The sequence below is a fragment of the Ovis aries genome, chromosome 6 (genome assembly GCF_016772045.2).
Source record: "Ovis aries strain OAR_USU_Benz2616 breed Rambouillet chromosome 6, ARS-UI_Ramb_v3.0, whole genome shotgun sequence".
Classification (NCBI taxonomy): domain Eukaryota; kingdom Metazoa; phylum Chordata; class Mammalia; order Artiodactyla; family Bovidae; genus Ovis; species Ovis aries.
Window position 1 is genome coordinate 19,568,612 of NC_056059.1, and position 123,102 is coordinate 19,691,713.

Genomic DNA, 123,102 nt, shown 5'->3' on the forward strand with positions numbered 1-123,102 from the left:
TGGAGAAGGGAAAGGCTACCCACTCCAGTATTCTGGCCTGGAGAGTTCCATGAACTGTATGGTCCATGGGATAGCAAAGAGTTGGACACGACTGAGCAACTTTCACTTCCCTTCACTTCCCTGGGGCTAGTATCCTCCTGAGTTTCCTCAGGGCTCACCAAAGGGAGTGGCTGCAGGCAAATGGCTGCTAGATGGTAGGTATTCTTTCCCTTCTCAGCTGTTTCTCAGGGCTCACCAGCTCAGGTTGGAGGGCTGCAATCGCTGATGACTCTGACATCCTCTGTTTACTGATAATGGCAATATTTTATTTATCATCTTTGTTCCCAATATTCCTGGTATTAAAGTGGTTCTACTATAGAAGGCTTCTGTGAAAACTCAAGTTACCTTGATAATTCTTCCAGTTAAAAAAAAAAAAAACTCAGAGAGACGATTGGTATTATTAACAGTGTTTTTATTTACAAAGAATTATTTTTATTTGGCTGTTTGGAAAACCACTAACATTTTTCACTTTTAGAAAACATTAAATAATAAACAAGATGTTATACAGTACTTTGGATAACTTCTTCGATCAGTGTAGTGCAATGTATTATTGGCACCTAAAAGTGAAATTTTCTAGTTTCCCCTTTCATCTCCAGTTGTGCAGTTACATGACCAAAAAGGAAATGAATCATTAAAAATGGATCTAAAGCTGTATTTCCTGGCCCCTAACTCAAAGGCTTACTGATTTATATTCCCCCTCCAGCCCTGCCTCCACCAATTTAAATGATGAAAGATTCTACAGTCCTATTGTTCCAAAAACAATACCATTTTGTGGGGCTTGGAGATTCCAACTGATAAGAGAAACTTCTGCTAGTAGGTGAAGGAAAGGTCCTGGCAGTGGTGTTGGGCATGGCACTCTTTTTCAGTAGCCAGGTGAAGTTGTCACACACATTGCAGGGAGATTGCACCAGATAAAACTCTCTCAGCTATGTTCTCAGCTATAGTCTCTTTAAAAATTTGAAATATCATCCATTTAGCAAGTGAAAGGGCTGTAACTTTACTAAGAAAAAAAATACACACCACAACATTAGGATGTCACTGAGATACTACAATATCTGCCCATCATACTCTTTTGGAATAAATAGATTTTACATTTTTTCCTTTTTTGTTTGTTTTTGTAATACTTCTAGGCTTGCCATAGAGAGACCTTTTCACGAGCTCAGCACTGTGGCTTTCCCCTCTTTGATTCCTCTCTATTCGGAGGCCAAGAGGGAAATACCTCAGTTAGACCTTAGCCTAGTCCATGTTCCTTAGGCCTGGAAATTTTCATTACATAGTAATACAATCAAGATATCGTTGGAAAGATTCTATAATCTGTTACTCTACCTTGAGGTAAGAACACTTTTAACCATCTTAAATTAATAGAAAAGAATGTTATCAAATTGTTTTTTAAGTCTCAAAAAAGTTCACACTTTTTTAAAAACAAAAGATTCTAATTTAACAATTGTCCCTGCCAGGAAACGCTCCCTCACACTCCAGTCTAAGCCTGTTTCCTCTTGTTCTATTCTTAGTGCATGTGGAGAACAGCTGGTCACCATCCTCTCTGTACCAACCCTTTATATACTTGAAAACCAGCAATGGTTTGCCCCTCAGTCTTCTCTTCTCCATGCTGAATAATCCCAGTTCCTTTAACTTTTCATCATAGATCTTTTTTTCCAACCCTTTAATCATCTTTGTGATTCCTGGCAAAAACAGCAGAAAATATTTTGATTACTTAATCAGAAACGAAAGCCTCAGGAATAAGTTGCCTTTTAAAAGTTCGGTATGTATATTTTTAAACCTAAAAGTAAACTTTGCAGGGAGGAAGTGTCGTTGAGGGCTCATTGATCTTAGAATTCCAATCTTGTCCTGTTGCCCTAGTGTGTGTATGAAACCCATTCCAGCACACCCAATGCCTCAAAGCATGAGATTTGCCTCCTATCCTTTCCTGACACAACAGCACATGGGTCATGCTCTAGATCGGCCTAAATTTATACTGGTTTAAAAATTAGCATGAAAATCTATTCAGTGGAGCTTCCCCCATGCTTCTGAACACCCCGCTTCCACAAACAGAACCTTTTCTTCAAAACAACCCGAACTTTCATAAAGCTTCTTACAGATTACCAGAAAGAGCCATGTTGTTACGGTAAAAGCTGTTGGTTTTCAAGTGTAACCTGAAACAGTGAGGGTTTTATATGTTAACCTCAGTTTCCTGTCTATTACTGAATGGTCTACTGTCCTTTGTAGTGATCAAACTCAATGCCATTAAATTCACCTCCTCTGACCACAACCTGACACCTCTTCCAATTTTCTCTTGCTGCCAATATAAGGTCATGGAACTGGATGTCATTCCACCGTGTGAGATCACAAGCTGCCTTTCCCTTGCAACTAGAGTCTGTAACTATTAGGAACACGTAACTACTTATTACCAATAACACATTTACACAAAACACAATACTACTAACAAGGGATTATGTGCCCACTTTACATAACTGTCTTTAGAGGAAAAATACAGTTAACAAGAATAAATGCATCTTGATATGTTATACACCCTTCTTTTACAAAGACAATGGCAGTGAGAGAGTTCAGGTCAGACAAGAACTATCAATACCAAGTGGAGAGGAGAAGCCAAATTTCACAAGCACACTGTACAACACATCTTAGGGGAAGTCAATACTACTCGTGGTACAACACTGAACAGATAACAGAATGGCCATTTGCACAGATTTCTTTTGAAACCTTGTCCCATAATTTGCTACAAGAAACACCTTGCAACCAGGATGAAGGATGGTATAGGTCACACACGCCAAAGGCCTTCTTAAGAGACACAGCATGAAAGGTTAACACCCAAAAATGACTTTGGACACGTCTACAGATGCCCCCCTGTATTTCAAGGAGGGTGTCACTGTTCGTTGGGATTGCACAACAAAAGCAGGCCAGCAAGATGTGGGTCACCAACCAGACTTTCCTGACCCACTCTTTTCTTAGGCCTGATAAGAGGGAGGAGAGGACAGGAGGTGAAGGTTGGAAAAAGAGGAGGGAGCAACACGGGGTTCATTGCTAGTTCTGGAGTTGCTCACGTTCTTCAGAGCAGTGGCCTTTTTTCAAGCTCACATCATCCAATCCAATCTCCCCAGTGTGACCATGCCTTTTTTCACCTTTGAAGATGACCTAGAGAGAGAACGCACACACGGGTCAAGCCTCCTCTGCTCCTTTCCAACGTCTGCTCATTCACCAAAATAAAGGCAACCTTTCCCCGCAAACTAAATAGTGAACTTAACAGAAGGAAAGACTAGAACAGAGTTGCCAGTGTCACCGATGCTTGCCTTTTGGTAGGAATATAAGTCATCAGTAGACTGTTCACCAGATCACCTTACCCAGAATCGGTTCCTCTTTGAAAAGTCATTCTAAACAATAGTTCCATTTAGGAATGATTATGAAGTGGAGATTTTGTCAAAGACTACCAAGGTCTACCAGAAGAAGAGTGGGATGGAATATAAAGGTGTAGAAATTAGGAGCCAAATTTCTGAAAGATCACAATCATGCAGCCTATCTTAGATGTTTTCTAAGTTTTGTTGCTTACAATGGAGTAGAACCAAACACCCTAATGCAATCACAGCCTTGTTCACTTATGTAAAGACCAAAGTCTTTCCTGCATTTTATCTTCTGTAGGGCACCCTTGCTCCTTTTAAAACAGAAACCTATGTTAGGGTGTCAAACAACTTACTGTTTTTTTATCTCCAAACAATGTAAATATTAAGAGAAATTTTCAGAAAAATAGTAAAGCAAAATCCAATTCTTTGATAAAAGCTGTCTTCATGGACTCCAGCCTTTCTTTTTAAAGCAGTTTCTAGAAACTAACCCTTTAGGTATAGATGCAGAATCTCCTAATAAGTATTGCCATAAAGACGACACGTTTCCCAAATACATTCACTATTTCAGTGGGGTGTTATAGATCTTTTATTGCCAACTATAACTTGATTACTTCAGATAAAATTTTATATATTCAATCGAAGCTTTCCCCACATCCTGTCATGAACAGAATAATACTTTCCAAACATATTCTGCTTCCCACCCAAGGCTGCTTAACTATGATCTCTGAGCCAAAGAGGGGGAGAAAAGACTTTAAAGAAACATTTAAAAAATAACCCGCTTTAGGGTAGCTCATGGTGGTCATAGTTTGAAGTATAAGAAGTTTGAGTAAAAGGAAAAGCAGGTTAAGCCTACCACACCCCCCACCTTTTGAAGTTTTTAACTTTTAACTTTTGCAACTCCTAAATTTTTTTTTCATTAAAAGTAGGGGCTGTTCACCAGGGTCAGAGGAGAGGTGGTGATCAGAGGTGGCCGTGAAGAACATGTATGAAGGAGCATGGGGTTAAAGAAAGAAGCAAGAGGCAGGGTCACCACACCCGGAAAATGCAACAGCCCCGTGCCTGAATTCAGGAAGAGAGGAGGCGGCTTCCCCTGCAGACCCCCGAGTTCTCCTCTGAAAGGAAAACCTCCCCGGTTCTGCGTCCCTGGCGGGTCTACTTACGCTCTTGATGTCGGCCCCTCGCAGGGTGATGTGCGTTTGCCTCCAGCCATGGCCACCATTTCTTCCCCACAGGGCTGCTCCGTGGGCCCCGTGTTTTCTCACAAACACCTGGAGCGTGCCGGAGTGCAGCCCCGTCACCTTGTGCCTGAATGACAGGCACAGGTCCCCTGCATGCAGGAGGTGGCCGAGAGGGAGCAGCAGGCGGGCGGCCCTTCCCAGCGGGCCTTTGGCTGCTGAGACTGTCAGATACTGTCCACCTGCAGGGGAAGAGCAGGGCCGTGTGTGCGCATGCGCTCAGGTGTCTGCTGGCACCCGGGCGGAGACTGGCGCTTCACTTCTGTCCTGGTAGGCCTCAGGCTGTGCCAGTCATTTGTAAAGGACTGCAGACTTTTGAAGGAGGAAGACAGGACTTATCTCTATGACTGTCTTAAATTCTGTGGTTTTCTATTAACAGAGAACACTTTGCTCATGAGGGGTACAGATTATGCCAAGAACAGGCAATAGTTAGTAATCCTAACATTATAAATATTTCCAGTTAAATATGATCAGACATACACAGGCAAACAAACACACACTCACCACCTCTTGATCCGCGTGCATGTACTGCCTGGCTGGTGTGGTGGTTGACTTAAGTTGCCAGGGAGAATTTTCTAGGTGGATTTTCTACTTCCCAGCAGTAGAGCTGATGGTGATTTAAAGGGACGCTAGATCTGATTATTCTCACTTCTCCCCACTTAAGAGAGTCTCTCAAGGGAGAAGGATCATTTACAAATGAGTTCACTGCGCTTCTCATACCTGACCTCAAGAAGATGCAGAGGTGTTCTGGAAACCTGCCACTCTTCCCAGAGCATCAGTATTACTTGGAGGTAAATAGTTTAAAACATGTTTATATGAAAACAAATCCATAACAATGCAATTAGTATATACAATTTCTATTATGTATACATGAATACAAAATGTTAATAAAATCTTTCCCTTTGGAAAGGCCACTTTGATGATCTTGGATCTTCAGGGCTACAGCTTTTGCTTCCCCCTATTGTTAGAGGAACTGCAATTAAGGGGGAAAGATCTGAGCAGCAGTGATGTGGGAGGGGGTGCTGCTTCTCAGGATAGGGAAAGCTGCAAGTCATATTTTAAAGCTCAGCCCGTGTACAAATGACATTCGCCTCAGGCTGTTTTATTGCAACCAACTGAAAAACACACTGATGTCTCAACAGTGACTTATCCATAGAAATAATGTGGTGGCAATGCTGAACATGTGTATCTGTTTTGGTAGAAACCCCACTTATATTTCATTGGAGATGATTTCTTAACACAGACTGCACAAGACATGACAAGGTTTGGGATGCTATTCTGCAGGTGATGTCGCCTCTACCAAGTCCCCTCCAGGCCTTTAAAGACCCAAAGAGGTGACCAGTGCGTACCTGTGATGCTCTGTGCCAGTGCTCCACGGGGAGCATTTCATTCAGCCTGCTAACAAGCCCTTGAGGTGAACACCTCTTAGCTTCTGCATCTGCAAACAAGCCTGAGGTTTTGAGAGGTGATGTCACCCAAGGTGTCATCCAGCCACTGTGTAGCTGAGTAACAGTTTGAGTTCAAAACTGCCTGAATACCTGTTCAGCACAAGAATCCCCTGTTGCCATACTTCCCTCCTCCAGGAGACTGTGAACTCTTTGTTGTAACCAACTTCTCCCCTAAACCCCGTTACATTCCTAATACATGGTAGGCGTTTAATGCCATTTGTTGAATTAATGATGTTCCAAGAATACAGCAAAAAACAACAGAGAAATAAGTCCCTGAGTCATGTACTTGACTCATCAAAAACAAACAATTTTTTTGTACTCCTTCCACCTCTCTCTTCCCCAAATGAATCCAAACAATATTTTGAGCCAAAATATTTAGATGGATTTAGAATGTCTCCCTGTTAGTCAGCTTTTTGAATCATCACAGGTATTTTGGTTAAGACAAAGATATAAGGTTATTACAGTTAATCTGTAATATTTAAGAAAACAAGGATTATCTTAAGTCCCTGTGGAATGGATACTCTCACCATACCAGACACTGCCTGCAAACAAGACAACCTAACAAAAACCAAGGAATCCTATGAAGAGTCAAATAATCCTTTTATATAGATACTTAAAATTCTATAAATGAGGTTACAATTGCTCTCCCCCATAGGGCTACTCTGTGGCCACTAGGAATTTTTTGTTTTGTTTTTTAACCACAAAGAATTTTTTCCCTTTTTAATGAATGGAGCTATTACAAATTTAGAATGGTAGTGAAGGGAAAAGTGATTGAGCATTCCAAACAAACTACCCTACTAAATATTTTCACTTCTGATTCCAAAATACTGGTTTAAATATAAAATTACATTTATTTTTATGGATTCAGTTGAAAGCATCACAGTATCTAAAGTTGGTTTTGGTCAACAATAGATGCCAGATTTACAGGTGATAAAATTTTAATTTCAAACAGATAGGAAATGATATCTATACAAGATTACTTACTACAGCATTGTCTGAACTATCCAAAGGCTGGAAACAACTGAAACTTCCCTCAGTGGATGGCTGCTTAAATATGTTTAAGGAGTAATGGAGTAACCGCCATTAACAAGAGTGAGGGTGCCCTATATGTGCTGATACAGAACAATCTTCAGCAGCAACAGCTAATACTATTTTAATGCTAACTCTCAGCCAGGGACTGCCGTAAATGCTTTACATATGTTTAGCAGACACTACTGAAGTAACTTAACTTGCTCAAGATCAAAGCTAGTAAGTGGTGGTGCCAGGTTACAGCTCAGGCTTCCTGGCTTCAAAGTCCACACTTATGTTAACTCTTAAGATAACACCGTTAAGTGGAAGAAGCAAGGTACCGAAGAGGGGGCTGTTGTGTGGAAAAATCTCTCTCTGGACAGGTAACCAAGAAACTGGCTGCATCTGGGGACCAGGGTTAGGAGGGAGCTTTTCTTTTCCTGTTTTCATGTATTTCAAAATAATGTTTCTTAATGCTACAGTAGACATACTTGTACATACATGCTAGCATATAATTTTATATTTAAATGAATTCCCTGTAACTCTCAGTAGCAAGCTGAGTCAGTTGCCCCTAACTCTTGATCCCCAGAGATGAGGGTTCCAGGAAAAGGGTCCCAAGTTTAGTCTTGACACTATAGAAGGACATGTATTCAGGGTCACAGCGACAAGTCTATAGCACAACATCACATCTGTAAGGAGCACACACTCCCTAGAGGATGGATTAATTTCACTAAGTCACAATTAAGTTCAAGACTGAATGTGATAACAAAATCTAATGAGCACGAGGAAGGCAGCTAATAAAGGCACTTATTTTGCAGCTATTTCTCAAAGTTTTAAGTTTGTTTAATTAAGGTTTGTCTTAGAGATATTAGTATCTAAGAATATTTGCAAATCTGGGTCTTGCATAAGAAATACACAACATAAAAATTAGTCATAACTGCAAAAATCCAAACATATGTTCCCTTACAAATGATATAATCTAGATAGAAAGAAGCAAACAGTTTGGTAAGTAGAATAATCACACAAAAGTGATTGATTAAATTGCTTATAGTCTTTTTCTGGCCTTAGCACGTGATATACGCACAACCTCACCTGGACTTCCTAGAAGAAAATTAGGCTCAGAAAGTAAGCTTCAATAGTATTTATCATCTGAGTGTGTTAGAATCTGTATATGGTTAGAATTTCCCAATATGTGCTAAAAAAAAAAAAACAAAACCCACCTGCAATTATGCCCTGACATATCAGCTGTATCACCTTTGGTCTTCTAACCACCTCTACTAACTGTCATCTTTGGTCTTCCCACCCATTTTCCAAGATAGAACTCTGCTCTCTAATCTCCGCGGATGACCTGGGATGTTCCATTCTGGTTCAGAGGCTCCCAGGGCTCGAATCCAACCCTTGTCCAATTCTCAAAACACCACCTCATCATGTGTCGCCCAGTCCAAGGTCTCCACTGACAGCCCCCAGATCTCTCTTTAGACAGCCCTGACTATGGGAAAGTTCTGACAGTGAGCAAAAGTCAGCCCCCCTGTAAGTTTTTACCTACTGATCCAAGTTCTTATCCCCTTGCGGTCCCAGAACAAGTGAGATAGATGTTGCTGGTCATGTTTTTGAAAAGCTGCCCTGTTCCATTATTTCTACTCCAGACTAAACATTCTGGGTTCCTCACCGGTTTTTCTATAAGCTTTGAGATATCTTTCCAGCAAGGTCATACTCTTCTGAGTCACAGACAATTACCTCTTTTCTCTGACTGGTAAGAACCAAAGTGTATTTTCCATTCTAGAAAAAAATACCTATTTATATGGAAATGACCCAACTTTCTGGCAGCAGTGACACATGGTTCACTCACATTAATTTTATCCATTAAAACTCTAAGTCTTTCACACTTACTGCTAAGTCACATCCTTGCACTCCCACAGCTGTGTGGGTGGTTCAAGAACTACACTATGTATTCATCCCCAGGATGTGCCGCCTCTTAAGGGTGGCCCACTGGTCTAATCTTTGGAGGCTGTTTGTGTCGGCACACACAGTTGCTTTCTCCCATGGCTTTAAGTTATCCACAGATTGGTCAGCATGCCTTCAACATCCAGTTCATCCAAGTTGTTGGCAGAAACCTGGAGCAACCCCAGAAAAGCATCTTTGAAGGGCCAGAGCCAATGAGCAGGAGCTATCTAATTACCCAGGCAGCCACCATTCCTTTCCGCTTGTTCTGTATTATCACAGCCAAAGGACCGTTTCAGACCTTTTTCTGCCTACCATTCTAACTGCCAATCCTCTTTCATTTTCCTCTTGGAGGGCAAGTGGATTTTGGGGGGGGGGGGGGGGGGGGGTGGGGGTTGTCACAGCAAATTTAAACATTTACATATATGATGAATAATAAAAACTATTGAAAAGTACTAAATTGGTTCTAAAAGACATTATTTAAATTCTAAAAAGTCAAATATTTCACACGGGTTGTTTACAGACAAGTGCAATGAATTCTGAGTTGAGTGTGAATTACTCTCCCCAGTGTACCTTACTTAGAACACTTATTCATTATGATCATGAGCACTGTACACCATTTTATCACATCGGGTTGCTAAAGATCCTTCCTTCTGTAGCACACTACTCCGGGTCAGTGGTCACTCAAATCTCCGGGCCTGATATGTGTAATCAGATCATGCACACAATCACAGGACAGAGAGGCCAGGCTGGATGGGGCAAACCTCAGTAATGCTGCAGGGGTTGTGGGCTGAACTGCTGAGGTGGCTGCATGGGCAGGACAGAGAGGCCTGGATGGGAAGTCTGTTCTGTAGCTCTGTAGCCTTAGGAAACTGATGTAACCTCTGGGTCTTTGTGAAATAAAAACATTACTTCCACAGGGTTAGATAAGAGGATTAAATAAAACTGAGATGATGAGTCAGGACTATTGTACATATCAAATAAATGTTGATTTCTCCCTTATTCACAGTTATCTATGACATTAATAATAACGTCATCTGTCTCACAGCTAACCTAAAGTGAGAATGAGAGAGACTGTACTGGTATGTGTGTGTGAGAGATTAAAAATAATTTTATAGTTAAATCTAAAAACCCCTTTGAATTTATTGGGTACTTATTTTTAAAGTGAAAGTGTTAGTCATTCAGTTGTGCCTGACTCTTTGTGACCGCATGGATTGTAGCCTGCCAGGCTCCTCTGTCCATGGAATTCCCCAGGCAGGAATCCTGAAGTGGGTTGCCATCCCCTCTCCAGGCAATCTTCCCAATCCAGGGACTGAATCCGGGTCTCCCACACTGCAGGCAGATTCTTTACCATCTGAACCACCAGGGAATTTTTTAAAAGCTTACCTCAAATTTCATTTTTTAAATATCTCTAACATTTCAGTCTTAGGGGATCTAATGAATATACTTTTGCCCCAAACCTTTAATAACTTGCTACTCAAAATGTACATGAGGGAGGAACCTGAAAAGTATCCCCAGGAAGTATGAGAAATGCATGAAAACCTACATTTTAACAAGGTCTCCGGCTGATCTGTGTGCGTACTGACCATTAAGAAGAGCTGGTTTTAATAGAGCATATCCTCAAGCTAACCTTTACATGTTCTGTGCTCTATCTCTATAGCTGGGATAGTATTGAAGAACTAGGCTTTTAAAGCAAGTAACTTTTTTTTTTTTTTTTCATGATTTGCATCTTTCATTCCCAAGTCTAGAATCAGGAGTGTAAAAAGGAAAAAAAAGAGAAACCAAACTTCTCACCCTTCCATTAAGTTTGACTCACCCATAAAAGATTAACTACTAAAGAGGGAGGGGGGGTGGGGGGGGGAACCAACAACAATACGTAGCTTTGTTTCCTGAAGCAAGATGACAAAACATGTTGTAATTTCTGAAACTTTAGATTCGTAGGACGTGTGTAATTTAAAAGTCTTGATTTTCCAAGGGCCTATATTTACATCTACCTTTCCAGTAACATTCTCTTGTGGAAAAAGTGTTGGTAACTTATAACTAATTCCTCCAGCATCCAAATTAGACTGAAAATTAGATTGTGAGAGAGAGTCACAACTTCACAGAGATTTCCACTGTTTCCTTCTACTATTTCTTAAAGAAAGACATAATCAAGAAAACCACCAAGGACTAGATGATGGCTGCTTTCCCATGATATTATTTTTATGCTTGGGAAGGGAGCACTACATATAACTTTATATTTCAGGGTGAGTCTACATGTTTTATATTGACACCAAGCTGTTTTGAGAGAAATTAGCTGGCCTTTTAATAAATTACTTGTCTACTTATAATTCTAATTGCTAGCTAACAAATTCAGTTCACCTAAAAAAAATGGAAGATGAATGCTGGACACTCTCTCTTTTCTATTGAGTAAACACAGAGCTGTGTTACAGTATCCTTGATTAGCGGATCTGGGGTCCTCAGATAGGATCCAGCTGAAATGTGTACTAGGGTTAGACGAATGGTTTTACCTGCTGGATCCCTCACTGGTTCCCAGTGCACATCACTGTCTTTTTCCCGGATCCATCCACAAAGCCCATGGTCAAAATTACAACTGTGTATCAGAACACCTGCAAGGAAATTACCAGAAAGATGAGTAGACCACAAACCCAAGGCCTAACAACAAAAAAAGTCTTGTGAACTAGGAGTATCTGTCCAAGTGTTCTCTCTGGTCCACATTTAAATATCCCACCAGAAGGTCTGTCCATGAGATCAAAAGGAAATCACATGAATCCTTTCTCAGCACAATTGCTGCCAAATTATGACCTTGTTGCATCATCCCTTATAAAATATGACTTCCTCCCAACGTAATGCTGCTTCAATATTTTTTGATAGAAGATAATGATGATTCACTGTTTTTGTTCAACTGATCTAACTAGAGGGGAAACCAAGTGGTAAAAAAAAAAAAAGTACCATTCTCTCAGATGTAACCAAACAATCTACAATTTAAAAGCTGCTTTACTTAAAGCTGATTCATGTTGTAAAGCAAAAACTAACACAACATTGTAAAGCAATCACCCTCCAATTAAAAATGTTATTTTAATGAAATAGAGGGAAATAGTATCATTATAACAGTACTAAGAATATAGGGATCTACCTGGATCATCCTTTGCTTCATCATCTGCACTGACTCCTCTTTCAATTTCAAATATTTCAAACAAGTCATTTGAAGGCTGCCGTGGAACTGCAAGAGATATGCATTTTGTTCAGTTTCAATGAGGCATTGACAAAGAGGCATTATCTTTAACAATGGGGGAAAGACGTAGGTATTACACTCATCTGGAAACTCCAAAATATTTCATCACAGTTCACATAAGGATTCATGAAGTTTGTTCTGGAGAGATCTTATAACATTTTTCTGGGTATAATTTTAATAAATGGGTTTCAAAAGCTTCTAAAATTCAACAAAAATACATTTAAAAGTATCTGGAAAATACATTTTAAAACAGCTACCAATTTCTAGCAAAATATCTCTATGAAATTCTAAAATTTGTCTATGAAAGATACATTATGGAGTCTAAGGCTGTTTTAATGGCAGGGGGGGCAGGGATGCCTGTAATTGCAGCGGATGGTGTAACTTTCTAACCAAAGCATGAACTCGTCTCCAGTGAACTCCGCATCTGCAATGGGCTTCAGGGCTTAAGCAGGTTCCCTGACTCCTTTTAGATCAAATCCAAACCCCTTAGCACAGTGTTCACAATCCACCCCCTAAAACACACAGTACTGCCCGAATACGCTGTCCTGTTCACCTCTCTGACCCCCTGCCCAGCCTGGGATGCTCTTCTTCCTGCTAATTAACCAGTCTAACCTCCCCTCTCTGTTACAAAAAAAAAATATTTTTTTAGTTGCTCAGGCGTGTCTGACTCTTTGCGATCCCATGGACTATAGCCTGCCTGACTCCTCTGTCCATGCGATTCTCCACACAAGGTCTCTGTTCAAAGCTCAGCAGAAATACCACTGGCAGGGTGAAAACTTTAACGTTCTGAGTGAATTCAGCTCTTCCCCCCTGTACTCTGACGGCTCCTATTTACATGCTGCTATTCCACTCTTTCCTAAAGAATGGCAGTCATTTACACACATGTGCGTCTCTCCCTCTGCTGGCTTCTGAAGTCCTGGAAGGCATCAATTGTGTCTTATTCATGCGGCATTTCCAGGGCTGAACCTAGTCACAGGCATTCAGTAAGTGTTTATTGAGCAAATGCGAAGATCTTGTCAGAAGCCCATGTACACTTTAAAAATGAATTCATATCCATTTATTTACTTTTATTTATTTATTTACTTAATGTACATCTAACTGCCATACATATGCCGAGCCCTGGGCGAGGTCCCAAGGAGACAGACTGCACAAGAGCAAGAAGGACCTGGCCCCCTTGGAGCCTGCATTCTAATGGGAGAGGCAAATTTTAAACGTAGAATTTAGAACACTACAACTCCAAATTCTCATGAAAACTATCATGGAAAAGCACCAGATGATGTCAGGGAGAGTAGCTGGGTTGGGAGTGGGGAGTATGAGAGAATGTTAGTGGTAGTAGAGGGGATTCTTGGCCCAGGACCAGGGAATCCTCCCTTTTCTTTGCCAGAACTTAAATTAATTAGCTCTACTTTTATAAGGCAGGGAGTAAAGACGTAGAACACCATGGAACAGACATCAGTCAAAAGGGTTCTTTTTCAATAATGTTCCAATAATTTTTAAAATTAAGTAACAAACCAGTAATATTTGCCCTGATTTTTTTTAGCTTACTGCTTTTGAAGTTTTTCTTTTCTTTTTTTTGCAAAAATCTAAACACTGAAGCCCCTTCCTCATCCACCCCCCCCCCCCGCCCCCACTCACAAATACCCATCTAAAATACAGCCTCGAATGGATGGGAGGAGAGAGGCTAGTTAAAGCACAAGATCTTGGGACAAACTGATCACAAGTGCCCTTGGGGAGGCCACTTTTACACCCAAATGACTGACAGCAAAGTCGTCCAGTTCCAGCTTTCCTTTCCTCATCTGGGGTTCTGAGAGGCCTCTTATGACTAGAAATATTACAGGGTTGTAGGCACATGTTTCATTTCTCATGACATAGAGAAAGTGTTTTTTTAAAAAACCAAATCCACAGACCAATTACTTTTTTGTTCCCTTCTCTTATTATAGCTTATACAAATCATCTCTGCACTGAACTAGCTCAGATCTGACACTACCATATTTTAAGGGCATTATAAAGGTTTACCAGCCCCCGTTTCTCTAAATGAAGGGTGTCAAATGGTAAGGAGAGTCTTGGTGCAGAGGGGAAGGACAGGACAAAGGCTTCCCGGCACAAGGGCCTGTTTTATCAAGGAGGTCCTCTCTGAGCAAGCACTGTTCCGTCTGAGAGGGAAAGAAGATGGAACCTCCCAAGCTAAAAGCCAAGTGCTGGAGGCAGGGAAGAGCGAGCGTTTAAGGCACTGAGTACAAAGAAGGTGCTCGGGAATATGAGAGAAAGGTATCCACAGTGTCTGGAGGATGCTCAGAAATGAAGAAAGTGGGAGGGATACAGGTTTAAAAGTAAGGGATGAGACCACACGTCTGGATAAAAGCCACTCAGAGAATTAGTCATCTAACAACTTGTGAAGTGCCAGATGGTTCATTAGTATTTTAGGCACTTGGTTTCCAAGAACCATTTAATTTAGCAGTGGATGGTCATGCCCACCTTCATTGCAGTTCACCGGGAAGTATGCCAAGGAATTTAGACCTAAAATGCTCAGCAGCTATTAGTTCTTACAATTTTGTGTGCTCCAGTCTGTGGCTCTGCTAAATTAGTCAATGAATCCTCCTTCCTTACACACCAGTATGAACTGGTAAGGGTGTCCCACTGAAGTGTCAAGAGAAGGTTCACTACCCACCCCCTGGTATATTTTACAGTTTATATAAAAATTTTAATGAAATGATTTCCACTACGTACAAGAAAAACAAGTGAACAAAGAAAAAAACACACTAGAAAAAACAGTGATGAGATATACACTCCCGTGCTTCACACTTACACGGTCAATTAATATATGACCAAGGAACCAAGAATCTACAGTGTGGAAAGAACAGTTTCCTCAATAAAAATTGTTGGGAAAACTGGATGGCCACATGCATTAAAAAAAAAAAAAAGTGAAACTGGATCATTATCACACACACAAAATGACAGAATGGGCTAAAGACTCCCAGGGAACAGGGGGCTAACCAGAAGACAGATGCATGAACATCTCTGAGAGGAGCTGCTTACACCACGCCCTGCAGGATGAGTTACTGTGAGCTGGCGCCCTAGAGACTGATCAGGTATGAACGTGAACCTCATGCCAGGGGCAGAGCTCACGAGGGTGTTGGGGGGCGGTGGTGGAGAGGGGAAGTAGGGAGGGCTCCAAAGAAAGCTAGAGGTGCAGGCAGATTCTGCAGGGCCTTTTACAGCACTGTGAAGACTGTGGACTTCATTCTGGTTGAAACTGAAGTCTCGAAGATTGTAACAGGAGTGCCAAGGTCAGGGACAGCATTCTGGCTGGAGCGTAGAGGATGAAAGGGGGGGAGTAGCTGTCAAAGGGCAGGCAGGACCACAGTTAACATCAGCCAAAGACTGTTTTCATATACTCTGTAGATGATTTCCTAAAACCTTTTCTTCCATTAGTCAATCTTTCATCCACCAAAACCTACTTCTTATAATCTTATGAACTAAAATAAAGAGAAGGAACAGGTACTGAAGCGAGCGGACAGCTGGATAAAATGTGGTTGGGTGGGGCTCAGGGGCCCAGGATGCTCCTGATGGCTGGGGGACACAGGAGCCTGGAAGCCTGGGAGAAGAACTGGCCACACAGATAAGCAAAAAAACTTCTTAAAAGGAACTCTGCCCAGGGATGTTCTATTAAGTGTATTTTCCTCAGGGATAATAGTATGAATATATAACCTGTTTTCATAAATGAGGTTTCCCCAAGAGTCAACTGAGTATTTTGACCAAAAAAACATTAAAAGTAAGCACAGTGACATATATACTCTACTGTGTATAAGTGTTAGTTGCCTAGTCGTGTCTGACTCTTTATGACCCCATGGACTGCGGCCCATCCGGCTCCTCTGTCCTCGGAATTCTCCAGGCAAGAATGCTGGAGTGGGTTGCCACTTCCTCCTCCAGGGGATCTTCCCAACCCAGGGACTGAAGCTGGGTCTCCCGCATTGCAGACAGATGCTTTACCGACTGAGCCACCAGGAAGACCCTAAAGCCTATGCATAAAATAGATAACTAATGAGAACCCCCTACACAGCACAGGGCACTCTGCTCAATTTCCCGTGGTTACCTAAGTGGGAAGGAAACCCAGGAAAGAGATTCATGTACACAGATAGCTGATTCACTTTGCTGTACAGCAGAAACGAACACGGCACTGTAAAGCAAGTAAACTCCAATTGAAAAAAAGGTAAGCCCAGTGAAGGAAATGTAAATATTATCCCGCACACCTACTACCAGACTTCTTTCAAAGAGTAACTACTATAACAGAATGTAAGCACAATTTATTAAAGGTAGGTTTACAAACTCTGTTTCTGTCCCAGGGTGGCCCCCATGACATTACCCAGGCCAGTTCTGCCATGTGTTGTAGGACTAGAAGATTAAAGATAACACTGCCCTAAATTCTTTCTATACTTAGCGGTTTAGTTCATCTGGAGAAAACGGCACATACGTAACTTCCCTAATATTCTGAAGGCTCTTTCTTGTGGCAAAAGTGGGGATGAATGACAAGGGTTTTAAGGGGCTCTCTCGCCTCTCTCTGCTCCTCTCCTCCTTCCTCCTCTCCCCCGCCCTTTTCATCCTTCTCCAGATGAACACCACACACAGTACAGCTTTAAATTGCCAGAGGGAAGCAAATAAAAAGATTAGAAAAGAGATTCTGAAATTTCCTTAACTACCTTAGAGAAAATTCTCAATCATCTACTGATCACTAACAAAACGCAAAGGGTTGCTGAGCTCCACAGAAATAAGCCCCAGTGTGCCAAAGCTTTCACTGTGGGAAAAATCCCCAAAGTTCAAAGGACACCTTTGGGCTGAGAGGAAAGAATAGATCTGGGGAAAATTAAATCTCTAGTGAGAGGTAGGAACATAGACACAGTTGACAATAATCAGCCCCATTTTTGTAACTCCCCTATTTCTCTTCTAGTGAGGTTTCAGGATGACTTGAAGCACTTGCCTAGAGCCGCACCAGGAGAAGAGAATGTCTAAGAGATGGCCTGCCTCTAAATACGACCATAAGGGTGATGACTCATCTTTTCTAGATCAGAGATCACTGGACAAGGAATGCGGAGGCAAAGAACAAGGAAGAGGGGAGCGGCAGGAGGCAGAGACAGCATCTCAGACTCCTTGCCTTGCATCCCCACTCTGTTATCTCTGAAGATCCCGGGTTTTATCACCAGAAACGTTTTGTTCCTTTGCTTCCTTATAAGCCAAAGGGAGTCAGAAAGTGAGACCTGAGTCTGAGCCCTAAAACAGAACACAGGTGGTACCATAGCCGACTCTTTGACTATTTGCCTAGATGAGCATACACCAAACCCTGGGTGACACAGAAGCCCACCACTGTGAGGGGCAGGCCTCCTTGCCCTCGGGACTAAGGAATCACTTTAAAGGAAAAGGGAACGCTTTTATTTCTGATATTTAGAAGACCCATCATAGAAGTTTCCCATCTACATAGATTCATCTCTGAAAAGGCTGTCGTCACTATTTGCTCACTAAAGAAGTAGAGACGATACCGTCTCTGTTTTAACATTACCACTGTTCAATTAGGTACCATAAATACCTAAAAAAATAAAACAGGATATTCCAATTATTTGGTCATAAGTAATGAAACATGATAAAAAGCATCAGAAAAATATAAACTCAAAACTAGAAGACAAAAGAAGGCTGTGTTTTTATGAGTTAAGTGGGACATGTTTTCATCACCATGTAAATGAATTCAACAATATCAATAGAAGTAGCACAGCTTTGGGGTATTGAGTTCTTATTATATGCCAAACACTATGGTAAAGAGTTTTACAAGCACTCTCTCACCTGATTTTCACAACAGCCCAATGAAGCAGATACTGTTATTATCCCCACTTACAGATAAGGAAACAAAGGCACAGGAAGATTTGGTAACACGCTGCAAGTCACAGAGTGGCTATGAGCATAGCATTTTTCATCACAACTCTAAATGTGCACAGCAACTCAACAAAAAAATCTGGTCTCTGACTTTGCTCATGTTCACTCAAAACTCAATTTATACCTTCCGGAGAGAGCTATTTTTAAAAAACAGCCATCACAGGATCCAATTAAAATATAAATAAAATGCCTTGAAAACTTTCAGAATTCACAGCACTCGAACCTGACCTTCAAGCAGTCCTTCAAAAGATTTGCTGAAATTTCACATTCAGGGAGATGCCAGGCATCTTCCCAGGGTCTCTCTAGGCCTTACGGTCTACTAGAAAGCAAACTAGTTTGAAGACCTTTTCACCCCTCAGCAGAAACAATCTTTTTACTCATCACCACACAGAATCAGAAAAGAGATCATATTTCCATGACTATGGAACAATGTGATCACACCAGCCACAGACTCTGCAAAATCCGTAAAAGGGAGAAAAAACTTGTGAACGGACAGGAGGCAGCCAAGCAGCAATCATTAAAGTGCAAACAACTCTGTCTTACTGATGGTGCTCGGAATTTCAACACACAGTCATGATCTAGAATATCATAGCAACAACGAGTCTGGTTTTCTGATATGGCCACTCTTAAAAGCCCCTGATACATATTACATTATATTCCATAATCTTTATTCTGCAACACCTTCCTTCTTGATATGGCCCAGATGCTATATGCTATGTTTTAGGCACAAGTGTTAAATTTTAAACAACCCATGTGTGCATAATCCATTGCTCTGCTGCTAAGTCGCTTCAGTCATGTCCAACTCTGTGCAACCCCAGAGATGGCAACCCACGAGGCTCCCCCATCCCTGGGATTCTCCAAGCAAGAACACTGGAGTGGGTTGCCATTTCCTTCTCCAATGCATGAAAGTGAAAAGTGAAAGTGAAGTTGCTCAGTCGTGTCCGACTCCTAGCGACCCCATCCATGGGATTTTCCAGGCAAGAGTACTGGAGTGGGGTGCCATTGCCTTCTCCGACTCCACTGCTCAGTCATGTCCAAATCTTTGTGACTCCATGGACTGTAGCCCACCAGGCTCCTCCATCCATGGGATTCCCCAGGCAAGTATACTGGAGTGGGTTGCCACGCCCTCCTCCAGGGGCTCTTCCAGACCCAGGGATAAAACCGGAATCCCCTGCACTGCAGGCAGAACAATCCACAGCTGGCTCTGTCTCCATTCAAGGCATGGTTCTGCTGTACTGAGTTGTCATCGTGTTTTAGGGAGCCCTACTCTTCGGTAAAGAACTTGCCTGCAATGCAGGAGACCCGGGTTTGATTCTTGGGTCAGGAAGATCCCCTGGAGAAGCAAATGGAAACCTCCTCCAGTATTCTTGCCTGGAGAATCCCATGGACAGAGGAGCTTGGTGGGCTACAGTCCACGGGGTTGTAAGAGTTGGACACGACTCAGAGACTAAACCACCAGCACCCCTCTTCAGTGCAGTTGGCAGATCAGCAGTGTTCCTTACTTGTGAGCCTGCGAAACATCCAGAATCTCCGATCCTCATCTAGACCCACTGAATCAAATTTTCATTTTTAACATAGTCTCTGTCTGATTTATACACACACTGAAGACTGAGACACGCCTCCCCAGAAAGTCCAATTTAGTTAATGTGTGGATTAAGACTCTACATCTTAAATAAGTACCCTGAGTTACTCTGGTTCAACTGGGCTTCTGATAACACTCTGAGAAAAATCTCCTTCCTGATCCCAGTGCTATTATATTCCTTGCAGAGCTTTCTAGCTAAAACTGGACAAATCTGACATGCTCAATTATAAACAAATTTTGAAAGGTTAAAAATAGAAGTTAACAAAACTTTGACTGAGTTTCTAAAAACCAGCAAGTTCTAATAAAGTTAACATGATTCACCATCAACATTCCCTGGGGTACTTTTTCAAAACACAAAACTCTCTTGCTAGGAGGGTGGGATTCTACGGAAGACAATGAAGGACAGAGAAGCCTGGCCTGCATGGGGTGGGGTGCAAAGAGTTGCACACGACTTAGCGACTGAACAACAACAACCCCCCTCTCCTAAGGAATGACTGTTGTAATAAATCACTGTGACCAGTGACAGTGGGAAGATTAAAAATCACTGCATGAGGATAACAAAAAGACAGTGAAATCACCCCAAACATCAACAACTGGATAGATCCATGGTTCCTGTTTCGGTCTTTTTTCTTCCAGACTTTTGTATTCATCCAGACATAGGAAGATGTGTATTTTATACCTAATTGGGATCAAATGGTATACCCAGTTCTGTATATTCTCTTTCACTTAACATTTTTATAAGGTAAGTACTTTTCCAAGTCAGTGAACATTTTTTAGAAAAAGAAATCAATGCACAATATTTCACTGTATTGCTAGACTGGAATTGCATTTTCCCCTAATGTCCTTTACTTTGGGTTCTGTATAGTGTTCTTTTTTTCTCTGCTCTGGGATACCTCCTACCTGCTCTGATATACCTCCTACCTGCTCTGATACCAGATTTTTGTCTTGGGTGTTCACTTGGTCTTCAACCTTTTGGCAATCCCCTGCAGCATACCTCTGGTATCCAGGCAGGCAGCCCACCAGTTAAATTTGCCTTTCTTGCTCTAAGTCTGCCAGGTAATTTTCTGTCCTCCCTACACCCTCTTACTACATCCCCACCAGGCTCTTTGAGTCCAAGATCAACCCACTGGTTTCAGAAACCACGCAAATGAGAGCTCATGGGATAAGGCTATTGGGTTTGTGGTCTCTAGAAGTCTTAGTTCAGCCCAGCCTGTTCTGAAGTGGGCTATAATGAACTCTGAGCACAACAGTCAAATAATCCCATGGTTAAATCCATTTGGGAAATGATGCACCTTATATACCTCTTCAAGAGATTCACAATGACCACTAGCATTTTGAAAAGTCCTATACTTAACAATCCTATTTAAGTTGATTAAACCTGCAGGCTTACTCAGTTGCTCAGTCATGTCCAACTCTTTGTGACCCCATGGACTGTAGCCCACCAGGCTCCTCTGTCCATGGGTTTTCCCAGGCAAGAATACTGGAGTGGGTTGTCATGCCCTTCTCCAAGGGATCTTCCCAACCTAGGGATCAAACCTGAATCTCTCGTGTCTCCTACGTTGGCAGGCAGATTCTTCACCACTGAGTCATCCAGGAAGCCCTGATTAAACATAGGACCTCTCAAATTTATTCAACCTCAGAACTTTTTTAGGTATACACTTGCCTAATATCCCAGAAAACTAATGTTCTATGAAACAGTTTGAAAAGCATCGGTCCGTCCCATTAGTGGAGGAACAAGAATTTAATGCTGTATCAGGTAACTTTGAAAGTGAAAGTGTTAGTCGCTCAGTCCTGTCCGGCTCTTTGCGACCCCATAGACTACAGCTCACCAGGCTCCTCTGTCCATGGGATTCTCCAGGCAAGAATACTGGAGTGGGTTGCCACTTCCTTCTCCAGGAGATCTTCCCGACCGAGGGATCGAACTCAGGTCTCCTGCATTGCAAGCAGACTCTTTACCACCTGAGCCACCAGGGAAGTCCATCAGGTAACTTCCGTGTTGCTTAAACCATGCTAGGGCTAGTCCTACAAATATATCTGATCATAATTCTGTTCACACAATCTGAAAAACCCAGGGTTCCTCACATTGAAATTATTTAAAAAACATGCTTAATATTCCATATCATACATAAAAGTTATTATCACATATTATTTCAATGCTCCCCATCAGAGTCATTCCTATAAAATACAACAATTTTTTACATTTCACAGTATTTAAAAGTTCACAAACATTTTTACTTGTATTATGTTTGATCCTTGAAGCACTCTATGAGAATGTTAAATACCACTGCCATTTAACAGATGAAAACATTCAGGTAGAAAACACAGTCATCTGTCCAAAGTCACTGAACTCATATATAATAGAGGTGAGAATCAAAACCATATCTTCTGATTCAAGGTATTCTATCCTCAACAGTAGCTAAAAGCTTTTCATTTTCATATGCCTCAGTCTTGTATTCTTTTCCAATGCCTTTTGACTGTTTCTCAAAATCATGCTTAAAAATTTAGAAGTATGTTAGATTTAGTTTTCCAGAGAATGTTTTATTTTAATAGCTACCTTAAGCTTCATCAGCCTGAGAGAAAGATCATAAATCTGAAATAAATTAGATTCTTTGGGGATAAACTGTAAGAATCAATAGTCTATTGAATAGCTGAGAAATAGTTGAATCCAATATAAAAATCCATTTCACTTCATTCAACAAATATTTCTGAGAGCCTATTCTGTACCAGGCATGGTATGACCCAGCTCGGGGGAAAACAACTGCTGAGAGATACCTGCCCATGAATCTGCACTATAACATACCTGGCAGAGGAACCTTAGCACTATTTCAGTTCAACACCGTTTATTCATTGGGTATTTTCTTCATTTCTGGCATAATTTCTTGCTGTTGTTGTCGTTCAGTCACTAAGTTTTGTCTGACTCTGTAGCCTCATAGACTGCAGCACATCAGGCCTCCCTGTCCTTATCTCCTGGAGTTTACCCAAGTTCATAATTTCTTAAGCCGTCCTTATTCTCCACTGGTCTGAGAACAGACTTTGGCTCTCCTCATTTCACGAATTTTCAGTTGATGTTTGTTACAGCCACTGTTGGGCAGTCTCCAAATAGCCCCTTACTTTGACTGCATTTTTCTTTACATTGAAAGATATATATATGTTTCATGGAAGAGGTTGTTAAACAGAACTTTTCTTTATAATATGAATTAAAATCTTAGAACCACTCCCTTACTTGGAATATATGCTATAGTCTCCAGACAGTAAATTAAGAGGCTTCCAAAATATCCTCATCCATGCTAATTTAACCAGCAGCTATGACTGAAGATGAACTGAGAGTGGAATTTAACTTTTGGCAGGAGTATCCCAAAGCAGCCACGCTATCTGCCGCATCCAACAGCCTTGGCATGGGATCAAGGTTAATTCTTTCTGAGGGCAAGTCTTTAAGATCACACTCTCTTAGAACGAGTACTCTCAAACATCAATGGAGCCCTGCATCTCCCCAGTTTTATCCTGCTAAATCCTAGGGGTGAACATCAATGTTATTTTTAAATTCATATGTGTGTTGGTATAGAGAGGAATAATGGGAAGAAAGAGACTTAAAAAAAAAAACACATTAAAAGGCTCAAAAAGGGGTTGAACAAAGAAAATTTTGTTCCAGTAATAAGGGGACAGCCTCTTCCCCCCTTTCAAAACTTCTTTACCTACAGCCTCTATCTCCATGGACACCTATTAAAAATCTGGAATCTTGAATCCAACCTGGTTCCTGTATAGATCTAACCACCAGTTTACAGTAAAGACAAGGGGTAGCTGGCCAGTTTTTCTCATCAGTACTTGGCTCAACCTGCCAATTTGCTGGTAGCTGATTGCATATGCTATGCTGCTTCCTACCCTTGTGCCTCTGTTGTGCCCATGAATCACGCCTCCCTTTTTTAATCCCCTTTGCCCCATTTCACTCAAGAAGCCCCCATTCCCCAAACTGTCCCTGGCCAGTTAGGTACCCCTCTTCCCTACCTCCACTTCTCTCCCACTAAGTACAGTTATCTTTGGGGCAACTGTCTTTTCCATCAGAGTATATGCTTTTCTGTTTTACCTTCATAAGCCCAGTGCCTAATACAGGGCCTGGCATTCTAAAATGTACTGCAAATGTTTACTGGTTGAATGAATGAACACTTAGATTAAAAGTTAAATGGTATGTGCTATGTTAAGCTCCCCATCTCTGAAAGTTTTCAAGTAAATCTGAATAGGTTAGGAGAATTCTCATACTGAATTGAAGCTATGATCTACTTATTCTTTCCTTTTCCACTCACACTCTTAGTTGCCCAATTGACAGACTTTCATATAGCTCTTTATAATATGTAACAATGGGGATATATGACTTATACTATGTATAACTAGTTCTCATTCAACACATGGCCTGTGGCTAACACAAAAGACCACAAACAGCCAAAGCAATCCTGAGAAAGAAGAACAAGGTGGTAGGCACACACTTCCTGACTTTAAGCTATCCTAGAAAGATACAATCATCAATCAGTATGGTACTGGCATAAAAACAGACATTTAGACCAGTGGAACAAAATTAGGAGCTCAAAAATAAACCCAAGCACATAAGGTCAAATAACATTTGACAAGGGGCCCAAGAATATTTAATGGAGAAAATTCAGTCTCTTTATAAATGGTGCTGGGAAAAGTGGTCAATAACAGGTAAAAGAATGAATCTAGACCCTTATCTTATACTACTCACAAAAATTAGTTTGAAATGAACTCAAGACTTGAACAAAAGACCTGAAACCACAAAACTCCTAGAAGAAAACAGGAAGAAAGTTCCTCAACATGGGTCTTGGCAATGATTTTCTTTGATGGGACCTAAAACACAAGCAAGAAAATAATAAGCAGAATGACATCAAACTAGAAAGCTGCTGCACAGCAAAAGAAACCATCAACAGAGTGAAGAGACCGCCTATGGAATGAGGAAAAATATTTGCAAAACATTTATCTGGCAAGGGGTTAGTATCTAAAATAAACAGGAAACTCATATAACCTCATAGCAAAAAAAAAAAAAAAAAACCACCAATAATTCAATTAAAAAATGGGCAAAAGACCTGGGTTTGATCTCTGGATTAGGAAGACCCCCTGGAGGAGGGCATGGCAACCCACTCCAGTATTCCTGCCTGGAGAATCCCCATGGACAGAGGACCCTGGCGGGCTACAGTCCACGGAGTCACAAAGAGCGGGACACAACTGAGCGACTAAGCACAGCACAGTATAAGTCAACCCATCATGCTGTACGTCCCTAAACTTCTACAATGCTGAATGTCAGTTACATCTCAAACGAACTGGAGGAAAAATCCCCCCAAATGTGGCAACATTTGTGACTTACTGAACACATCTCCTCGAGGTTTCTGAGGATCCATGTGTATCCTGTTGTCAACTGTAATCTCTCTTGGAGATGTGGTGGCAACTGGTGCTACGGTTGTCAGGCTGGTGGTTGGTCGTTCCGGGGTTGTTGCTGGTGGAGGTGTTCTGAGTTCTGTGGGTGGGGGTGGAGGTGGTGTAGGCTCTGGCATTGGCTTTGGTGTAGGCCTTGCTGTTGGCTTAGAAGTGGGCCTGTCGGTAATGACAGGAGGTATGTATGGTGTCTTCAGAGGCCACCTAGTACTTCTGACATCAGGAATCCAATTACTGTGTCCTCCATCGCCCTTTGAGATGGTACCATTTCCCTTTGGTACATGAATAGGACCTGAAGGTTCAATCATTACTCTTGGAATATCTAGAAGAGTAAATATATTTTAATTAACGCATAACCATCTCTCCTTAAAAAGAAAGGTATCGACTTGTAAGAAACAAACACATCAAAATACCTCATGCCAATGAGGCTTACTTTTTACATTTAGAATATTCCCCTAATGTAAGTCACTCTGTTTAAAAAAAAAAGAGCAAATACTAGTGTGTATATATAATATATACATATATATACTCAAACACATATCACATAAACATATCTAGTGGATGTACACAAGAATTATATTGTGTTTCTATAGTGAAATGTATCGAAATACAGTTTTAAGTATTTGTAAAATAGAAAGAAACAAGAATCAATGAGACTTTAATGCAGAGATATTCTGAAATTTTAAAGTATGAGAAATGTATATTTAGAGTCAATGTTAAATGTCCCCATGGTACATGTATATTAGCAATATAAAATCATGTTTAGAATTGTCTAAAGACTAATACTTTTCTCTTCCACACTTTATATAAATTCAATTCACACAAACACATTCTCACTAAATGCTCTATTTGTTTTATATTTGGTTTTCCTTCCCCTTTATTAATTTACACAATTGCTTTTTAGAAAAATGTCCAGAGATCATGAAGATCATTTGTAGAAACTTTGTCCTTGATTGTATTCACCAAAAGGAATTAATATTTAATCTTCCTGGAATGATCTACTCCAGACTGGGAGTATAACTACATGACCCTTCAAAAATCCTTTAATCCTGATTTTATGCCCCATGATCTTCAGTAAATATTTTACTACAGAAATTTGTAATTTATCTATTGCTGCATGAAATGTATGCTAAATTGTGGCCTTTGGTTTGTGAAACTTTCATCTTGGAGGGTATTTTTTTTCCATGTTTATCTACTAACATAGCCATACTACAAACAGAACGTATAAAGTTTCAAAAAGCAAAACAGTTCTGAACAGAGAGAGAATAAATACAGAAATGCTAAACTGGAGGCATAAACCAGAGGAACAAAAATGTACAAAATATTCAGATTATCCCATCATTATAGTCTAATGATGATGACAAACATACATTTATTTCTGATTGTAACAAAATCAAATTCTCAGGAAGGGTTCTAAAATGTCTTACCAGCTAAAGAGAAGCTATTGAGAGAGTTTAGTCAAGGAACTGAAAGCTTTTAAGATTAAAGTCTATCACTGAGTCTTTAATTTTTTAGAACACCTGAGCAAGTGATTTTATTTCTGGAAATCAAAGACTAGTTTTACTAGCTATGAAAAATGATATTTCTTTGATAATTAATCTTGTTCCTTATCTTCTCTAGCAATGGCCTTTGTGTAACCCTGTACTTCCTGCTGGAATTCAGAGCTGGGAGAGAAGCATGACTCACACACACACTTCAGTCCATCGCCCTGGTATCCGTCTTTACAGGTACACTTGTAGGACCCGTGTATGTTGTAACATCGCGCAAAGCTGCTGCACTGATACTGCCCAAGGGAGCATTCATCTATATCTGCATCAGGAAGTAGGAAAAGAAGAAGTTTATTTGGGAGATAAATACAATGACTCACAAAAAATACATAGTTTCAAAAAAAAGCCTCTTTTTTGCAATGTGAAGGTTCATATAAAATCACAGATAAAGGGAAGAAATAAAGTACATTTGCATCCAGAAGTACCAGGGTTTGAATTTCACGTCTGCTTAATTTAATTGCCAGTAACCTCCTGTGCCCTTGACGGCCCAGTCACCATCATAATTAAGAGATCTTTCCGCTCCACAGGAAAAAACAACACCATGCAATGGCTGGGGCTTATTACCGTGACATTGGTATCTGCCTCCTATGTACATGAGGTCGAAGCCTTTATGACATTTGCAGATGTAACTCCCAAAAGTATTCACACACTGCCTGTATCTGGGGCAGGAGGCTCTTCCAGTAGCACATTCATCAATGTCTAGAAACAGAAGCCAACTGCATTTTAGGAAGAGCAACAGCATGTTCAGGTGGAGTAGATTTTCAAAGAAACAGTTATCTGCAAACGGTTGCCTGACGTAGTGGCTCATCATAAATGTTATCCGGCTGGTTGCCCTGGCAGGCAACATAAATTCTGTATCTCCAAATTTCAATTCATCCTTCCAAGCCAAGCTGTCCTCCCCTTGTACCACATCACAGGATGCACTACACCTGTATCCCCTGCTAGCTTGAACTAAACACGTGAGTCATCCTTGACAACCCTATTTCCCTTAAGCTCCAAATCATCGATCCCAGCTGTTTGTTTCTCTGGCAAATTCTGTGAACTCATTTACTCTGCTCTTCACCTACTGCTATGACTGTCGTCCAAGCTCTCCCAGGATAGACTATTATAGGAGCCTCCAAACTGGCCTTTCCCCTGCCGGTCTTACCCCCTCCAAAGCATTCCCACTCAACTGCCAACAAATGATTTTAGTAAGTCATAAGAGGGCTTCCCTGGTAGCTCAGATGGTAAAGAATTCGCCTGCAATGAGGGAGACCTGGGTTTGATCTCCTGGAGAAGGGAATGTCTACCCACTCCAGTATTCTTGCCTGAAGAATTCCATGGACAGAGGAGCCTGGCAGGCTACAGTCCATGGGTCACAAACAGTCAGACATGACTGAGCGACTTTCACTCTCAAGACCTAAGAAGGGATTGTTTCCAAGCTCAAAACTCTCAACTGTTTCTACTTGCTTTCTGAATCCATTCCTCGTTCCTCACCATGTCTTTGGTGACCCTGTAATAAACAGGCCTCACCTCCCTCACCAGCTGTATCTTAAGCCACCACCCCTTATACTGTGTACTTAAGGGTATGGTCTTCTTTCTTTCCAGACCTCAAAGAAGTCAGCCTCTCTTTCACTGCAGTACTCTAGAACACGTTCACCTGCTTGGCCGATTCTTCACATGGCTGGCGGTCCAGGTCTTACTCCACGGCTATCTTGACCATTATTTTCTAAAACAGATCCTCTCTGTTTTTCCCTCTCTTAGTACCTCACATTAACAGTTGGCATTGTTTGTAATTTCACTGGATATTTCTGTCTCTCCCATTAAAATATCAGTTTTGTAAGGATTAAAATCTGGTCTGCTTTGTCCATTACTCTACATCCTAGCACTTAACTGTGTCTGGAATACAGAAAGTACTCAATAAATATCTCTCGAGCCCCCAAACACCTCCACTCACTCAGTGCTTACTCCATGCAAGGTACTATAAGCTTAGCTTACTAGATGCTAAGCTCTTTGCATCCATGATCTCATTCAATCCTCCCAAGCGTTCCATGTGGCATTACTCCCATTTTAAAAATGAGAGGACTCAAGCTCAAAGAAAAGAAATCTCTTACCTAAGGTTACATATCAAGTCTATGGCAGAGCCAGGTTTGAAATCAAAGCCCACACACTCTTATCTTTAGTGCCTTCCTAATTTACAGGGGAAAAAATCAAATCCTTGAGTGCAGGACATGCAGCCTGCCCTGTCTACCTGCTCAGCTTCAACGGTCACTGCCTCTTATGTCCTAGAAATACTGAGCTTTTCTTGTTCCCTGGACACCGCGCCCCCTCTAAACTTCAGTGCCTTGGCACATGTGGTTTCCTCCGGCTGCACCTTCCTCCCGCCCCTCACAAGGTTTTCACAGAGAGAGGAGGTCCCCCTGTGAGACATGGGATATCCTCTCAAGGGCAACTAATTACCTGATGTTGTTTAACTGCCCTTTTCCTGTCCCTCCATCACATTTCATTTTCTTCCTTACCCTCAAGAGGCTGCTGACAGAGATGCTTGGTCTTTCGACTCACCCACACAGGTCCTCCCATCAGGAGCCAGCTGGAGGCCAGGAGAGGGGCACTTGCACCGAATTTGACCTTTGACAACATCACAGCCATACTGACAGTTTGCCATGGAGCATGTCAGGGCACCTGGAAAGACAGGGACTGTCTGCCTTGAGAGACCGAGAGCACGCCTGGCACCTAAAGCAGCTGTGTTTCCTACTTATCCTGAAATCAGTGACACTGAATCAACAATGAGGACAAAACGGGCTTAATTCTCCAACAATCTAAAACAAAAGTCAAAAATAGGAAGGCGATCTCTCCCCTCAGAGGTGATTAAGAAGTGAACCAGTTCTGTTAGTATCTGGGGAAGATCCTTAATGTATCTGAAGAACTAAAAGACAAATGTAAAACTTAGAAAAATCATATGGAACTTTTTCCAGTGGCCAAGCCAAATAGAAAATTGAGGTTATTTTTCCAGATTACTCATATTAAGTGCTGGTCTTAGCTAAAACATCCAAGTAAGTGTCTCAACCATCCCTTAAATGTCTCCAGGTACAGCACATTTCCCAGTGAGTCGTACAAGGATAGAGGAGTCTAGCATCCCTCCCACTGTTCATAAGCATGAACTCGCCTCACTGCAAAAAGTTCCATGCTAAATATGAAATAATAAATAAAATTATCTAACTTCTTTATTTTATAAAATGCAATCCAATTAGAGGTAGCTGATACCTATTGACAATTAACTGATCTAGCTGATAGTTCAGTAAAAATAAAATTCAAGTCATTAATTAGATATCCTATAACCACAACCTCAATTCAACATTCAGCCTGCAGAGAATTTTAGGCCATTGTCCATTTATAAAACACATCCAAATGATAGCAGGAAACACCATCCATTTCTTTCTTACAAAGACATACGTGAAATCTACTTTTAAGTTATAAGTAGTTATAAGCATTTTTTTTATTTGAACTATGCTTTTTTCAAGAAAAAAGCCATAACGCAGCCTTCAGACTATTATAAAGAAATGTAAAACTGAAGTGAGTGGTTTATGGGTGGTTTATACTCAATAACCAGGCTGGGTGGATTCCCTACCAGCCAACAGTTTACTGTCCCGCCTTTTGGAGAGCACAACAGTCCTCAAATGGTCACCGAAGTTCTTTTTCTACATGGAACAGTTCTAAAACCAGATGGAAGAAGGGGAAAATGTGCTAGGAATAACATCAGAAGACCATTTCCAAATTAATTTGACACTGGCACCCATGGTAAAAGAATGCTAGACATCTAGAGTGGGCAGCTCTTCTGGTTTCCCATTCCTCAGGCACACATACAAACACGCGCTCACATCCTGCTTGGGAGGAGGGTTAGGAGGCCACTTTCACACACTTGCAGGGCACAGCGTGCAGTCAAGCCCAGAGCACTTATAAAGCAGTTAAGATTCTTGACATACTTGAGCAGGACCCATCCGGCAGAAGCATGTATCCGTTGAGACAGTAGCACTTGTAGCTGCCGAAAGTGTTCATGCACCTGTGCTTGCAGGGCCGCGGCTTCAGGCCACACTCGTTTAGGTCTGCAAAGAACGAGGTAGAAGCAGAAAGATGACAAAACCTCGACACCACTGCGAACCACTGAAAATGTTTCTCTGTGCTGAAGAATGAAGGGAAAAAGTCAATCAAGCTACAGTAACCAGCCATAAACGTAAGAGATTGTTTGCTCAGTGTCTTCATTTTAATGCTGGTTACACTAGAGCCGTGAAGAGTCTGCTATCCAAGGTGACCAGAAGCCTTATAACAATGGAAGGCTGTGTGAATTTCTGGGACTTAAATAATCTAACATGTGTGATCTCTGTTTACAGAGGACAGTTGGGGGGATTCTCCTCACTGACACATACATGGCTTATCATCCCTAGAAAGAGCAGTGTACACACCATCTATCTGACTTCAACATCCTCAAAACATCTGGGGTTACAGTACTAGATTCACTCTGGCCCATGTGATCTTCCTACTTCAATTTCTTGTCTCTGTTTAAAGAGGATACTGTGTGAACCTATCTTAGTTATAGAAAGTATAGAAAGTATAAAATATTAGACTGCTTTGACTTTCCCAAAGAAAGGCTATTTTTTTTAAGAGAGTAGAAGCTCAATGAATTAGAGTGATCACTGTTGAGATTCCTCTTATTCATAGTCTATAAATTGATCTCAGATTGAAAAAGAAGCTTCAGTCTCCTACTATAGTAAAGCATGCAAGTCACAAAATAAACTTAAAAAAAGACCCTCCAACATTATTTTCATTCATTCTGAAGTTAGGAAGGGCATATAGAAATACAAATGGACAATAGACTATCATCCTGTATTTTAGGTTTACTGGTTTAAATATCAATATGAAGGGAGTTAATGAACTTCACGTGAGAGTTTTCCAACCCAAGTTGAACACTGCCTCAAGTGAAAATAAATCTCATGACAAATATACACTGAAACACTAATGCCCCAAATACAGATTTCATTACAAAGAAATATGGTGTGTTTATTTTGCCAGGACTGCCAGCAAAGGCACCTGGGTAGCCTAATTTAATTATCTATTAATTCATGTCATCAAATTGGAAATATAGCTAGTTACAAGTTGTTTTCAAATCTAACTAAATTTAAATCTGACCTGCTCATTTATTAAAAATCTATACATTTTTATATACTTAATGTACATTGTTTTATAAAACCATCAAATTGTTATTTCATATAAAAATTTTAAAATTGTTTTACCAACTTGCCGACTTGGTCCATTTTCTAACCTTAAAACAACTGTAAGCAGATCCCCAGCTGGGTGAAGCCTGGGGAGGTTACATAAATAAACCAGATACCTTCATCATCTCCTATGCTTTCTTTATTTTTAAACTTCATACACTCTTGCCCAGTCAAGGATATTCAAAACAGAATCATAATTAAAATTTCCTCAAAGAAACTGCTTTGCAAATTATAATATCAACAAAAATTTGATTTTCCCCCCTCTGTTAAAATGAGTAAAAATTTTAAATCAAAGAGAAAAGACAGAGAAAGAAATTCATTCCACTTCTTATATTCTTCTACCTTGTTTTTCAATATTTATTAAAAATTAGAGTCAAGCAATCCTTTCTCATGTTCTAAGAGTTAATTACAATGCCTAATGTGTCCCTGCAGATTCACACCTGGCTTTGATAAATCCCTGACTGATATTAGGAGAAGGGGACGACAGAGGATGAGATGGCTGGATGGCATCACCGACTTGATGGACCTGAGTTTGAATGAACTCCGGGAGTTGGTGATGGACAGGGAGGCCTGGTGTGCTGCAATTCATAGGGTCGCAGAGCTGGGCACGACTGAGCAACTGAACTGAACTGACTGATATTATAGCAAATAGTATTTAAATCTGAATACATTAAGAGAAAGGCTTTGTGTTTTAAATATTCCTCTGTACAAAGTAGGAATAGAATAGAACAACAAAGAATAGAGTAAGACTGAATTCTATACCTCGAGGGAAGCATACTGATGGATATAAAAGACGTCAATTAAGAACCCCGAAAAAGCATCAGAAAATTCTGGGGGTTCCTGATGGGATTGCTTAGATGTTTATAGCACCAGGCAGCTTGTATACAAGGCGTATTTCGGCCAATGGAAATGTCTGTGGACACTAGGGCCATGAACTAAAGCTGAAGCCCAGCTGAGGCCGCTCCAGCCTTGGTGGATTAAGTGCCCCTGAGGATGTCCAGGGGAGTCTTTGCAACTCACACTGGGATTGCTGGTGGTCTTCAATCAAATTTACCTTTCCCTTCCCATAAGAAAAAATACTTAGGGGTTAAGAAGCATAAAACTGAAAGGAAATGAAAAATCAGTAAGATATCATAATTCCAATAAAAAAGACCCAAATAAACCTGAGAATCACCTATGAAATGATATGGAAAATGAAATAAACATGCAGTATTCGGGGGGGCAAATATGGAGACACGTGTTGGCTATTTTACTATTATTAAATTGACACATAAGCATCCAAATAGGCTGAAAGCAATTTCAGAAAGCTGTACTCTAACAGCTGGTGACAGGCTGGGTGACACCCCCTGACAGCTGGCCGGTGTCCACGTCCTCAGTGACTGCCACCATTGCCCCATCTGCCATACGCAAGTCTCCTAAAAATTTCCCACTGACCCTTACAAAACCACTGCAGAAATGATGAAATAGAATTCCACAATTATCCATTATTTTCAGTATTTACCAAATATTAGAACTCTAAGGCAGGGCGCTTCAACAGATTAAAAGCATCTGGTGTCCTGTGATGAACTTCCTTTTCCTCAATATTCTTTAGAGTTTCTAGTGTATGATTACTATCTTGTACTTTATTTCTGCCTGCAATGCAGGAGACTCAGTTTCAATCCCTGGGTTGGGAAGATTCCCTGGAGAAGTAAATGGCTGCCCCCTCTAGTATTCTTGCCTGGGTTATTCCATGGACAGAGGAGCCCGATGGGCTAGAGTCCACTGGGTCACAAAGAGTAGGATACGACTGAGGGACTAATACCTTATTTTCTTATTGACCTTATAAAATTAAGTTGATGTTTCCTGCTTCCAAAATCTCTAGCATAATAGCCCTTGTAACATTTTTATTACTATCAAATTAAGTCAGAAATTTGAAAATGACACTTCCAGTTTATAGGAAAGGCTCCTACAATAACGAGCAGATTATAAAGGACAAGTAAATTCCCCTTGATCTAATTTTCTCAGATCACTCTTTCTTAGAAGTTGATGAAAGAATGTAGGAAAAAAAAGTTGTGTCTTTGTTTTAAATTTACTTAAATTTTGCTCTTTCTCTAGAAGTTTGTAATGTAATAATGTAATATACTTCATAAGGAAAATCTATTATAAGAAAATGAATGACTTCTATCATGTACCTATCTTATCACATCAAGGACAGAACTTTATAATTAAACCACTTACATTCAAATACTCATATTGCTATATATACAATCCTTAAGGAGTGTCTATTACAGTCAGGAGTATATTTAAGCAAGTGGGTGAATTCAGGAGCTTGGATTGGGATGGGGGGGGGGGGGGAAGCGGGTAGGAGCTGATCCAGGACAAAAATGCAAGCTGCGTAGCATTATAATTACACTTTAGGAAGAAAAAAGAATCAGAAGTTTTATTAGCATGCAGACACTGAAAATTAGCTTGAAAATCTGGAAGAGATTCATTGAGTGAAATAATGCCATGGATTTTTAAGGAATATCATCTTTCATTCATTTAATGTAATTTGGATTTTTTTTTTTCTTCCTTTGAGGCTTAAACTATGCAATGCCTCAGAAGTCTAATAAGCTTTTGCATTTTGTCTGACTCAAGCAGAGGTCACAGGCAAACAGATCTCAGTATGTCAACTGGCATAACTCTTACCCCTTAAATTTTCAATGATTCTGAAACTCATCCTCTTGCCCAAATTTCTTAATCTAAATCAAGTTCCCTATGAGCACAGGCAGTAATTAATAATTTAAATGAATTTAATTCAGTCATTCTAAGTTCCTAAATTTATGAGTGAGGAAAAAAAGTCTTTCAGAAATACTGTAAAGTTATACTGCCATTTAATTTTTCTACAAAACTCTCCAGCCTAATGAAGACGTTAATATTTGGGGTGTTTCTATTCTCACACCAGCCCTGCAGATGACGAGAACAGGAATTACTCTCCTATTATTAATTGCTGTGCTAAGATTTTGCTCACAATTGTAGAGCTACTTGGGACTTCCAAGGTGGTGCTAGTGGTAAAGAATCTGCCTGCCAAGACAGGAGATGAAAGAGACATGGGTTCAGTCGCTGGGTCAGCAAGATCCTCTGGAGTAGGAAATGGCAGCTCCCTCCAATATCCTTGCCTGGGAAATTTCACGGACAGGGGATCGTGGAGGGCTACAGTCCATGGGATTGCAAAGAGTCAGACATGACTGAGCACAATGACAGAGCCTCTTAAGGCCTGCGCGGGATCCAGAGCTCAGACTTTCTAATATCACAAGAAAGTGAAAGTGAAGTTGCTCAGTCATGTCCGACTCTTTGCGACCGCATGGACTGTAGCCTACCAGGCTCCTCAGTCCATGGAATCTTCTAGGCAAGAGTATTGGAATGGGTTGCCATTTCCTTCTCCAGGGGATCTTCCCAACCCAAGGATTGAACCCAGGTCTCCCGTATTGCAGGCAGATGCTTTACCATCTGAGCTACCAGGGAAGCTGGTTCACCAAAAGAGGGAAGCTCACATATGGTCTGATTTCCAGGTGACCTAAAACTCTACACCCCAAATGTGGTGGTGGGAAAGAGGACTTGCACACTCAGAAGCTCATCAAAACCCCAAACTCAGGTGCTGTGGAATTCCTGACTTCGCCTACATAAGAAAACAGAAGCTACTTGGTTATCTGATTCTCCGAGAAAAAGTCTGAAACTCAGAAGAGAAGAAAGGCCACGGGGACTTGAGGCAGGGAAAGGACAACAGAGGCGCCAGGCTTTTAGAAGCGCAGAGAATCGGCACCAGCTGACAATTCCTGCCGCTTGCTTCACATGCTCAGGACACGGAGGGCTGGGCGCTCCTGCGGGCGCCTTCAGGACGCGGGCAAGAAGTGACGACACAGCAGGAAGCCGTGCAGGTGGGAGGCGCAGGCCACCTGAGACGACGCGCGCTCACCCCTTGAAGGCAAACTGGTGGCTGGATGATCCGGGGGTTGCAAAAGAGGCTGTTCACTGCCTTGGTCAAGAGGAGTTGGGTAGAGGTGTTCGTCTTCACACCAGGAAGAAGGTAATAAGAGTCAACTTTGAACTGATGTCATTTTAGCCCTAAAAATCTTTGTAAGTATATATTAAACAATTACATAAAGTTGGTAGAGTTCAAAAAGAATGCTTTAGATACTTTACAAAAATAAGTTTCTAGTTCTTCTGGCTTCTCTTTTTCAATTTTAATTTCTGTGTTTCTTAAAATTTATCACTGCTATCTTGCTTCCGAAGAACACACAAACATTACCAGTTAACAATCCACATCTTCAAATCAACTTTTTTAAGCACACACAAAAAAGAAATGGTCATTTAAAAAATGATTTTAGTCATCAACAAAGAGAAAATTCAAAGGTTATACAAAATTTGACTATAATCAACCTGCTCTGTTTAGGTACATCTAGGTCTTAAATGACCAGCTTAATATCTTTTCCTATATTATTATGTTGTACAACAGTTTAAAACCTTACATAATCATGCATAAACTTATGATCTGCATAAAGATCTCATTTAAATAAGTAACATGATAGATCATTTATGTGTTCATTCAGGTGTAAGAACTAATGTCACATTTAGGTCACTTTTAATTAGAATATACATAAGAAACCCTGCCCAGACACAGATGGATTGAGATATCAGGGGTTGGGGGAAAAAAAGAATATACATTAGAAGCTTTCTGCAAAAAAAAAAAAAAAAAAAAGAAAAAAAAGAAAAAATGGTGTTGCCATTATTAGCTTACCAAAATATTATGAGTAGGTCCCAAAGTAGGCAATCACATCCTGTTTCAAGACTATCACATTATTAACAGCCAGTTAAATTTACAAATTAAATCAATATTGGTTTCTGGGGTTGAAACCATACATCATTCAAAAAATAAAGCCTTAAGAAACTACCTTAATCTTAGTGTTAAAGCACTCCAGCTATTGTGCTAAGGAAGGCAATCAATTTAGACCTAATTAGCTTACCACAGTTTACTGTCTGGTTCCCTAGTACAAGATACCGATTCTTTTCTTTGGATAAGGAATTCAACATTTGAAACAAAAACCATGCGAAGAGATTAATAACTGATATTTATGAACTGTTTCTTCTGAAATTATTATACTGTAAAGCATGCTGTAAATTCAGCAGGATATCTTTCATTCCTGAAAATATGCAATGATATGATACATTATATGCCCCAAATAATTCTCTAATGGGAAAGTTATGAAAAACACTGTTATCTATAATAGTATCCTTTTTTGGCTGAGGAGAAGGGATTTGTATGGGTACAGAGGCTCAAGGTGGGTGGGGGGCAGTAATCTTCATGAATAAAATTACCAGAGAAAGTAAGCTGGAAAAAAAAAAATTCTTGCCAGAGTTCAGATTAGAATGAATATGGTCAGCCCATGCCTATGATTTTCTATGTGATCTGGCTACGGCAAATCCAGAGAGTGACCCAGAGGGAAGCACAAGCCATGACCAGCAGATTCACACTAATCCTGTACCAAGGCTTCTAAATTAAGCCAGTTCCAAAGTGGGCCTGCCCTGCTCTTCTGCTCTTTGGCAGTTCTGAAAGCACTCAGTAAGTGCTTGTCATCTATTCAAGCTGTTCACTCAGCTGTTCAAGCAAGTCTCCAGGGGTGAGTTCTTAAAGTACACAGCTAGTAACACTAGCTGATATAATTTTTGCCTTATACCCAAACCTACTTTAAATCAAATGCTAATTTCCAGTTCTGTGGAGATTTATTTCAAGTCTAACTCTTCTTACCATTTCTTTCCTCAAGAAAAAAGAAACCAGGGAATTCCCTGGTGGTCTCCTAGTTAGGACTCTGTGTTTCCATTGCAAGAGGCATGGGTTTGATCCCTGGGCAGGGAACTAAGATCCTATATGCCCTATGGTGTGGCCAAAAAATAAACAAAAACACCCTGGGTTTAAAAAAAAAAACAAAAACACCTGCTTGATTCCTCATATCTCTGAGGCATGTTTTCCATTTTATTAAAATGTATGGTCTGGATAAAATCAGTCTAAGTTAATTTGTTATGTAGCAGACATAACACTTAGTTCTAATATTTAACAACATTTCTAGGGCTCTCTGGCCTCTACCTGGATCACTGCGGCAGCCTCTCTGATCCTGACAAACAGTCGATGGAAACAAAGAATAAAGAGCTATACCAAACAACTCCAGGGAACTCTTCCTACGGTGTTAGGACCAAGAACCATGATATTAAACAGTCACTAAGCAAATATTTCATGTGCACTTATCATGTGCAAATCATTTTGATAAAAATTTTCAAGAACCAAGAAGTCAGAGGGACCCCACAAATGGTTCCTGCTCTCAAAGAATGTAATTTCCCACAATTGCTTATATGGTAAGAAAGGAAAAGAGAGAGATGATCAAAACACGTAGGTTTACTGTAGACTCAAGTTTTATATTCAGGATTTAACTTGAAATTACATTTTCAGTGGGGCTCACTATTTTTGCAGGTGTAAAATCCCATTTTGCCACTGATAAAATCCTCTTTCCCCCAACTATATTTAGTTTGGGAAGGCAAGATTTCAACTCAGTATATTTCAATTTTTCTTGAGAGAAACAGGTATTATTGCAGGGAAAGGTATACAGTCAACTAGTTTTCTGAAAATCAGAGATACCCAGAGATGGGATCCGTGTTCCAATGATAGTTTTAGTGTCTATGAATCATATTAAAGTTGATGTAGCTCCTGCAAATAAATTTAAATGAATTTCTCCACAACCTCAACAGTGGCTTCTTTTAATAATCTTTGTATACATTCCTGGCATGAGGACAACGTTTCATGGTGCTGACATATTAATGAAACCTGCAATGCTTTATGTTTAGCACTTTAAAAAAAGAAGCATGATGGCACTCTAAGATGAACACTGACAACTCAATAATCAGAACTGAACACGCTGCTACTTGAGAACTCACACTGGAGAGGAAAAATTAAATGGGTTTTTAAAATCAAATGGATTTAAAACCATGTCATATTTCACTAACATGGATTTCATCTGGTAGTTTAGGAACAATTACCCATACTTTCAAATTTCAGTGTGCCCGATTCTTGCGACAACTATGTCTATAAATCACAAGTTTACGTGACACACTTCAAGGAACATCAGATACTGAAGAACAAGAATATTTCAACAAGATCATTTCTGTATCAGATGAAGTCAACTAAGTATCTATGGGACAGTTAGACCCTATACAAACTGTTTCATTTGACATTTAAAATGCTAGGAAATATTACTTTAAGGAATAAATGAAAAATTTTACTCTTTTTATCCTTGAATCTTTCTAGTGAAATATAACCCTATCTTTTCTTTACATCTGTTTTTATTTCTGAATGTTAGAAAGGTTTTGGTTGAAATTAATTAAACAGACAAGCCTTGCCTGTTATGCAGCGAGTCAGAGGATCACATTTCCAATGTTTTCTCCATTCAAAGCTACACTGGTAGACAGAACATGAGTTATGTAGACAACAGCTCTAAGTTGACATAGATCTTTTACCAACTAATTTTGTGAACTTGGACAAAACACTGAGTATACATGATGTCTCGTCAAGAGGAAAATAGTATTTATAGCTTAATTATAATAAATAACATTCTACCTCCTAATGCTGCTGTAGTGATATAAACAGGTAATACATGCAAAATACCTTAGCACCATGAAGACTACATAAAGATCTGCTTTTATAAGCAACTGACACCAAATTAAAAATAAACTGTTAGGTTAATCAAAATCTTGATTTCTCAGAGGAACCTTACAAACTGGTCAAAAGTTGAAGGGAACTGAATCACAAAGATCAAAGAGCTCAGAGTTGGAAGGGACCTCAAAATTTCAAGCCAAACCTCCTACCTGACTTTGAGTATTAAAGTGATTTCATCTCACAGAGATCCTAGGAGGCTAACAGTTTGCTGAAGTTTTCCAAATAGTTAGTGGAAGGCCGAGGAGGAGCAGACGTAAGGCTTCTACTGACGCTGTCATTTTCTTCTTCAAAATGCATTTTCATTATTAATAGTGAATGAAAGGATGAAATTCTTTAACTGCCCCACAATTAAGTAGACTTAACAAGCTTCATCATTATCAGATTTTTATCTTTCAGCGAAATGACATCTCATATGTTTGGGGACGATGGCCATGGAAAAGTGGTCTGCATGCGAACTTCAGCTTCTACATCAAGGAGGAGCAGAGAGGGTTTATGACTGTTTGCTTTGCACAGGGTTTCCCTACCTTGATTGCAGGTCTTCCCGGCATATCCAGGATGACACTTGCACTTGTTTGGCCCGACACATTCACCATGTTTGCACTGTGGCTGGCACACAGCTGCGGAAAGAGGGTATCACGCGTTATTTCTGGTTCAGCAGCACGTCACCCATGTAGAATCTATGTCTCGTACCAGTTCGATAATCAAAGAAAAAACTAAGAACTTACAACAGAGTGAGCAGTAGGCACTGCCTAGACTACACACATGTATTGTGTGTGTGTGTGTGTGTGTGTGTGTGTGTGTGTGTGTGTGTGTGTGTGTATTGCTTATGTGTGTATTGCTTGGGGCTGGAAATTTTGTTAAACTTGAGGACAATACTCAAATAACCAAAAAAAGAAGAAAAACTGGAAAACTATATACACATACAACTGGTTTTTGTCAATGGTTATCACTTTACAATAACCTGCACCCATAATTTCAAAATGATTTTCTCAAATATGCTTCAAAACATAGTTCTCAATCCAAAGATATTAGTTAAAAATGAACCCCTAAAGTTCCAATTAAATAACAAATATTTTATTGGAAATGATATTTCCAACTATAAAATGGTTCAAAATGAATTAGAAACTAAAACTCAGTATTTTGGAAACTTCAACTTCAGTATACTTCTGTCATTTTGCCCTTCCTTAACCTTAAGTTACATCGTAATTACTCATCAATCTATAATAGGCTTCCTATAGCTTATCACAGAAAAGAGAAAGTTTCATTTTACATTGCTGATCTTCTATCAGCTGAGTTTGTCATCGTTCAAGACCCTAAAACACTATAAACCATCAATCAAATTTTTCATAGTCTTCAATTCCTGCCAAGATGCTGATAAGAATTTATTCTGTTTATACAGTAATTCTCAGCTGTGGATATTTTGCTGTCTATGGGGCACGTAGCACAAATGAAGACATTTTCTATAGTCACACTGGGAAGAGGGAACCACTAGCATCTAGCGAGTATATAGTGATACTGCTAAACATCCTTCAATGCTCAGGTAACTCCCCATAACAAAAATTATCCAGCTCAAAATGTGATGGTGCCAGACCGAGAAATCTTGCTCTATACCAAATCTGTATATGGTGCTACACCAGATATTAAAATAGATGCAAAATCATTGTATAGTGTGGTCACTGGTCTCAAAGAGCTTACTCTCGACACAAAGACAAAGCAATCATGTTTTTAATTCAAGGCAACATTTATGAGCAAAAATGGTGGCACACGTGGGATTTGTGAAGAAATCATCACACATCCACATAGAGTTGTACAGAAAGCCTAGAAGAAGAGGTCTTGAGGTGGATCTTGAAGCCAGGTAGACAGAGAAGACAGTGGACCATCCAAGGTATGCAGATTTATACAGCAAAATGGGCCTCATTGATTTAGAGGAGGCTTATCAAGCCAAAGAGATGGGCAAACACTAGGGGAAGAATAAGAGGTAGACAATCATAGGTGAGTGATACCAGACCATAATGTTCCCTAAATTCCAGTCTGAGGAATACATATTTTGTCTACAAGAAGTGACCACTTCATCATTATCTTTAGGAGAATTACCTGATAAAAATAACCTGGGAATATTAGCATGGTGATGATACACAGGATGGACAGGAGTCTGACATGTAGATAAAATGATCTGTGTTTGTTGACAGGAAGAAATGGGCTTCACTAACCCCTGAGGGATGAGCAAATAGGTCTTAAAGACCAAGGGGAGAGGAGTCAACAGTGACCCCGAGTCTCCTGTACCTGACACCTGCTCCCTGCCATATCAGCCCACACGTTTCTCCATCCTGGAGATGCTCCCATTTTTGGACAATTCTCAAACATCATCTCCTTCAAAGCACTAACACTCCTATGGAACTGTTGCGCACTTTATCTTTGGTGTTTTCCTCATTTGACTCACCAGCCCTCCCCTTGCTGAGCACTCCACAGGTTTGGTTGCCAATCTTACTTTTAGACCTTTCCCGCCTGTGTTAACTCACCCCAAGTGAATCCTTATTGCTGCTCTATAGGTATTTGAGGTAAAATCTTGCAGAAAGAAATGATGAGCAGAGAGTCAAGTATAAGTGGTAGAGAAATGCACTGGGGAAATTCATAAAAATCCGATTTTAGATATGGCATGACATTCAACAGAAAGCAGTGAGAAGAAATGAACTATCTAGGAGGTCCTTCCAACATTATGCTTCAGTCAACTGTATACCTGGTAGATGGTTTATATGCAGTTTTAAAAAGAAGTCCCCGAAATAAGCCATCCTTTATGTAAATTCCAGGCCCAATCAAGAAATGCAAGTTAAAACATTTCTTTTAATTTTAAAGGAAAGATGTTCCATAAATCTTTCCAATTATATATTAATACAACCTGAATTGTTATCACAGATGCATCCCAAGTGCATATTGAAAAGAAAAATTAGTAAATCAACTAGACTGGAATAAGATAAATTTTTAAAAAAGAAGAAGGGGGAAAAAAAAGTAAACACCTGAAAATAATTAAATGCAAGTCAAGGTAAAAACCTCCCCAAATAACTGGATTTTGAAAATATCTCTAAAACATGAAAAAGAAATTTAGAAAGTAGCACATGAAAAAGTTTATCAAACAATTACATATGAGGCACCCAGGCTGTGCTGCCTTTTGCCCCACTGACCAGCCTGAAGTCCATCCATTTATGGTATTTTCAGGTGCTTTTCAGAAATAAAGGTTTTTATTGTCCCCCTTCCTTTTTCCTTGTTTGTTCTGAGTGGAGTGCCCTAATCTCGGGCACATCAAATGCCCTTGTTTCCAGAGGCCCAGACTGTTAATGTTTCCTACATGTTTAGGGAGCCGCATTTCAAACAAACTGCTATTTACACTTCTACCTAACAGACTATTCACAGAAGTAACCAACAACCTATTAAATAGACTAAGATGATCACAATGCTTATGTGTGTGTATATATATATATATATTTGCCTTACAAAAAGAACACCCTTATTGCACAAAAAGACTTTCTCCTATTATCCTGCTAGCATGAGGTCTGCAATGGAATTCAATACACATATACTAAATATTGAGTAGATGCAATTATTCTACTAGGCAAGTGAGGGGGAGGAGGGAATCACATAGGATATGGAAACTAACTTTGAAGTTTTACTATGTTGGCTGAAAGTTAACAAGAGCTGTGACAGATGAGATGAAGGAATGGGGGAGGGGCAGAGGGTAACTGTGACTGGAGTCCTAGAAAGGCTTCCTGCAGGAAATGTGATCTGAGCAACACCTGAGAGGTAAGAAGCAGAGGCAGTTGAGATGGGAGACAAAGCCTTTCAGAATCGGATGAGGGAAGGACAATAAAGGGCGTTCTCAGGGAGCACAGAGGCTCTGTGGAGCCATTTAGTGCTTAGAACAGCAGATGGGAGCGAAAGATGGCTTGGTGTAAGTCATAAAAGGCACTGGTGGCAGAAACTGCTAGGTTGTTCCTAATATTTGTTTTTCCCTTCTTCTTTAAAATAGAGTGGCTTTTTTTTCCTCTGAGTAGGCGATGAGTTCATTGTTTAGTCGATGTCATGTCTGACTCTTTCACGACCCCGTGGACTGTAGACCACCAGGCGCCTCTGTCCATGGAATTCTCCAGGCAAGAATACTGGAATGGGTTGCCACTTCCTTCTCCAGGGAATCTTACTGACCCAGGCAGGGATCAAACCTGAGTCTCTTGCTCTCCAGCTCTGACAAGCAGATTCTTTACCACTGAGCCACCAGGAAGTCCTAAGTAATGAGTTGAAAGTGAAGTCGCTCAGTTGTGTCCGACTCTTTGCAGCCCCATGGACTGTAGCCTACCAGTGACTCCTCTGTCCATGTGATTTTCCAGGCAACAGTACTGGAGTGGAGTGCCATTTCCTTCTCCAGGGGATCTTCCTGACCAAGGGATCGAACCCAGGTTTCCCACATTGTAATGAGTAACCTATAACAAGTAATGAGTTAGCAACAGACAATTATATACTCTATCCTCCCTGACATATTTGGGTAGTCAAGTGACTCCATTCTGGTCAGCAGAAATTATTGGGTGCAGCTTTTGGAACTTGAAAGCTACTTTAAAAGGTGACTGATTAGTACATCCTCTCTCTTCTCGCCTGGAATATAGAAGTCATGGCTGAACTACAATGGCTACTTTGTGATTATGGGCTGAATCTTGAGAATGGGAGAGAGGCTGAACTAGAAGTCATAATATTAACCCTAAATGGCCATTCTAGCCTTTTAGGACACTTTTGTCAGTGTCACTTGCAGCCAAGTACAATTACAATACAGTATAATTACGAGTAATACCTGACTATCCCGGAGCACAAGGCTGTGGAATCAGGACTTACTCTGTGTTTACCATCAAGCCAGCAGATGCTGGATACACACTAAGGACAGAACTGTTATGACTGAATCTTAGTAAAGAAACACAACTTGTCAAGTTATCTTAAACCTACACTATCATATACTTCAGAAGTATCTAAAGAACTTCACTGCTACATCTAAAAATTAGATGAGAAAACACAGATCCACCTTGAGATTAGAGAAAAATGATTCCCAACTTCTGTGTAAACAGACCCAACTTTTGACAACCCATTTCACTATAATGTGAGTTCTCAGTGGTCAGCACACACCAACCTTCGCAACTTGCTGTGAATAGTAGGTCAAGGAAAAAAAAAATAAGTGGACTATTTTTTTTTTAGCAGTCTATTTCAGAATGATCTTCTCAAAACAACAAAAATAGATGAGACCCTGACTTGTAGGAAACAATGTGTCTGCTGTCGCTAAAGGTTAAGCAGAAATCACTGTTTTGCTGAGCTTCCTATGGATCAGGGACAAGAAGTCTGAGCCACGTGTGGTCCATGGAGGACCACTGGCATCCACATATGATTTAGCAGCTCAAGAAACCAAATTCAGGTGAGGATCACAGGTAGTCAGTGAATGACAGATTCTTTTCCCTGCAAAATCAGATGTTGGAATTAAGGTCAAATGGGCATATCACACTCAAAATTTACTCTGTAACATTCCTACAACACAATCTCCAAAGTGCCCTTAAAATAACCCCTAAACCATTACTTGAACTAAAGAAACAAGTCTCAACTGGCAAAGCAAACATAGTTCTTTAATGGCACATGTTCCTGTTTGACTGCAATCTAAGATTTTCCTCTTAAAAATTCATCCTAACTGATGTAACTGGGGTTCTGAGAGTTGGCCAATGTTTTCTGACACTAAGTTAGACAATGTTATCAAATAAGATAGGGGAAATTAAACTCCCACATCAGTTCTATATAATATCTTATGTAATCTAATCACAGTTGGGAGTCAAGTGCCAACATTTGTTTGTTTTTTTTTTTTTTAAAAAAAGAACACCCTGAGTTGCCCAAGCAGATGTTGGCTCTGGAGAGTGGCAAGGGAAAAGCCAACTCAACCTCAGGTGGTGTTGTAACTTGAGAAGTACTTTCTTAACGTAAATAAGATCATCTTCTGAACCTTAAAAATCACTTGCAATCTTCCTATTCTATATCATGTTGTAACTTGAGAAGTATTTCCTTAATGTAGATAAGATTGTCTTTCAAATCCTAAGAATCACTTGTAATTTTTGCAGTCTCCATTATTTTGCTATTCAGACATGGCACCATTAAAAGCAGAACAAGGAAACTGCTCTCCAGGGTGAGTGATTTGAAAACAACAATGACATAAACTATTCAAGAGCAGGGCAGAAGGATGATTGATACAAAACTGGGACATTTCCTAGAGTCCTCAGGACACCTAACAAGCTTCACAGAACTCAGATATGGATATACTCATTTTAAGGAAAGAGGAATATAAAATGAGGAGTAACTTTTCCAAAGAGCAACTGGCCTTGGAAGAGAGAGTTGCTAAAAGAGGCATTAAGCAAGCCATTGCTGTGTTAATGGGAGCTGGAAGGAATGGAGGCGGAATGTTAAAGGGCTCCACCAAAAAGGGCCTTGAGCTTCCTTTATCATAGGTACCACAAACCCACAGAGAAGAATCCTACAGATCCCAAGATCTCCAGAGGAAAACAACTCTCCAGCCTCCTAATATCCTGTATTCTAGTGTTGAATATCCTATTTTCAAATCTAAATCCCTTCTGTCGTAAAATCTGGAGCAAAAGTGCCTCTGATTGTTATCATTATAAAAGAAAACCTATCTGTTAAACGATCTCATGAATACAGAACGCAAAACCACTTTAAATGACTGATTAAATTTACCCTCACAATATCCATATAAGGCAAGAGAGAGACAGACATTATCCATATTTTACCAGCAGACAAGCAAAAGCACAGAAAGTTAAGTGATTTGCCTGATTTCAGAAAAAAATTTCTTATAATCTTCTAATTCTTTTGGTATTCGGAGAAACTCCAGAAACCTAGCTTTTTGAGTGTATTTGGCAGAGAGGAGAGTGAGGTTATAGTGAAAACACTAACCAGGAAAGGATGAGAGGGATAGAGAATATCAAAGGTAATTAAAGGCATAAAGGTATTTGGGAAGGCATAAAACTTCTAGGAAGAAGTCACAGTTAAGAATACAACCTATAATTTGAGAAAATTGAAGTAACCCTACCAGAATATTTCAACATAAAATGATCTTTTTACTTCACTGCTTGTTAGATACAGAAGCCAGATTCTGAATCATTAATGAAGTATATAGAACTGTTATCTCTTCTGATGTATTATTACATCTATGATTTTTTTGCTCTCACACTTTAAGGAATGTTATTTTCATTAAGAACTTAAACTAATCATAAACTACAGTCAAATATTAAGTCAATCAGTTGATAATTCAGAGTATGAAGTTAAAATAAATAAGGATTTCTGTTCTATATAATGTTATTTTCCAAGAGCTGTCTGGTTAATTTGTCTTTTTAGAAACATCCAATTGAAATTTCTCAAGGGTCTATTTAATCTCTATTTAACTTTTTAATTCCTGAAGTAGACCAAAGAAAATAAGTGCCTGCATCTTTGAATTTCAAACCAACTTTTATTTACTATAATTAAGCACTATCCATTTCCACTTAAGCAATCTTCTTCTGAAAGTATTGTCATTTTTGGTTTACTTGAAATTTTAACTTTTTTCTGTTTTCATTGTAGCAGAACACCGAAACATAGATTAATGCTAAATGAGACTTTAAGAACATTTCATAAAGTATTATTACTTATTTGGAAGTGTGAAGTAGACTTGGGGGAGATTTTCTTTAAGTAGGATTGGGGTCGCAAAGAGTCAGATAAGACTGAGTGACTGAACTGAATTGAACTGAACTGGAGCTACCCCACGTCCAAGGTCAGGGGCAGCTGCGCGGATGCAGGAGGGCTGAGAGGAGCTACTCCACGTTCAAGGTCAGGAGGGGTGACCTCGTCCAAGGTAAGGAGCAGCGGCTGCACTTTGCTGGAGCAGCCGTGAAGAGATACCCCACGTCCAAGGTAAGAGAAACCAAAGTGAGACGGTAGGTGTTGCGAGAGGGCATCAGAGGGCAGACATACTGAAACCATAATCACGGAAAACTAGCCAATCTGATCACATGGACCACAGCCTTGTCTAACTCAATGAAACTAAGCCATGCCGTGTGGGGCCGCCCAAGACGGACAGGTCATGGTGGAGAGGTCTGACAGAATGTGGTCCACTGGAGAAGGGAATGGCAAACCACTTCAGTATTCTGGCCTTGAGAACCCCGTGAACAGTATGAAAAGGCAAAATGATAGGATACCGAAAAAGGAACTCTCCAGGGCGGTAAGTGCCCAATATGCTACTGGAGATCAGTGGGGAAACAACTCCAGAAAGAATGAAGGGATGGAGTCAAAGCAAAAACAATACCCAGCTGTGGATGTGACTGGTGATAGAAGCAAGATCCGATGCTGTAAAGAGCAATATTGCATAGGAACCTGGGATGTTAGGTCAATGAATCAGGGCAAATTGGAAGTGGTCAAACAGGAGATGGCAAGAGTGAATGTTGACATTCTAGGAATCAGCAAACTAAAATGGACTGGAATGGGTGAATTTAACTCATATGATCATTATATCTACTACTGTGGGCAGGAATCCCTTAGAAAAAATGGAGTAGCCATCATGGTCAACAAGAGGGTCCGAAATGCAGTACTTGGATGCAATCTCAAAAACAACAGAATGATCTCTGTTCATCTCCAAGGCAAAAATTCAATATCATGGTGATCCAAGCCTATGCCCCAACCAATAGCGCTGAAGAAGGTTAAGCTGAACGGTTCTATGAAGACCTACAAGACCTTTTAGAACTAACACCAAAAAAAGATGTCCTTTTCATTATAGGGGACTGGGATGCAAAAGTAGGAAGTCAAGAAACACATGGAGTAATAGGCAAATTTGGCCTTGGAATACGGAATGAAGCAGGGCAAAGGCTAATAGAGTTTTGCCAAGAGAATGCACTGGTCATAGCAAATACCCTCTTCCAACTACACAAGAGAATACTCTACACATGGACATCATCAGATGGTCAACACCGAAACCAGATTGATTATATTCTTTGCAGCCAAGATGGAGAAGCTCTATACAGTCAGCAAAAACAAGACCAAGAGCAGACTGTGGCTCAGATCATGAACTCCTTATTGCCAAATTCAGACTTAAAGAAAGTAGGGAAAACCACTAGACCATTCAGGTATGACCTAAATCAAATCCCTTATGATTATACAGTGGAAGTGAGAAATAGATTTAAGGGACTAGATCTGATAGACAGAGTGCCTGATAAACTATGGACAGAGGTTCATGACATTGTGCAGGAGACAGGGATCAAGACCATCCCCATGGAAAAGAAATGCAAAAAAGCAAAATGACTGTCTGGGGAGGCCTTACAAATAGCTCTGAAAAGGAGAGAAGAGAAAAGCAAAGGAGAAATGGAATGATATTCCAATTTGAATGCAGAGTTCCAAAGAATAACAAGGAGAGATAAGAAAGACTTCTTCAGTGATCAATGCAAAAAAATAGAGGAAAACAACAGAATGGGAAAGACTAGAGATATCTTCAAAAAAATTAGAGATACCAATGGAATATTTCATGCAAAGATGGGCACAATAAAGGACAGAAATGGTATGGACCTAACAGAAGCAGAAGATATTAAGAAGAGGTGACAGGAATACACAGAAGAACTGTACAAAAAGATCTTCACGACCCGGATAATCACAATGGTGTGATCACTCACCTAGAGCCAGACATCCTGGAATGTGAAGTCAAGTGGGCCTTAGGAAGCATCACTATGAACAAAGCTAGTGGAGGTGATGGCATTCCAGTTGAGCTATTTCAAATCCTGAAAGATGATGCTGTGGAAGTGCTGTACTCAATATGCCAGGAAATTTGGAAAACTCAGCAGTGGCCACAGGACTGGAAAATGTCAGTTTTCACTCCAATCCCAAAGAAAGGCAATGCCAAAGAATGCTCAAACTACCATGCAATTGCACTTATCTCACACACTAGTAAAGTAATGCTCAAAATTCTCCAAGCCAGGCTTCAGCAGTACGTGAACCACGAACTTCCAGATTTTCAAGCTGGTTTTAGAAAAGGCAGAGGAACCAGAGATCAAATTGCCAACATCCTCTGGATCATCAAAAAAGCAAGAGAGTTCCAGAAAAACATCTATTTCTGCTTTACTGACTATGCCAAAGCCTTTGACTGTGTGGATCACAATAAACTGTGGACAATTCTTCAAGAGATGGGAATACCAGACCACCTGACCTGCCTCTTGAGAAACCTATATGCAGGTCAGGAAGCAACAGTTAGAAGTGGACACGGAACAACAGACTGGTTCCAAACAGGAAAAGGAGTACGTCAAGGTTGTATATTGTCACCCTGCTTATTTAACTTCCATGCAGAGTACATCATGAGAAACGCTGGGCTGGAAGAAGCACAAGCTGGAATCAAGATTGCCAGGAGAAATATCAATAACCTCAGATATGCAGATGACACCACCATTATGGCAGAAAGTGAAGAGGAACTAAAAAGCCTCTTGATGAAAGTGAAAGAGGAGAGTGAAAAGGTTGGCTTAAAGCTCAAATTCAGAAAACAAAGATCATGGCATCTGGTCCCATCATTTCATGGCAAATAGTTGGGGAAACAGTGGAAACAGTGTCAGACTTTTTATTTTTCTGGGCTCCAAGATTGCTGCAGATGGTGACTGCAGCCATGAAATTAAAAGACACTTACTCTTTGGAAGGAAACCTAGATAGCATATTAGAAAGCAGACACATTACTTTGCCAACAAAGGTCCATCTAGTCAAGGCTATGGTTTTTCCTGTGGTCATGTATGGATGTGAGAGTTGGACTGTGAAGAAAGCTGAGTGCTAAAGAATTGATGCTTTTGAACTGTGGTGTTGGAGAAGACTCTTGAGAGTCCCTTGGACTGCAAGGAGATCCAACCAGTCCATTCTGAAGGAGATCAGTCCTCGGTGTTCACTGGAAGGACTGATGCTGAAGCTGAAACTCCAATACTGTGGCCACCTCATGCAAAGAGTTGACTCATTGGAAAAGACTCTGATGCTGGGAGGGATTGGGGGCAGGAGGAGGAGGGGATGACAGAGGATGAGATGGCTGGATGGTATCACCGACTCGATGGACATGAGTTTGGGCGAACTCCAGGAGTTGGTGATGGACAGGGAGGCCAGGCGTGCTGCTCCTCATGGGGCTGCAAAGAGTCGGACTTGACTGAGCGACTGAACTGAACTGAACAGTAGCAATGATCACACATAACACCCATATATTTGTTTCCAAATACCATTCCACAATAAAACCAGGGCTGAAGCAGAGAGGCTGGAATATTTTGCTGTGACAAAAAGCAAAGGCATACTCAAAAAATTATGGAAACAAGTGAAAATGACATAGGAGCTACTAGGAAGTGTTCCCACTAGCCAAATTTGGCATAATTTGAGCACCAAGAAGAATAAGGATAGTAATTGATAACAACTGAATAGTCAAGGCTATGGTTTTTCCAGTGGTCATGTATGGATGTGAGAGTTGGACTGTGAAGAAAGCTGAGCACTGAAGAGTTGATGCTTTTGAACTGTGGTGCTGGAGAAGACTCTTGAGAGTCCCTTGGACTGCAAGGAGATCCAACCAGTCTATTCTGAAGGAGATCCATCCTGGGTGTTCTTTGGAAAGACTGATGCTAAAGCTGAAACTCCAGTACTTTGGCCACCTCATGCAAAGAGTTGACTCATTGGAAAAGACTCTGATGCTGGGAGGGATTGGAGGCAGGAGAAGGGGACGACAGAGGATGAGATGGCTGGATAGCATCACCAACTCGATGGACGTGAGTCTGAGTGAACTCCGGGAGTCGGTGATGGACAGGGAGGCCTGGCGTGCTGCGATTCATGGGGTCGCAAAGAGTCGGACACGACTGAGCAACTGAACTGAACCGAACAATAAAAGAATCCATGGGTCCAGAGTGATTCTATAAAGAAGAGAACTGAGCTCCTCTTTACAGAATGCCAGGAAACATGCAGAAGGAAGGACAGAATCTGAAAAGATAATTTTACAACCACGACTGAAATAATTTGAGTAATAATTATCCACAGATGTTAAAACTTTCACTAGGTGAAAGTTTGTTAGGGAACAGAATATTCAAAGAATGTCAATGTATCACCCCATAGGGTACTTACTAATTACAAAGAGAAGGTGCCTTTCAGTGGAGAAATCTGGTAGACTCCTTAATCAAGTGATCAAACTTAGCACCACCAGTTACAGAATAAACTAACATTATGTGCAATGGGAATATCATAATACATGATCACCTGTGTAATATTTTTGCCAAAAAGGTTTAACCAGCATCTAATAATGAGGAAACTTCAAATTCAGATCTAGAAAAAAGTAGGTCTAGAACTGTTCTAAGGAATGTCATCTAAATGAAACATCTATGATTGGCTCTGGATCCAAAAAAATCCATGAAAATCATTTGGAGATAATTTGGGAAATCTAATCATGGACTGTTTGCTACATAATATTATTGTACATATGTTAAATTTAAGTGTGACCTGGCATGCATGTTAAAGTATGTAAATACAACGAGCCATCATATCTAAGTTACTTTCAATTGGCTCATTAATTGTGTGTGTGTATGTGTGCAGATAAGAAGGGGGGCAGGGGTGGGGAGAGAGAAAGCGAGGGGGAAAGAGTGTATGTAGCATACCTGCAAATGTGTAATATGTTAACAGTTGTACATGAAAAGTACACGGCTATTTACTGTTACTATACTTTCAACTCCTGTGTGGATTTGAAATTTTTCAAGTACAACAATGGGAAAAAAATTTATAAACACGTGTAGGATGATATGCATACCTTGACAAATATTACTTAATTACTCTGACAAGTATTTCTTAACTTGTGAGCTGTCGTGTACTTAGTGCACTCTGGAGAAGGGGATAAGGGCACACACGCTGGAGTTAGACCCCTGGGGTCCCAGGTTTACCTACGCAGAGTGTCCAGCTCTCTCTGCTCTGAAATGAAGACTATAGGTTGAACCAGAGGAAAATGTCAGCACTGCCAATTTTTACTTAAAAAGTAGTAAGCCAACCGGTGGAATATAGAGTTATAGGTTTATGGGGATGATTGAATGAAAAAATCCAAATAAAGTACTTAGAACAGTAGCCACCTCATAGTAAGAGCTCAAAAAATATATATTTATAAACAGAATTATAAGAACAAAAAGATGAATTGCTACAGTGTCTAAGAAACCGTATTAAGGACTAGGGATAATAAAATCAGTAAGTGATCAAGTCCTCACCCTCAACTAAGGAAGTCTAGTAAGGAGAGACAGAAGTAAGCAAAAATATCTTAATAACAGATATGTGTAGAGGATACAGGAGAGGAAGTGGTCAGTTACATGGCTTTAAGGGAATCGGAATCAGAAAAGGTTTTGGAAAGGAAATAGTGCTAACAGATTTCTTTCGGAAAAAAAGAAACTTACAAAACACCGATAGCATAATGTAAGAATTCATTGAGATTATGGTGAAACACAGACTTCCAGGTGGTGCAGTGGTAAAGAATCCACCCCCCAGTGCAGGAGATGTAAGAGATCAGGTTCGATCCCTGGGTCAGGAAGATCCCCTGGAGTAGGAAATGGCAACCTTCTCCAGTATTCTTGCCTGGAAAATTCCATGGACACAGGAGTCTGGTTGGGCTACAGTCTGTGGAACTACAAAGAGTCGGACATGACTGAGCGCAAGCAAGCAATGATGAAAGACATATCAGGTGAAAATTATATTTGTTTTAGCTAAGGAGATGATGCTCTAATTTTGAATAGGGGTACTGAGCAATCATCAAAAAAAGGCCAGAAAGTGTTAAAGTAACCATCACCACTTCCTTCAGTGACCAAAATCCTTATGTTTAAAGAGTCACTGACAGACCAGGAGTTGAGCCATTTATTAACCATTTTTAAAACGCAACCAGCTTTGTGACTATACACAGAAATGCAGGATGTGAGGCATTTCGTCAGTGCGGCTCACTTTTTTTTTTGTTTAAAAGAAAGCATTACTTCACTAATTGTTCCAAATGTATCTGATGGAGGACCTTACACAGAAACTTGGAAACAAACATCCATCAAAAAGGGATTGCTTAAATAAGTGGTGGCACAAGGGTCTTCTTGCCTCCAGGATTGTGGACTTCAATTCAGGTATCATCTGCTATTAGAGGGACCTCACTAAAAACAGGCTTCACCATGATTTCATCATGCCGTTCTCCCCATACACTCCCTGACTCCCCTTCATGTTTACTTGGAGCTCATCATGCCGGTTCAAACATTTTGTATGGCATTCAACACCACATTTCACAATCTGACTCCTGGCTATCCCACCAGTCTCCTCTCCTCTCAAGTCATATCCACAAACAGACCCACTAATGGTAGTTCCCAGGAAATCACATACTCCAATACTCCCACGCTTTTACACAGACTGTTGTTCTTCCCTTTGTTTGCTGGACTAACATCTAGACAGCTTCAATACTCAGCTTAAATACTATTTGCTTTAGCCCCTCATTCTGATTTTGGGGCCCTCCTCAGTGCTTTCATAAACCTCTGTGTACAACTCTGCCATAAATTATATATATGTGTGTGTGTGTGTGTGTAATTCACACACACACATACCATCCTATAGTATCACAAGTATTATTCTTACCTTGCTCCTTCACTAGACTTTGAGCTCTTCAAATACACAGTATCTGCTCTGAAATTTCACACAGTCTCCTCACAAAGACAGGCATGACAGGTGTACAAGGTGTTAAAAGAATACAGAAGAAAGAATTTCTCAGCAGGCAGGCAGGAGTAGGGAAAATGTCAGGAAAGGCTTGCAAGAGGAAATGTGAACTGAATCTTAAAAGATGAGTAGGAATTCACCATGTGGATGGGTGAACGGTCTTTATTCAGAAAAAATAGCATAAGCAAAGCCAGAGGCACGTGAAACAGCAGAGGGTCTGGCAGCGCAAGGGTAGCCCACTGTGACTGTGTCCACAAGGCAAAAAATAGTCCTTCTAAGATAAGGCAATCACCAGCTTAAAGACTCTCATGCTCAAAGAATCAATATTCCATCCATAATGGCGAACAATCAATCGATTGTAAGAAGTAGGTGTCACAATCAAACGACACTTTATGTGTTTTCAAGCGTGTACCTTGATTTAAGAACCGTCTTCAAGCATTAAGATCTTTTATACGATATGTGGTAAGGTCATAAGAAAGGCAGACAAATTAAATATAGTTATTTCCCCAGTAAGCTGTTTTTCCTAAAACTACAATCTGCTTAGTAAGATTACATCATGTTCACATTTTTTATTTCTTTTATATAGAAGTGCCTGGTCCTTATACCTTCAAAGTACTGACCGAGCTAAAGAGGTATAAGACACAGTCCCCAGATTCATGGAACTAACAGTCTAGCAGAACAAACGATATAGATCCACAAAGAATCCCAACACAGAGCAGGATGAGACAGGTGCCACGCCAGCGCTATAACTCAGTGTAGAGAAAGAAGACACTTCCTGTCACTAAAGTCAGGAAGGCAGAATGAAGGCGGCCTCTGAGCCAGGACCCACGGCAGGGTTGAGTCACAGTATGTTCTAATAAGAAAGAACATAAACTTCTAACATAAGTGCGGGCTTCCCCAGTGGATCAGCTGGTGAAGAATCTATCTGCAGTACAGAAGCCACAGGAGATTGCGGGTTCGATCCCTGGGTCAGGAAGATCTCCTGCAGTAGGAAATGGCAGCCCACTCCAGCATTCTTGCCTGGAAAGTCCTACGGACCGAAGAGCCTGGGGGGCTATAGTCCAAAGGGTCACGAAGAGCCAGATATGACTGAGCGACTAAGCACGCACACACACACACACAAGTGTGGCTATTCATTCCTAACAACAATTCACTCTGAGTTGAGTATCTGCTTAGAATTAAAAGTGATTGTGATGGGATACAGAAAAAGTTAACCAAAGGGGAAGAAAGATAGAATGTTTTAAGAGAGTGGTTCTCTTTTTCAGCCCTTGATATAAACAAATGTTGAATTACTCATTTCTTTTGGCTAAAGGCCAAAATGGTAAACTGGAAAGAAACTTTGTGAAGAACCAAAAACTGTCAGAGAACATTTCAGCCACATGCAATACAGTATTTTCCTTCTCCCACATTCCTCAGATTCGTTTAATGTTATTCTTCTATGGAGGACGTTGTGAGGATTATTAATGTTGACTGAAGACGATGGTGGGGAAGGAAGGTGTGAGTAGGACAGAGGTGAAGAGATCATTCAACCCCAGCCGGTGCCCCACTCAGACCCGCCCTTGAGCTCTAGGCCTGGAATCCACCCACGTATCACACCTCTCCACGTCCGAGTCTCACAAGAACTTCCTCGATGTCACAGCCAACACTGAGGTCATCCCCTGAACTTTCTCCCGTGTTCTCTAGCCCACCAAAGCACACACCAGAAACCTGGGCATCATCCTTGATTCCATCTTCCTCACACCATTTGTACACCATCTGCTGCCATTTCACTGAATGTGAAATAACTACTGAACTAAGTGCTTCACATTTTTTCACTTGATCTTCATTAAAAACCCTATAAGGTTGAGTTCTTATCTATATTTTACCAAAAAAGAAGCTATTTCCCAGAAAGGTCAGGTAAGTTTCTCAAAAATACAGGTCTGGTAACAGCTGGGTCTAATCAGGAAGCCTGAATTCCCCGCCCCGTCCTAATACTCACCCCTCCATCCTTTCTTTTTATTATCCGTCAATCCCTATTTTTCTCTGCTCCCACCAGTGTCGCTTAAGATAAAACTCAATTTCCCGCCAGGTTTACTGTAACAGCCTCTAGCCCTGAGCCTCAAAAGGCAATCTCTTAATTGCCAACCAGAAAAATGTTCAGCAAGTGGCCCCAGAACCCAAGTGCCTACAGATCCTGGGCATCTGTCCTGAAGCAATGAGTTCTATGATAAAATGGAGTGCATGCTTCGTCCAACAGGGCAGCACTAAGCAACTCCAGCCCACCAATTCCTTGTAGCAAGAGGAGCGACTGATTTATTAACAACGCCTGATCATTTTTCCTTGGAAACACTGGCACCTATTTTAAAAAATGTTCCAGCTCTCTGTGAGCAAAACTAAATTCACCTGTATGCCAGATCTGACCCACTGCATGTGTGTGTATGCTTAGCCGTGTCCGACTCTTTGCAACCCCATGGACTGTAACCCATCAGGCTCCTTCTCTCCATGGGATTTTTCAGGCAAGAATACTGACCCACTAGAACCAGCTTATAACTTCTGAAATACAAATCTGATTAGGTAATTCCCCTGCTTAAAATCTACATAACGCTACTCTCCAACTCTGGGATAAACACGACTCTAAGATGCCATCAGAGGCCTTCCACGAGTCAGCTCATTCCTCCCTCTCCCATAGCATCCGTCATCAGATACCCTTCAAACACACACCCCAGTGCCCAGATGAAGGTTCTTACATTTCCTGGAATGTGCCTCTAACTCTGGCTTCTGAAGCTTCAATGTATTTTTTTGTCTGGCCCGGTGTCCTTCACTTGACTTACCCCTGAGGATACAGCTGGGCCACCAGTCCATCCCTCTTGGCTGGGACACTGCCCACTGCGATGGGCTTTCACAGTGCCTATCTCAAAGCACACTTGCATCAAAACACACCTCTCATCCAATACTGTCTTCATCTGTGGGCCTTCCACACGGACAGGAAATGACATCAATGCCTGCAGCTTCATCTTACTGATGTCTGCAGTGGTTGGCCCAGGCTGAGATAGGGAATAGCCCTCAGTATGTAGCTACGGAATGAATGAATCAACTGAAGCCCACTGAGTCTGTGAAATCTTCCTTGATCCACTCCGGCAGAAGTAGTTCTTCCTCTAAACAGCCTCAGCTCTTTAATCCCTAACTCTTGCCTACTTTAGAATCCTGGAAGGAATAAAAGACAACCATCTTATCGAATCAGCTCCTCCCAAGCAAGTGTCCATGTTTTACTAAACTTGGATTAAACTTTTACTAAACGTCTCTCTCCCAGCCCCTAACTTAGCTCCTTAAGTTTAGTAAAGCTCTCAAATGTGTGTCAAATAAGTCTCTCTTTGTCAAATAAGTCTCTAAGTAACTCTACATGTAATTCTACAATCCAGTTCTTCCAGTTCCTTTTCCCTAGGCTAGGTAACCAAAACCATACCTCATTCTGACATGGAATGGATGTTATTAAAGAAGTGGAGAAGGAATGGTTCAGAAGCACAGGCAGTTACCCAATGACAATTTTTACTTCAGACATGAATAATTTGAGAAACTTTCTACTACCTCCAATGGATTATTTCCAAATGATGGGCATGGTAAACACAATGTAGTTTAAAACATGCTATATACCATGGATGCTATCATCGACCCTGGTAAAACACCATTTCAAAGTTCAAACACGTATCAAGAACTGTTCTGCATGAGGAGGAGGCATTCTCCTGCTGGCCAGCAACAATCCTGCCAGTAGGTTTAAAGATCAGGAAACTGTGGCGCAGAAAACTCAAAATATCTAGTATGTCACAGTTGGCGAGTCACAGGAAAGAGTCCTGAGCCCACATGTGCTGGGGACAAAACCCAAGTTATATTCTTTGGCACTGACTCCTTAACTTCAGCCATAGCTCTGATAGTTAATCCTACAGCTGACAGTAAATAGAAGATACATATGCTTTGATTTTTTTAAGTCTCTCTGAACAGAAAAATGTCTTAACATTTATTTCCAAAACTATCAAAGCTTGTTCCCAAATGGTTTTATTAAAATCTCCCCTTAAAGACACTTTCTCTGACATGTAAAAATATAAAGTACATTGTCTTCTTGGTACCAAATCCATAAAACAGAATTACACATATTTCACCAAAAATTTTCAGTTAAGTATCATAAGGATGATTTGTCAGGTGACATTGTTCACTTTCAAAAATGTTTAAAACAAGATACTTCTTATGCACCAAAATCATAGCATGAACACTCCTAGGTGCTAGTACCACATCTAACATATGTTACACAATAAAAAGATTTCTTACCTGATTTTTCCATGGAGAATTAATGAATACGAGACACAATTCCCTCAGGTTAATGATAGGATGGTGTTAGTAATTTCTTTTGGTGGATTATTATTTTTTTTGCTTCTTTAAATATTAAAAATATAAACTGTCCTTTAGGTTAGAATGGAGGTAAATTTATTAGATTCGTAAAACAGAAGAAAGAAATTATAAACTGAAATGGAAAAGTTTAATGTAAGAACTGAAAACAAAATTATGAACAGAATAAACACATCTCTAAGGAATACAGCTTCCCCCTAAAAAGCAACTCAGGAACACAACTAGTGTTAAGTTTTATTAATAACTTTATAAAGTTATTATTTAGAAGTATGCCTTTCAAGACATAGATTAGCCGAAATTATTTCAAAAAAAATGTTCATCTAACCTTTGAGCTGGCACCTTATCCTGGCTATTCTCTGCCTTAAGACGTAGAAAGCTGCAAAACAAATGTCCAAAAAAAGAAATTCCAGATCTTTTCTCTGTAAGGAGGCTGGACTTGGGTATTTATCAACTTGTTACATTCCCGGAGACTTACATGTTTGCAACTTTCAGTGCTTTTCTGAAACAAACAAAAAAAATCTAGGACATGTTCAAAATAGTAATATTTTAGTCACCATTTTGTCATTAAAAAACATTCTGTAACAAAGATATTAACCAATAATTGAAGTTGTGCTATTCTTTCATAGTTCAAATTCTAAATTAAAATATTTCAGACCTCTAGTGACATTGTACCTTCCAATCCAATTTTTAATCTTCAGAATATTAATTTTTGGTTCCAAGAGACAGTATCCTTTTATTTAAACGAGTATTGGACAAAATATCTGAAAAAAAATTAAAACTTTTGATCAATTAGCAACCAAGGCTAGTAGTTTTTTAAATTGATATATTTTTTTTTTACTTACCTGTTTCTTACATACTGTGTTTCCCTTTTCTCTCCAACTTTGAGAAGGAAATATTAAGGTTTTTTTTCTTTTCCTTCCACAGCATTTTCTTCTTGCATGGCTGCTTTGGTTGTCAATAGCAACGGGAATTAGTGGAAAAGCTCAGCCATTTCACTCGAAGATACAAATAACCCAGTATAATGAAAGTAAATGGAAGAAATTTGAAACACTACTAGTAATGGTCAGGGTTCGACCGCCTAGAAATCCTAGAGGTAAGGGAAGAGATGATTTTATTACTTTTCTTTTGGATCAATGCCTTTATAGCATAAAATATTAGTCTTCTTTAAAGCACAAAATATTCACTTTAACTGTCCATTTGTGTTATTTGTTTGTATAATTTAAAGCAAGGTGAATAGAGCCTTCTTTGGGGTAGTATCAGAAGAAAAAAATTGTAAGTCCAATTTAACTCAAAGCAGTAGTTTATCGATCCAGAATGATTGCTTTATACTTTTAAAGGCACACACAACATTTGTTTTTCAGAGTATTATTTTCATGTCCATTGTGTTTACAAGTTAGCGTGTTGTTTTTGTTATTGTTGCTAACTTTAAAAGAACTCCTGATCTTGATATATTTCTTAAAATAATGACATATATCAGGCACAATCTAAGCAAAAAGCTGAAAATAAATCAAAGCATAAATTGCAAATTATATTCTGGATCACATATTAAGGAAAACCATGACTATGGTTATGTATGAGAAGAAAAATATAAAAGGATACTGTTTCTTTAATTCTCTTTAAATGTAAATTTTGAATAATCTATCAAGAAAAAATATTAATTTAAAATAAAGGTGAAATAAGCTAATAAAGAATAGCAAACATCATTATTTTCTAACTAGTTATGTTAGTACCAAGCAGCCAAACAGTTCTGTATAGTTTATTTTTGTCTCATAATATCTTAATTGGGTCACATTTCTCCTACTTCACTTAAATCAGTGTTGACACACATAGATTTAGCAAGTTTTATGATATTGGTATCTACACCCATTAAATAAGACTTCCAGAATGAAATTTTAGCCAAAGCCCCACATTCTAAAATTTGCATTTTAAAACTATACAGAACTGCATTTTAAGTCAAAGCAATGTTAAACTTGGAGTAATTATCTCCAGGAAGCTTCTGGAATCTATTCTCTAATGATGTGTAAGGAAATGTTCATAGCCAACCATCACCACAGTTTTTGTGAAAGCTGCCAAAAATAAAAGCCCTACATGTATTTTTTTGTGTGGTATGAACCCCATGGTGAAAAGCACTAAAACAGGATTCATTCGTAGCAAATAAGGAAACGCCTGTCCATTTTCTCCTGATAATCAGTTTTCCAACAGCCACTATAAAAAGCCATAGTGTTTGATACATGCAGTCTTGCCAGCTCCAAGCCACCCAGTGAGAATTCTCAACTGCAGAAGTCTCTCCTGAGACTTGCCCCAGACCACTGCTTCAGTTCACCTCAGGGTTCCCAGTGACACTGACTTTACAGACAGGTCTCCGTGATTATTAGGCATCCTTAAACATCAGGAGCACTCTGATGACTTTATAAAATTGTAACTAATATAAACCACAGAAGCTAAACAATTTGGGGATGTCTTTTCTTGCCTGCTAAACACAGGTCACAGATTTGGAGTCCATTCTGGGCCCTGGACAGAGTTAGGGAAAATAAGGGATAAGAAACCCAAAGGAATTGAGCCTCTGTATTATCCAAAGGGATCCCTGTGTTATGGTGTATCATCACACAGCCTCTGAAGCATGATACATGCACGTCCTTCAAGGCAATAAATCCAGGCTCCCAGATGAAAGGGACTGGTCCTCCCAGACTTTGCACCTCTATCTTCCAACCCTAATCTCCAGCTGGAAAAAAGTAGCAACTCTAAGACGTTCTCCCTGTCCCAACCCAAAATTTCATGTATTTCTCTTTGTCAAAAAAGTTAATATTAGCCCAGGAAACACTATTTATAGACAACTCTCCAACTCTGCATGTTTATTAAAGCAACATCCAAGACAACAGACCCCACGAATAGAATTTTGAGTAACAATCTGGAATCTTTCCACTACTTTATAAGTATTTAAGTTACAAAATCCATCAAACCTCAACACAAGATTAGAGAACAGAACATTTAACAAATCGACAAATTGTCTCTTCATAATTTTGTATTTTCTCCCCCATTTTAATTGCTTTAAAAAACCCCAAAATTCTGCCTTAATTAGGAAATAAGCTATACAGGGGGATATCTTAATTTTGGACCATACACAAAGATATTATGAACTTTTAAATTCATCAGTGATTTAAAAACAATCTAAGGGACAAAAGAACTTGAAACCGACATTATCAATATGAAACACCATGAAATATTTATGTAATCACATGAACTTAGGACAACTTATCTAGTAGAAACTATTGTCATAGTAAATTATATAAAATCATGTACCCTAATCCATGTACATTAAAAAAAATAAATTTAAGTATAAGCTGCAATTTGTCTTTTTCTATTACTTGCTATTTGTTGGCATGAAAGCACTTGGACAGTAGATTTCAAGTACCTACAAAACCTTAACAGTGAAAGAAAACAGGAAGTCACAAAGGCTTTAGAAAAATATTTTGGGTGGCAAGAAGCTAATATTCAGAAAGTCTATCCAAGGAGTTAGTTTCTGTGCTAAATACACACCTCTGACCATTTAAGGATTTTTCATAGAAACTGAGTTTGAAAACTCTGATCTATGAAAACAAGGCTAAAGTTTTGTAAAACAGCATTGTTTTTAGCAAAGTTAAGCATAAATCCAAAAATATTAGTTTCTTCATTTGTGTACATTAATGCAAATTTTAACTGTGATGACATAGTTCCTAAAAGTTGAGAATAAGTCAGTAATATTTACAAAAGGCAACTTTAACCTTGTGATTTAATGATATTATAACAGGAAAACAATGTTAGATTTGGAGAATTTATATCATTAATCTACAGGACGGTTAAAGACATATTAACCATATTAAATGTTCAGCTTTAAATTTTATTTGATTCTGGAATACCCTCATTCGAATCACCTCCAGCAAATTTTTAGTCTTAACTTGTATTTCCCTGGCATCTAGTACCTACAAAGACTGTCTCCAGCCTTTGGTTAAATATGGAAAAAAAAAAAAAATGAGGGCTTCTAGTTAAATATAATTAAAAAGAAAACTGTTTCTTCTACAAAATCAACTACAATAAAGCTAAGAAGCCAACTTGATTATTTATATCTCTTTTTGCTTCAATCAGATAAGAATAACAAGTTGACTTAGTTTCATAGTCTAAGGTAAAACTACAATTCTTGAGAATATCGATGAAAGAATACGTAATAACACATGGGTATCTGACATTATTTTACCATATAATAATACTTTATCACATCTAGGCTATAATGTATTCCTTTATGCTGGCTTTATTAGGAATTTTATTAGTAATTATATTATGACCATAATTATCTGAATTAGGCAGTAGCAGTAACTTAAGTAGTAAAACTGGAAAATTTTAAGTGAAGCTTTAGTGCGTTAAAATGCACTAAATATAATTTAAAATGCACAAGTATAAGTTTCTTTATATTTGACATTACTTAACTGAACTCTGAACCTTGCAAGGCACCAGTTTTGAAGTAACTAGATACATATTTTGCAACCAGTTTGCTCTGGTCAGTTTCCAGGGATGCACCATCAATCACATTTAGCCTATGCTAACAGTACTTTGTTATGGGCAGTGATTGATAACACTTTTAAATTTTTTCAAGCCAAATTATCTTTGCTTTGTTCTTTGAGAACTGATCATTTATTAATCCCCGCAAAGAAGTGTAAGATCTTGGCCCTGGCAATGTAAACTCCTTGGCTCCCCTCCAGGTTGATACAAGGTGGCAGTTTTTGGACAGGTTAGATTCTCCCTTGGTGCTAATCTTTGAGGAAAGGCATTCAAAACCCCTTTCTGTGTTTCTCCTAAAGAGATGGGGGACTTACTGGATTGGTGCCCTCTCAAGATACATGGTGAGTGCTTTTCTTTTTTGAGAGAGAGGCAGATACAGAGTGATTCTCCTGGGCATATGTGTCCCCAGAGTTTTGGGTTCCAATGCCACTGGAGCTTCAGCAGTCCCTGAGAATTAGCCTTTCCTCACGTGTGTGTGGGAGAAGGCAATGGCACCCCACTCCAGTACTCTTGCCTGGAAAATCCCATGGATGGAGGAGCCTGGTAGGCTGTAGTCCATGGGGTCACAAAGAGTCAGACACGACTAAGCGACTTCACTTTCACTTTTCACTTTCATGCATTGGAGAAGGAAATGGCAACCCACTCCAGCATTCTTGCCTGGAGAATCCCATGGACGGGGGAGCCTGGCGGGCTGCCGTCTGTGGGGTCGCACAGAGTAGGACATGACTGAAGCAACTTAGCAGCAGCAGCAGCATGTGTGTGTGCTAAGTCACTTCAGCTGTGTCTGACTCTTTGTGACCCCATAGACTGTAGCCCGCCAGGCTCCTCTGTCCATGGGATTTCCCAGGCAAGAATACTGGAGTGGGTTGCCATTTCCTCCTCCACAGGATCTTCTTGACCCAGGGATCAAACCCACGTCTCTTATGTCTCCTGCACTGGCAGGCAGGTTCTTTACCACTAGCCTCACCTGGGAAGCCCAGGCAGGCTTTCCTCAGGCCCCAGTGAAGGTACGTTTGTGTCTGGATGGTGACCTGAGATTCTACTTTGACTCTATTCAGGTCTCAGTAGCTTATTTAAAGCAGCCTTCCGTGAGATCCAGGTGAACTAGAATAAAAACCAAGAGTCATTTTGGCTCCTCTGCACATGTATAAAAATCAGGAGCTTTGGCAAAAGGAACACTGGTCAAAGATTTTGCTGTTTCTGGGCTCATCGGCCCTTATTCCATGTTACAGCGTAAGTAGGATAAATGATGCGTTCGTGCCTCACCACTTATCCCAAGTCATAATCTGTACAAAAAGGAGAAAGTACATACAAAATGATAATGACTTTCACACTGATGTTCAATGAATACAAAAATAATAACTCATATAAAATTGATACAAAAAAATTCTCCCACTGATTTCTTTGCAGAGCCTCTTTATACTGGATCCTGCTGCTGCTGCTAAGTCGTTTCAGTCATGTCCAACTCTGTGCGACCCCATAGACGGCAGCCCACCAGGCTCCCCCATCCCTGGGATTCTCCAGGCAAGAACACTGGAGTGGGTTGCCATTTCCTTCTCCAATGCATGAAAGTGAAAAGTGAAAGTGAGGTAGCTCAGTCGTGTCCGACTCTTTGCGACCCCATGGACTGCAGCCTACCAGGCTCCTCCGTCCATGGGATTTTCCAGGCAAGAGTGCTAGAGTGGGGTGCCATAACCACCACTGGTTCATGGTAAAAATGTTGCTGTGGCCCCCTTCCACTCCATCATTCACCCCTCTTCTATAAATACCACATGAAAGTCTTTCAGAACTGTATGTGGTAAAACCCATAATTTCCCCCAAATAACTGGCTTATTTCTTCCCTAACAAACAAAAAGAATTATATGAGCAATGAAAATTCCCTTCTCTCTTTGGCTAGGAGAAACTAAGAGCCAAATTATACAACAGAATTTGACTCCTGTGGCTTACGTATCTGCATTTATTAACTGTCCTCCCATCTTACATTTTTGTTCTATCCTTTTTTATTCCTCTAGACTTTGTTAATTCTATTTTCCTATTTTAAGGCACTCATTCCTGGAAACCACATCCTTTTCCAAACAAGGTAGGACATAAAACCATAGAAAGAAATCCATTCTACTTGTCTTTTAAGGTATCTTCTAAGGAGCCAAAAATAGAAAGTGACTGAATGGAAGGTTTATGCTCAGTAATATTATCCATGACTTAATCTCCTTTAAGTTACACATTTTATACAAGAACTTTTACAAAAATAAAATGAGAGCTATTTAGTAACTGTACTTACATAAAAACAGAATGACTCTCCAATTCTTCCACATCTGTATGTATACAACAGTGATGATGAATATGTAAAGATATTCACTACGGCTTATTTTGTAAAAACAAGGGACTGAAAACCACCTAAATATACATAAATAGGGGATTTTTAAATTAATCAATAAAATTAATTATGGTGCATCCACATACAATTTACCTTGATTCATGGACCTAAAATTCCAGGTTCCTATGCAATATTGTTCTTTACAGCATCGAACTTTACTTTCACCACCAGGCATATCCACAGCTGAGCAGCATTTCTGCTTTAGCGCAGACTCTCCCTTCTTTCTGGACCTATTTCTCCACTCTTCCTCAGTAGCATACTGGACACCTACCAGCCTGAGGGGCTCACCTCCTGGTGTCATATGCCTTTTCATACTGTTCATGGAGTTCTCGAAGCAAGAATGCTGAAGTGGTTTTCCATTCCTTTCTCCAGTGGAATGGAGGAATTTAAATTAGATGACCATTATACCTACTACTGTGGGCAAAAGTCCTTTAGAAGAAATGGAGTAGCCCTCAGACTCTACACATGTACACCACCAGATGGTTAATACCGAAATCAGACTGATTATATTCTTTGCAGCCAAAGATGGAGAAACTCTACACAGCCAGCAAAAAAACAAGATCTGGAGCTGACTGTGGCTCAGATCATCAGTTCCTTATTGCAAAATTCAGGCTTAAATTCAAGAAAGTAGGGAAAACCATTAGACCATTCAGGTATGACCGAAATTAAATCCCTTATGATTATATAGTGGAAGTGACAAATAGATTCAAGGGATTAGATCTGATAAGAGTGCCTTAAAAAACTATGGACCAAGGTTTACAATATTGTACAGGAGGTGGTGACCAAAACTATCCCCAAGAAAAAGCAAGAAGGCAAAGTGTCTGTCTGTAGAGGCCTTACAAAGAGCTGAGAAAAGAGAAGCAAAAGGTAAAGGAGAAAGGAAAAGATATCCCCAACTGAATGCAGAATTTCAGGGAATAGCAAAGAGAGATAAGAAAGCCTTCTTAAGTGAACAATTCAAAGAAATAGAGGAAAACAATAGAATGGGAAAGACTAGCGATCTCTTCAAGAAAATTAGAGATGCCAAGGGAACATTTCATGCAAAGATGGGCACAATAAAGGACAGAAATGGTGAGGACCTAACAGAAGCAGAAGACATTAAGAAGAGATGGTAAAAATACACAGAAGAACTGTAGAAAAAAATATCTTCATGATCCAGGTAACCATGATGGTGTGATCACTCACCTAGAGCCAGACATCCTGGCGTGTGAAGTCAAATGGGCCTTAGGAAGCATCACTATGAACAAAGCTAGTGGAGGTGATGGAATTCCAGCTGAGTTATTTCAAATCCTAAAAGGTGATGCCGTTAAAATGCTGCACTCAATACATAAAATTTGGAAAACTCACCAGTGGCCACAGGACTGGAAAGGGTCAGTTTTCCTCCCAGTCCCAAAGAAAAGCAATGCCAAAGAATGGACAATTGCGCTCATTTCACATGTTAGCAAGGTCATGCTCAAAATCCTTCAAGTTAGGCTTCAACAGTATGTGAACTGAGAACTTCCAGATGTACAAGCTGAATTTAGACGAGCAGAGGAACCAGAGACCAAATTGCCAACATTCACTGGATCATAGAAAGAGCAAGAGAATTAAAAAAAAACAAAAACAAAAAACCTACTTCTGCTTCATTGACTATGCTAAAGCCTTTGATGTCGATTATAACAAACCTCGGGAATTCTTAAAGAGATGGAACACCAGACCACCTTACCTGTCTCTTGAGAAACGTATATGCAGAACTAGAAGCAACAGTTAGAACCAGACACGGAACAACAGACTGGCCCTAAACTGGGAAAGGATTACATCAAGGCTGTATATTGTCATTCTGCTTATATAACTTATATGCAGAGTACATCATGTAAAATGCTGGGTTGAATGAATCACAAGTTGGAATCAAGATTCCTGGGAGAAATATCAACAACCTCAGATATGAAAATGTATCACTCTAATGGCAGAAAGCAAAGAGGAACTAAAGAGCCTCTTAATGAGGGTGAAAGAAGAGAGTGAAAAAGCTGGCTTAAAACTCAACATTCTAAAAACTAAGATCATGGCATCTGGTTCCATCACTTTATGGCAAATAGATGGGGAAAAAGTGGAAACAGTGACAGACTATTTTCTTGGGCTCCAAAATCACTGTAGATGGTGACTGCAGCCATGAAATTAAAAGATGCTTGCTTCTTGGAAGGAAAATTATGACCAACCTAGACAGCGTTTCCAAAAGCCAAGATTACTTTGCCAACAAAGGTCCATCTAGTCAAAGCTGTTGTTTTTCCAGTAGTCATGCATGGATGTGAGAGTTGGCCCATAAAGAAGGCTAATCACTGAAGAACTGATGCTTCTGAACTGTCGTGTTGGAGAAGACTCTTGAGAGTCCCTTGGATAGCAAGGAGATCAAACCAGTCAATCCTAAAGGAAATCAACCCTGAATATTCGTTGCAAGGACTGATGCTGAAGATGGAGCTCCAAATACCTTGGCCATCTAATGCAAAGAGCTGATTCACTGGAAAAGATCCGGACGCTAGGAAAGATTAAGGGCAGGAGGAAAAGGGGATGGCAGAGAATGAGATGGTTAGATAGCATCACTGACTCAATGGACATAAGTCTGAGCAAACTTCAGAAGATAGTGAAGGACAGGGAAGGCTGAAGCACTGCTGTTCATAGGACTGCAAAGGGTTGGACATGACTTAGCGACTGAACAATAACACGGTACCTCCATATGTAAAAGAATGAGTCAAGCTTACATGAATTGATAAGGACTAGCCTCCAAAATGTAGTATCATATGAAAAAAGAAGGTACGGACTAGGTTTACTTCTTGCCATTACTTTACGAACAGGAAGAATTTTGGTTAATCAATTATAACATAGTCATATGGTGGAATACTACAGATTCATTAAAAAATGAGCAATTGCTTCGTGTACTGATGATAAAGACCTTCAAGATGCATTTTTAAGAAAAAGAAGGTAAAATGGGGTATATTGCATGCTTTCATTTGCACCAAAGAGGTAGGGGTGGAGATATACAGGAATTTGCCCACAAATACGTAACATATTTCTGAAAAGTATACAAAAACCTGGTAATATTGTCTAACAAGGGGTATTTAAGGACCTGAACACACTTTCTCTTATAAAATAAATATATTTTTAAAAAAATTAATGGGAAAAAATTTTAAACCTGCACAAAATTGCTGGGAGAGAAACAAAAGTATCCACTATAGTTAAGGGAGTGGGAAGAATGCTCCTCCTCTTCCCTTTCATCTCCCCTGTGAATATCTTCCGTTATTCACTGAAGGAAACTGCAGAATCACTCAGCATCACTGGACTGTCATTTTAAAGGCACGCGGTTGGTTCAATTGACTGAAAATGCATATAACATGAACTCCACATCTGAAAACTGCCATTACAGTTGCTACAGGAGGGGAGAGTGAGGAGTTCAACTACATTTTTCAAAGCTTATCAAAAAATTTCGAAGGAGGAAACAGTGTCGTTTCTGGGCCAGAAGTGGCTCCTTGGGACCACGTGTGCATATGCTTTCAGGCAGCATCTCCATGTGGCAGGTATTTGAGGGCAGATGAAGCAGCCGAACTTCCAGCCACTACAGTGCTTCCTTTCATTTGACCTGATATCCCAGGCTGAGAAGCGCTAACATTCCTGGTCTATAAAGGTTAAGACCCACCCAGATTAACTGAAATGGGAGTCGGAGGAGCATGCTAAGTTGCTTCAGTCGGGTCCAACTTTGTGCAACGCTATGGACTGCAGCCTGCAGGCTCCTGTGTCCAGGGGATTCTCCAGGCAAGAATACTGGAGTGGGTTGCCATACTCTCCTCCAGGGGATCTTCTCGACCCTGGGATGGAACCCCCCGTCTCTTATATCTCCTGCATTGGCAGGCAGGTTCTTACCACTAGCACTACCTGGAAAGCCCTCTAAGGAAATTAGTAGCTCTCAACAGTAAGATATAAAGATCAGTTCTAATCAGGGGAAAGAATGAAGGAACAAGGTAATTTCTCTGAACCTTGACTTGCAAGAAGACTCATCCTCCAAAACTACCTGTGCGAAAAAGTCAGACTTCTTCAGGGCTGATTTTGGTGTGGAATCTATATTCCAGGACCACTTGAAGTTACCCAAAGCACATACCATTCTTAAATAACCTTTTCATGGAAAGTGGGTGGTTGGTTAATCTTGAAGACTACTTCCTAAGGATGTGGAAATTCAGATTGAGGGCTGAAAGTAGTTATAAGATGGTCCACTGCCTAGCATTTATTCCTATCTCCAAAAATAAACCGTGACATTCTGCATCCTCACCCCAAGATTAGAGGAGGAAGCTGAATTTAGACAGTGAAGCATGCTCAACTCCATTCAGCTGGCCCAGGACCTGCTGGCAATCTTCAACACGGCTCTGCGCAGCACAGCCTGCCTTGAGATTCCCAACCACTCCTGGTGGGATGCATACAGTTGTATGGGTATAGAAAACTGCCTCATCCATAAAACGCTGATTCATGTCCAGTGCAGGCTGCCACAGCTGTTTACTACTAATAGAAAGCACTCACTAGGAACAGTGTGGGAACACTAGAGGTGGCCTTCAAAACCACTTCCGGTATTTCTCGTCTACTCTTATTTTAAAAAAAGGATTCAAAATCCAAATAATCAAAGAAGGGTGTAATCTATGTATTTTGTGACTAGGGAAATCAATGACTAACATAGGGAGCGAAAATGAACAAATCATGTTCCTTTCATGAGGCTGGATTTCTGAAACCAGATGTGAATTGAAGAATAAAATATGAATTTTAAGTATTTCATTTACTGTATCAAAATTCTCTGCTTCAACTAATAACCATTTCATTTGACATACAGAAATAATGAATTCAATAATTTGCTCATCATTCTTTCTAGTGATCCACAATCATTAGCCATAACGCATATTATCCAAATGAAATTATTGGAGGTACAACTCCAGAACAGTTTCAGAATGAATTACTGTTTCTCAGTCCTTGAGTTAGTCCTTGAACTAAGTTGTAAGTTTATCAAGCGCTTTTAAGAATCCAGAATTTTCACTTTACATGGCAATTGTACAGTTGCAGTCTTTACTAACTTCGGGGCGGGGGTTGGTAGGAGGAAATGAGGTTTAGAACTAGTAAAGTAAAATCAAACTCTAGGTGTGGGTTTTATTTCTCACCAAAATCTCCAAAGAAACATAACAAAATTCCAGCATTTTTCCTGGTCTTAAGGAAAACTGCTCAAGGACAGCCAAAGAATTCAGAAACTTAATAGCTTTGTTGAAACCTAGAACTAGCTGCATTTTTAATTTTTCTCCACACCTTTACAAAGTGCTTTCAACAGAAACACTATTGTTACAGCCACATAGAGAGCCAAACCTCCCAGTAAACAGAAAAACAACCATACAGAAATGCAATGTCTAGATCCTGTATACTTTAAAATATAAAGGAAGTTCTCAGTGGGATTTAGAGCTGCAGGGCACCTTAGAAATCCACTTGTAAACTGGGAAAAGTGCCGCTGAGAAATGTTAAATAGCTAATCAGGTACAAAAGTCACAACTCCACTCAGCGGTCTCAAACTGTCTAGTGCTTTTAGTTAAGAACTGTTTCCACGGCATACATGGCTTTTTAAAATCAGAGAAACACTGAGAAATCTTTATTACTGAGATCTCCACTTGTTAGGAGTAGAGACATTGTTAAAGTAATTGAAATGTGTCATTAATGTGATGGGAAAGTTACGGAAGTTAAGCAGAAATAAGTACAGAGCAAGTAACAAGTAGTTTGTGATCCTCTGAGTGATTAACATGCTGCGTTCTGTAAACATAGACCCATCCAGTGTGCTGCAAACATATTAAGAAACCTCCCTTTTCCAGTCCAGTTATATCTATAGTCAATAAAGGTAAAGTCCAAGACAGTTAATTAGAAACTCCAATTCTGAATCCTCAACATGTAGAGATCTGTTTGAGTCAAGAATACAAAGAATCAAAGAATAGAAGGAAGGTACAGGTATGACCTCTGAAAGCACAGTGAAAATGTAACCTGCCTATCTCTGGAACAGGGCTTGCTTTCCTCGGCCAGGTGGAAGTGTTGGGTGGCATGGGCAGGATGCAGGATAGTTCCTGTGCCTGCTGGGGAGCATCTCTGGTCCCTCCTTTCTCAGTCCCAGAGGAAAGGGCAGGAGGTCTGGCTGAACTGTGGCTGGACTTGCAGGCTGAGCAATGCAAGCCCTATGCCAGGTGAATCGTCCATGAAAAGGTGGGCAGCAAGTAAAAATGAAATATAGCATCTTTTGGGTAAATACATATACTCCACTCACATAAATATTGAGTCAAAACATCTCACATGTGCTCAACCAAATGGAATAGCCACCATAGGGTCAGTGCTCTAGCCTGTGAGACCTCCCTCAACTTATACCTTTCCTAAGAGACAAATTGGGAGGTACTGCATGCAGGAGGGAACTGCTCCCTTTTGCTTTGCTGGGCTGATTTGAAGGAAAATTTCAAAGTGAATCATTGAGAAAAACGAGAACCAGGGCACCCTGTTGAGGAAGGGAGAACGCTCCTCATGGGAAAGGGACTCTGAGATTATATAAGGGTCAGAAAGGCAAAAACATTTTTCACATTAAATTTCCCAGAAGCTGTTCGGAATTTTTATAGGTGATCCATTACCAGATATAACTGTTAAAAAATAGCAAGTCTATTTTCCTCGAATAAATATAGTGACAAGGGTTTAAATTTCACAAAAGCTTTCTTTAAAACCAATCAGGAGTTTTCCTTCCATCCCCAACAAGCCTCTTTTTGGTTCTGTTCACTCCTACTTTGAGCAGACTCACCCCCAACATGCACATTCCTCTGCCTGTTTATAGCAAAACAAAGACAGAGGGATCTCTGAACTGGTAAAAGATGCTGGGACCATCTGAGATTCTGCAAAAATAAAACACAGGCAAGGAAGCATCCATCTTTGAACTCATCTTTAAAGCTCTACCATCTATAATATTAATGGCAAAGATCCATCTGGCCCTTTTTAAAGGCATTTTATTTTACTGCAACAAAGAGAATCTCAGAACCATTTTTTTTTTTTTAAGATAGGCAGTATAAAGAACAAAGAATCTAATGGCACAGAAGGACCCATCCCACAACACTGTGTCAACACCAGTATTCCTTTATATGTCTTTAATTTCACCAGATGCACATAACAGGGTATACCTGGAGTAGTTTTACATGCTTTACAAACGATAATTTACCTCAACTTTGTTATGGTCCTAGGAGGTATTGTACTATTTTAGATCCATTTTAGAGATGAGGAAAACAAAGCAGAGAGGGACTGAATGATCTGTTAAAGGTCACACAGCTAACAGGTGGAGGAACTAGTTTAAACCCAGGGAGTCTAGCTCCAGAGCCCACATTTCCTCCACTATGCTGCCTCTCAAACTTTCATCAAATCTAAGATAAACTGGGATTTGTGAAGGATCACCTTAACGCATTTATCACCATTTCAATAACTAACTCATGCCATGTTGCAGCTTCCTCGGATCCAATGCAAGAAGGAAAAGATAAATACTATCAAATACTATATTTGACTGCTTGTGCTGTCTTTCAGAAACAAAATGAAGGTGCAGAAAATTAAAGTGTCCTGTGTCTGCTGGGAAAACTACTGCACAGAAAATGAAATGCTAGGCAATCACTCGGATGTTTAAATTTTGTCATACCACTGGACTCTTCAAAGGTCTTTAAACTCATTCAAATTCAGAACTGCCAAGGCAGTGTGTATCAGAGCAAATTTAATTCCAAGATAAAGAGACATAAAACAGCTCTTTCTGGGGGAATTCCACAGTTGATGAACCTCTAAGAGAGTTTTCTCCTCAAAATTCTTTAAGCACAACAGGCAGAGTGCAAATCTCCTCCTCCGCTTGCTTCTGCCGACTGCCCTGGCACGCTGCCTTCCCGGGAGGTGCCCTCCAGTGCGCTCAGCCAGGCAGCCTTGTCCTGGGTGGGGCTGGGGGCCTGTGCACACCCCAGAGTGCTGCAACACTCGCTTTGGGGGTGTTCAGAAAACTAAGGCAGGAAGGAAGGTAGTTTCCACCTCCTTCACTGTGAAGCAGTGAAACTACCTTCCTTCCTGCCAAGAAGCTACTTATCTTTTATTCAGGAGAGGTGTGTATATTGACTGGGTCAAGAGAAGAGTCCGCTCTTCACCTTTCGCTTATCAACACCTGACTGCTCTTCACATTCCACACCTGTGGCCTCCAGCTGTACAAACACCTCTGTGCCAGTGGCATAAATGGCACCATAGAGTATAGTTCATCAGGTATCATTCTTCTCTCTGACCATCTTCCCTTAAAAACAACGTGAAACAGACTAACAAGTAGGGGCACAGAAGCTTTACCTTGTTCTTTTGTTTACCAAAAACTTGAGTTACCACCATCTGCCTTTAATAAATGCAGCAGTGACCCAGCTGTGCACCACGTCTGGCCCAATGGCTTGCAAGGAGCGGGCAAACAACCATGAGTCCCCTTTACCTTTTCCTCCCTAACCAGAGATGTCAACCCAGGGCTGTTACTCTCCCTCTTTCACAAAGTTAGGGGCAGACATCCCCAAAGACTGAAATAACTAAGGGAATGCCTAGATTTCGAAACTGAAATTTACCTGATTCCTCACCTCGCCAACACTTCACTAAGGCAGGCTCCTCCCTTTGTAACTCCAGCCTTTTTAACCACCCTTCCATATTTCTCTAAGCCCCTTTTTTATTACTGTTAAAAACACTGGAATACATAGAAATCAACTCAGTTCCATCATCTAACCAGACATACCAATCTAGGGATCCAAAGATACTGCAGAAATTTACTTGACTGTTTTGTGAATTGTTTTGTTAGGGCAACTGGGAAAGATAAAATTTTAAGATGTAGATAAAAAGGTGGGAATGAATTTCTCAAACTTCTGGGATGTGGCTCTGATTTCTACCATTAAACTACCCATTTGTGATTATGGAAAAGGTAAAAAAAATCAGTATTCTGATTTGGCACTTAGTACATGATGTTGACTACTCATAGAACTTCAAAATGATTTTTTTTAAGTGCTATTTGATTATACTGGGTGGTCCATTTAGAATCTAGTCAATACAAGCTCACTTCAAAAAAAAAAAGATTTACAAATAGGCCACTTTATACAACAGCTATGGCAAGGAATTTATAAGTGCTGTAAGATTCAGAGTTTATTTAGTGTAAATACAGTCTAGACTTATTATCTTACCCCCATCTCACAGCCCACAGCCAAGAGTAAGCCTGATGGGAAAACAAGAGCTGGAAATACTGAGGACAAATGCTAAAACGAGCGTCCTAGGTACCTCTGTGAATAACAGAACTGGGACCTTACTTTAGGAGGGGGGATTCCGGTTGGAAAGGGGCAGAATAAGAGGTCAGGGGCAACTCCCACGTCAGAACCACACCAGGAAGCCTTGCTCAGTAATGAGCCCTCCAATGCACAGAGTGAAGCCATGACTGACCGTGGACAGCCGGCCCCCCACAGATGCTGAAGTCCCCGGGCTGATACTCACGCTGACACTGTCCCCAGGGCCTGCGGGCCCAGCCCCAGCAGCAGTCAATCCTCCCGCCGTAACGACACAGGCCAATGGATGACACTATTTGCCTGGGCCACCTACCAAACAAAAAGATTCAAATTAAATAAAGACACTCTTGAAATTAAAAATAATTTCCTCCTTATTACTTTAGAAAAACTTTTAAATCACACCCAACAATTTTCTACGAACCCTTTCATGCCTGAAGAAATTAAACAACAGAACACCTTCAGGGAAACGGTTCTGCTATGATCTAATTTCAAACCTAAGACAGACACATGTACAACAGCGCAAGAGCTGAGGGGGAAAAGGAGGGGAAGATTCTTACAGGAAATAGCACCAGCTAAAACCAAGAATTCTCAAGGCTGCCACTCACAGGATGGTTTCTGAAGTTTGAAATAAAACAGATTCCTCAAAGGCCCACACCTGTTACTGAGGGGAAGGCCAGTTTTGGCTGATTCATGGTAAACTTGAAAGTATTAAATCAGACATGTCAAAGCAGAAAAAAAAAAAAAAGTCTGCCTTGTATAAGGGGGTACGTGTGGGAAGGGGCAGAAGGAGGGGAGGTTTCTTAAAATCAAATGGAACAAAACTCTTTTTGAGTTACGACTCTTCCGCAAAAAAAATTTTCAGAAAAAAAAAAATGTACTTGAGAAAGACTAAATGAAACCAAGGAGAGTTTAAAGTGTAGCTAACATCTCAAGTGTCCTTGTAGTTTGAAACTTTCCTGCATCAACAATTCGTCTTACCGGCTTCTCTAACATAAACAAGGACTAAAGCAAACACTGGATTTCAGGATCGGATTTACCAGCCAGATTCCACTTTGACACCTTATTTGGTACATCGGTTCCCTGTTTAGATTCACACCTACCTCGACGACTCTCCCTGCCCGCCCCACAGAGGATCAATATTTTAATCGTCTGTTTTAGATATTTTTAAGACTACATGAAAATCTATGCATAATCATATGATTATTTCTTGCTGCAAATATGTGTGCAAGAAACGCACAGGATATTCAAATGTGGGGAAATCACTGCTTTAATAAAATAAAAGCCTCTGGCCGCTACCCACTTTTTTTTTTTTTTTTAACTTTACTAATCTTTTCATTCCCCTTGCCTTCATCTCCCGCTTCTGCCCCCGAGCCCAAAGGACAAATAACCCCGAACTTTACATTTCCTGAGACCAAGTGATAAACAAGCCGCTGCGCTTTTTCTCTTCAGCGCTCCACTGGCTCCCCTCCGTTCCTTCCAGGCACAAGAAAGCCAATCAATCGTGGAATTGATTCGTTCCAAGACTGCAGGTGAAACAGGTGCGGCAGTCTCTCGGCTGCGCGGGGGCGGGGGTGAGGGTCTTTGCACGAGCGCTGACTGGGTGGCGGTGGGACCCAAGTTAAAAATCTCTCCTGGGTGCTGCTGCCTGTTTTCTGCTTAAGCAGCAGCGATGGGCGCTCGGGGCGAATCGGGTCTGTAATTGCACCGAGGTGGAGTAACCAAGCACGCCCTCCCGACACACACACACACACACACACATACACTCTCACTCTCGGGAGCCGAGCTGGCAACCGGGGCGAGGGCTCCTGGCTCTGCGGTAGGAGGAGTGGCTGAGTGACAGGGGAGCGCAGCAGAGCCTGGGGTTGTTGGGACCTGTCAGAGCACGCAGCAGTCAGGCTCGCCCGAGGTCTCGGGAGCTGTGTGTGCGTACAGGCACTCACACACGCGCGCGCAGCGTCCTCGCCCCGGCCCCTCGGTCCTTATTTTGAGTCCTCCCTCCCACCAAGGAAACCAAGTGGGGAAGCAAATGGGTCTCCCTCTGGAAGCACAGCGGCTTCCTCTCCCTACCCTTTGTGTGAGTCACCGTGACAGCCCCCAGCCGGGATGTGGCCGGACCACCTGGAAGTTTCCCCACTGCAGAGCTGTCGAAAGCAAGAATTTCCCACCCAAGGGATGTCCCGCATGTCACCGCCTGTGGGCAGCTAACCCGCGCCCTCAGAGCCCAGATGCGGGGCTCCAGCTCCCTTCTCCCGCAGCCCCGAGTAGGGCTCGGCGGCCCGCCCCGCAGCGCAGCCTCTCCCGGGTTCCCGGACGCGCAGGGGGCGCGCCCTCTAGGCCTTGGGCAGCCACTGGTGGAGACGGCAGCTCGACGGCTCTCCTCCCGCCGAGACCGTGCGGTGGCCCCGCTTCTGGCCCGAGAGCAGAGAGACAGGACCCCAGGGCGGTGTGAAATTAGCGCGGGATAGAGCAGGAGAGGGTCCCCGGGGACCGACTTACCTCCCGTCGAACTCCGCGGCCGCCTGCAGGTAGAGCGAGGACCCGAGCACCAGCGCCAGAAAGAAATCCATCTCGGGCGGCGAGTCCCGGGCGGAGGCTGAGCTGCAAGCGGGGAGCAGGTGGCGGGTGCTGGGGGCGCAGAAGAGGCGTGCTCGGCTCCCCCGAGGAGCTGCGGCCGCCGAGGTTACTGCCGCCCCTCTCGGAGGAGAGCCGCGCGGCGCGCAGCCGGAGCAGGTCTGCTTGCGGCGTCCCGAGCCCCTCCGGCTCCCTCCCCGCGAGGGGAGGCGCTGCCCGGGAAGCCGCGCCGCCTGCGGGGAGGGGCGCAGGGGCGGGGGGCGCGCGTGCGCTCGGCTCGCCGCCCTCGGGTCCCCGGGTGAGGGGTGAGGGCGCCCGGCCCTTCGGCGGGAAGCTCGGGGGCGGGGGCACTGCAGGAAGGCAGAGTCTCTTGGGGACCAGCCAAGCGGGGCGAGCGCCAGGCTGGGAGAAAAGTTGCCAGCCCGGCCTGCACCAGGGAGAGCAGGGTGCTCGGCAGGAAAGTCTGAGCCGGGGAGGAAAGGGGCCCGGGGCGTAGGTGCGCGCTCCGCGGGTTCCTTCCGAACAGGTGGGGACCGCAGGGGCGAGCCGTAGCTTTCACCGGAGGGCGAAGTCCAAGATGAGAGGTTTGTGGGCCAGAGCTGAGCTGTGTCTGCATTTAAGCGAAACCGCAGCACGACTTGGACAAATTAGCGAAGGCAAACTCCGGGAGTTTGCTTCTCCCGCAGAGCTGGCAGAGGCAGGGTTTTTAAAAATTTTGTAACCAACCGAACGAAATGCTTGGCGTCTTCGAGTTTTGTAGAGAGGTGCAGACTGTTTCCATCTCCGCCAGCTCGACTCTGAGCACAGTAGGAGGGTAGCAGCGGCTGCCCCTTTAGGGGCACGTGCCTGCCAGAGAGGGAGAGCAATTACTTCCTAAATCTTGTAGTGCCTGATCCTCGGAGATCATTTAGAGACCATTTTGAGCAATTATTGCTGTTATTGCTGAGTGAAATGTATTGTAGAAGGGCTATGTTCACATAAAAACACGCAATGATTATACTAAAATTCACGTTAAAGCATCAGTCCGATCAAGTCACCTCTCATCCCACACCCCACCCGGAATGACTGCCTGGGGCACTGATCTGGCCTCCCATACCTCTCCGACGTAGCTAACAGCCTATGCCCTCCGTTCCTCTAATCCGTGGTCGCCCATGCCTCTCTTCCACACTTAGGCGTTCCTGCCTCAGGCCATTGATGGTCACTTCCACCTGAACCCGGATAGCTATTCTCTGTGTGGTTCTCATCCTCGCGTGTCTTTGCTCCGATGTCACCTCTTTTAGGTGACCAGTCTTGACCACCCTATTTAAAAGGGCAACCTGTCCCCTCCTGATGCCCCCTGCCTGTTCTGTCTTTTCTGCAAACCACTCATCTTCTAGTTTCCTGTTTTTGTGCCTGTGCGCTCAGTCCTGTCCGACTGTGCGATGCCATGGACTGTAGCTTCCCAGGCTCCTCTGTCCATGGAATTTCCCAGGGAAGAAGACTGGAGTGGGTTGCCATTTCCTCCTCCAGGGGCTCTTCCCGACCCAGGGATCAACCCTGCCTCTCTTGGGTCTCCTGCGTGGGCAGGCAGATTCTTTACCACTGTGCCATCTGTTTCCTATATAGTTCGCTTATTTCTTATTTTGCCCGTCCTCTTCCTGCTAGAATGCAAACTCTACAAGGGCAAGTTTCTTTGTTTGGTGTGTTTCATGTAGTAGGTGCTCATAAGTGTTTACTGACTGAGTTTGCTATGTTACAAACTTTACCCCGATCTTTATTTTCTTTTTGAGATTTCTCCAACTTTAAATTTTTTAATGGAAAATTCTGTGGTAGAGTGACCTCACTATTCTGATCTCTTAGTGTGTATAAACACAGGAATTTTCTGCAAGAAAAGGAAAAATAATGGTTTCAACTTAAATGACTCTTTGATTTCCAAGTTGTTTTCTGTTAGCAAAACAAGTTTCTATTTTAATCTCAGGAAACATCCATGCCATTTTGGGCTTGGGACATTATTTTAGGCAAACAGCTTGGTGTCATCCATTTCAGATCTTTCTAATGAACTCCAAAAATGTAGTAGTCAAAATATTTTTTCTGCAGAAAATAAAAAATTTTAAGTGTAATGTAGGCTTGGTTCCAGGTTTCAGTGGCTGCTCCTTAGTCATTTTCTTTGTTTATAGGTTCCTGGGTTGAGCAATGGATGATTAGAGAGAAAGGGGCTAACCGACAGGCTAGAAACTGGAGTTAGAAGGAAAAGAGGATGAGTAGTAGGTGAAAACAGAATGGCTGTCTGGAGTAAGATTGTAATACCCCCTCTGCCTGCCTCTTTTGTGTGTGTGTGTATCTTTTCTTTGACCTAGAAAACACTCCATTCATCTTCCTTCTTTTTTTTTTGTTATGTTTTAAATTGGAATATAGTTGATTGACATTGTTCTGTTAGTTTCAGGTGTACAGCAAAGTGAATCAGCATCTCCCTTCTTCATACAGACACACTTTCCACTTACCCTATGGGTCCAAGCTTAGCTGACACTTACCCTGGAAGGAAGCCCTTGTAATTTTTCACTTGGCTGAGACTCCTGTAGCTTGTGTTTCTATAGCCCTTTGCGTCCCCTTAAGTAACTCTTAAAGCACTGGTGGAACTGCTTCTCTACCAAATTGAGGTTCCCCAAGACCCTAACCAGTAGGAGGACAAGAGCAATGTTACTATATCCCCTGTGCCCAGCATAGTACCTGGCACTGGCTGGATTGAATTCTGCTTGGTAATCTTTAGCCTCTCCCTCAAGTCAGCTGTAGTTAATTATGTCATTCTTTGTTGAATCGTGGAGCAGAGGGGATTCTAAAAGAATTCCAAGGTCTATTCGTGTAGCCTGCTGCAGTTAGGACCATCAGTGCCCATTCCAAAAAAGAAGTGGAGTTCCCATCGGAGTGACATATTGCTATCTCAATCTTAAAAACAAACAAGAAACATACTGAACAGCATGCTTTTTGCAATATTTGTATTTTTCCAGTAGGATGACATTTTGGTTAGGTTTCACACCAGATAATGCCACCTTGCAAGGAGTAATCCTTGCACAGAAATCATAATCTTTACTGGTCACAATGTGACACAGATCAACAGCGAAATAGAACCAAGTGAACACAGCTTCCTGCACCCGGAAATCAGAAGCTCTTAATTATTGAGTCTTTTTCTCCCCCAGTAAATATTTACTGAGACCCTACCATGTATTAACCATTTCTATGTGCTAGGACTTCAGGAACAAGACAAAGTTGTGCCCAGAAAGAGTTTACATTGCAGTCAGCGAGCAAGACAACAGGTGCTATGAAGAGAGGTAAAGGTGTAGAGACTCGAGGAAGGGTAGATAGTAGAAAGGGATGGGCTGTGATTTTAGGTCACCTCTCAAGTGAAGTGAAGTGAAAGTCACTCAGTCGTGTCCGACTCTTTGCAACCCCATGGACTATACAGTCCATGGAATTCTCCAGGCCAGAATACTGGTGGGGTTCGCCGTTCACTTCTCCAGGGGATCTTCCCAACCTAGGGATCGAACTTGTGTCTCCCCCAATGCAGGCAGATTCTCTACCAGCTGAGCCACCAGGGAAGCCCAAGAATACTGGAGTGGGTAGCCTATCCCTTCTCCAGCGGATCTTCCTGAGCCAGGAATCGAACCGTGGTCTCCTGCATTGCAGGCGGATTCTTTACCAGCTGAACTACCAGCACCTCTGGGAGATGACATTTGAGCAGCGTTGGGATAAAGTGGGTGTGGGTCAAAGGAAAGAGAAAATGCGTTTTCTCTATCAACTTCTCATTGGCAGCGTCATGCAACGCATTCAGCAGTTTATTGCTCCTCCTGTCCCATATGCAGCGGTGCTTAGGGACAGGATTACTGCTTCAAAAACTCCTATGGAGCAGCTCTCTTTTTAGGAACAGAGAAGGATGAGGAGCACACAGCTGCTCGTTCACAGCTGTCTCGACTCCCAGCTGAGCAAGAATTACTGCGACGCACTGCTCTGGCCATGGAGGGAGGGCCTTGGTCAGAGAGTCAGGCCACCCCTGCTTCTACGACCTGATCCTCCAGAACCACGTCAGAAGTGACTGTTGGGGCAGATGCCTTCCTTGGGGCTGTGCATCATTGTCAGTTTTTTTTTCTACTGGTACAGGTTTGAAGGCCTGACTGTTTCTTTAAAGGAGCTAACAGAGACAGCACATTTTCAGGCCAGAATTAAGGTTTCTGTGGCTTTAAGATTTCCTTAAAACCCTAATAGGCTTCTAATTGTTTCCAGTCAGTTCCTTGTGCAGATAACCATAACCAAAGTCTTTTCTAGTTCTAGTTCTTAAGCCTGCTTTATTTCTTTGCTTCCTTGTGTCCATACTTAACTCTTTCATCTTAATGGAGGCCACCTTGAGGCTAGCTTAAATAATAGGGTTGTTTGGGAAGGTGACACCCTCACCCTGATCTTTACCACAAGGCGTGGATCCCTATATTTATATTAATGTTCAGGACATAAAAGCAGTTGTCTTTTTCAACCCTGGGAGGCCTGAAATTTCTGGACATTCTCATTTCCTGCCATTTCTGCTTGCAAAAACAGCTAGTCCTTGCCTGAGCCCACCTTTTTCTTAAGATACCTTATAAAAACAATAAGGAGCAGCACATATACAAAGATTTTCATTTTTTATAATGATATCCCCTTTATCTGGATATATAATGTACCTTCCACGTGAGCATAAGTAATGATTTTATAGAATAACCTGTGTTACAAGCTTTCCAGCCTATAAACAGCAGCTGTAGTTAATACCATAACCACAGCATACCACCTCTTTGAAGAATAGATAATTCCAATACTATGTAAATTCTTCTAAAAGTATCAAAAAAGAAACACTTAAAAATTATTCCTGAGAAGTCATTGATATCTACACCCAGAAAAAGTGTTTCCATATATGCACAAACATACATACATATACGGAGAAGGCAATGGCACGCCACTCCAGTACTCTTGTCTGGAAAATCCCATGGATGGAGGAGCCTGGTGGGCTGCAGTCCATGGGGTCGCTAAGAGTCAGACACGGCTGAGCGACTTCACTTTCACTTTTCACTTTCATGCATTGGAGAAGGAAATGGCAACCCGCTCCAGTGTTCTTGCCTGGAGAATCCCAGGGACGGGGGAGCCTTGTGGGCTCCCGTCTATGGGGTCGCACAGGGTCGGACACGACTGAAGCGACTTAGCAGCAGCACACACATACACAGATGTGACTATCAATGCAAAAGCCCTAAATAAATGATTAGCAAGTACAAGCCAGGAATATACTGAAAGAATCCATTGCGGTCAAGTTGACAGAAACCTTTATGTGGGTAAAGGGCTAACAAAATCCTTTCCCCTTCTGCATGAGAATTTGACCTTATGCTAACTTTTTAGCACTGTTCCCCTGGCAACCTGATAAGGTGATTTGTGAACTATGTTACTATGTTGCTGGTAAAAATGGACCCCTGATTGGTAAACTGCATTTAGACAAGGAGAACCACCTGTGCCTGATGGTAAACCATAGCATTGGACCGACCTGAGTTCAGTGCCTCTTATAACTGGGCATGTCCCTTGCAGAGGCCTTGGACATTAGGCCAGTAGAGTTGTCACGAGAGATGGAACCAAAGATGGATCACCATTGGTTGAATCTGCAGATGTGGGCCATATACTGTACTACAGTCTTTTTAAGGGTCTTGAGCACCTGTGGATTTCGGTATCCATGGGGGTCCTGGAACGAGTCCCTGTCGATATGGAGGGACCACTGTCTTTAGTGCCAGTATAATTCTCATCCATCTTCAAATAATTCTGCAGTGACAGTGGAAGACTGTTTGATGGGCCTTCGGTTCTGTTTTAAACATCACCAGAAGAACTGAAATAGGCATGAGTGGCTCACCAACAAATTAGAAAGAAGCTTCAAGAGTTACGAAATAGTTATGTTCAGTTTCCTAACTTTCAGCCCTTAAATTTGTATCTTAATACTGGAGCGATTTGCCATTTCCTACTCCAGGAGATCTTCACGACCCAGGGACTGGACCCACATCTCTTATGTTTTCTGCATTGGCAGGTGAATGCTTTACCACTGTACCACCTGGGCATGATCTGATGCAAATTTTTAAAAATTTTATTCATGTTTTTATGTATAAAATAGAAAGATTCTTCTGTGTTGTCAATACATTTTTAGTATCACAAAACCAGGAGGGGTAACACTAGCCAGCTCCTTTAACACATTACTCACAATGTCTTTGGCTTAACACAATTAGATTCCTTTCATTTGTGCACAGATTTAAGGCAGGTTGGACAGTTTTCCTAAGTGGTCCTTTGCAAGTGGCTCTTCAGGGGTCTGGGCTCCTCCTGTCCTGCGGTTCTGTCTTTCTGGAGTTCTCCTTCTGTAGCCACAAAGCCAAGGGAGGGAGAGAGCCCAGGCAATCATTCCTGGGGGGTTGTGGCACTCCACTGGATACTACCTAGCTACATGGCTCCAACTTAACTCGAGAGAATTTGGAAAGTATATTTTTCCAGTGTGCCAAGGAGGAAAATGAAAACTTTTCATTGAACACCTAGCATTGTCTTTGCCTCAAGAAATCAGTGAACTTTGTATTTAACTAGTGGCAGAAAGAAAGCCTAACATTTAACTATGACATCACTGAAAAATCATTGTACTTGGAAATCATTCTCCAAAATTCACTTAGTCACTGATTTTCATCATACAGCAGGCCAATATATCTACTTGGGAATCCTTAACATATAACTCACCCAATTAAATTAAGTAAACTGTATGTAATACCTAATCAAGCAGCTGGTACATGTAGTAAGTACTCAACAAACACTGACTCAACTCAAGGGAAGGTTTTACTACTGGGAATTAAATGCTTCTCTAAGATTTTCTTTTATGACCAAGACAGGCATCTTCAAACACTTGCCTTAACATTTCCTATGCCTAAACCTGCTCTGATAATGCTATGTTGTGAATCTGTAATCTCAGTTTAGCTTTTATCAAAGTAATTGAGCAAATTCAGTTGCCTAAAATACTCTTGCCTATCACTGCCACATGGGGGAAGTACTAGTTAAGCTTTCCACCTTTCCTACTAAATTATCAACCTATTCTTCTGGTCTCTAAAGCATGGCTCTGTTCTCAAACAACATGGAAGACCATTCTTTAGTCAAAACTTTGGTGCTTATAGAAATCCTTCTTAAATGATATTTATAGAAGCCAGTCTAGGTAGGGGGTGTGCTATCTAACAACCCCTGTGGTTTTCCCAAACATTAACTCAATCAAGTTAGTCTGTTGGAATTTAACTTGGAACCTGGAAGACTCTTACTAAATTGGGTTTACAGCTTTAATGAGTTTATTATAGGATATAGCTAAATAAGATCTGCACCTGTACTTTCTTCTGGAAGATTGTCATGGATGTTATCTGATATATCTGTCTCCATCGCTTAAGGTAATTAATTTCTTACAGAACTTCAGGCCAGTAAATGTGCTTCTTTGGAGAAAATTTTGTCTTCTATTTTCTGACAAATACTTACTGTATTTAAGAGTGGGTTCCGGAAAACTATGGAGACAGTAAGAAGATCAGTGTTTGCCAAGTGTTGACAAGGAGAAGGGGATGATGAACAGAGCACAGAGAATTTTTAGGGTGGTGGAGCTATTCTGTATCATATGGTGATTGTGTGATACATGCCATTATACATTTGCTGAAACCTACAGAATGCACAATACCAAGAGTCAACCTAAGTGTAAACTATGGACTTTGGGTGATTATAACGTGTCAGTGCAGGTGCACTGACTGTAACAAATGTACCACTTTGGTAGGGGGACACTGATAATGAGGAGGGGAAGGGAATATATGGAAAATCTCTGAACCTTCCTTTCAGTTTCGCTGTGAATCTAAAACTGCTCTAAAAAATAAATCTATTAAAAATTTTTTGAAAGAGAGGGTTTATAATTTTACCATGAATTTTCCTCAAATAATTTAAATTTTTAAGTTAAAATTAAATTTTATGTGGCAGTTATGTTTAATATATTTACTTTAAATTATGGATGATTAAAATTTTCATGTAAACATGGGAGATAAATACATTATATATATATTTATTATTATATAATATATTATGTGATATATATGATATGTAATTGTTATAAAATTTTATATCTATATTATATAAATTATTTAAATACAATTTTAAAGTGTCTACTGCGAAGCTCAGAGTTAAATTCTGCCTTGAGTTATTTAAACTCTTGGAGTGGATAAGCGTGTGTGCCTGTTTCTTTCATTCACTGGTCTCAATTTTCTCTTTCTGTTTTATTTCCTAACATGCTGTGATATAATGGGCTTCCCTGGTGGCTCAGACGGTAAAGAATCCGCCTGCAATGTGGGAGACCTGGTACAATGTAATAAATGTATATTTGGTCTTTGTTCATGTTCCTGGCACAGAGCTTCTAAAACCTTTGTAATCACCTGAATGATTAAGGGTGAGTGGAGTGTCTTTTGTTATTCACGATAAGTCCCTTTTGATCATGTTGTTGTTTAGACCCTAAATTGTGTCCAATTCTTACAAACTCATGGACTGTAGTCTGCCAGGCCCCTCTCTTCACGGGATTTTCCAGGCAAGAATACTGGAGTAGGTTGCCATTTCCTTTTCCAGGGGATCTTCCCGATCCAAGGATTGAACCCGTGTCTCCTGCACTGGCAGGCGTTTTCTTCTTTGCTAAGCCACCAGGGAAACCCCATTTTGATCATACTTGTGTTTAGGTTAATGAGGTGATTCTCGATGGAACTCTAGATACCTTAGGATGGGGGCTAGTTGCTAGAGGAACCAACCATGTGATTAGATGGTTGGAACTTTCAGCCCCATCCTGAGATCTCTGAGGAGGGGAGAATGGTTGGAGACTGAGTTAATGGCTAAAGATTTAATCAGCCTTGGCTACATAAGGAAGTCTCCATAAAGGCTTAAAGGACTGGGGTTCAGAATGATTCCACATTGTTGAAGGCATCCGTATAACAGGAGGGTAGTGATCTGGAGAGGGCATGAAGCTACCTCCCTTTTCACACATATGTTGCCCTTTGTATCTCCACTTTGCTGTTCCTGAGCTATATCCCTTATAATAAACTGGTGACCGTAAGTGAAGTATTTCTTTAAGTTCTCTGAGCCATTCTAGCAAAGTATTAAACTCAATGAGAGAGTCATGGGAACCTCTGATTTAGAGCCGGTTAGTCAGAAGTTCCAGTGACAAGCTGGGACAAATGACAAGTGTCTAAAGTGGGGACAGTCTTATGGGCTGAGCCCTTAACTTGTGGAGTTTTCGCTAACTCTGGGTAGATAGTGTCATAATGAATTAAATTGCAGGGCACCCAGCTGGTGTCCCAGAGAACTGGAGAACTGCTTGGCATGGAAAGCCCACACATTTGGTGTCAGAAGTGTTGTGAGTAGGAAGAAACAGAGTTTTCTTTTAGTACCCTTATTTTATATTATCATTTCTTGAGGTTTTTCTCCAAGTTCATTTTGGAAAGAAACAAGGCCAAAATAAGTTCAATAAGTAAAAAGATAAAAATATAGTCTCCCAACTATTAAGATTTAGGTTTGATCTAAAAGCTGTAGCTTAATTGTTGTTTTAAGATTTTCCATCAAAAAAAATTTTTCCCTGCTTCTAACACTGAGTTATGTTCTCCAGAAATTCTTTAAATTTTGAATTGTTCTAGCTTACCTGTAATATAGATAGTTTGCATTCTTTGTAACAGTTCACTTTTGCAACCTCCCCTCCCACCCCCCACCCCCCCCCATTCAAACAATAAAATCTGTCTTCCATAGAATAGATTAGCTTTTCCTAAATGAAGGTGTGAATACAACTCCAAGACCTCACAGCTCTTTGTTGGGAAGTTTCTTATGTGAAACCTAAATGAGTGAAGACCATGTTTTCTTGTCTGTCCCAGATGATAAAGAACCCACCTGCTAATGCAGGACATGTAAGAGATGTGGGTTCGATCCCTGGGTTGGGAAGATCCCCTGGAGGAGGGCAGGGCATCCCTCTCCAGTATTCTTGCCTGGAGAATCCCATGGACAGAGGAGCCTGGTGGGCTTCACTCCATGGGGTCACATGGAGTTGGACATGACTGAAGTGACTCACGCATATCCCAGCTGGAGAAAACAAAACATCATACAGTATACCGACAAGCTATATGGTCTACTGAATGGGCAAAGCCCCACTCCCCAGTGCAAATAAGAGGAAACATAAATTTGTGAAAATTGAACAGCTGAAAGTATTGCTTGATGAATGTTTTTAATTACAATGTCTTCAACTCTGGTAAATGTGCATATTAACTACAATGTATTAATTTACAAGATGATCCATCAAAGAAATCAAATCACTCTAGCAGTATTGTCTTGTTTGTTTCAATACATATCTGGAAATACTGTGACTTGGAAGAACTTTACTTAAGGAAAAATTAATGCAGGATAGCACTTAACAGTTGTTCAGGCTTCAAGTTTAATCTTACTCTGATAAATACCAGTTGAGCTCTAACCGGACCTCTCTGAACCTCAGTTTCCTCTTCTGTTATAAAGGAATACTAATGTATTGTGTATACATAATTTCCTGTATATTTTGATGTTTTGACATCATAAGAAACCATTCTGGCTGCAGAGAGACTGCCCCTCCCTGGTCTAGATGATTCTTACAGAAGGCAAAGGGCCCAGCCTGAAGCATGACTTTGATATGCAAACTAACCTTCCAGAGCCCTATCTCTTCTATCTGGTGCATATTCAATCCACCCCAGAGGCAATATTCCTCAGCTTTAATTATCCCAGGGCCAGGTGCCAGGAACTAGGGATCACTCTACAGGTCAGAGCCAACATTCCAACTTGCCAGTCCTAAACTGTTACCCTGCTCTGCCTTGCCTTTTGCATGATCACCTCAATAAAGTAGCCTAAGTGCTTCCTCCACCCCAATTCCTGCCTTCTGCCTTCTAACCACCCTGTTTTTTCCCATTGGCCTTGCTTGGTGTGCCTCCTGCCTCTAGGACCTGTGAGTATAATAAACTTTATTTCTTCCTGACTATCTCATTAAAGAATATAAAACAACCAACATATGTCTTGCAGAGTTACTGTGAAAATATAATGCCATCATTACCGTCCCTAGTACGGAGAAAACTTTCAATGAACAGTTGCTGTTAGGAAAAGTAAGCCTAACATAGAAGTATTGATATAATTCCATCATTAATGATCTGGACCACCATCCATGCTCATACTTTATCTGAATATAAAGCTTTGGAGGGCCTGCACCTCTGTCTCTTGACACAGCATCTGAGACAGAAAGGAATGCTGGACCATTTCTGCATTCCTTTGAACACGGCTTTTTTTTTTTTTTTTTTTTTTTTTGCCACAGGGATTTCCTGTCCCTTACTCTCATAGAGGCTGGAAGCAGAGGCTCCTGTCTTTCAACAACAGGTATGAATTCTGCCAACAGTCTAGCCAACTAAAGCTTCCAGAGAAGGAGGGATTCACCTGGACTAGAGACATAAAGAGTTTATTATTTTTAATGAATTAAAGATGAAAGTGGAACATACCAACTCAAAAGAAGGCAACGAAAACACTGACTGGGTTTGATACCCAGGTTCGGTTTCTAGGAGCAGCACCAAATTCCCCCCATCAGGCGGGAGATGTTTTCTCGGCTCATGTCAACCCTTGGTGCAAGCAACTCGAGTTTCTTTATAGTCTCGGAGAGAGATTTATTTTGAACAGGTATCTACTGCCTAACTCTTGTGTGTGTCGTACCGTGTTATAGCTATGTCCTATCCAACCTTTCAGGTGGGCCTCATCCCTAGGAGTCATTTAATTTGGTTTTGTTTTCTAAAAACAAACAAAACCCTACAAAACCTATAAAACAGATTATGGTCACCATGCTGTTGCCTTTTGTGTGGTAGTGAGTCCATCTTTTTTACTCATCAAAAGTAACCCCAGGATGAGCTAGGAGAAAGGAGATTAAAATCTAATAGGTCAGACATAAGCTATTAGATAGAGAATGGATAACAACAAGTTCCTACTGTATAGGACACAGAACTGTATTCAATATCCTATGATAAACCATAACAGAAAAGCATATTTTTAAAAATATATATATAAAACTGAATCACTTTGCTATACAGCAAAAATTAATACAACGTTGTAAACCATCTGTACTTCAAATAAAATTTTTTAAATGTAAAAATAAAAAAAAAATTTACAGATAAGGAGTAAAGGCTCCCAAGGACTTTAGTAACATCCTGGAAACTAAAGGGGTCATACAACTAAAGATTCCTCAAGTTACTGATAATGGGATTTATAACATGAAGGAATATGTTGGCCTTACCATCTGTGGGAAAGGTGTGGGTCTCCTTAGGGATGTTTCTCTCCTTTCCCGCTGATCTACCTGTGTCTTTAACATTTATTTTCTCCATTAAAAGTTTGACAAGCTGGTTGGAACATTATCACATTTATTATTAATTTTTCAGAAATATTCATGCCGCTTGAAATATGAAGGGTAAGAACATGAGATATGCAACAAAATCAAAGACAAGAGTTCCAGTTCTAACAATGGCGGACAAGGATGTTTTGAACCAACCCTCTCTTTGAGAATTAGAAATGTCACCTAGGTGGTAAGGAACTGGGTTAGTAGGCTCTGGATATGGGGACAGAGGGAAGCCCAAACAAATGAGTATGAAATTCACTGCTTTTCTTTTCTGTGTGTGTGTGTGTGTGTGTGCGTGCGTGTGCTCAGTCACCTCCAACTTTGTGACCCCATGGACTGTAGCCTGACAGGCTCCTCTGTCCATGGGATTCCCCAGACAAGAATATTGGAGTAGGTTGCCATTTCCAACTCCAGGGGATCTTCCCAATCCAGGGATTGAACCCGCATCTCTAGTGTCTCCTGCATTGGCAGGCGGAGTCTTTACCACTGTGCCACCCTGGAAGCCCCTTTTCTTCTTCATGCAAATGCCAGTTCTAAAAGTGGGACCTGAGAGACTGGACCCTGAGTAGAGCTTGCCACAGATGTGTGGGTCATGGGAAGAAATATTAGAGGTCAGAGCTTGCCAAGGAGGATGGGACCTGGTAAACCAGCAACCCCCGCCCCTCTAGGGGCTGTTTTGGAATCTCAAAGGGGTATATTCCAAGAATAAGAGTATGCTGGATAGATAGAGACTAGCCTCACAAAGATCAGAGCCTGATTGCCTAAGGTGATCTGTGTCTGCTAATACTCTAGCACAGCTGCTTGCCAGAGGCAAACCAAACCCTTTCTGGAGGGAAATAACATCACCTGTCATGCGAAGAGCTGACTCATTGGAAAAGACTTTGGTGCTGGGAGGGACTGGGGGCAGGAGAAGAAGGGGACGACAGAGGATGAGCTGGCTGGATGGCATCACTGACTCGATGGACGTGAGTCTGAGTGAACTCCGGGAGTTGGTGATGGACAGGGAGGCCTGGCATGCTGCGATTCATGGGGTCTCAAAGAGTCGGACACGACTGAGTGACAGAGCTGAACTGAACTGATGACCACAAATTATCTCTGAATGTTTTATTGCAAAATCTAGCAATCAGTTAAAAAGTATCGAGCACATAAAAAGATGAGATTCAAAGGAAAAGAGAAAACGACAGAAATGGGCTTATAGGGAGTATGGACTTTAGAGTTATTCAGTAAGAATTTTTGAAAATTAGGATTAACACGTTTAAGAAATTAGAAGTCCAGAATGATAAAACTGAGAGAGAATAGGAAATGAAGATAAAAGTTAAAAAAGACAATTCTAGAATTCAAAACACAATAATTGTTATTAAGAATACAGTGAATAGGTTTAAATAACGATTAGATACAGTTGAACAAGAATCGAGTAAGTAAGAAGAAAGCATCTAGGTTGAATCATGGAGAGACAAAAGGATGGAAAATACACAAAAGAGTATGAGTGACATCAGGGACAGGTGAAAAAGTCTAAAATATATGGAACTGTAAACCCAGAATGAGAGAGAGAGAAAGCAGGACAGAGAGAATGGGACAGAATAAAGGTATGCAGAGATAATGACTGAGAATTTTCCAAAATTCCTGAAAAATATCAAGCCAGAGTTAAAAAGCATCATGAGCCCCAAGTAGGATGTTATAAAGAAAACCATATCTAGATGATACTGGTAAGATCAGAGATAAAAATCTTAAAGCAGTTAAAGATACAAAAAGTTTATTGGCTATTCTTACGTCCTTTCCTAGGGTGGGGCAAAGAGCAGAGTTTTGTGTGGGGGTCTGTACAGAACATGGGCATTGAACTTGGCTTTGCTTTACTCTGTGTTTCTGTCCATTCATTGCCAGTTATACTTCGGGGACACCGAAGCAGCATTCCTGTTTCAGAATCCTTACAGCATTTTCTTATGACCGTGGATATTCACTTGGAACTTAAATCTGCTCTGCACTGTGTATATAACTAGGTCTGAGCACTTGTGATGGCTTGGGTAAGTGCATGCTCAGTTGCTAAGTCATAGTCGACTCTTTGTGACCCCAAGGACTGTAGCCCATCAGGCTGCTCTGACCATGGGATTTTCCAGGCAAGATACTGGAGTGGGTTAACATTTCCTTCTCCATATGATGAGGTAGATCCCATTATGATGCCCAATTTTAGGTAAGCAAACCAGGGCTTGGAAAAGTTGTCATGTGGCTCAGGTCAGAGGGCTAGTAAGAAGTAAAGCCTGATTTCATGACTCTTGCTCCCCTCACCTATGTTAGCCAGTGGAAAGTGTAAACTTCTGATGGGAGATTACAACCCAACTTTCCATTCTCTCTCATACCGCCTATCCTCTACTTGCTCAGATAATACTAACAACCCTCCCAATAATGACTGGCTTTCTTGAGCACATACATTATACCAGCACTCATTTACTTCTCACATCCTTCTTGTAAGGTAGGTAGTAGTATTCTCCCATTTTACATATTAAAACACTGAGGCACAAAGAGGTTAAGTATCTTGCAAGGTCCACAGCTGTTCAGTGGTGAAGCTGGAGTCCAAAACTAGGCAGTTTGGGACTTCCCTGGTGGTACAGAGGTTAAGAATCTGCTGGCCAAAGCAGGTGCCACCGGTTCAATTCCTGGTCCAAGAAGGTCCCACGTGCCGTGGAGCACCTAAGCCCATCCGCCACAGCTACTGAGCCCGAGTGCGGCAACTGCTGAAGCCCATGTGCCTGGAGCCTGTGCTCTGCAACAAGAGAAGCCGCTGCAGTGAGACGCCCGTGCACCACAATGAAGAGTAGCTCCCAGTCCCCACAACTAGGGGAAGTCCATGCAAAGCAATGAAGACCCAGCACAACCAAAATAAATAAATGAATAAGGAAAAAAACAAAACCAACCAGGCAGTTTGGCTTCAGAGCCTGATTCTGCCCATCGTGTTCTCTGCTCTTCGTGCATGCGTGCTCAGTCCTGTCTGACTCTTTGTGACCCCACAGGCTGTAGCCCACCAAACTCCTCTGTTTGGGATTTCTCAAGCAAGAATACTGGAGTGAGTTGGCATTTCCCCCTCCAGGGGATCTTCCTGACCCAGGGATCAAAATTGAGTCTCTTGCATCTCCTGCTTGACAGGTGAATTCTTTACCACTGGGTCACCTGGAAAGCCTTACTGTTATTCATTAACAGAAGTAGAGGGAAAGAGAGTGAACTGTGTCCACCAGGACAAGGTTGGAAGCATCGTAATTGTGGCTGTTAAAACAGCACACACCTTGGCTATGAATGACCTTGTTTGTAGAGACATCAAGAAAAGGCAAATGATCTCACAGGAAACTTCAAGCTAAGCCATTAGGCTTTGGGGCATTCTTCAGAACCTATGCGATCATGTGTGTTTTCTCCACAAGGTGAATTTTTAACTCATGTCTTTACCACAGTTATTTTTATCACATATATTTCATTCTCCTATTTCTGTATCTCCCCAAGTTCATTTTACTTTTACCTATCCCTTAGGTAGGGGCTTCCCAGGTGGCACAATGGTAAAGAACCTGCCTATTAATGCAGGAAATGCAAGAGACATGGGTTCGATCCCTGGGTTGGGGAGATCCCCTGAAACAGGAAATGGCAGCCCGTTTCAGTATTCTTGCCTGGAAATCCTATGGATAGAGGAGCCTGACAGAGTACAGTCCACAGGGTCACAAAGAGTTGGACATAACTGAGTGACTGAGTACACACATCCCTTAGGTAAAAGATAAATGAACTGACTTCACAGCAGAAATAGTCCTTTGCTGGATCCCGAATAAGTTGAAGCTGGACAAGAATGCTAAGACTCCCAGCTCTTGTTTAGCAAACTTTAGAAGGAGAAAATCACCATGACAAGAATAGGCCTACTGCTCAGGGAAGATGGTAAATGTTAACAGACGCCAGGAGGAGACAAAGCTAGTCAATAGCTGCTGTTCTTCAAGGAAAATGAAGCATGTTCATATTGAAAAGAGTAGGGCAAATGTAAAGTGAGTCATAAATTTTACAACGCACTCTCTATGAAGGAATTAAATTACAAATTATGATGGTATGATTTCCTCCAAGGCCATATATATCTAATCCAATACTGTAATTAACATTGAGTTTTAAATGTCGCTAGTCTCAGAAGAGCGAACCCACAAGTCTTGGGAGGAAGTATTTCAGAGAGGTTGTCATTAGCAAATACTCTCTTGCTGTCAATGGAGTCAGACATGTGGGATTTCTAGAACAGGAAGGCTGCACTCGAGGTCTTAGGGCTCATTTGGTTGCAAGGAACACAACCTCACTCTGGCTACTTCAGGTTAAAAAGATTTATTATACAGAAGCTCCTCACAGAATTCAAGACAGGAAGGACAGTCGAGCCCCGTCGGGAATTAGACTTGGAAACTGAAAAGGCTTTGGGGCTATGCAGCTGTTCTGGGGCTGCACGTTCTCTTGCCCGCATTTTTCTGTTTCCCCTGCCTTGTCCAGCCTCTCCCTGCAGACTGGCTGTCTGTGTGAGCGCCACACACACACGGCTGTTAATAGCTGTCACAGCCTCTCATTCCCCAGGACCTTGAAGCCCTCATCACCACGAAGCACATGACCTCCCGGCCTGTGTCTCTCAGTTCAGATTCTCAAGAGAAAAATAATCAGACTATTCTGGTTCATGGATCACCTAATTAAGAAAGGTTGGGTTTATTTGGTATAAACATAGGAAAGATAGGCTCAGAGCTCTAGTCGGCCAAGGGATAAAGGGGTTCTTCAAGAAGAGAACTGGGAAGAAATCTCAAAATGTGTCCCTAATCACTACGATCTGGACCTAGGGTTTCAGTGTCCTGGAACCCTCTCAGTGTCTTAAACAATTACCAAGGACAAGTTCAAATATTGGGGCAAGCTTTCGAGGGGAAAAAGCAATTAAAATGGAAAAAATAGTATATAAATATATGTAAATTATTCCCCACCAAATGAGATTTAAGCTCATGAATTACTCTCCATCAATGAAACGAATGAGGTGGTTGGATGGTATCACCGACTCGATGGACATGAGTTTGAGCAAGCTTTGGGAGTTGGTGATGGACAGGGAAGCCTGGCGTGCTGCAGTCCATGGGGTCACAAGGAGTCAGGCATGACGGAGCAACTGAACTGAACTGAACTGAATGAAGCGAAATTCTAAAACTGAAATAAAAACTTTTAGTGACACATTTGATCATTAACTGGATTTTTAGGACAAATACCAATGGAGTTGTGTACCTAAGATCAACATAATGTGATACATTAGGCAGACAATATCCAATATCCTTGTATATGCAATAAATACTGATCAATACATGATTTTAAAGCAAAACGCTTTATTGTGCTATAACTTGACTAAAACAATATAAACATTTCAAAAGCGTCATCAGAGAGCAACATTTTTCATTTTTTCTCTGATACCTTCGCCTAACCCTATTGGAGTTCACTTTTAAACCAGAGCAGGGCCTGGATCAAGAAGTTCCTAGAAAGACAGCTTCTGTTGCCACTGTCATCCCCAAAAGGATCAAAGCCAGAGCCCCACCCAGATTTGGAGGCCAGACAGAGGGGACTTCATGGAATGTAACCAACTGGCTTGACTTCAAATTCCCAGGGCCATTGTTTCAGGATTAGAATTTATCTCTGGTAGTGGAATAGTTTAATACCGAAATATTCTCATTTTTGAATACTGAGTTTTTTAATAGTCTATTTTCAACTAAACATTTAAAATATTAATTTAACATGTAACTGCTGCTGCTGCTGCTAAGTCGCTTCAGTCGTGTCCGACTCTGTGCAACCCCATAGACGGCAGCCCACCAGGCTCCCCTGTCCCTGGGATTCTCCAGGCAAGAACACTGGAGTGGGTTGCCATTTCCTTCTCCAATGCATGAAAGTGAAAAGTGAAAGTGAAGTTGCTCAGTCATGTCCAACTTAGCGACCCCATGGACTGCAGCCCACCAGGCTCCTCCGTCCATGGGATTTTCCAGGCAAGAGTACTGGAGTGGGGTGCCATTGCCTTCTCCATAACACGCAACACTAAATATTAAAATGTTTATATTCAGTTTAAAAAAATAGTGGTAAATCCTATTCAAGCAAAAAAATCATTTGATTATAGAGTTGTCAGTATTCTTTAGAAGATTTTGAAACTTGGCTTTTTTATTTTAGTTTTGCAGGTATAATTAAAATAAAATCCTTTTTTATCCATTACTTTGATTTTGCATTCTGTTTGAAGCATGTATGATTTTTTTTTATATCCAGTTTCCATGTCACTTTGTCACTGTAGTGTTATTTTGTTTGAATCCTTTTACATTAAACTTTAGTGTATTGAGTGGTAGTCATTTTCAGCCAAAATTAAAAAACAAAAGTTTCAGAGTGTTCTAACACTTGAGGCTATCTTATTTTAAGTCCAACTTCAGTTTCAAATGAAGGACAAACAGCATTTTTCCAGAGGGGAAAGAAAATATATCTGTAATTGATTGGCCATTGGCACTCGGCATACACTGTTTATTCCTTGGCCTTTATTTGCAGAGAGGGAAGTGAAGTTGGACAACTAAGTAGAATTTTTCAGTTTCTTTTCTAGAAATAAAACAACAGTACTGGTAAGTCTGTACTCTTCCTGGTTCTCAGATGAAGAACTTGAGACTTTGAGAGGTTAAGTAGCTCTCACACAGGGTCACATAGCTAGTAAGTGACAGAGTCCGGTTGCTAATTCAAGTGTGTCTGATTCCGAAATCTATGCTCGGTAGCACCTTGTGGCCTCATGATTCCACAATTGTAGATCTGCAGGTATTCCCAGGCCAGAGAACATGTATGTTTGAGTCAGTTACAGCCCACTTCAGTGTAAAAGCTCCATGTTAAGTGTTATGTGTATGTAGAAGCAGGCTGGGGCCGTAGGAAGCTGATTATTTCAGTCCATCATTACAAAATTGCACACGCTGTAACCTTATGACAATGTACTTTCTCTTGTAAAAGAGAAAATAGCTGATAATATAATGGCAATAGAGGCCTGTGCAGTAAACTCTCATTAGGTTTGAATTATTATAGCTAGAGGTAGACCCACAGATGTGCTGTAATTACATGAAAGGAGCACCATAAAGGCTGTTTCTCTTTTTTCCCCCACTCTCAATTCATTTTCAGAACATACCCCAACACCTGGTTCCCAGAACTCAGCCTGCACATTGCCAACCCAGGACTCACAGTTACAGAAGCAGAGGCCTCCTACCCTCCTTCATCTCTAGTTTAACCTGCTGTTCCTAACCCTCCACCTTGGTCCTCTGGCCCCACTTCTCCAGACACATTTTCATAAGCCTCACAGGCTACCTGGCAATGTGGCAAATACTGCAGGTTCATCTGGGAGCTGCACTGGGGACCCAGCGGCACCTCTACATCCCAGTGTCCTTACCCCCAGCCAGCTGGGCCCAGGCTCCTTTGGACCTGATGTCCTAGACCTCCCTCTGGTTTGCGCATTTTAGGCTATTCTATTCTCAGTGTTCCAAGATTAATGGTTATTACAGTTTGTAAAAGGAGCATTGTTTTTTGTGGGGGGATTCTGGAGATCATCTTACTAGGAAAAGGTCTCAAAGCCATTTATACTCTACTTGACTGGGTAAAGACTGAGAGCTCAGAAGGTGTCACAGCATCTTCTGTAAGTTGAGGTAAAGAGTCATGGATGGGACTAGTTAAAATCAGGACATTCCTTTGGCCTCTCAACCAAAATGTAGCATTTAAGTGACCACTGAAGTGGTGTATCAGACCCAGGAGGCTGCTGCCAGGAAATGCCTTATCCAAGCACCACCTGCAAAGGAGTCTGAGCTGTAGACCCAGGTTTTTCCTCCTGATCTCCCCTCAGAACTTCCTTTAGGTTCTGTTACAGGCTTCCTTTTAAGAGAAAGAGCCATGCATGTCTGCTTTTGTTAGATGATAAAAAGTAGCTGTAACTGTGACAAAGACATGATGTAGAAGCTGCAATGGAAATACTTTAGTTATTTTCTTTCAGTGATGAGAAAAAGAAGTATTTTAAGGTAATAATCTAAAATTTTATATTTGTGATTTTAAGTAGTGAGGATCACTAAATTAATACAATTAAAGATAGAATTATGCTTATTTCATCTATATCCCTACAAGTTTATATGCACAAAAGTGAAAGTGAAGGTCACTAGGTTGTGTCGACTCTTTCCAACCCCATGGACTGTAGCCTGCCAGGCTCTTCTGTCCTTGGTTACTGGAGTGGGTAGCTGTTCCCTTCTCCAAGGGATCTGCCCAACCCAGGGATCAAACCCAGGTCTTCCACATTGCGGGCAGATTCTTTACCATCTGAGCCACCAGGGAAGCCCAAGAATACTGGAGTGAGTAGGCTATTCCTTCTCCAGCGATTCTTCCTGACCCAGGAATTGAACTGGTGTCTCTGGCATTGCAGACGGATTCTTTACCAGCTGAGCTACCAGGGAAGCCCTTACATGCACAAGTGGGGCAAAAAAATCAGGAAAAGGAATATCTCATGGAAAAATGTGTATCCCATCATTTGTTATTAAATGATTGCTTTTTGATTCTCTCCGTCTGTTCAAACGTTTGCTTCTATTTCTCAGTAAATCTTAGGTAGGGAATCATACGATGACAAATAATTATTATGACAGCCATATGTAAATGAGTTGGAGAATGAAGATCTGGAAAGGCGGACACTGTCGTTACAAAAGAGTACAAGGAGTTGAAAAAGAAGTGAGGTTTTCAAGAACTTTAACCGAGAAAACCTCAACAAGTCTTGATGATGGACCAGGCATAGAGGATGGCATTATAAATAATGAAGTGAATGGGATCCTGAATTTGAGGACTGTTCTTCGGGTAGGATCACAGTAGTGGCAATGTTAAGACTGGCCTGGATCTAATTGTCTTCATCCTGATTCTTCACCCTGAATCCATCTAATTAAAGATTGCAGATGAGGACAGGGAAGGCAGCTTTCATGATGCAGTAGTTTGTCATTTTCTCCAGGTGGCAAAACCAACTTCTGTTCAATTCCTGCACCTTCACTTAAGGGAGAGAAGAAGCCTAAGATGTGAGAGCTCTGAGGAGAAATGGGAGGAAAATAATGGATTCCCTGGCAAGCCTTGTCCCCAGGAATCCTGCATAAGCACATGCCAAAGGTTATAACCCTTCTCGTAGGCTGACAGTTGTTAAATTTGATATTAAGGTCAATTAGATTGTACGAAGATAAAGGTCCTTTCTTGCAGAAACTCCACTGAGCCCTTAAGCTCATGTTGCCTAATGTTTCAGCCTTTCTTCCTCATCCTGGTCTATCTGGTATATATAGACCAGATATGATCTACCTGGTATAAATATCTCCTGACTTAGCCCAAGCTACTGGGAACAATTCTTCATTCCCACTCTGTTACTTAGGAAAAAACTGTGGGTAGGAAGTAAATCCCAGTAGACACACTAGACGACTCCCCTCCAAACTCATGCTAGTGAGACTCATATTGTTTGGGAGACATACAAGCACTCACAGATACTTTGGAAAGAAGGAGAATTTGATGTTAAAATTCAAAATTAGCTAACTGCTCAAATACTCCAAGGGATGGCTTATATGTATATTGGTGAAAGAATGCCTAGATATAAGTTGTGAGCTAATGAGTTAGGATACTATTTAAAACATTATGGCTCTCAGTTTTCTCCAAATTAATACAGCAGATATTCAGAAATGCAATTTTAAAAAGATTAGATGAGTTGCGCTGTAGTTTTGAAAGTATTGTCCATACATGATAAAATAAGTTATTAAAGCAGCACAATACAATACACAATTAAAATAAGACACGGTTCTCCTTTCCTGCCCCTTTGGTCCTACTCCCCAGAACTAACTATATCAGTCATGAACGCCTTCTCAGAAAGCAACAGGAACCCCTAACAATGGTGGCTGCTATTGATTTACATGAAATTCAGTGGTGGGTGGTATTGGGTTTGGTTCTGTAGTTTGCGACCTAATCAAGAAGCCACGCTTGAGTCACAGTGTACCAGAAACGCCGCGCCCTGTTGTCACAAAGAGGCTAATACAGCTCTAGGCAGCGCGTTCTCAACTGAAAGACTGCTATGCAGGAGGCAATGGAGTAGAAGCAAAAAGAGCTTTCTTCTCATGCACATCCTCATTTTCTGAGGAGGGACGTCCTCCCAGAAGCCTGAAGCAGACTTCCTCTCATCTCTCATTCCCAAACAAGAACTGGCTCCTATCCCTAGGCCCACCGTGGGAGCAGAGGATGAGACCCATGACGGATTTAGGTCCATTGTAACTCCTGCCCTGGGTTGGCACATGGCTGCCTCAACAAAATCAGTGTTCTGTTGGCAAGACAGAACGGCAATGGCTATTGGGCAGACCACCAGTGACGACCACAATAAAAATGATTGACTGGGTTTTAATATCTGCCCAGAAACTTTGTATGTTATGTATTTAAGTAAATACACTGTAAGCACTGTGTAATGTATCATTATATGGGTATGCCATATACATGGTCACATACATGTTTATATGTGTACATACAAAACTATCCACACATGATACTTGCCTGAGCATCTTACATTTTTAGATAAATGAAGTACTCCATGCATAGTGCTTTGCATACAACCAGCACATAGCTGGCTTTCCTGTGGCTCAGATGGTAAAGAATCTGCCCTCAGTGCAGGAGACACGGGTTTGATCCTTGGGTCGGGAAGATATCCTGGAGAAGGAAATGGCAACCCACTCCAGTATTCTTGCCTGGAGAATCCTGTGGACAGGAGAGCCTAGTGGGTCACAGTCCATAGGGTTGCAAAGAGTCAAACATGACTGAAGCGACTTAGCACGCATACACACACTTTTAAAAGAGAATGTGGATCACTTTCTGCTGCTGCTGCTGCTAAGTCACTTCAGTCGTGTCCGACTCTGTGCGACCCCATAGACAGCAGCCCACCAGGCTCCCCCGTCCCTGGGATTCTCCAGGCAAGAACACTGGAGTGGGTTGCCATTTCCTTCTCCAATGCATGAAAGTGAAAAGTGAAAGTGAAGCCGCTCAGTCGTGTCCGACTCTTCGCGACCCCATGAACTGCAGCCCACCAGGCTCCTCCGTCCATGGGATTTTCTAGGCAAGAGTACTGGAGTGGGGTGCCATTGCCTTCTCCGGGATCATTTTCTAGCAAACGCTAAATTTTATTTTACTAGTACTTTAAAAAATTATGCCAGCCCTTTTATTTTGGACTGTTGAATATTCTTGACGATATTAGCTGCATAGCTCCTTTTAAGAGAGATAAGAATTACTGTGGTCAGCAATAAATTCCATTTAAACATAGTGAAATAATTTTGTGAATAACTGCTAGGTGACTGAATGTTTACTTTCTGACGACTATCTAGCCACAAATATTTTCTAAGCATGTTAATATGCAGGCACAAGTAAGAAGTTAGATATTAAACATTTTTTGGTGTATTTGCATAAAATATTGTGTTAGCAAATGAATTTTGCATTAATGACAGGCTTTTTTTGCCTTTTCATACTGTTCATGCTGATGCTAAAGCTGAAACTTCAATACTTTGGCTACCTGATGCAAAGAACTGACTCATTGGAAAAGACCCTGATGCTGGGAAAGATTGAAGGTAGGAGGAGAAGGGAATGACAGATGATGAGATGGTTGGATGGCATCACTGACTCTATGGACATGAGTTACAGTAAGCTCCTGGAATTGGTGATGGACAGGGAAGCCTGGTGTGCTGCAGTCCATGGGGTCGCAAAGAGTCAGACATGACTGAACAACTGAACTGAACTGACAGGCTTTTTGCAAGAAAAAATAACTTCTCTACTATTTGCCTAATTTAAGCTGCACAGAGAACACGAGAGTTGTCTGAGGAATTCTTATTGGAAGAGAAAGCCATTATAGATAATTTGTGTGTGTGTAAGTCACTTCAGTCATGCCTGACTCTTTGAGATGCCATGGACTGTAGCCTGCCAGGCCCCTCTGTCCATGAGATTCTCCAGGCAAGAGTACTGGAGTGGGCAGCCGTTCCCATCTCCAGAGGATCATCTCAACCCAGTGCTTGAACTCATGTCTCCTGGCTCTCCTGCATTGGTAGGTGGGTTCTTTACCACTAGCGCTACCATAGATACTTTAAGCAAAAGCAAAACATTTTCTTCAAGTATTTGGCATAATTGGATGCAAATCTGTGGGAGAAAAGGGAGCAGAGGAGAGCAGTCTCCTCAGTTATCCCTGAACTAGTGTCCTGACCAAGAGTCTCAGCTAGGTGAGTACTGTGATGAGTCTGGCTTCAAGTTGTCTTTCCGCTGACCTCTTACAGTCCTTAAGGCCAAGTTGTAAAATGGCTTGTATTTAAGGTAAAAACTATATCTTTCAATCCAAAATATATAAATAGCTCATGCAACTCAATATATATATATATATATATAAACTCAATCAAAAAATAGGCAGAAGACCTAAGTAGATATTTTTTCCAAAGAAGACTTACAGATAGATGCTTTTGAACTGGGTTGTTGGAGAAGACTCTTGAGAGTCCCTTGGACTGCAAGGAGATCCAACCAGTCCATTCTGAAGGAGATCAGCCCTGGGATTTCTTTGGAAGGAATGATGCTAAAGCTGAAACTCCAGTACTTTGGACACCTCATGTGAAGAGTTGACTCATTGGAAAAGACTCTGATGAACTCTGGGAGTTGGTGATGGACAGGGAGGCCTGGCGTGCTGCGATTCATGGGGTCGCAAAGAGTCGGACAAGACTGAGCGACTGAACAAAACTGAACAGGCACATGAAAAGATGCTCAACACCAATAATTATTAGAGAAATAAACATCAAAACTACAATGAGGTACCACCTCATACCAATCAGAGTGAGCTATTAACAAAAAACCCCCAAAACCACAAATAACAAATGTTGAAGAGGATATGGAGGAAAAGGAACTATTGTACTCTGTTGGTGGGTGGGCATATAAATTGGTGTATCCACCATGGAAAAACAGTAGGGAGTTTCTTTCAAAAACCCAAAATCGAACTACCTTAGGACCCACACTTCCACTTCTGAGTACGTATGCAGAAAAAAATGAAAACACTAATTCAAAAAGATACATGTACCCCAGTGTTCACAGCAGCATGGTTTACAATAGCCAAGCTACGGAAGCAAACCAATTAATTGCCCACCAACAGATGAACTGATAAAGACGATGTGGTAGATACACATATACAGTGGAATATCGCTCAGTCACTAAAAAGAATGAAACTCTGCCATTTGCAGCAACATAGAGGGACTCTGATATGCTTAGTGCGGGAAGTTAGAAGAAGACAAATACTGTATGATACCACTAATACGTAGAATCAAAAAAATACTACAAACGAATGTATATGGGATGTGCATGGACTCACGGACATGGAAGACAAACCAGCAGTTACCACTGGGGAGAGGAGTAATTTAGGGAAATAGAATTAAAAGATACAAGCTACTCTGTACAAAACAGACAAGCAACAAGGCTATATTGAATAGGACAAGCAATTATAGCTATTGTAACAACTTTTAATGGAGTATAATCACTAAAACACTAAATCATTATACTGTACACCTAAAATTAATATAATATAGTAAATCAACTATAATTTTAAAAAATCTTTAGCCATGTTGGCATTTTAACACACCACACACACAGAAAAACTGTATCTTGTAGTCTCCCTTTCTCCTTGTTTCTCATCATGTGTCCTAAAATAGATTGCTAAATATGAAAATATGATTACACATAAGTTATTTAATGGCTAAGACATCATGTTCTTTTACTTACAAAGCAAGTGGGCTGAATTGAAAAACGGCTAAAATCTCCTCCAGGTCTAAAATTCCAAATGAAAATCAGTGATTCGAGAAGTTATTGGGCATCAGAATAAACTGGAGCCCTTATAAAAATACAGGTTCCTGGATTCAACCTTCGGACTTTCTGATTTATTCGTTCATCAGATGATTATGGTAGGCCATAATGTATGTAATGCATTCCATCCTGGGTACACAGTGATGAATGTAACAGATATAGTCCCACCTTGCTCCAGCCTCTACAGGAGAACTGAGATTGAGGCCAGTAATCTGTGTTTTACAAATGCTCCGCAGGCAATTCTGACAACTGGACAGTTTAGAAGAACAATGTTTCAGACCAAATGCAAACAAGAGACATTTCTGGGGGATTGTTCTAATTCTATTTGGGATGAACTCAGATTTACACTCTTGAAAGACTTCTATATGAAAAAATCTTTAGCTTCTCCAAAGTGTGTGTGTGTATCTTAAATCGAAACATAAATGTTAATGAGAAGAAAACACACACCAGTTGTAGTTACAGAATGCTAGTATGGGTGAGATTTTAGCAAATTAACATTGCTAATTCATACACTAACCACAGACACCTGCACAACTTTAAAAAATAATATTTGATTTGAAATATTGAGAGTTAAAATTCGGATGCTTATGCAAATTAATGAATTATTCATTTTGAATTCCATTACTGACTTTGATTTGATCTTTGAAGAACTTTAAAGCCTTACCTACTTTAATGTCCAACAGTTTGATATTTGCTTAACTGTTTGACTTAATGACCAATGAATGTTGAGATATACAATTTATACTTGCTCTGATCATATGACTTTATTTTCCTTTAAATAATGCCAGACTTAGAATTTACCAAAAATGAAATTAATGAAAGAATCCCTGTTTCTGTGCCACTAAATTATAAAACAATTTGACCTAACTCCAGGAAGTTAGGTAATTCTAGGAGGCCATAAGGATAAATGTTAACAAAACAGCAATGAATAGTCAAACGTTAATTGTTTCATTTTTAAGTTAGACTCTATTACAAGTTTTTTTCCCCCATCAACATCTACATTCCAATATGGCCATTAAAAAAGAAAAAGATACCATTTGGAGCAGTCCATGTCTACTCATCGTAGTCTTTTGTACCAATCAGGGTTCCAGCAGGTGGTTCAAATGAAGAGGTTTTACTGCAGGGGTCACAAGCAGGTGAAGGCTGGGGGAAGGGAATAAGGAAGGCACGTGAGAAGACGGTTCAGTTCAGTTGCTCAGTTGTGCCCGACTCTTTGCGACCCCATAGACTGATTGCCTGGAGAATCCCAGGGACAGCGGAGCCTGGTGGGCTGCCGTCTATGGGGTTGCACAGAGTTGGACACGACTGAAGCGACTTAGCAGCAGACTGCAGCACTCCAGGCTTTCTTGTTCATCACTAACTCCTGGAGCTTACTCAAAACTCATGTCCATAGAGTTGGTGATGCCATCCAACCATCTCATCGTCTGTCATCCCCTTCTCCTCCTGCCCTCAATCTTTCCTAGCATCAGGGTCTTTTCCAGTGAGTCAGTTCTTCTCATCAGGTGGCCAAAGTACTGGAGTTTCAGCTTCAGCATCAGCCCTTCCAATGAATATTCAGGACTGATTTTCTTTAGGATGGACTTTTGGATCTCCTTGCTGTCCAAGGGACTCTCAAGAGTCTTCTCAAACACCACAGTTCAAAAGCATCAATTCTTCAGTGCTTAGCTTTTTTAATAGTCCAACTTTCATATCCAAGAAGGTGTTTAGTGTGGAGGAAATAAGGAAAACCCCCAGACTCTTTAAGAAGACAGTTTATAGTGGGCGTTTACAACTCTGCGGCATGCTTCATGCATAGACAATTTACTTTGTGAATCCAGGACTGTCTTCAAATCTAAATTCTGTTTTTGGTTTCAAACAACTTTTTATTTTCTGTTTTTACTAAACTCTACCTGCAAGAATCACATGTTTTTGTTCTGCCTCCTCTTCACATTAGTTATTATATTATTAGTAGTAAATTGTAATCAAAGAGCCAAATCAAATGCAAAAAAATATTTTGGATTAACTGTAAATTGCTCCTTTAATTTAGGAAGGATAATCCAGAATTTTATTTTGGTGATTAAAATAATAGGATTAAATCATAATTCAGCTTATGCGTACATTCCCTCTTATTATGGGGAGTTGGCCGCGTGGTTACAGAACCTCCGTCACTTGCGTGGGTGTGGACCTGAGTCAACACTCACACAAAAGCTTGTTTCCTTGAATGCCTGGGTAATTGAAAATGCCAAGACACATTTTATAAATTCAACAAGGAAAAGAGTAATCATCGTTAATGTTGCTGAAAACCTGGAGGAAAAATTGGCTTTGATAGGCTGCAAGATGAAACGACAGCAGCTCAAATGTCATTGCCTAGAGGAGGACAACCAGAGTTAGGCTAGCTGCCACTCATGTGACTTCACAAAAGGTTACCCAGAAGGGATGGCACCCACTGCAGGAAGCAGAAATGTCATTGTCAGGACCTGACGTTCTTGGAGTGCAGCATATAAAAAACCAAAGGCAATTTGATCCAGAATTTGATAGACTGCACACCATATAAAATGATCCATACATCCGGAAAGCAAGAATACCTTTCCCAAGAAAACACTTGCAAAAGAGCACGGGAACACTAGTATCAAAAAGAAAGATGCTAGTTACTAGTTTTAAAGGCAAATTTTCCAAATTCTTTTTCTCATGCGTAAAAGCCACCAAAGGTAAAAGGCAGAGGGTGGACAATAGGAAAGTCCATTCAATTCCATTTTTTTTGCAAGTTTAAAATTTAAGGTAGATTTTGGCCATATGTATATTTACATTATTTTCAAGTAACCTCAGCAGACTTTTTTTTCACAATTATTTCATTGTGAAATAATTACATTGTGAAAAGTTTTAGGCTAGATTCTGTTTGCAGCAAATATATTTCCCATTTTTTAAAACAAATACTTCCATCCTTCACTCCATTCCGAGAACTCAATGGCTTCTCACTGCCAATAAGACTATCACATGATAATGTATTTAGGAATTAGTTTATGATTTGGTTCTCTTTACCCAAATAGATTCAATAGGTTCTCTTTACTACAAGTAGATTCAAGGGTTTAGATCTGATAGATAGAGTGCCTGAAGAACTATGGATGGAGGTTCGTGACATTATACAGGAGGTGGTGATCAAAACCATCCCCAAGGAAAAGAAATATAAAAAGGCAAAATAGTTGACTGAGGAGGCCTTACAAATAGCTGAGAAAAGAGAAGCGAAAGGCAAAAGAGAAAAGGAAAGATATATCCATCTGAATGCTGAGTTCCAAAGAATAGCAAAGAGAGATAAGAACACCTTCCTAAGTGAACAATGCAAAGAAATAGAGGAAAAACAACAGAATGGGAAAGACTAGAGATCTTCTTAAGAAAATTAGAGATACCAAGGGAACATTTAATGCAAAGATGGGCTCAATAAAGGACAGAAATGGTATGGACCTAACTGAAGCAGAAGATATTAAGAAGAGGTGGCAAGAATACACAGAAGAACTATACAAAAAAGATCTTCATTACCTAGATAACCACGATGGCTCTCATCTACAGCCAAACATCCTGGAATGTGAAGTCAAGTGGGCCTTAGGAAGCATCACTGTGAACAAAGTGAGTGGAGGTGATGGAATTTCAGCTGAGCTATTTCATATCCTAAAAGATGATGCTGTGAAAGTGCTGTACTCAATATGCCAGCAAATCTGGAAAACTCAGCAGTGGCCACAGGACTGGAAAAGGTCAGTTTTCATTCCAATCCCAAAGAAGGGCAATGCCAAAGAATGTTAAAACTACCACAATTTCATTCATCTCACATGCTAGCAAAGTAATGCTCAACATTCTCTAAGCCAGGCTTCAATAGTACATGAACCGAGAACTTCCAGATGTATACGCTGAATTTAGAAAGGGCAGAGGAACCAGAGATAAATTGCCAGCATCTGTTGGATCATAGCAAAAGCAAGAGAATTCAAGAAAAATATCTATTTCTGCTTCATTGACTACGCTAAAGCCTTTGATTGTGCAGATCACAACAAACTGCGGAAAACTCTTAAAGAGATGGGAATAGCAGACCACCTGACCTGCCTCCTGGGAAATCTGTATGCAGGTCAAGAAGCAACAGTTAGGACTAGACATGGAACAATGGACTGGTTCCAAATCAGGAAAGGAGTATGTCAAGGCTGTATATTGTCACCCTGCTTATTAACTTATATGCAGAGTATATCATGAGAAATGCTGGACTGGATGAAGCACAAGCTGGAATCAAGATTGCCAGGAGAAATATCAATAACCTCAGATATGCAGATGACACCACCCATATGGCAGAAAGCAAAGAGGAATTAAAGAGCCTCTTGACGAAGGTGAAAGAGAGTGAAAAAGGTGGCTTACAATTCAACATTCAAAAAACTAAGGTCATGGCATCAGGTCCCATCATTTCATGGCAAATAGGTGGGGAAACAAAGGAAACAGTGACAGATTTAATTTTCTTAGGCTCCAAAATCACTGCAGATGGTAACTGCAGCCACAAAATTAAAAGATGCTTGCTCCTTGGAAGAAAAGCTATGAAAACCTGGATATGACAGCATATTAAATACGACAGCATATTAAAAAGCAGAGACATTACTTTGTTGACAAAAGTCCGTCTAGTCAAAGGTATGGTTTTTCCAGTAGTCATGTATGAGTGTGAGAGCTGGACCATAAAGTAGGCTGAGCGCCAAAGAATTGATGCTTTTGAACTGTGGTGTTAGATTCTTGAGAGTCCCTTGGACTGCAAGATCAAACCAATTAATCCTAAAGGAAATCAATCCTGAATATTCATTAGAAGGACTGATGCTGAAGCCAAAGCTCCGATACTTTAGCCACCTGATGTGAAGAGCTGACTCACTTAGGAAAGACCCTGGTGCTGGGAAAGATTGAGGGCAGGAGGAGAAGGGGACGACAGAGGGTGAGATGGTTGGATGGTATCACTGACTCAATGGACATGAGTTTGAGCAAGCTTCAGGCATTGGTAAAGGACAGGGAAGCCAGGCATGCTGCAGTCCATGGGGTTGCAACGAGTTGGATACGACTGAGTGATTGAACAACAACCCAAACCCATGTATTACCCTCCAACTCCACATACACACACAAACGACCATGTTTGTATTCTTTTTTCTTTTTGGCATAAGGGTTTGTTCAGCGCCTAAAACAGATACAACTTGAAAATAAACCTCTTTCTTTCTCTTTTGAAAGCCTGAATTCATTGCTGATGCAGAGCTATTTATCAAAGCCAAGGAGGGGAGGAGAGGAAAAACTCTGAGGAATGCACTGGTGAGAGAATTTTCTCCAGACTCACTTTCCAGTCAGTGAGTTCTTTGAAGAGAAGAACCCTCTACTCCACTCTGTAGAAGTAATCTGAGTTCAGAGGGAAGAGTTGTGTGCCTGTCCTCATGGGGATGGACCTCAAGCCTTGCGATGCCTAGTGGAGCCACAAGGGAAGATTTTTTCTCAGTTTTAAAACTAGCATTAAACTCCTTAGCAACATGTCATTGACAACATATGATAATGTAAGAATCTTTGGTGAGGAGGGTGTGTGGTTCACAGTCCGAGGAATCATATGCTATTTCAAATCTTACTATTGCTCGCTATTGTTGAGAATAAATTTTGTATCCTAAGTGAGCCTTAGTTCACTCTTCTGTAAAATGAGGTATTAAAACCCATCAGGCAATGTTGTGAAAATAAGACATTATGAACAATATACAGCACAAAATCAGTAGAAATAAATGACTTAGACTTAACTCTGGAGTGTTAGGAAATTGTTTCTCCCACACACAAAATTCCCTTACACAACAGTATTTACTAACTTCCGCATCCTTTCAAAAAAACCTTTGGGTCAGTTTTTCATTTATTATTATTGTGGGAAGAACTAACGTGAGATCTACCCTTTTAGCAAAATGTTAAGTGCACCATGCAGCATTGTTAACCATAGGCACATATTATTCATCAGGTTTTTAGACCTTATTCGTCTTGCGTAACAGAAACTTTGTACCCAGGACCAGCAGCCCTCATTTTCCCTCCTTCCCAGCCCCTAGCAACCATGACCTTGTTCTCTGTTTCTGTGAGTTTGACTGGTTTAGATAGCATGTATATCTGTCACAGTCAGCATTTGTCCTTGTGTGACTGGCCCTATCGCCATTCGGGTTCATCCATGTAGTCACAGATCACAGACTTCCCTTCTTTTTTAAGGCTGAATAATATCAATATCACATTTTCTTTATCCATTCATCTATTGATGGACATTTAAGTTTCTTCCAATCCAATAGTTTGGCTATTGTAAATAAACACTGCAATGAACATGGGAGTGCAGCTATCTCTTTGAGCTACTGATTTCATTTCTGCCTACACCCAGAAGTGGGATTTCTTGATCATGTGGTAGTTCTACTGTAATTTTTTGAGGAAACTGTACTGATTCTGTACAGGCCACCAATGCTGTACAATGGTTCCAATTTCTCCACACTTGCCAATACTTAAGCTTTTTCTTTTTTTTGGATAATAGCCATCCTAACACGTCTAGCGTGACATTTCATTGTGTTGAGTCAGTTCTGTGAACTGCCATTTCTTTTGGACCATTCTATAAGCATTCAACGGAGAAGGCAATGGCACCCCACTCCAGCACTCTTGCCTGGAAAATCCCATGGATGGAGGAGCCTGGTGGGCTGCAGTCCATGGGGTTGCTAGAGTCGGGCATGACTGAGTGACTTCACCTTCACTTTTCACTTTCATGCATTGGAGAAGGCAATGGAAACCCACTCCAGTGTTCTTGCCTGGAGAATCCCAGGGATGGGGGAGCCTGGTGGGCTGCCATCTGTGGGGTCGCACAGAGTCAGACATGACTGAAGCGACTTAGCAGCAGCAGCATAAGCATTCAAAAGAACAAATAAACAATATTCACTTAAAATAGTAGTCCTTAACACATGTTGGATCACAAGACCTCTTGGAAAATCTGATAAAGACACAGGACTCTTTTACCAGTAAAATGCACACATAAAATATAAAATATAAATCATTTCTTGGAATGACAGATTCTAGATACATACTTATGAACCCCAGTTTAAAGTCACTTGCCTAGATTAACTGATTTTCCAGCTTTTTTGAAACCTAATAATCAAACTCCGGGATTGGCAAGCATATTCTTTAAAAAGTAGGAGGTTACATATTTTCCACCTTTGGGGGCCAGCCTCTATCCAAACTGCTCTGCATTTGTAGCACAAAAATTGCTATAGAAAATATATAAACAAATGAGCATGACTGTTTTCCAACAAGATTTTATTTGTAAAAATAGGCTGTGGGCTAGGTTTGGCCTTTGGGCTTCAGTCTGGCAATCTATGACTTAATTATTTCAAAAATATTGAATGGATTGCACTAGTTAGAAACTGGGAAATTGAACACACACACACACACACACACACACACTATGAAGGCCATACAAACCCACAATAAGGGTAGAAGCTACTCTATTTCCTTTCCTCTGGAATGCCTAGGATGGGATAAGAAATCACAGGGATGATCTTGCTCTCCTGTTGTATTTGATAAGAATCTTTTTTATTTGCATCTGATGGCAACTGGTATCCTTTCAAATGTTTTGGAGTATCACGAGAGCCATCTGTTGGTGCTTGCTGTCAGTGACATAAAGTCATGTGCTTAGTCGCTCAGTCATGCTCGATTCTTTGCAGCTCTATGGACTGTAGCTCTCCAGGCTCCTCTGTCATGGGGTTTTCCTGGAAAGATTACTGGAGCAGGTTGCCATTTACTCCTCCAGGGTATCTTCCTGACCCAGGAATTGAACTTGGGTCTCCTGTATTGCAGGGAGATTCTTTACTGCTGAGCACTTTAACTTCTGACTGGAGAGATAGGATTTAATGCACATTTGTCTACACCTACATCCTACCATGTCTTGCTAAGGACAACATGCCTCTTTTTAGGAGTCTGTTCAGGGTTCCATTCTATTCTCTATTTTCTATTACTGTTCCTGAAATTTGTTCTTGAAAAGCACTTTTTATGACATTCACAGTAAAATCCTCCAAAAACTTTAGCAATGTGAGTATAAATTCTATACAATAAATGTCTGTACATTTAAACATCATTGAAAGAAAAACTTTCAAGCATCTTGCTGATAGCTGCCAGCAAGTCCTCATGAAGAATAAACACTGTCAGACTAACCTGATATATTAGGATAAAATTCCCAAGTAGATCAAGAAAAAGAGATAGTTCTAATTTATCATGGCTCTAGGAGGGTTAGGTGATTTAGTTGTATGAGGCAATAAATTTAGAAAACATGGTCCAGACAGCATTACTATTAGGTTAGAATACAAATTGCTAGAGGGTCAAAAAAATAATACAAGGTGTTTTTCAAAGTCAGTTAGGAGCCTAAGTTTTTTTTTTTTCCTTAAGTTTTCATCACCAGCGTAGATAAACAAATAAGAAAGTCAACCCAGACAATGTCTTAGAAAAATACACCTTAGGAAAGAGATTTAAGAAGAAATGGAAAAATCTAAATATGCCAATAATCACCAAAAACATTAGTAAGCAGTTGAAAATCTAATTCCTATTAACCTGTCCCCAGATATACTACATGGTTTTAGAGGCCAGCGAACCAAGCATTTGAAAAAGACAATCTCTAGCTTATAAAAACAGTTCTAGAGAACAGAAACTGTATTTTTCCATATCAGTTAATGGTGCTAGAGTAGCCTTTATCTTGATACCTAAATCGGATCAGGATAACATCAGAAGATGATTATCACATGATAAGACTTATGAACAAAGGTGATAAATTAAAAATAAAACATTAGTAACTGGGGGAAAAAAACTCATTTTGAGCAATTTAAGTTTTTTTCCAAGAGTATAAGGACAGTTCAACATTAGAAAATACGTTAATGGAATTAGCCTCATTAAAATAGTAAAAGGGACTTTCTTTGTGGCCCCCTGGCTAAGACTCTGCACTCTCAATGCAGGGGGCCCAGGTTTGACCCCTGGTCAGGGAATTAGATCCCACGTGCCACAACTAAGAGTTCATATGTCTCGACTGAAAGATCCTGGGAGCCGCAAGCAAAGATTCCAAGTGCTGCAACTGAGACCTGGTGCAATCAAAATGAATAAGAATTTAAAAAAATAGTAAAAGGAGGAAAACTAGATGATCACCTCAGTGGATACAGGAAAGGCATTTACTAAATCAGCAATCTATACAAGATCAAGGTGGAATTGAAGGGAACTATGGACGGAGGTTCGTGCCATTGTACAGGAGACAGGGATCAAGACCATCCCCATGGAAAAGAAATGCAAAAAAGCAAAATGGCTGTCTGGGGAGGCCTTACAAATAGCTGTGAAAAGAAAAGAAGCGAAAAGCAAAGGAGAAAAGGAAAGATATAAGAATCTGAATGCAGAGTTCCAAAGAATAGCAAGAAGAGATAAGAAAGCCTTCCTCAGCAATCAATGCAAAGAAATAGAGGAAAAGAACAGAACGGGAAAGACTAGAGATCTCTTCAAGAAAATTCGAGACACCAAGGGAACATTTCATGCAAAGATGGGCTCGATAAAGGACAGAAATGGTATGGACCTAACAGAAGCAGAAGATATTAAGAAGAGGTGGCAGGAATACACAGAAGAACTATACAAAAAAGATCTTCATGACCTGGATAATCACGATGGTGTGATTACTCACTTAGAGCCAGACATCCTGGAATGTGAAGTCAAGTGGGCCTTAGGAAGCATCACTATGAACAAAGCTAGTGGAGGTGATGGCATTCCAGTTGAGCTGCTTCAAATCCTGAAAGATGATGCTGTGAAAGTGCTGCACTCAATATGCCAGCAAATCTGGAAAACTCAGCAGTGGCAACAGGACTGGAAAAGATCAGTTTTCATTCCAATCCCAAAGAAAGGCAATGCCAAAGAATGCTCAAACTACCGCACAATTGCACTCATCTCACACACTAGTAAAGTAATGCTCAACATTCTCCAAGCCAGGCTTCAGCAATATGTGAACTCTGAACTTCCAGATGTTCAAGCTGGTTTTAGAAAAGGCAGAGGAACCAGAGATCAAATTGCCAACATCCGCTGGATCATCAAAAAAGCAAGAGAGTTCCAGAAAAATATCTATTTCTGCTTTATTGACTATGCCAAAGCCTTTGACTATGTGGATCACAATAAACTGTGGAAAATTCTTCAAGAGATGGGAATACAGACCACCTGACCTGCCTCTTGAGAAACCTATATGCAGGTCAGGAAGCAGCAGTTAGAACTGGACATGGAACAACAGACTGGTTCCAAATAGGAAAAGGAGTACGTCAAGGCTGTATATTGTCACCCTGCTTATTTAACTTTTATGCAGAGTACATCACGAGAAACGTTGGGCTGGAAGAAGGAAAAGCTGGAATCAAGATTACTGGGAGAAATATCAATAACGTCAGACATGCAGATGACACCACCCTTATGGCAGAAAGTGAAGAGGAACTAAAAAGCCTCTTGATGAAAGTGAAAGAGGAGAGTGAAAAAGTTGGCTTAAAACTCAACATTCAGAAAAACTCACGGCATCAGGTCCCATCACTTCATGGCAAATAGGTGGGGAAACAATGGAAACTGTGAGAGAGTTTATTTTTGGGGGGCTCCAAAATCGCTGCAGATGGTGACTACAGCCATGACATTAAAAGATACTTGCTCCTTGGAACAATAGACTGGTTCCAAATAGGAAAAAGGAGTACGGCAAGTCTATATATTGTCATCCTGCTTATTTAACTTCTACGCAGAGTACATCATGAGAAACACTGGGCTGGAAGAAGCACAAGCTGGAATCAAGATTGCCGGGAGAAATATCAATAACCTCAGATATGCAGATGACACCACCCTTATGGCAGAAAGTGCAGAGGAACTAAAAAGCCTCTTATTGAAAGTGAAAGAGGAGAGTGAAAAAGTTGCGTTAAAGCTCAACACTCAGAAAACGAAGATCATGGCATCTGGTCCCATCACTTCATCGGATATAGATGGGGAAACAGTGGAAACAGTGTCAGACTTCATTTTTGGGGGCTCCAAAATCACTGCAGATGGTGATTGCAGCCATGAAATTAAAAGATGCTTACTCCTTGGAAGGAAAGTTATGACCAACCTAGATAGCATATTAAAAAGCAGACACATTACTTTGCCAACAGAGGTCCGTCTTAGTCAAGGCTATGGTTTTCCAGTAGTCATGTATGGATGTGAGAGTTGGACTGTGAAGAAAGCTGAGCACCGAAGAATTGCTGCTTTTGAACTGTGTTGTTGGAGAAGACTCTTGAGAGTCCCTTGGGCTGCAAGGAGATCCAACCAGTCCATTCTGAAGGAGATCAGCCCTGGGATTTCTTTGGAAGGAATGATGCTAAAGCTGAAACTTCAATACTTTGGCCACCTATTGAGGAGTTGACTCATTGGAAAAGACTCTGATGCTGGGAGGGATTGGGGACAGGAGGAGAAGGGGACGACAGAGAATGAGATGGCTGGATGGCATCACCAACTTGATGGACATGAGTTTGAGTAAACTCTGGGAGTTGGTGATGGACAGGGAGGCCTGGCATGCTGTGATTTACGGGGTCACGAAGAGTCGGACATGATTGAGTGACTGAATTGAACTGAACTGAACTGAACTGCTCCTTGGAAGAAAAACTACGACCAACCTAGACAGCATATTAAAAGGCAGAGACATTACTTTGCTGACAAAGGTCCATCTAGTCAAAGCTATGGTTTTTCCAGTAGTCATGTATGGATGTGAGAGTTGGACTATAAAGAAAGCTGAGTATCAAAGAATTGATGCTTTTGAACTGTGGTTTTGAAGACTCTTGAGAGTCCCTTGGACTGCAAGATCCAACCAATCAATCCTAAAGGAAATCAGTCCTGAATATTCATTGGAAGGACTGATGCTGAAGCTGAAACTCCAATACTTCAGCCACCTGATTGAAGAACTGACTCATTGGAAAAGACCCTGATGCTGGGAAAGACTGAAGGCGGGAGAAGGGGATGAGAGAGGATGAGATGGTTGGATGGCATCACTGATGCAATGGACATGAGTTTGAGTAGGCTCCGGGATTTGGTGATGGACAGGGAAGCCTGGTGCACTGCAGTTTGCAAAGAGTCGGACATGACCGAGTGACTGAACTGAACCGAGGTGGCACTAATGGTAAAAAATCCATCTGCCAATGCAGGAGACCCAGGAGACTTGGTTTGATCCCTGGGTTGGGAAGATCCCCTGGAGGAGGGCACGGCAGCCCACTCCAGTATTCTTGCCTGGAGAATCCCATGGACAGAGGAGCCTGGCGTCCGTGGGGCTGCAAACAGTCGGACACGACTGAAGCGATGTAGCATGCATGCACGCACCTTGTTCATACACACTATGCTCAGAAATAAGATTGGACGTGTTAAGATGTTAATTCTTCCGCACGCAGTCACTAAATCCAATAAAGGCTTTTTCATGAAACTTGACAAATCAATGTTAAATTTTAGATGGGAAAGAGCAAAAGGGCAGGAAGAGTCAAGATTATTTTGAGAGAGAACAAGGCAGGGCTTCTCTCTGCCAGATATCAAGACTAAGAAAGCTGTAGGTAATTAAGACAGTAATTAGCATTAATGATTCTGTTCAGATTGTTTCTGTAAAGAATCCAAAATTTATGGCCAAGGAGAAGGTGGAAATTGGGCTAGGTTTGGAAGTGAGCCTTAGAAATAACGAAAGACTTAGTACTCAAAGGGTAAAATTAGGAATCTTTAGTCTGATGATTCTAACAATACTGTACAAACAATGATAAACACATTAAAAGTAATACTTTAGAGGCATTTTCAAATTTAAAGCAACCAAAGTTAGTTCATAGCTGCTGCTCCTTTCCACTGACATAAACACCTGAGATGCCTTTTAAATGTAGTACCAAGAAATTTGGCTAAAAGAGAATTTCTGTGAACTGAGATATGGAAAATATAATAAAGATTTACTGAGAAAGAAGCGAAAATATCTTGCTTTGGATGTCTTCAAAAATCAGACTGACTTTTAGTCTGTCAGGAAATGTGGGTGTTAAATTTACTAAAGGTGTTTAAAGTCATGTTTGGCTACGTCAACTGTTCCTAGTCATGAATTCTAGGTATAATGTGAAGATGCTCGGTTATGTTGAGACTGAGGGGAAAATTGAGTTGCACTAATTTATATGCATTGTTTTCCTTCTCCTCATGACCTCCTTTCACTTCCCTAAATACAGACACGCACATACTTTTCCAAAGTAACTGCTCTCATTCAGCAGCAAACATGTCTCCAGGTACCCAGTTAAAAATCTACTCAAGGAGTATCATTGTCATCCCTACATTGTGGAAGTTCTAAACTCAAAATATAATAAGGGAAGGACAGATACCATTTACCCAGGCATGCACTTATGTATTTTTAGTCTCATTAAATTCAAAGCAAACTGTGGGATGATTTACGAAGGATAAATAATAGACAGGTTTGAAACAAAGAAGTCAGGTGATCATTTAAAATTTGCAGTGAAAGTAAATTTGGTTATATAGAAAAGTCACCCTTGTTACTATTATATATAGTCAACACCTAGTTGGTTATGTATATAAACCATGGTTTTAACTATCTATGGTAAATTTTTACCCCATACTAGATTTCTTTGCCTATCCAAGAAGTTCTAGCTAGCTTTTATGTGTGAGTTACTCGCTCAGTCGTGTCTGACTCTGTGATCCCATGGAGTATAGCCCACCAGGTTCCTCTGTTCTCGGATTTTTCCAGGCAAGAATACTGGAGTGGGTTGCCATTCCCTTCTCCAGGGGATCTTCCTGACCCAGGGATTGAACTTGGGTCTACTGCATTGCAGGTGGATTATTTACCATCTAAGCCACCAGGGAAGCCCCTAGTTGGCTTACTTTCCCTAATTACTGGGATTTTGCTGTTCTCAATAAAGTATGTGCTGCTTTCCAAACTTATATTGGGCTATCTATTATTCTCAGATAATTGAGCAAGCTGTATTCTATGCAAAGGAGGAGCCATCATACAAGGAAAATAGTCTGTGGGACTCCCAGGCTATGCATCTTCTTCTCTTCTGACTGAAATGCAGGCAGATAGTGAGAACTGATCTGTGACTTGAGCCCAGTCTTCAGACATGTGAAAAGTAAGCATCTCTTTTCTCATTGAAGCAGCCCTAGTGACAGAGAAATACTATCTCCCTACAGACTGCACGGTCCGTGGTTTTATTTTTTTAATGGTCATTCAGTAACACTGATTTAACATATATTTACTCATCAGCTCATGTGAATCTTGCTCTATGCTGGGACAGGTTTTAATGGTCAACATCCACAGACATTTATTGAGAACCTTCTCTTCTCACTCCCTGGTGGTCTAGTGGTTAGGATTCAGCACTCTCACCGCCGTGGCCTGGGTTTGATTCCGGGTCAGGGAAACCTTTCTGAGGGGCTTCCTTGGTGGCTCAGATGGTAAAGAATCCGCCTGCAATGCAGGAAACCTGGGTCCAGTATTCTTGCCTGGAGAATTCCATGGACAGAGGAGTAAAATCACAAAGAATCAGACATGACTGAGCAACTAACACACTTTCTCTTCTCACTTTAGCTTAAGCATATTCACTTTTTCCTTTCCTCCTTAGGCAGGGAAAATCATTTACCAGTAACTTCTGCATAAAAACTATTCAGATGACACAGGCAATGACAGTCACTGCTTAGTCTTCTTTAGAACTGGATTTGCTAAATGAGTTTTAAGAAAAACAAAACAAAACAAAATAAAAACAACATTAAGCCCAAACAATAAGAAAAGTCCACAGGCCTGATGCCTGGATATGCGTCTACAGATGGTAAAGGAAAATCTTATATGTATTTTTACGCCACGTGGAAGGTATTAAAATATATTATTCATTCTGTGGACAATTACTGAGTTCTTACTATGTGCCTGACGTTGGATTAAGTACTGAAAGTGTAATGGTGGATAAAACAGACTGCTTGGAGCTTAAATTCTACAGAGACACATGATAAACATACACAAACGTATTACACGGAGAAAGCGAGCAACCAGGAGAGGCCACTGTGGATTATTTGGGCAGAAAGCGTCCTTCTAGAAAGTGACAGCAGCTAACACAGTATCTGACTCACATTATAGAAATGTTCAGGACACTTCAGTCATCCAGTAAATATTCTCCTCTGTTTGCTGCTGAGTTTTGTTTTCTTGCTTAATTATAAACTGTTGTTGTTTAGGTCAGATTAACTAGATCTAAAAGCAAACAAACACACACAAATGGACAAAACCTGGCTTAAGAGAGCTATGAAACAGAAGTCTGGAAAAGCAAACAATGATTCTTTTATCGTAAATATTGAAAAAAGATTTTAATATTTGGCTAATTCTTTCAGGTAGAACATTGAGTTCTGTTACATTTTTGCTTCCTTTCGATCAGTGATAATGTTATTTGGGGTCATGGATTCTTCAGAGAATCCAATTAAGAGTCTAAGACTAGGAAAACACATGTCCATTTGAAACATGGGGTACAGTTTCAGTAGAGGTTCACACATTATCTGTCTCAGGTCACAAACCCTTTAAATTATTACCAAAGATAAAATTTACCTTGCTAGATGTCAAACTGAGTATGGTTCTGGTTAGTACTAGAATTCAAATGGAAAGAATAAAAATGAAGAAAGCCCAACACATACTTAATATTCTAAAGGCATCTGGAATAAATGGAAAAATTTAGATTTTTATAATAGTATGGGAAAAAGTAACTAATAACATGAAAAGAAATATTAGATTTCTACCTCGAACTACCCCCCACCCCCAAAAGAAATTCTTGTTGAGTAAAAGGTTTAAATGTAAAAACTAAAATGATTAAAGAATTAGAACATCAAAAATATAGGTATTTTTTTATCACTGTGTGTGAAAAATCTTTCTAAGCAGAAATCACAAGAAAAAGAGTGACAATATATGAACAAATGTGTATTTTAAATTTTATAACAACTAAACAAAAACAGACACAACACCTTCCTCTGGAAAGGCCAACTTAAACTGCAATGTAATTAACAAAAGTCCTTAATCCATAAATAAACCTTTCAGTTTAGTTCAGTTCACTCACTCAGTCGTGTCTGACTCTTTGCGACCCCATGAATCGCAGCACGCCAGGCATCCCTGTCTATCACCAACTCCCGGAGTTCACTCAAACTCATGTCCATTGAGTCGGTGACGCCATCCAGCCATCTCATCCTCTGTCCTCCCCTCCTTCTCCTGCCCTCAATCCCTCCCAGCATCAGAGTCTTTTCCAATCAGTCAATCTTCGCATGAGGTGGCCAAAGTATTGGAGTTTCAGCTTTAGCATCAGCCCTTCCAATGAACACCCAGGACTGATCTCCTTTAGGATGGACTGGTTGGATCTCCTTGCAGTCCAAGGGACTCTCAAGAGTCTTCTCCAACACCACAGTTCAAAAGCATCAATTCTTTGGCTCTCAGCTTTCTCCACAGTCCAACTCTCACATCCAGACATGACCACTGGAAAAACCATAGCCTTGACTAGATGGACCTTTGTTGGCAAAGTAATGTCTCTGCCTTTGAATATATTATCTAGGTTGGTCATAACTTTCCTTCCAAGGAGTAAGCGTCTTTTAATTTCATGGCTGCAATCACCATCTGCAGTGATTTTGGAGCCCCCCAAAAGAAAGTCGACACTGCTTGCACTGTTTCCCCATCTATATCCCATGAAGTGATGGGACTGGTTGCCATGATCTTTGTTTTCTGAATGCTGAGCTTTAAGCCAACCTTTTCACTCTCCTCTTTCACTTTCATCAAGAGGCTCTTTAGCTCATCTTCACTTTCTACCATAAGGGTGGTGTTATCTGCATGTCTGAGGTTATTGATCAAGCAATCTTGATTCCAGCCTATGCTTCTTCCAGCCCAGTATTTCTCATGATGTACTCTGCATATAAGTTAAATAAGCAGGGTGACAATATTCAGCCTTGATGTACTCCTTTTCCTATTTGGAACCAGTCTGTTGTACAGTTAAATCAATTATAATCCAATAAAAATAAAAAAATAAAACAACTCATAAATAAATACATATATAAATATATACAAGGAATAAACCTTTACTAATCTTTATGTAAAAGATGAAAGTGCTAGATAAAAAATGAGCCAGAAATATGTACACAATACTTGGTCTTAACACAAGAGGTCAACATATGTGTTGATTAAATGAATAAGTTGATGAATAGGCAGAATTTAAATGGCCAGGAAACATATGAAGAGTATGCAATTATGTGAATAATGTCAAGAATGAATATCAAAACAAAATAGGATTTTGAGCATCAAATTGGCCAAGATTAAAACAAAATTCTGATAACACCTATGTTGGTTAAGGGTGGTGGAGGTGGTTTAGTGGCTAAGTTGTGTCTGACTATTTGTGACAGGTCCAGGCTACCCCATGGACCATGGCCTGCCAAGCTCCTTGGTCCACGGGACTTCCCAGGCAGGAATATGGGAGCACGTTGCCATTTCCTTCTCTAGGGGAACGTCTCCAAACCAGAGATTGAACCTGCTTGGAAGGTGGGTTCTTTACCACTGAGCCACAAGGGAAGGGTACAGGGATATAATCTACATTCCTCGGTATGTAAACTGATACCTTACTGGAGGAATACCTGGCATTATATAGATCAAGCACTTTAACAAAGAAGGCAGAATTTGCAAATCTGAAACTCCTTTTAATAGAAATTTCTCCAACCTTTGGTAACAATAAAAACAACTCCTTTGAGTGTTTCTTTCTGGAAAATTCCTTTCTGAAACTAAGTATGAAAAGTCCAGGGACTTCCCTGGTAGTCCAGTGTTGAGAATCCACCTGTCAATGCAGGGGATACAGGTTTAATCCCTGGTCCAGGAAGATACCACAGGCCATGGAGCAACTAAGCCTGAATGCCACAAGTACTGAGCCCATGGGCTGCAACTACTGAAGCCCTTGTGCCCTCGAGTCCAAGCTCTGCAACAGAAGCTACTGCAATGAGAAGCCCGCACACCACAACAAAGAGTAGCCCGGATTTGCTGCAACCAGATTCAGACACTTTCTCAACTGGAAGATGCAATGGCCTTTTCCTTGCTCACTTCTTCCTTCCTTCTTTTCCTCTTCTCTTTCTCCTTCAAATACATTGCTGATGGTACATTATAGCTTGAAATTACCTGCAACCTCCACCCCTGCCAAGGGTTTATATATGTATCTCCCCACCTTAAACTCAGGAGGGGCTGTGTAATTTGCATTAGTCAACAAACTGAGGGAAGAGAAGTATAAGAGACTTGAGCAGAATCTTTAGTAGGCAGCTGACAGTGGGCCGTGTCTTTTCTTCTTTTGTCACCAGACTAGCTATGTTCCTGGTAGAGGCTGCTTGGTCAGGCATGATGATAGTGTAGTCAGCGCTAACTTGGATGGATATGTAGTATAAGCAAAAAATACACCTTTCTTGTGTAGAACTTCAAAAGGTACAAGGATTTAGTTACCATAGGTTGTTTCAGCCAACCCTAAGAGGATTGTTGAAGAGCCTGAATTTGAATAGTATCTCTGCCAATTACTGGTTAAATTCAAACCTAGGTCTGTTCTTACTATGAAACATTGGTCTTAGTTCTGTAAGATGGGATTACTAATGGTGGCTGCCTTTGAGGGTCATTATGAGGACTGACTTTAAAAAGAGACTAAGGTATTTAGCACCTCGCAAATACAGTATTGTTGTTTTTCAGTTGCTAAGCTGTGTCTGATTCTTTTGTGACCCCATGAACTGTAGCCCACCAAGCTCTTCTGTCCACGGGATTTCCCAGAAAAGAATGCTGGAGTGGGTTGCCATTTCCTGCTCCAAAATACAGTATTTGTGTGTGTGTGTGTGTGTGTGTGTGTGTGCAGAACAAAGTCTAGGAAGGAATATGATACAGGATTAACAGTTGCCTTAAAGTGTTTCCTCTTTTTGTTTATCCACGTCTTTTAGTTTTTTCCCCCACACACATGTATTTCTGGTATAATTTTAAAAATCTATTCAAAAACTACTTTGCATTGAGAGTCTGGTTTTATTTTTTAATTGTACCTAAAAAAATGTATGTTTTATTACGATTTCATTACTTCCACAGGACTGTATCTCTAACTGTGAAAATCAACAGGAAAACAGGTGT

General features: G+C 40.8%; 1 protein-coding gene and 1 non-coding gene across 15 annotated transcripts; both read right to left on the reverse strand.

Annotated features, from left to right (window-relative positions):
* Positions 1 to 434: 434 nt before the first annotated feature.
* NPNT (nephronectin) lies at positions 435 to 77,807 on the reverse strand. Of its 14 annotated transcripts, none has more exons than XM_012179567.4 (15): positions 77,567 to 77,807; positions 75,279 to 75,379; positions 59,160 to 59,210; positions 40,237 to 40,329; positions 35,927 to 36,019; positions 30,706 to 30,825; positions 29,285 to 29,404; positions 27,308 to 27,442; positions 26,883 to 27,005; positions 25,129 to 25,518; positions 12,161 to 12,247; positions 11,535 to 11,633; positions 4,553 to 4,809; positions 3,099 to 3,189; positions 435 to 1,721 (listed from the first exon to the last, which is right to left on the reverse strand). In XM_012179567.4, the coding sequence occupies exons 1-15, from the start codon at positions 77,635 to 77,637 to the stop codon at positions 1,477 to 1,479; spliced, it is 2,076 nt and encodes a 691-aa protein (XP_012034957.1). In that variant the 5' UTR covers positions 77,638 to 77,807; the 3' UTR covers positions 435 to 1,476. The 14 variants fall into 14 exon arrangements, with proteins under 14 accessions (XP_012034957.1, XP_012034948.1, XP_042107095.1 ...); XM_012179558.4 differs by lacking the exon at positions 77,567 to 77,807 and adding an exon at positions 76,471 to 76,567; XM_042251161.1 differs by lacking the exon at positions 59,160 to 59,210.
* Positions 77,808 to 97,206: 19,399 nt separating this feature from the next.
* Positions 97,207 to 97,284, reverse strand: LOC114115454 (small Cajal body-specific RNA 18). Its single transcript, XR_003589794.1, has one exon. It is a non-coding gene; the product is annotated as a small Cajal body-specific RNA 18 (non-coding RNA).
* Between the last annotated feature and the right edge of the window lie 25,818 nt (positions 97,285 to 123,102).

Excerpts from the sequence above, each read along its gene's own strand:
- NPNT (XM_012179567.4), bottom strand. The coding sequence starts at position 77,637 with ATGGATTTCTTTCTGGCGCTGGTGCTCGGGTCCTCGCTCTACCTGCAG. Across the intron at positions 29,405-30,705 it reads GCCGGATGGGTCCTGCTCAA|GTGCCCTGACATGCTCCATG; the intron begins GTATGTCAAGAA and ends CTGTCTTTCCAG. Across the intron at positions 25,519-26,882 it reads CGATGGACTGAAGTGTGTGT|ATATTCCAAGAGTAATGATT; the intron begins GTGAGTCATGCT and ends TTACTCTTCTAG.